Source organism: Myotis yumanensis, unplaced genomic scaffold (assembly GCF_028538775.1).
Source record: "Myotis yumanensis isolate MYYU_CA2020_CCGP unplaced genomic scaffold, mMyoYum1.0.hap1 SCAF_16, whole genome shotgun sequence".
Taxonomy (NCBI): domain Eukaryota; kingdom Metazoa; phylum Chordata; class Mammalia; order Chiroptera; family Vespertilionidae; genus Myotis; species Myotis yumanensis.
Genome location: NW_027223767.1, coordinates 42,715,708 through 42,852,965, shown reverse-complemented (window position 1 = coordinate 42,852,965; position 137,258 = coordinate 42,715,708). Strand labels below are relative to the sequence as shown.

Sequence of the window (137,258 nt, the reverse complement as noted above, 5' to 3'; positions counted from 1 at the left end):
TAATGGCTTAGGCCCACCACTGCACTGGCCAGCCATGAGCCGGCTTCTGGCTGAGCGGTGCCCCCCCTGTGGAAGTGCACTGACCACCAGGGGGCAGCTCCTGTGTTGAGCATCTGCACCCTGGTGGTCAGTGTGCAACATAGCGGTCGGTCTTTCCGCCTTCAGGGTCAATTTGCATATTACCCTTTTATTATATAGGATTAGATTTTACAATCTTTGTACTTACGTAGAAGACAATTTCTTCTATAGCAACAAGTTTTCCTTCCTAATTTATTTTCTCTTGGTCTAATATTAAAATGTTTTTATATTACCTTAACACACTTACTTGATGGGCAGTGAGAAAAAGTCACCCTGGCACAGTGGTTCTCAACCTTCTGGCCCTTTAAATACAGTTCCTCATGTTGTGACCCAACCATAAAATTATTTTCGTTGCTACTTCATAACTGTAATGTTACTACTGTTATGAATCATAATGTAAATATCTGATATGCAGGATGGTCTCAGGCAACCCCTGTGAAAGGGTCGTTCGACCGCCAAAGGGGTCGCGACCCACAGGTTGAGAACCGCTGCCCTGGCACATGTGCGTGTGAGTGGTGAAGGAAAGCTAACCTAAAATCAGAAAAGGGAGAGTTGGCAAGATATTTGGTAAACGGCCCCTAAGAACTCCTGTAGCTTCAGCCCTTGTCCCTGTTCTTGCTAAAAATTGGGATGAAATGAAACTGCCTAATGTTTAAATAGTCTCCTGAGTCGAGTGATTTTCTATAGTGGCAAGGATTACACTGAGCTAAGCATACTCTAAACTGGTCTCCTAGCAACAAATATTAATGAGATGATAGGCTAGGGCTAAGTGATACAGTCCATTACCTAGGAAAAAAGCAAAATAGACTTAACATAGAGATCAAGCCCAAAGAGATATCTAATTCCTCTGAGTTACCCAATAATAGACCACACGCTCAGAGAACTCAGACTGGCCCCAGTGCTCCCCTTAGTTATCATCTATATATATAAAAGGCTAATCTGCTAAGTGTCCCTCCACCCATCTGACCAGTCGCTATTACGCACACTGACCACCAGGAGGCAGACGCTCAATGCAGGAGTTGCCAAGCTGCAGTGACTTAGCAGAGGTGGTTCTCAGATGACGCCAGAGAGGAGGGAGCCTGATTCCTCGTGGGGCCACACGATTCCACCTTTCGCTGTGGGTTATGTTGTTGCTGGGGCACTGTCGGCCCAAATCTGGTTTACTGCACTTATGTTTGCATTCCACACCCTGTATGACAGCAACTTTGCAGAGTGCCCTCGTACTCTGGGACTCCTCGGGCATGTCGGAGAGCAGGTTTTGGCTTGATCCCCGCAGGCCAGGCTGAGGGACCCCACCTGCCGGAGGGATCCCCGCTCACTCCGCAGATGCCGTTGACCCTAGGGGCGGCCAGCTGGGGAGGGCCCTCAGGAGGTTGGCTCCAGGGTGTGTCTGGCCCCGTCTTGCCCAGTCCCACTACACTGGGCACCTTCTAATTAATTTCCTTTCAATGTGCATGAATCTGTGCACTGGGTCACTAGTATAAATATGAAAATAATGTCTTTACATGCATATAGTGTTTTATAGTTTAGAGTGTATTTCATATTTTATAGATGAATAAGTTGAAACAAATGACTTGCTAAAAGTGGAAACAACCTACATGTTCATCAGTTGATGAATGGGTAAATAAAAATGGTATATCCGTACAATGAGATATTATTTGGCAATAAAGAGGAATGAAGTATGGATATATGTCACAAATGGATGAGTCTTGAAAACATGCTAAGTGAAAGAAGTCATCCATGAAAACATACATACTGTATGATTCCATATTTATGAAATGCCCAGAATAGGCAAACATTCTATAGAAACAAAATAGATAAGTGTTTTCCTAGGGCTGGGGGTTGGGGGAAATGGAGAATGACTGCTAATGGGTATGGAGTTTCTTTGGGAGATAAAGGAAATGTTCTAAAATGTATTGTGGAGATGGTTACACAACTCTGTGAATGTACTAAAAACCACTGGATTTATATTTCAAAGGGGAGAATTGTATGCTATGTGAATTATATCTCAAGTTGTTACATTATTTAAAAGGTTTAAAAAAAAACACTTGCTAAGGTCATACATTGGCTCATGGTAAGACGTCTTAAATAACATACTGCACAGAGCAAACTCAACAGCTGAAGTTGGTTAGAGTACACTGATCTCAGTTCAACTCACTGCCACAGCAGTGTTGGGGTCTCGCTGTCTCGGACTGGAGACGGCAGCTGCAGTTGTGATTAACAGGGTCAGGGCAATTAGTGGCCAGCAGCGTTAATGGTCTCTAGGAATATCTATTCTGTGAAGATGAATGTATCCAATAAACTTGGGGGAAAGAGCCACCAGCCCACAAATCCCAGGTAATCATATTAAGGGATCCAGCCTGCTCTGCCTAATGTTATTACTTTCTCGCTGTGGAAAGAAAGAATATGACACTCCAGGGGACCAAGTCTATTGTTTACTCAGTCAATCAACATTTACTGAGCACCCACAGTGTGCAGAACTAGTATAGGGCCAGGATTACAAAAATAGAAGACAAGTTCTTCCTTTGAAGGATCTACAAGATTAACGGAAGACATTCTCTCTCCCCTAAGGGGAACTCAAACTGCTGGGGTAGAGAGTCTCACTTTTCAGGGGGTCTCCTAATATGGAGAAAAGAGATAGCCACCCACAAAGCAATTTAAGGACACAAAGATAAGGGAAGTCTTCTTGCGAACGGAGGACATAGAGCTATGAGACCTACTGGTTAATTAAGTTGTAATCAAAGCCCAAGTTAATGATGTCTTATAAGAGTATGCTTTGGAAGAAATTGAGAAATAGAAATGACAGATGAGCCTGGACAGCATGGCTCAGTGGTTGAACATCGACCTACGAACCAGGAAGTCACAGTTCAATTCCCAGTCAGAGCACATGCCCGGGTTGTAGGCTTGATCCCCAGTGTGGAGGATGCAGGAGGCATCTGACCAATGACTCTCTCCCATCATTGATGCTTCTATCTCTCTCTCCCTCCCTTCCTCTCTGAAATCAATAAAAATCTATTTGTTAAAGAAAGCACTTTAAATTACATACTAAATATTGTACTTAACACTCTTAGAATTCCACAATTATAGAAATGGAGAATAGGCTAGTGGTTGCTAGGGGTTAAGTCAAGGCAAGGAGAGGGAGAAGGGAGGTGGGTATGGTATAAAGGGCTACCCAAGGGGTCCTTCTAATATAACTGTATCTCCACTATGCTGGTGGATACACAAACCTGTACACAAAAAACTCCATAGTACACACGGATGAGAACCAGTGAAATGGGAAATCTGGTAGATTGCACCTATGTCAATATCCTAGTTGTGATATTGTAATAAAGTTTTACAAGATATTGGGGGGAACACAATAAAGGGTACATGGAATCTCTGTACTACTTAAAACTGCATATGAATCTACAATTATCTCAAAATTGAAAATTTAATTAAGGAAGAACAGGAGCTTCCAAAGAGCTTGTCGAGATGAGGGAATTGCCCCCATCCACGTGATGAGAGCACGGTGTTCCCACGGGGGCACAATGAGAGAGGAGGCGGGAAAGCCAGCCTGGGAAGAGCCTTGTATACTGTTCTGAGGAATGATCTGGACGTGGCCCGACTGTAGGTAATAACGAGCTTTCGAGATTTCTTAACAGGGGAGTAGAGAAATCAGATTTGTATTCTAGAATGGTCCCTGTGGTTCTAGGTTGTAGAAGCCCTGTGGAGAGTGACTTGGGTGCCTTGTGCTGAGTTCGATTATTCCTGCCTGATCTTCAAGCAGCACAATCTAGTCCCTATTACAAAGTCCTCTGTGCTTTTGGAACTAAATGGTCAATTCCCTGGTATCCGCCAGTGGGCCCAGAACACGTCTGACCAAATATCCGGCTTGCCACCCTGTGCTTCCTGGCAGTTGCTTCCTGTGGGAGCCCTGGGGACACACCTTCATTTGAACAGCATCTCAAAATAGATGGGGAAGGGAAAACCAATGCAAACGTGTGACCAAACATACTGCAAAGAGGAGCTAGACATTGTTTCCAATCTTTGTGCTTTTGCTCCCCGCCGTTGGATGGGAAAGCATTTTCCAATTGCATTTCTTTTCCTTGTGATGTATGCCTGTCTGTTCCTCTGATCAGCTCCCGGGAACAGGGACAGACTCTGTTCTCTGTTCCTTGGCCTCATTGCAAACCGCTGACTCCAGGAGTCATCATGCATTATATTATTTAAACCCAACATGCATTGAGCGTTTACTCTAAACCAGCGGTTCTCAACCTGTGGGTCGCGACCCCTTTGGGGGTCGAACGACCCTTTCACAGGGGTCGCCTAAGACCATCGGAAAACACATATATGATTACATATTGTTTTTGTGATTAATCACTGTGCTTTAATTATGTTCAATTTGTAGCCATGAAAAGACATCCTGCGTATCAGATAGTTACATGACGATTCATAACAGTAGCAAAATTACAGTTATGAAGTAGCAACGAAAATAATTTTATGGTTGGGGGTCACCACAACAGGAGGAACTGTATGAAAGGGTCGCGGCATGAGGAAGGTTGAGAACTACTGCTCTAAACGCTATTGCCACCCCTTTTTCTAGAGGAGGGAGCCAAGGCTAAGGGAGGATGAGGACGTGAGGAGGTTCGCGGCCACAGGAGGCCAGGCTGCACCTGGGTTTAGGTTTCTAACACTCCTGTTGGGGAAACAGCAAACCCTGCTGTGCGGAATGGGAGGGGTGGGTGTGGAGCCCAACTTCCTCTCTCCCGGCCATTCTGTCCTCTCTGCCATAAAGTTCATAGTCCAGGAAATTCTCTGAAAATGACAAAGACTCTGAAACTTTCCCTGAAGATAAGAACTGTTGGGGGTGGGGGGGAGCTCTCTCACTATTTGCCATCCCTTCAGCTGATGCTCAGTAACTCTTTATATATATATATATTTCAGAGAGGAAGGGAGAGGGTAGAGAGAAATACCAATGATGAGAGAGAATCATCGATTCGCTGCCTCCTGCATGCCCCTCACCGGGGATAGAGCCCACAACCTGGGTATGTGCCCTGACGGGGAATTGAATCGTGACTTCCTGGTTCATAGGTCGATGCTCAACCACTGAGCAACACTGGTCGGGCTCAGTAACTATTTGCTAGCAGCCAGGTTTTCCAGCTAACCTTCAAGTCAGGATAAATCCTCCTAAAGAGACCTAGTGACATTCAGGCCCTGATCCTGGCCAATCCTCCAAGGGGGGCGCAGCCCTGCCACCTCACCCCTCCCTTCCTTTCTTTCTTCCGTCCAAGAGTTTTTGCAGCTCAGCTGCCTCTCAGCCAAAGAGAAGCAACTGTTAATGTTAAGCAGTAGAGAGGTTTAGGTAGGCGCTTAAACAGGAAATAGTTAGTTATAAATGGGCACCTTGGCAAGGCAGGTGCTCCCTCTCCTGCTGGTGAACCGCAGGTAATGCCAAACAGCATCTGTTTATCAACTGTCATGGATTCAAGAAGCCAAACAGACCCACCTGCCCATCACCTGTCACCAGGGCATCTCCTCCAGGCGAGACCTTCCGAAATGACCACCCTGAGATGAAAAAGCTCCTGGGAGGAAACTTGAGGAGGCGCTTTTACTATTTGCTCAGGCTTCACACCCTTTGTTGTTAGGAAATTCTTCCTGTAGCCAATTCCAGTCTCTGGAAACCTAAATACAGGCTGAACAATAGGGCTGTTTTTGTTGTTGTTCCCTATCTGCTCTTTAATATCCCCTTTTAAAATAAGAGGCCGTGCCCTACCTGGTTTGGCTCAGTAGATAGAGCGCCGGCCTGCAGACCGGAGGGTCTCGGGTTCGATTCTGGTCAAGGGCACATGCCTGGGTTGTGGGCTCTGTCTCCCAGTAGGGGGCGTGCAGGAGGCAGCAGATGAATGATTCTCTCTCATCATTGATGTTTCTATCTCTCACTCTCCCTTTCTCTCTGAAATCATTAAATATGTATTTTTAAAAAAAAGAGGTCTAGCCGAAACCGGTTTGGCTCAGTGGATAGAGCGTCGGCCTGCGGACTGAAGGGTCCCAGGTTCGATTCCGGTCAAGGGCATGTACCTGGGTTGCGGGCACATCCCCAGTGGGAGATGTGCAGGAGGCAGCTGGTCGATGTTCCTCTCTCATCGATGTTTCTAACTCTCTATCTCTCTCCCTTCCTCTCTGTAAAAAATCAATAAAATATATTAAAAAAAAAAAAGAGGTCTATCTGTAAAATGAACCTAATATCATCTACCTCCCATTAGGGTCATTGAGAGGATTAAATGAGACAATATGTGGAAGGGCTCAGCACAGGGTCTGGCTGGGAGCAAGCGCTCAATAGTGGCCCTTGCTACGACTACAATGAACTCCCAGGAATCCTGTAAGGCCTGAAGCACATGCCATCTAGTTTCCCTTTCCCTCTCTCCTGCCCTTTTAAGATGCTCCACCTACTGCCTGTGCAACTGCTGACTCACCTGTCAAGGCCCAAAAGGCTGCCTCTTCCCAGGAGCCTTCCCGGATCCCCACCCAGAGCCCCTGACTGGTTCTGACTTGAATTCGGAGTCACTCAGTTCTGTTCTTTCTCCTGTCCATTCCACCCCATGACCCGGAAGTCCAGGGGGCAGAGCCTCTTCTTAGCATCTCTCCAGTGTAAGAACTTAAGTAAATGCAATACTACTCCTCTCCCAGTTACCTAGAGATGAAGAGAGATGGTGGCTGAGGGCAATCCTTGATACTGACCATTATCTTCATGGGCTTTGCTCTGGAGCCCTCAGCAGGAAGAGGGGAAACTTGACCTCAGCAGCCTGTGGCTCAGTGGGCAGCGCCCTGAGCCCTCTGGCAGACAGTCTGGGGTTCACGGAACACTCCGTTCCTTACTCCCTCCCAAGGCCTTTACCAGGGCATAAGGGCCCTTTAGGACTGCCCACATCATATCAAAAATAGTAAGATGCATTCGCATCCCACGTGAAATTAAATTATGCATAAACTATGTACAAGTGGAGTTGCAGTTGATTGGCTGATGTTTTGTTTTATAGCCATTTATTTAAATATTTGTAAATTTCCTTCGGTTCATAACCAGGCGGAAACACCAAAAATAAATAAATAAATAAATAAATATTTGTAAATTTCCATTTTGAAATTTCCTGTTTTCACTTTGAAGCTAGTAGTTTCAACCATACTTCCTATACCCTGAGCCTATGTCTAAGGGATGGCCGGCAGTGCCTCTAGTAGGTTAGATTCCCAGGTCCTAGAGCCCATCTGGACCATGTCCTATCTATATCTATCTCTACCTGCTTATCTATATCTCTATCAATTTATCTATATATCATATATATTATCTATATCTATCTATCTATCTATCTATCTATCAATCAAGCTGCCTAGGGGAGAAAAGCAACTGGGCAGAGGCTAGAGAAGAAGCGGGCGTGATGCGAGACTGCCCTCTAGAGGTTGCTCCAAGAAGGTGCAGGTGAGGAGCCCCCTCTTCTATCAGGCTGAGATCAACCCCACCACTCACTGACATTTACTGAGCGTCTGCTTATACCAGGCACCATGTCCGAGCTCTGGGAACAAGGGGTAATAGGAAGAGAATAAAGCTCATTCCTGTCTCTGGGAAGTCACCATTTTGCCATGGCCACTGCAAACACATCAACCCATGCTCACAGTGCCGTGCAGTGACTACGGTGATAGATGTGTGTACTAAGTTCTGTGGGAGCACAGCGGGAATGGGAGCAAGTCTGGGACAGTAAGAGAAGGCATCCCAGGGGAAGTGATATTGAACTTGGGCCTTGAAGGATGAGTAAGAGTTTTCCAGGCAGCGCTGGAAAGGAAAGACATTCCAGGCACAGGGAACCGCATGAGCAAAGGCAGTCCACTGTAGAAGTGCAGGCTTGTTGGGGGGCCCGTGAGAGTTGTGGTGTCGCTGGAGCGTGCGTGGTCTGGAACAGTTCAAGACCCACCTAGAGAGGCAGGTGGGGCCAGATGGAGAGGAAGCTAGCATTGGAAAAACAAGAACGTGACGCTCTGGCCAGGCTCCGGCGCCCAACAAGTGGGGGGAACCTCCCTCTGTCCCCACTGCCGGGGCCAGGTTAAGATCTTGCACTGACCTCCTTACTTCTCCTCCCTCCCACCTCCTACTTGCCCTGCCCCGTTGCTACCTAAGGAAGCTTCTAAATCGTGAGTGAATCTGTTCTTACTTCCCCCTGCTTAAACCTCTCCGTCAACACCCACGAGACAAAACTGAACTCCCCGCCTCACATACAAGGGGGTGAGTTTGGGGCTCTTTCAAGTAGCAAGGACCTGAGCCACGATGAAGTCACTGATATAATGGGGGGTTATTAAGAGGCCAACGGGGAAGGCCATGTAGTGGCGGGAAGATGACTGGTCCACCAGGCCACAGTGCCGCTGTGGGGAAGGCAGTCCTTGACTGGCAAGCATGACACATTCCTAGGAAAGGGCATGAGCGTGACATGTCTGAAGGCTGAAGAGCTGATGTCTGTGTTAAGGGAAATAAAGCTCTGGTCCGAGAGAGCAAACAAATATCTCAAAATACCTACGTGTGGCTCAGAAGCAGAATAAAGCAGTGACTAAGAGTATTTGGTTCTAGGATCAGATGGCCCTGGCTCCATCACTTACTGCCTATGAGATTCTGGGCAACATTAATGGACTGCTCTCCGCCCCAGGTTCCTTTCTAGAACAATGGCGTAGAACCTATCTCAGACATAACTGTGTAGATTAAACGCCTGACACATGCCAAGTGTGTGGAACAGAGTGTCCACATAATAACCACTCAATAAATGCCCTTTATTATGATTCACCCAGACACGGGTACAGAGAGTTCTAATTACCCCCTGCAGCACCGGTACTACCCACTTTCCCATTCTTCCCGTGAGTCATTGAAACCCCGCCCTTAAGCGTTAGTAGGATAAGTGGTAGCCCAGCCAGATACCAGATTTTACGACCCTCCTTGCAGCTCGGTGTGGCCACGTGACTAAGTTCTGGCCAATGGGAGGTGAGCAATAGTGAGGTGCGCATCTTTAGAAAAGAAAAAGTAGCTTGTTCTCTTCACAGCCCCCCTTCCTGCTGATAGAGAAGTGGCCTAGACACAGAGATGGAAGCCACACGTTGAGGATGGCAGAGTCACGCTAACACGCCCTGGGCTGCTCACCTCCTACCACTTCATGAGAAAGAAATGACCTTAATAGCAAAGTATTCAAAACAACTAAGCGAGGAAGTGAGGGAAGGAAGCCAACACAGGAAGTGTTAATGAGCAGATGACTGCTGTAGGCAGCTGGGGTTCCATCCTGTAGAGAACCCGCCTCAGAGCTGCCCTAACCAGGAGTGAGAAAGCTGGGGTAGTCATCCACCAAATCCTGCCCGCCATCGGTTGAGGGCTATCCCCAGAGCTGTTAACTCCCAACATTGCCCCGTTCCTGGCCAAGCATGCTTCAGCAGCACAGTAGCCTCAGGTGGGCAGCTGCAGGTGCTTGACGCACAGACCACCTGTGAGTAAGGGAAGGTTTATTATAAGGGAACAGTGCATGTGGAAGGGATGAGGGAGGGTGCCGGGAGCCGGTCCATCCTTGCTGCTTGACACAGTCGCTGCAGGAAAGAAACATCTGCACAGCATATGTTTCAAGGGACCTGGCATATATAGCATATTGTTCTTAATATGTTTGCTCTCTTTAGCGCCATGTGTTTTAACCAAGGTCACCTCTCCGAGAAAGGTTGTTTCCCCAGGTGGGGATCTTTCCCTGAGGTTAGGGAGGGGATACAACCCCTTAACTAAGTGCCAGGCGGGTAGTTAATCACTTTAACTACAATCACCCTTAAGCTACATAATCTTTACTCCCTGGAATGGAGATAAGAAACGCCCTAACCTTTGTAATAGAAATTGACAGGATTAAAATCGGCTGGTATAAATACAGATGTAACAAGACAATAAACATCAGATCCACATCAGCTCCACATCAGCTCCTCATCAGCTCCTCGTCAGAACCTCATCAGATCCTAACCAGAACCTAGCCAGAGAACATGGCAAAAGATCCTGGACAGAACCTGGCTACAGAACTTCACTGGAGAACCTAGACAGAACATGGCAAAAGAACCTGGATAGAACCTGGATAGAACCTGGCTAAAGAACCTGGTGACTGAACCTGGCTGGAGAATCTGGAGAACCCTGGCTGGAGAACCTAGCAAGAGAACATGGCACTAGAACTTGGTTGGAGATCCTGACCAGAACTTCGCTGGAGATCCTGGAAGGAGAACCTCGATGTGCTGATGAACTGAAACCAGTTTCCATGTCATTCATTCTTCGCCGACTCCGTCCACACCTTTGGGGATCCCTGGACCCGTTGGGGTTGGACCCCGGCAGGAGGGGCACTGACGTTGTCTGCCACAGGACTAACAGGAACTGAGTCTCCTTTTCTTTAGGCAAGGGGTGAAGTTTCTCAAAAAAGGCTGGGATGCACGGTCCTGAGAGCCTCTAAGAGGGGAAAGTGGGGAGGGCTGAGGGGACAGACAGAGCTGGGTGAGAGGGAGAGTCCACATCAAACACCTCCTTTCTGAGGCCTAGGACGGGATCCCCTCCCTTGTATGGCACAGTGGAACATGTAAAATAAAATTACTGTCCCTTTTTTCCACACTCTACAGCTCTTTTGAGCTCCTTCATTCATTGTTGCCTAATGTGTGTTTCATGAAGGGAAGACAGGCCCATCATTTCACCAGGGATTTCTGCTGAGACAGCCAGTTCACCCTCCGCTTAGATTTCCAGGGGGAGTAGCTGCTAGTCACACACACCCAGCCCCTCACACTCCCACCCCCCACCCCCACCCCCGTGTCAGCTCTGCCTGAAGACTCTCTCCCGTCATGGCCACCCAGCAAGTGCAGCAGTTCCGAGCATAATCCACACAACATCCAGAGAGAGAAAACTAATTATTTATCCCTGTTGTGTCTCTTTCTTGGAAACCCCCTGGCAGAATTCCCTTCATATATCATTCACCAAACTCGGGTTCTGTGTAGAGGGACCAACCATCTCAGTTGGCCTGGGACTCGGGGGTGTTCTGGGATGTGGGCCTTTAATGCCAAAACAAAGACACCCTCCAGAGCTCCCCGTAGGCTCAGATTGAAGCTGATCTCCAAGTGAGACCGTATCTTGCTTCTCTTTTCCCTGCTTCCCCTCATTTCCTGAGGACAGCCTGTCCATCCATCACTTGCACAAGCATCCCTGCCTCAGGCTGTGCTCAAGGGAACCCAGTGGAGGACACCTGACCACTAGTGAACCAGTCAGCGGCAAGGGAAACGAAATCACCGTGATTCATTCAGGTTCTGCCCCGGGGTTGGGCTGGAGTTCCCGTCTGCTGACACACATTACACTGTGGAGAAGGAACTCCAGGCTCAAAACAGGCGATAATTAAGAAGGAAGAGGAGGAAAACATGATTATTGGTAAGGCCATTGAATCCACAGAGCTGCTCTAGCAAGTAATGCTCTTGGGGGAGGAAAAAAAATCAGCTGGGAATTAAAAAGGAGAAGCCATCCTGTTACATCTAGGCTACCCATTGTATAAGGTGTAAAGTTTGGGATTTTATGAAAGTTAAGCCACAGCTTAACATATTTAGTTAAAGAAAAACAAATGCTTCTGTGACCCCTACTCTGTGCCAAGCAGTGTTCTACATACTTTATAAATATTAATCCGTTTAATCTGCTAAATAATCTTGTATAAGGAAATGGAAACACAGAGAAGTTAATCAACTGGTCCAAGATCACCTGGATAGTAAGGAAGCTGCAGCCAGAGGGATCAGCTGTTGTCCATCAATGGCCCAGTTAACCAAAGATGGGCGACCTCACTGAGATTTTCACCGTGGAGATCGAGAATTAGCCTTGAACCCTGCAGAATTGTCCCGTCAGATTCTCTGATTCTCGATACCGCCTCCACACCCGAGAATGAAGTTTACAGCAGTGATTAGTAAACTGAAAGGTCTTAGCTGTTGGAATGAGAATATTGATTCATCCATTCAACAGATACTGATTGAACTCCTTCTCTGGGCCAGATACTGTTCTACACACAGTGAAAAAAAATAGGCAAAGATCTCTGCTCCCTGCCTTGAGGAGCTTAAATGTAGGAGGGAGAAGGAGGATAAATAATAAACAAACAAATTTGCATTTGTTTGTTATAGTCAAAATAGACAAGTGGTTAGAAGATGCTAAGTACTATGGAGGAAATCATAGAGCCCAGTAAGAAGTTTGGGGAGAGTAGGGAAGACTTGGTTGCAATCTTAAATAGGGAGGTCAGAGCGGACCTCATTGGAAAGGCAAGATTTGAGCAAATATATGAAAGAAACTAGGGAGTGGATTTAAAGGGGAAGAGCAAGAACATGGAAAGGTGAGCAGAGAGTTGTAGGACAGGTCAGACGAGCAACCGAGGACCAAGGGGGGTGGAGTTTAAGGAACTTGGCTTTTCTCCGAGAGCAATAGGAAGCCATGGCAGAATTTTGAGCAGAGGAGTGATTTGGTGTACTTCTACAGCAACTCCTCACTTAACGTCCTGAACAGGTTTTGTGACTGAATGACATATAACCAAATCAGTTTTACTGTAGGCTAATTGATGTAAGCAAGAGTTAAGTTCCTATGCAACTCATCTACATTATAAGGAAAGGACATTATTCGAGGACTTGCTGCATCTTGAATGGATCTCTCTGGCTTCTGGGTAGATGAGATTAGATGGTAAGGAAACAAGTAAAAGCAAGGCAAGCAAGGGTTAGGTCTGCGCAGTAATCCAGCTGAGCAAATAAAAGGGACTCGAGCTAGAGCTGTGGCACAGCAGGTGTGGAAAACTTGTCAGATCCTAGACAGAATTTGAAGTCAGATCCAGAATGGTTGGGGGGGAGGAGAGAGAGAAAGAGAGAGACCAAGACACAGGTCTCTCCAAATATTCCATTGAGCGCCCTCTGTCGGACAAATGTAAAATTGCCTCCCATTTTAAAAACTTCCTGGTAGTGTGGAATGAAAGGTTGCAGAATTAACCTTCCAAGGCAGATTAGAGGAGAAAGGCTCCCATCAGACCCCCCACTCCCATTAGTCACCATCCATACCCTGAGGTTAAGGTTCTTCGTTAGAAAGAAATTGGTATAGCCCCTAATCCCGCCCAGCTCTGAGTCTGTACCGGGCCTGGAACATGATCGAACACAAGATTCCTAGCTTGGGCTCTTTAGCAGAGACCTCTCAAAATGAAATGCTCGGGCTGCCCAGGTTTTATGGGAATTGTAGTACAAGACAAAAATATACAATGTTGGCAAGCAGAGGCCTGGAACTTTCTTAATCCAATGCTGCAGGAAGACTCAGTCCCAAACCCCGCTGAAAAAAAGAATACCAGGAGTAATAGGAAGCAGATGGCTCAACCTACACAGCTCCCTATGGGAGGCCCTACCCATTGGTCTTCTTTGGAGCAGTCCTGAAGGATGCTGGTTGGACAAGGGAAGCCCTCCAAGCAGATAGATCATAAGGACCAAGGAGATCATCCCACCGCCCAGGAAGTGAGTTCGTAATGTGCCTATGAGATCTGCTGATTCTAGTAGAGACTTGTCCAAGAGTGTTTAGAGTAGCTATTGTGATTGTCTTTTTTTTTCCTTTCCCACTATCGTCTATGAGTACTGATTACTAGTAGGTACCGCCAATCAGAACTAAAACTGAGATTTTAATAAGAACTAAAACTGGGACTTTGTTATGGCCAGTTAATATAAGGAAATGTACCTTATCATTGAGCATGGATGTTTAGAAATATTTTGGGGTTGGAGAAACTCAAGAAAATTGAGTGAACATGCTTAGTAAGTAAAACACTGGGAGATACAAAATTGATTTAAATATATAGTATATATTATACCATTTGACACTCTTTTTTTTTTCCCTCTTTTTCCCTTTTTATTGGATTTATTGGGGTGACAGTGGTTAACAAATTATACAGGTTTCAGGTGCACAATTCTACAACACATCTGTACAATGCATTGTGTGTTCACCCCAAGTCAAGTCTCTGACATCCTTTTCTTCCCAACTGGAAAGTACGTACTTTAAAAGAAAAAAGTGGTAAACCCACATTGTTACATTGCAGGTTGCTTAGTTTTTATCCTCGTATGTCCACCATCTTTTAGCTCCTGGTAGGCTATTACACCGCCCTCCACTCCAGGCAACGTTCAGCCAGGAATGGGGCAATTACATGTCACAGTAATGCCCCACCTGGCACAAGGTTAATGGGATGGATGACAACTACTTGGTAGGGGAGGAAATGGGCGGAGGACATTTGACACTCTTTAGATCATAAGAGAGAGAGGGAGGAATTGAGCTGGAACTTAGAAGAACTTTGTGCAAAGATAATGACTGAGATCCATAGACTAAATGTCTAAGTTACGGACAAAATGAAATCCAGTGAACCTAGGTACTCAAAAAGGTCTTGGTGAACCAAGTGTCCGTGAATCTGTCCTGACCTTGCACCACATGAGACCTTGCTGAATGGAAGGAAGCTCCAAGTGAGCACGTGGTGGGGCAGATGGCAGTCATATCTGTTGTTTGATCCATAAATGACAGGATGGTGTGGAGCCCCTCCAAGGTGAGACTGAGCTTGAACTAGAAGACTAGACATCTTTAGATTATAATCCTTGGGAAATAGCTGACTCACGATGTGGCCTCTGGATACTAACTGAGCACGGAGGATTTAACTTTGGGAGAATGAGTTATGGTTGTCCTTGAGGTGGCTGGGTCATGCTTGGTGGAGGTCATCTTAGGCCATGTTAAGAGAAAGGTATGTGTGTGTGTCTGTAAGTATCTATGTGCACACGTGTGTGATATACACATGTGCTGGGCAAAGTGGCCTAGAATGTAGTGGAGATCTCTTGGGGAGAGATCTGCCTGGCTATGAGTCTTCACTTCCCCTTTTCTAGATACTGCCCCTCAATTCTTGGTGTGGACTCCAACAGTCACATTTGAAAGGTTGTTTGGCTTTGGGTTTTGTTTTGTCTAAATGCATGTTTGTTGTTCTTTTTTTACTATATCTTTACTGATTTCAGAGAGGGAGAGAGACAGAAGCATCAATGATGAGAGAAAATCATTGATCGGCTGCCTCCTGCACACCCCCACACTGAGGACTGAGCCCGAAACCCAAGCATGTGCCCTGACCAGGAATCCAACCATGACCTCCTGGTTCATAGGTCAATGCTCAACCACTAAACACAGGCAGGTTTTAATGTTTTGATTTCTTATCTAATTGTATCGTGAGAATGTGGTCTGTGAGATATTGATTCTTTGGTATTTATTGAGTCTTGTCTTGTGGCTTAGTAAGTGGTCAATTTTTTAAGTGTCCATCTGTGCTTGAAAAGTGTGTCCACTCTAATTGCTGAGGGCAAAGTTCTATATAAGTTCAATAAATAAAGGTAGTTAATTGTGTTGGTCAAATCTTTTCTATCCTAGTTAAATATTGGTCTGTTAGATCTGTCAATTACCAACAGAGTTGTGTTAAATCTCCCACCATGAGGGTGAATTTCTGAATTTCTCCTTATAATTTTGTCAACTTTCACTTTATATGCATGTTATTAGATGCATACAGTTTAGAAATTATAGTCTCTTCATGAATTGAACCCTTTATTAATGTATATATGAGCCTCTTTTCTGTATAGTGTTTTTTGCTTTAAAGGATATTGTGTCTGATGTTAATATAGTTATAAGGCCCGTTACTCTGGCCTACTTAAGGGCATTGCTTCAGAAATCCTCCTTTCTCATCAGCTTTTTTTCCATTTCTGTTGGCTTATTCCAATCTGATAAAACCATGCTGCTATTTTTTTTATCATAAAGAAAAATTCACTTGACCCCACTTCCTCCTCCAGCTACAGCTTCATTTCGTTGTTCCTCTTTACAGCAAAATTCCTCAAAAGAATGATATTTTGTCCTCTCCTCTCATTCTCTTATTTTTCTCATTCTTAGTTTTTTATTCACTATTTTACATTATGATTTTAAATAACCTGTTTTATAGAAACAGACTCATAGTTACAGAGAACAGACTGACAGCTGTCAGAAGGGAGAGGGCTTGGGGGGCTGAGTGAAAAAGATGAAGAGAATAAACAAAACCAGAAAACTCATAAACATAGATAACAACGGTATGGTGATTACCAGAGGGAAAGGCGGGTTGGAGCAGGTAGAAGCAGGGAAACGGGAGATAAATGGTGAAATGGTGATAAAGGGGAACTTAGCCTTGGATGGTGAACACATAATGAAGATGAATTACAGAATCGTCTACTTGAAACATTTATAATTTCATTAACCAATGCCACCACAATAAATTCAATAAAAATTAAAAACAATAAATAACCTGTTTTTATTTCAGAAGAAATACACAAGCATTGTAGAAATTAAAAACTGTAGATAAGAAAAATAATAACATAAAAACATCATATTCTTGCCATGCTGCGAGTTTGTTACTATAAAATTATAGTAATAACTTGATCTTTTATATGTGTGTGTATTTTTAATGTATGGTTTTTAAATATATTTTTTATTGATTTCAGAGAGGAAGGGAGAAGGAGGGAAAGAGAAGCATCAATGATGAGAGAGAATCATTGATCAGCTGCCTTCATGACCTACACTGGGGATCGAGCCTGCAACTGGGCATGTGCCCTGACTGGGAATCAAACCGTGACCTCCTGGTTCATAAGTCCATGTTCAACCACTGAGCCACACCAGTTGGGCAGAACCTGTTTCAATTTTGTTTGTTCATTTATGTTGTTCTTTAGAATCCACATACTGTATAAGTGAAATCATGTGGTATTTGTATTTCTCTGCCTGACTTATTTCACTGAACATAATACCCTCCAGGTCCTTCCATGATGTCACAAATGGTAAAATTTTATCCTTTTTTATGGCCAGCTAATGTTCCATTGTATATATGTACCACAGCTTTTTTTATCCACTTGTCTATTTATGGGCACTTGAGTTAGTGGTACATACTAGTATGTACAATGGAACATTAGCTGGCCATAAATAACACTGCAATGAACATAGGTGCGTATATTCTTTCGAATTAGTGTTCTGAATTTCTTTAGATAAATCCTCAGAAGTGGAATCACTGGGTCATAAGGCAGTTCCATTTTTAATCTTTTGAGGAAACTCCATGCTGTTTTCCATAGTGGCTGCACCAATCTGCATACCCACCAACAGTGCACTAGGGTTCCCTTTTCTCCACATCCTGGCCATTTTGTCATTTGTGAATTTATTAATGATAGCCATTCTGACAGGTATAAAGTGATATCTCATTGTGGTTTTAATTTGTATTTCTCTGACAATTATTGACATTGTGTCTGTTGGCCTTCTGTATGCCTCTTTGGGAGAAGTGTCTACTCATATCCTCTGTCTATTTTTTAATGTTGGATTGTTTATATTTTTTTGGTGTTGAGTAGCATGAGTTCTTAACAAATTTTGTATATTAACTCCATATCAGATGTATCATTGGAAAATATATTTTCTCATTTAGTAGGTTGTCTCTTAGTTTTTTTGATGGTTTCCTTTGCTGTGCAAAAAGTTTTTAGTTTGATGTAACCCCATTTGTTTATTTTTTCTTTTGTTTGCATTTGAGAATTAAATTTTATAAGAGGTGAACACACTTAACATAATGCTTGCCATATGATGAGGTCTCAATAAATGGTAGTTTGTAACACTGAAAATAAGAGAAATTTGGTAATCTAGTCAGAGGTACATATCCACTTATGCCTGGAAAAGCCATGATAGGAATTCAAGTCTGTGGGACTTCAAAACTCCACACTGTTTCCATTCTATTATGCTGGCAGGTTATCTTAAGTCTCCTTAATCTTTTTTTTTTTTTTTAAATATATTTTATTGATTTTTTACAGAGAGGAAGGGAGAGGGATAGAGAGTTAGAAACATCGATCAGCTGCCTCTTGCACACCTCCTACTGGGGATGTGCCCGCAACCCAGGTACATGCCCTTGACTGGAATCGAACCTGGGACCCTTCAGTCCGCAGGCCGACGCTCTATCCACTGAGCCAAACCGGTTAGGGCAAGTCTCCTTAATCTTAAAATGTTTTTCTAAGAGTTCAGACTCTCCAGATTAGTATAATTTTTGTTATTTTTCTATTATAGATTTAATGCATACTCATAAATAAAGCTTATTACACCTCCCAGAATTAAGTATTAATATAGCTTTATTTTCTTCCAATCTTTTTTCCATAGTTTTTCACAATGCTATACATACGGTTTCGCATTTTAAGACATCACGAAAATTTTCTCAATATAAAATACTCTTCAGAAATATGATTTTAAATATCTGCTTATATCAAGTGAAAGATAGCATAATTTATTGAACCATTTACTTGTTTCCAATTTCGATAAACTCTGCAGTGCACATCCTTTAAATAGAATTTTTGCACTTCTGATTATTTCTTCAGGTTAAATTCCCAGAAGTTATATTCTTGTGTCAAAAAGGATAGTAAGAGTTTAAAAAGGCCCTCAATTCCTCAAGAATTTCTGGATCAAGGAGACTGGACCATTCAAAGCCTTCCAATGAATGTTGCCAAATTGCTTTCAAGAAACGTTTTCTATTTCATACTCCGGCAGCAGTATAGGAGATTGCCTGGCTCACATTAATAGAAGGAACTCTGCTCTTTTGATAATTGCGAAATGTTGCGTTTAAACTTCTATTTCTTTGGTGAAGTTGAAAGTTTTTTCCCTTCAATTTATAATTCCTTAGTGAACTGCTTATTCCTATCCTCTGCTTGTTTTTCTATCAGGGTACTGTTTATCCTTAGAATGTTTTTACAATACAAAATAATTCTTTTAAAAAAAAATCTGGTTGCTAGTGCATGACTGCTGGACACCAGCAGAAGCCCACCCGCGAACTTTCGAGGCCAGCGGGCAGCCTTTACTCCCCACGGCGGAAGCAAGGTTTCCACGAATCACCAACCCGGGACTTGCTGCAAAGGCGTTGGCTCCCCCAGCCCCGGAAAGAGCGTCTCGCGGGATCTCAGCTGTCCTTGGGCCTACGACCCGACTACAAATCCCAATATGCAGCGCGCCTCAAGGCCCGAGCGCTCGAATGAAGTCTCGGGTCCAAGGTCAGGTGTCTGTCTGCGTCAGGCGTCCGGTCATCTCCCTCACGCCTCTTACCGCCGCTTCCATCTTAGTCGCCATTTTGTGCGGGAGGTTATGGAACCTCTGAGTCCCGCCGACTCTATGGTCGAGCATTTCAGAGATCAACCAATCGGAAGCCAGATCTCGGGAGAAAACCCCGCCTTTGCCCGCAGGGAGGCGGGACATGCCACGAAGCTCCTGTGAAGAGAGAGGAAGGAGCCGCGGAAAACCAATAAGAAAAGAGGAATTGAGGACATTATCCAATGGGGACGCGGGGGAATTGCGGCCAATGAGAGTGGGGGGACCCCGAGACACGTGGGTGGGGGAGCTGAGCTCTGAAACCTAGAGCTAAAGCGGGGAGGTGAGTCAGTCACCTTGAGCCGGGCGAGCGCCGTGGTCTGAGCAAGGGCAGCAGGGCTGTGGGAGTGCAGGTGACTTGGGGCCTGGAGCCAGCGATTGGCAGGGGTGTGGGCTGGGCTGTGCGGAGGGGCATTTGCCCCCAGGGCCGGGGGAGACGGTGGACATCTGTAGCCTTAACAATTCATGTCAATTACCAACGGTAACGAGCGATTAACTGCCCCGACTTAGGCGGGCGGAGCCGCGAGCTGTGTAAAATGAACCAGGAGGACCCTGCACGGCGCCTGCCCCGGGCCGGCCTCCTGTCTTCCCGGGAGACCGGCCTCTTTCGCAACATTTCCCTCCCGAGGCTCGGGCTTCCTTCCGCTCCTCGCGATCTGCATGACCTTCCTTTGCAGACCCGCCACGCGGAAAGCGGGGGACCGGGAGCTCGCGCTGTCCCTCTGACCTCTAGTGCTGGGCACGGTGCTAGGAAGAGCGTGGTCCGGGGACGACGGGCGGGAGTGCAGGGGACGACCGAAGGTCGCCACTCTCCGGAAATAACCAGGCTGTGCATGGGATTTTCTGTTTTCCTCTGCAGACTGGAAAGATGCAGACCACCGGGGCACTGCTCATCCCTCCGGCTCTGGTAAGCTGCGGCTCCCGGGCGCTCCGTCGCGCCAGGTGTGGGAGCCATCGATGTGTAATGAATGGACTGAGATTGAGACGATGGTGTCTCTTTGGCGAGGCTGTAGGATGGGATGCGGTTAACCCCTGTTTATGCGGATCTCTAAACCGAACCGTCTGGGCCTGGGAACGTGGTCAGAGAGGCTGGATCTGACCTTTACCCCCAGCCTGGCCCACGGATACAGTGATTCTCTACCCTGGCTGCTCATTAAAAATCAACCGGGAGCCTTAAAAAGTACTGATCCCCGGGCTGCACAGACTCTGGGAAGGAGGATGGAACCCATGCATCTGTGTTTTAGAACTCCCCAGGTGATTCCAATGTTCAGCCAAGTTTGAGAACCACTGCGCTAAAAAAATATGTCAAGGAAACCAGGTTCTATAGGGCTCTGCTTAGGTGGCTGTTTCAGGAGCCTCTGCAGGCGCACTGGTCCACTCCCTTCAGGGTATGTAACAGTGAGTGCCGTTCTAGCAAAATAAGATTTCCCCCTTCCGCTTCCTTTGCTGGTCCAGGTACAGACCCTTCCTGTACCGGGTTTGACACTAGCGTGGGGTTTTGTTCATTCTGAGATACCGATGAGGGCTGTGCCCATGGAAGTGAACTTTGGTACCCAGTTTTAAATGGGACGGTTGCCACTGCTGACAACACCAGTGTCTCAGGATAGTTGTCTGGTGCAGGCCTCGCGGTAGGAACAGGAATACTCTAATTGACCTTGAAATACATTGGACTTTTTCTGTTTCTAATATTTGTAGTCCTCCTTGATAGAAGCTCAGCACTTGGGTTTGTGGGGGGTTTTCCTTGCCTGATTTGGAGGGGCATGTCTTTCTGATTTTACAGATCCGCTGCTGTACCAGGGGTCTAATCAGGCCTGTGTCTGCCTCCTTCCTGAGTAGGCCAGAAATCCCATCTGAACAGGTAAAGGAGTATGGGCCCTCTTATGAATTTCTCCAGACAGAGGTCCTTCAAGTTAGTTGAGTTGCTTTTAGGCCAAAGTGGGAGGAGAGTTAGAGAATCTGAGGTGCTTTAAATAGTGCTAAGTACCCCCAAGGGGAGCATTGTAGGTGAGAAACTTGCAAAAGGGAGGCTTTCCTAACCGATGACATTCCCCTGGCCCTCTCTGAGAACGGCCCTAAGAGTAATTCCCAGCATGCTCTGCAGTCTGAGCATTTTGTACTTGCCAGGCAGTTTGCCAGCAGTTTCAGAGCTCAGGTGGGTGGGGTGAAGGGGGTGGAGTCAGCCACCTGTCCTTGTGCCTCACTATCTCCTTTATCGCCTCTCTCTCTCTCTCTCTCTCTCTCCCCTTCTAGCCTTCCTACAGCAGCTCCCCACTCCAGGTGGCCAGACGGGAGTTCCAAACCAGTGTTGTCTCCCGGGACATTGACACAGCGGCCAAGTTTATTGGTGCTGGGGCTGCCACAGTGGGTGTGGCTGGTTCAGGGGCCGGAATTGGAACAGTGTTTGGCAGTTTGATCATTGGCTATGCCAGGTGAGTTTGGAGGTGGTCTACACTATCCCTCATCGTAAATTCCACCCTGTTTGGGGGAAGCCTCGGCAAGAGGAGATCCCTGTAGCTTCTGGTCTATTCTGTGCACCTCCTGTTTTCTCCAGGAGGAGAGGAGAAACCTCCCTGAACTCTCTGAATCAGAATTTAAACATGCTTCCACCCTGGCTCCCTTAAACTCACCATGGCAGTACTCTGCTTATCGGGCCAAATCCCGAGGATATACGCAGGCGAGGCCCTCTCCCAGTGTCAGCAATCCCCGTTCACCTAACCTCCCTGAGTCCTCCTCCACCACCACCCATGCCCTCACCCCTTCCTTTCCATCGGTCTTTGTCCCTGGCAGGAACCCGTCTCTCAAGCAGCAGCTCTTCTCCTATGCCATTCTGGGCTTTGCCCTGTCTGAGGCCATGGGGCTCTTCTGTTTGATGGTCGCCTTCCTCATCCTCTTCGCCATGTGAGGCTCCGTGGGGTCACCTACCCGTCCCTGCTGCTTCGATTCCAGGCCCGGTGCTGGAATGTGCCCATTAAACACCAGATTTCTCTAAAGCCATATGCCTGTGCCTCTGTCCTTTGCCCTTGGGGAGGGTCTTGGTGGAAAGGTGGGACAAGGGAAGTGGGATTGGGTCAGCTGCTGGTGATTAGGAACTCCTCAGGGCTGAGAAATATCATTGCCATGACTGTAAGAACACAGAGGCTCTCATTTTCTCCCAGGGAGAGAGAGCATGAGCTTGTCTAAGCAATAATTGGTGCTTTTTCCCTTCAAATTTAGTATAATAATATGTAACATTTTTTAAAATATATTTTATTGATTTTTTACAGAGAGGAAGGGAGAGGGATAGGGAGTTAGAAACATCGATGGGAGAGAAACATCGATCAGCTGCCTCCTGCACACCTCCTACTGGGGATGTGCCCGCAACCAAGGTACATGCCCTTGACCGGAATTGAACCTGGGACCTTTCAGTCCGCAGGCCAACGCTCTATCCACTGAGCCAAACCGGTTAGGGCAATATGTAACATTTTTGAGGGGTTCATTTGCACCAAGCTCTGTCCCGAGTGTTTTATGTTTTTATCTCAACAACCCTATGAATGATAAGTACAGTGATTAGTTTTACAAATGGGGGAACTGAGGCTTAGGGAAGCAAAATAACTTGTCTACCATCACAGAGCTGGTAAGTGGCAGAATTAGGGATTCCCCCTCAGGCCAGCCTAAACCTTCAACTATGCCATCCCATCTATTTTACTCTTGGCCACACCATTGAGGGAAACTTAGTCCCGAAGAAGTTAGAGATGGAGGTAGGCCTCCACCCACCTACATTCAGCCCCACTTGTAAATGTCATTATCAGTTCGCCTTTGTGAGTGCCTCGGTGTCCTTGAATAGAGCAGATGAGGCACACAGCCTCTGTTCTTGGAGAATGTACAATCTTAGCTTTGCAAGGGATAAACGGTGTTTTGGGGGGAGGGGGGGAGGAGCAAACTAACAAATTGCTTGAGAGCTTCTCGAAGCCTCTTCTCCAAGTCTGTGCTCAGCAGGCTCTCCATTGGCCAAAGTGGGACTGTTAATCTAGGTAAGAGAAAGCTAAGCTGATAGACTCACATCTGCTGCTTCTCTAAGCTCTAGCAGGAGCAAACCAGGGCAGCATGAACACGGGTGCTGGTAGACAATGGTTATCTCAAATTGGGTGGTTTCACAAGGAGTAATAACTTATAAGTGGGACCCATTTTGTGAAAACCTTATACCTCAACCTATTGCAAAATATCTGTGAAATAGTGAAACCAAGAATATTCCCAATTAGTGTTAACCCCAAACATGTGAATCAATAAAATTGATTTGTAATTTATATGCAATTTGAAGACAGTCATGTAAGTACTTAGGTGCTACACATCCTCCTAGGAGTCTTGGGGAAGGCAAAGAAATCTAAGGTCCTTGCTCTGAAGGAATATGGGTATCAGCAGAGTGGATATAATAGTGAAAATGCCGTGCGTTATGGAATATGTGGGTACAGAAGCTACGTGCTGTAGAAGAGGAAAAGCGGAGACCAGTGATAGTTGCGATACTATCAGCTGACATTTGAGCACTTGTATGTTGGCTCATTGCTAAGCACTTTCCATGAATAACTTCCAGCTTCCCTCTGAAGTCATTTTATAGGTAAGGAAAAAGGGAGGCCCAGAAAGCTGAGGCCCACAGCTGTTGGTAAAGCCGGGATTCAAACCCCAGGACCTGTGTTCTTACCACTGCTGACTCCTCTAAGGTTTGTACAAGTTTAGTGACATGCTCAAGATCATACAGCAGACCGAGGATTCTAATCCAAGTCCATCTAACATTCATTCAACAATCGTGATCTTAAGCACAAGACTTCTCAACTTGGCCCATTTGGGGCCAGATAATTCATTGCTGTGGGGTTGTCCTGTGCATTGTATGACTGCTAGCAGCATCCTTGGCCTCTTATCCACTGGATGACAGTAACAACCTCCTCTTCCCCAGTCATGACAACCAATTGCCAAATAGATAATTAACAGATGTCTCTTGACAAATCACTTCCAGTTGGGAACTACTGGTCTAGCATAATCTGCTGCCTGTCCTCAGCCTCTTCACCTTAAGTAACTCAAGGTTCACAGCAAGCCAGCGAGAGAACCAAAGCAGAGCCCAGGAATCCCAGGGCCGAAGAGGAGGAATGGGACTGAGGTTAAACTGGCCAAGGTATCCCCAAGGGAGCCGTGGATTAACTGTTAATACTGTTACGCAAACAGGATACAGTAACCCTTTGGGATGTCAGGCTGGCATCCTTGCCAGGTCACTACCCTCTGGTTGTAATCAAGGAGCAGGCCCCAGGGAGGTGGTTGCCTTTTTCTTCCTGAGAAGCTCCAGGAAACATTTTTATCAGGAGGGTAGTAATTTCCCTCCTCGTGAGCTCCAAACAGCCTTGGAACTGCTTGGAAATCCAAGTCAGCAAGATTGGAAATGTGGTTAGTAGCCCATGGAGCCCTACAGGGTCAGGGGAGAATGCTCCCCCTCAATCAGGCTAGTCAGTCAGTTCCCACTGAGGTTTTTATCTAGGGTCTTGGTCCGTGGGTGGAATCATTTTGCTCAGTGGGAATTATTTGTGAGTGGATATGGATGTGCGTTATTCTTGGAAGAGAGTCCATTGTTTTCACTATATTCTCAGGGGTAATGACCAAAAAACAGTCATCTCTACATTAGGAGTTCAGCATGCTAGCAAAGAGTATGGACTTCGAAGTCAAAGGAGTGCGCCAATCCCAGCCCTGCCACTTTAATTACCTTCCTTGAGCCTTGATTTCCTCATCTGTAAAATGGGAATGAGAACAATTCATGGCGATTGTGACAACCAAATGAGATAATACAGGTAAATATATGCAAATGATGCATGTAATATATATGTGTACAGTATTAATGAGATATATATCAAGATGTACTGAGATATGTAATGTGATAATATAATCTAGATATTATTACAATTTTAAATATAGCTATTACTCCTTATAGTCAGAAGTCTCCAAACACCCAGTCCAAGTTCTAATTTTTCCTTTTAGTACAGAATTTATGACCTGGATGGGAATTCTTCATCCTTCCCTGGCATTGAGCCCAGGACAAAAGGCTGGGCCCTGGAGGGGAAGGACTTCTCCAGAGAGCAGTGGGAGACAGAATTTTGGGGAAGAGAAGAAGGATCTTAACAATGTATCTTTTTAGAGAGGGTTGAGACACGGCAGTGACCTGGACTCTAGGACACTGGCTGGCCTCTATCCTTGGGGAAGGACACTTGCCAAGTTGCCATGAGCAAAGCACTACCAACTTTGTTGCATAAAAAGCTCAATACAGCCCTAGCCCGTTTGGCTCAGTGGATAGAGCTTTGCCTGTGGACCAAAGGGTCCCACAATCGATTCTGGTCAAGGGCATGTACCTCCGTTGCAGGCTCCTCCCCAGTCCAGGCGCTGGTCGGAGCTTGTGAGGAGGCAACCAATCGATGTGTTTCTCTCACATCGATGTTTCTCTCTGTCTTTCCCTCAGTCTTCCACTCTCCTTAAGATTCAATAGAAAAATATCTTTGGCCGTAACCGGTTTGGCTCAGTGGATAGAGTGTTGGCCTGCGGACTCAAGGGTCCCAGGTTCGATTCTGGTCAAGGGCATGTACCTTGGTTGCGGGCACATCCCCAGTAGGGGGTGTGCAGGAGGCGGCTGATCAATGTTTCTAACTCTCTATCCCTCTCCCTTCCTCTCCGTAAAAAATCAAATATATATATATATATATATATATATATATATATATATAAATATCTTTGGGTGAGGATTAACAAAATAATTCAATAAAATAAAATAAATAAAAAGTTCAATGCAGAGCAGTCTACTCCTGGGGAGGAAAGCAAGAGGCTTGGATCCAAGTTACTGTAGGAAGACCACTGGGTTGTGTCATGTATTCCCAGAGGGCATGAGAGTGGCTCCAGAAGGCATACTCTTGCCCTCTGGCCAACCTGCCAGTGAAAAGCAGTCAGGTGCTGCCTTGAAAAAAAATCAGTGAGCACTGGATAAAGTAACCAATGCCAATTTAAAAAGTTCTTTGAGCCTCTCCCTGGTCCTTCCTCTTCCCCAGCTTAGAGGCTCCTGGAGTTCCCTTTAAGCAGCTGCCATCTTCTGCATCCCTTAAGGCCTTGGTTTGCAGATTTTTTGTGCCAAGCTCAGGTCAGCCCTTTGGAAAGAAAATAGGCATATCTGAACAGGAAGAGGTGAAAACCTAAAGATCCATGGCCAGGGGAAGGGGAACTAACTACCACGTCCTCACTTCCCATCTGTTCACCATTTCTGCAGTCCTCACTGAATGTCCGGTCCTAGCGATACAAGATCGGTGCTCCATGCACTGTGCCCTAAAGGACGTCATCTGCAGTAGCTAGACAGATGAGTAACCAAACCACTAAAATAAAAAGTAGTATGTGCCATAGAAAAGGTATGAATTACTCCAGAGGATGGGGTAATTAAAAATGACTAATAATAATATGCCTGGAGGTGTTAGGCTTGGCCAAGAAAGTAATATTCCAGCCAGCTTTGAAGGTGAGTACTGTAAAAGTAATGAGAGTTCATTATTGAACATTTACTCTGGCCAGGTATTGTACACATTCATTATCACATTATTACTTTTTTATAGCTACTATTATTTTCCCAATATTACTGATGAGGAAAAGAGGCTCGACAAGTTTAATAACTACAATTCCCCCTGGTAGAGGGAAGGGCTGTTCCAGGGAGAGAACATAGGAGCAAAGGGGGAAAGAAGGCACATGGGCAAGAGAGATGCCAGTTATCTGGACAGGGCTTGCCACTTGACAAAATATTTCTGGAAATGTCACAGTTAATCCTCAAATCCTGAGAGGTAGGAAATATCACCATTCTGTGGACACAGAAATTGGCTCAAATTGGATATTTGCCAAATGGTACAAATCAAAAGCTTGAACCTTCCTTCCAGATCTAAGGTAAGTGTTCTCTGTCCGTTGCCTCATCACTAACGGACCTTGTGCTTAAAAACAATGGTCCAGCAGTAAGGAGGGGACAAGCGGAGGAATCCTCTCACCCCAGAGTCCATAGTTGGGCCTCTGCAGTGCGTAGCCATGAAGGAGCTTATGGAGTAGTGTTTTTCATTGTGTGAGGTTACCCAGTGAATTGACTTTTGGACGTCTTACTAAATCAGTACCCAAGCAAAATTCAGAAATCCATTAAAAATAAATAAAATGCAGAGTTTGAATAGTCAATAGATGCACAGTATAACATTTAAATGGTATAAAGGGATAGATAGGTATCTCCATTCCTTTGGCACACCTTGTCAGCAAAAAAATTACCCAGAGGCAACCACGGTCGCGTTTCTTGTGTACTCTTTCCGAGATATTCTAGCACCTTTATTATAGAATGGTAAAACACTCTGTCAACGAACCATGAAATTTGTATAAACTATTGTATTGATTCATTTTGCTTCATGTTAAGTACCTAAACTATGCCAGGTCCTGTGCTGGATTCACAAATACATGGTCTGGAGCCCCAAGAGTGTGGTGTGTGTGTGTGTGTGTGTTGGGGGATAGGGAGTTGGGAGCAACAGTTACCAAAGGACAATTGGTATAAGGTAAAATGCAGTAAATAAGATGCAGGCAGAGTTCATAGCTGTGACAGTATGACATAGTGGTTAGAACGTTTTCTCTGGAGTCAGGCAGATTTGGCGTCCAGCCCTGATTCTCAGCTTGCTCTCAGTGTGACCCCTGTAAGTGACTGAACCTTGGTAAGCCTGTTTTTCCATCTGTCAAAACAGACTAAGAATAGTACTTACTTCATAGGATCTTTCAAAGGAATAAGACAAAGTATACAAGGAGCTTGGCACATATTAAGTCTCAATAAATATCAGCTAAAAAAAAAAAAACCCACAAATTTTCAGCTATCAATAAATGTTGGTCATTTTCATTCAAGATCACAGTTCCTTACTGGAAATCACAAAGCTGTAAAAACTGGGCTTTTTTTTGGCAATTTTTACCTATTGATTTGAGAGAGAGAGAATCGTCAATTTGTTGTTCCATTTATGTATTCATTCACTGGTTGATTCTTTTTTAAAAATATTTTTATTGATTTTTTTTTTTTTAGGGCGAGGGAGGAAGAGAGAGAAACACTGATAGGCTGCCTCATGCATGCTGCCTTCAGGGGACGGAGCCCGCAACCCAGGCATGTGCCCTAACCAGGAATTAAACCAGCAACCAACTGAGCCACACCAGCTAGGGCCATTAGTTTATTCTTGTATGCACCCTTATCAGGGATTGAACCCGAAACCTTGGCACATCCAAATGACATTCTAGCCAGCTGAGCTACCCAGCAAGGACCAAAATTGCATTTTTAAAAAGAACAAATTTGGCCCTAGCCGTTTTGGCTCAGTGGATAGAGTGTTGGCCTTCGGACGAAATGATCCCATGTTCAGTCCAGTCAAGGGCACGTGCCTGGGTTGTGGTCTCCGTCCCCAGTAGGGGGCGTGCAGGAGGCAGCTGAGGATCAATGGTTCTCATCATTGATGTTTCTATCTCCCTCTCCCTTCCTCTCTGAAATATATTTAAAAAATAAAAATACAGATTTGGAGGCTAAATATAATCCAAAGTGAGGCTATTCCGTGGTCTTAATTATGAATATGCATGAGAGCACCCAAATTAGTATGATTATTCATACTTTACAGTAGAAGTATCAATGTTTGGTAACTGGTACTGCCCAGGCCCTGCTGCTAAGTATTACTCTAAATTCCAAAACACAGCTGGCCCCACGGCTTTCGGGATAAGATTATGAGCTTGTATTCTTGCTAGGGAGAAAAGGGAAAGCTTTTTTTTAGAAAGCTGTTTTTCTTAGTGCATAGTATTATTTTTCACCTTACATATCTCAGGAAAGTCCTGAGGAATCCTTCCAGGGTTTAAACTCACTGCCCCTTGCTTGATTCCTGTATATTCAAGGGTTTGTGCGAAGAAAACACAGCGAGCTTGGAGTCAGGAGGCCTGCATTTCCCTTCACCAAGCTTCTCTAGGTCTGTTTCACGATCCCTATGGCAACGCCTAGCAACAGTGCCTGGCATTTAATAGTCTCTTCATAAACATATGTTGAATAAACACTAAAACGAGATCGTTTTTTACTCGCAGGTTCTGATTTCTTCCTTCCTCTTGGTCCGGTTGCAGGCAGGGGCAATGGCAGCAGCGAGGGTGCAGAGAGGAGGGATAAGTCACAGAGCCTCTCGGACAGCAAGGGACCTAAGCGAGTTGCCCAATCTATTCAGCGTCTCCTGCAGGAGGCTGCCCCCCCACCCCCATCCTACCCCACGGACCCGTCTGAGGGTCGCTCTCCTTAAGAGGGCTATGGCCCTCCCTCCCTCCCCTTCCAACATTGGAGAGAAGTGTTAGCATTGGGCTGTCAGCTGCACCCGGGCGCCCGGGGACACGCCTCGGAACCTCGTCGCTCACGGCGCGGCGCCCACACCGCCCAGAAGCCCGGACCTCCCGCCAGCCCCGCCCCCCCGCCCTGGAGGACCGCGGGTGGACGCTCTGGCCCGGCGCCTCTCGCTGGTAGAGGCGGGTGGGCGGAGCCAGCGCCGCGGGGCTGTGGCTGCCGAGGGTGGGGACACTCTGGCCCGGCTCTCGGTGGTGCGGGCGCGGGTGGGAGCAGCGGCCGCTCTGGTCGGCGGACGTGCTGCCGGGAAGTCCCGGAAGCGAAGCAGCGATGGCGGAGAGTCCGACTGAAGAGGCGGCGACGGCGACGGCGGGCGCCGGGGCGGCAGGCCCCGGGGCGAGCGGCGTCGCTGGTGTTGTCGGCGTTAGCGGCAGCGGCGGCGGGTTCGGGCCGCCTTTCCTGCCGGATGTGTGGGCGGCAGCGGCGGCGGCGGGCGGGGCCGGGGGACCGGGGAGCGGCCTGGCTCCGCTGCCCGGGCTCCCGCCCTCGGCCGCTGCCCACGGGGCCGCGCTGCTGAGCCACTGGGACCCCACGCTCAGCTCCGACTGGGACAGCGAGCGAACCGCGCCGCAGTGTCTCCTCCGGATCAAGCGGTGAGCCGGGGTCTTCCTCCCCCAGCCCCGAGCTCCAGGCTCGACCTTCCCTGCCCCCACCCCTCCCGCCACAGCTACCCGCCGCCGGCGCGCCTCCTTCGGCGACCGGTCCGGGGCGTCGGGGCCGAGCCCCCTCTTCCCCGCCCCGCACGCACCAAGCCCCTCCTCGAGTGCCCAGGTCCGACCCCGCCCCTCGGCAGCCTCCGCGAGCCCTCGGTCCCCCTGCCGGGCCCTCCCCCAGACCTCCAGCCCGAAACCCGACCCCTTCGCGCTCCAGTGACACCCCCTCCCGCCCACCGCCCCGCCCCTCTCCCCCTTCCGCACCCCAGTCTTGCTAGGACTCCTTGGAGCTCCCCCCTCGGGGTCCCTCGGTCGGCTCTTCCCGAGCCCCGTTTGTAACACACACACACATCGCTTGCTTTCTTGGCCTCAGACCCGAGACCAGCCTTTGTTTTTATTCCGTTTCCTCAAACCCCCTCCCTAGCGTCCCTTCCCAAGGCTAGATCGCTTCCCGCACATGCCCACAGTCTTCCCTGGACCCCTCCACTCTCACACCTGTTCCAGGAACTCGGGCTTCCGCCCCCCATCTCACTCTGGCATGTAATATCCCGGTCAAGATATTTCTTCCCTGTAGTATTTTTTCCTATGGATTATCTATGGATGATTATTATGGATTTCCTGTGGATTATGGTTTACTTTTCTGAAGTAGATGTACCCAATTCAAATATAGAAACAAGGTCCCAAGTCCCTTCTGTGCTTGCTTCTTGGGTGACTGATCCTGATCATATCATTTAGTTGGTAATATTTTGCAAACATGCTTAGCATAGTTCCTATTGCATAGGAGAAGGGCACTGCTTTTCAGCTGCTGTTAATCCTGAACCTTGGTTGCTGATGACCAGACTCTTTCTCTCCCCATGCTCCCCTTACAGTCCATCGAGGTGTTCTCATCCCCCGCTTTCCAAGTCCCTTCACGTGTATCTCTACCTACCTTTCAAGATTTTAGTGGAAATTAAAGAGTACATTGTGTATAATAAAGTACCTGGCACAGTGTGCGACACAGGACATAGTTTTCCAATCCTGACATACCTTGAATTCTGCCAATACTTATTTTTCTCTGCTCTCCTTGCACTTTTTTATGTCCCTGTGTCCCCTGGTAAGTCCCTAGCCCTTTTCCACCTAGAATGTTCCCCATGAGACCCTTGCTTGCAACTGATGCATTCTAGTTTGTGAGATAGGACCTGGAAATCCTCTCGATTCTGTAGTAGTCACTGCTTGTCATCTTCCAGATGTGAGATTCTCAGCAACTTCGGAGGGTCCCCTCCCCAGCCTGCAGCGATTTCAGCCCCATTAGTCTCCTGGGCAAGAAGATCATTGCTCCCTGCTAGTTCACTTGCCAACAAAGGTCCACAATGGTTTATGGAATTCATTTTTTAGTGGGGTTGATGGTGCCTTCCCAGTTAACTGAAAAAGTTTTCATTTAGGATTCAGCTGTAGTACCTGAGAATCTCGGGGGTGGGAGTGAATGAACTGCCATGTGGGAGGAAGTGAGAGTGAATGGGATGTGGCTTTTCCAGGGTGACATCTGATGCCATGGGGATCTCTGATTTTTTTCCCCCTCTCCTTATCCTTCCCCTGAGGAAACAATGCCCCTTTGATAATAATTTGCTCTCTGTCTGCCTGACAAGTACTCAGCTGAGATTTCTCAGCCAACAAGACAGTGCAAACATTTGTGGTACCAAGCACCACTTTCTCGAACCCTGGCCTCATTGAGGTGATAACAACTGTCCTGTTCAAGGGATTCCCCTTTTTTCTCCTCTCCCTCACTCCCTCCCCCACCTCCTCTTGGTGTTATACAGGGATATCATGTCCATTTATAAGGAGCCTCCTCCGGGAATGTTCGTTGTACCTGACACTGTTGACATGACTAAGGTATGTAACTTGCTGGGAGTCGGGATATATTGGGAAATTGGGCCCATAAAGTTGGAAGAGTCTAAAAGGTTATCCAGCTCACATCTCTGATTGCATACAGAAGGAATCAAGCCCCCAAGAGAGTAAATGGCTTGCCCAAGATTACACAGTGAGGCGGAACAAAGCCTGGAACAGGTATCTTATTAGGGTGCCAATAGGTCCTGCTTGGCTTGGAAAATCCCAGTTTACACCTATTGTTCCAGCTTAGCTATTAATAGGGCACTCTTTCATTCTCAGAAGTGCTTCAGTTTGGACAATAAATTATGTGGTCACCCTACCATTGTACTACCCAACTCTTCCCATCCCACCACTCGTGACCTTTAAGTGTGCTGCTATAAATCAGGTGCAGAGAGGGTTGGGGATAGGGCAAGCTCAAGTGAACAGTGTTTGTAGTTAAAAGGCATTCTTTAGGCTCCTGTCCCTACTGGTTGCTTCTGAGTATCCCTTCCACCCAACTACCTTTCTTCTCTTGTCCTTCACACACAAAACAGAGAAAGCTTAGTATGTAATGTCAAATTTCTCTGGCATAGATACCCAGGCTTCTCTGTCATCGAGTGTTCTACCCTCAGAAGTGAATTTGCACTTAAGCTGATGTTGGGAAGAAATCAGATTTCCTAAATCTTGTGTTTAATGAAAACTCATAGTTACAAATTTCTTAACAGTAGATTCAGATTTTGTATTGTTGGTATCTGTTATGAATAGGATTCTCTTTCAATCAAAAATTTTTTTGTGGTTAAAAATGTTTTTCCTGGGACATCTTGTCCTCGGTCAAGTATCAGTATTAACATGCTAGTCCCTCGATTCCCAGAATCGGTGCCATGTTGATGCCAGTTGAGCTTGCTATTCCAGTGACTGAGGCTGAAAGAAAACCTAGGGTGCCGCCAGAGCAAGGCAGGGGCTACACACTGAAGCGTTGGGTTGTAGGTCCTTCTTGCTGTTCGAATTCTGAGTAGACTTACATGCCTAGGAACCTTGTAGAAGAAGAAATATAACTGAGTTCAGATGAGGGAAATCTTGTTCAATAATCATGGCTGGAGGAAGAGAATTTAGTATTCTAAGTGCTACTGCATTTTTTCTTTTTTAATTTTTAAGAAAATTAACCTACAGTGCTGGGGAAAGTTTTAGGATGGTCTAATGGCTCTGAGTAGACCATGAAGTTTTCCCGATTTTTCTTAGTACCTTTGACACAGCTGGATGCTCCCTGAGACACATCCTCTGCAGTAGGTTTGGTCCTCTGTAGAGGAAGTAGACACCCTGGGCCTCCATCACAACCCTCAGCTCTGTACTGTCACTGGCACCGGTGCTGTGGCTTCCAATCCCTTTCCTCTTTTCCATTCATCTTACTTCCCCTTTGTGCCACATAAATGGAGGGTGGAGTTGCATCATACGCATGTTAAACTTGGACAAACCCAAACATACATATTCAGGAAAAAATACATATTTCTTAAAATTAAACAGGTTAGGATAATACTTTACAGATGCATATTATATTTTGCACATTGGTGTTCTATCCATTTGCTATACATAACACTGGTCAGAGAAGTTCGAGCAAAAAAATAGGCTTTAAGGGAGGATGATTTTGACAAGATTGACTTTTCACCTTAGGCTCTACCTTTAGAATGTAACCCCTGAGTAAGATGCCACTCCACTGGGCCAGACATGTTTATTAAATATGAGTGAGCACAGGCTGTTCATTCTGCATGGAGAGGATATGGACTGTGGATACCAGAGGAAGGTCCTGCTTCCAGCACGGGTAGCAAGTGGAAGCCAGGAGGGGTTGGGACGGGACATCACCTCACAATTTTGAGATGGGGTTTTATTTTGCAGATTCATGCATTGATCACAGGCCCATTTGACACTCCTTATGAAGGGGGTTTCTTCCTGTTCGTGTTTCGGTGTCCGCCCGACTATCCCATCCACCCTCCTCGGGTCAAACTGATGACAACGGGCAATAACACAGTGAGGTTTAACCCCAACTTCTACCGCAATGGGAAAGTCTGCTTGAGTATTCTAGGGTAAGAGGAGACTTCTAAGTGGCCAAGTTGGTTGTTAGCAAATAATTACTCTAGGCCAGCCTTTATCAACCGGAATTTCTCGTCTGAACTACAGAACACAGAAAATAATTGGAGTGACTATTTCCTCGATTCTCCCCAGGATGGTCCATAACTAGTATCGTTCCAGATGCAAAAGAGAGAAGTTGATTCATTACATACAGTGGATGCCTTAGTGAAGTGGTTCTCCCTGAGCAGCACCAGCATCTGGGAACTTGTAGCCTTACAGATTCTGGGCCCCCCCCACCCCCCACCCCCAGACTTACTATATCAGAAACTCTAGGACTGGGGCCGAACAGTCTGTGTCTTGTAAGTCCTCCAGGTGATTCTGGTGCACACTCCTGTTTGAGAACCACTCCCGTAGGGCATCAGGGCTTAATTCTCTCCCAAACAGGTTGAGAAAGGCTGCAGATCTGTGCCATTCAAAACTGTGGGTGTCTTATTTCTGAGTCTCTCAATGAGTGGCTTTGGAGGCGGTGATGATGGTGATGATAATTATGATATTTTAACAACTGAATGAAAAATGCCTGAGGTTGGAAATCACATCACATACAAAACACAGAAGTTTTAAGTACATTTCATTTCTGGGTGCAACTGAGATTTTGCTTCATGTAGTTCTCATCCATTCCTTTTAATTGCGTTAAGGGGTTGAAAATTCAGAATGGAAATATCTTCTAGTATATTCTGAATTTGGTCCTTTTAGTGTGGTCTGAATTTCCCTGGGGCAGAGAGCAAGTGCAGGTTGCAGTTGAGAAAGTTACCCGTGCTGGTGATACTGTTTTCTTTCTTCCTGTCCAATAATTTCCAGGGTTGTGTGTGGACAAGGTAGCTGACACAAACTGGAGACATGATATATATATATATTTTTTAATCTCTCAGACCTAGGGGTATATTCTATAATTGTGACAGTAAGGAAGTCCTGTAAAGGAGGTTGTCCTTAAAGAAAGTCCTTCATCTCACTAGGGTATATAATTGTCTGCAGGTAGGATAGTGGTCTGTGTAACTCACAGTGGTAAAGAAATTTAGTTATTGCTTCTGTATGAAGTTTGTTCATGAAAGTGTTTTGTATTAAATTCTCCTTCATTAGGCCAATATAAAACTATTTTGAGCAAACACTGGCTCACAGTAGAAATAGGGGAAGCAAGATGTTGGTGGGTAAAAGTGGCAGAAGTATGTTGGGTGGAAAAGAAGAAGCTACCCTGAAATTGAATATTTGCCACAAAGAATTGAAGTAGAAATTTCCCGTGAGTTCTTGGGTGATTATATTCACTTTTATTAGCCTCATTTCTTTCCTCCCTACCTAGAAAAAAATGCTGGGCTGACTTACTGACAAAGGAACTTTAATGAAAGTACCATATTGACTTGAATCCCTGAATATGTGACACCTTAGCACAAAGTTTACAGTTTTGGGGGGAGCAAAGCTGAGAAGAACAGATTGAGAGGTACTGAAGAGCAAGCTCTGATGTAGTTACTGTTTCACATCGCTTACTTGGGCTTTCCTCAAGTCCAATGGGGAAAGAGAATTGACCGGCTAACTTGAAGAAGCAGTTGTGGCTCAGGTGCCCTCTCATCAGTTACTAAAAATAAGTATTTTTAATGTCCAGCCCACCCTCTTCCTCTGAAAATTTGGTCAGATTTATGAAAGAGAGGAGTGGTTTTTCTCCTATTCAAGTTGTTTTTCATATATTTTCAGGCCCTCCACAATCTAGAAGTGCCCCATATTCTATCTTCATGTCCTTTGGTAGAGTTCTGTAATCCTCCAAGAATTTGACACTCCTTGGGGGCTTGATAGAGAACTGGATCCCTGATCATCAATCCCACCATGTGGCCTCTAACCAGATGGCTTTGTCCCCTCTGTCCCTCTGTGCTCAACTTCTCTCTCCTGACTCCATCACACCCATAAGTAAATAAGTAAGCTCTCTGAGATCCACAGAAGTTAACATTTTGACTCCCTTTGGAGCTTTTTCTCACCTTATTTCTTTCATTCTGATTAACAGAACCTTCCCTAGCTACTGTTTCTTTCCTAACCCAAAGAAAATCCCTTCAGAGTTATCTTGCTTGCTTTACCCTCTTTTCTTTTGTCCCACTTGATAAGAGGATTAGGCAGTTGACTGATTTCTTGTGAATGAGGGTGAGACAGAGGTTGGGAAATCCCCGAGTATTAATAGTGAAAGAGAAAGGTTTTGCTGCTAGGCCCCAGGGTACTTGTGTACTGGTCTTTCCCCCTCTCTGTGCCTCATCCCTCTTCCATTCCCTCTGATGTATTTTGCAGTACCTGGACTGGCCCTGCCTGGAGCCCAGCCCAGAGCATCTCTTCTGTGCTTATCTCCATCCAATCCCTGATGACTGAGAACCCCTATCACAATGAGCCTGGCTTTGAGCAGGTAAGGCCAGGTGGGTCCAGCTCTGGGGTGTGGAATGTTGGGTTTTAAGAGATCTGAGAGGTCTATTTAAGGGTTTTGGGATTGTTGTTTTTAACCTGGCTTAGCCTATGTATTAAACTTGTCACTTAAGAAGAAAAAAAAAAGCTGGAATGCGTGCTCCTCATTAGTGAATTTTTTCCCTTGTAAGTTACAATAACACTCAAGTTATTTCCATTTGACTTGGATTAGTCCACCATGTGGAGGTCAGTGGAATCATTTGGAAATTAACTCCGAGCCTGCTTTGGGGGCTGTGTTATCCAGTGTGTTCTTCTGCATGCCTCCATTCTCCAGTGTCCCCTTGAGGTGTTCTCTAATGACTGCTGCCAAGCCAGACATTCTTTGGGAGTTATGAAATGAGAGTTGCCCCTTGAACAATCCATAGTTGAAAATTCATGTACAGCCCAAGCTGGTTTGGCTCAGTGGATAGCATGTCGGCCTGCAGACTGAAGGGTCCTGGGTTCGGTTTTGGTCAAGGGTTATGGGAGCGTGCAGGAGGCAGCCGATTAATGATATTCTCTCATCATTGATGTTTCTATCTCTCCCTCTCCCTTCCTCTCTGAAATCAATAAAAATATTTTTTTTTTTTTAAAAAAAAGGAAGAAAATTCACATATAACTTTGACCAGGGGTCCTCAAACTGCGGCCCGCGGGCCACATGCAAATACAAATATTGTATTTGTTCCCGTTTTGTGTTTTTACTTCAAAATAAGATATGTGCAGTGTGCATAGGAATTTGTTCATAGTTTTTTTTTAAAACTATAGTCCGGCCCTCCAACGGTCTGAGGGACAGTGAACTAGCCCCCTGTTTAAAAAGTTTGAGGACCCCTGACTTTGACTGTGATGGGCCCTTTGCATCCATCTATTCAACCAACTGTGGATTGAAAACGGTATTTTTGATTCGTGGTTGGGGATGTGAAGATACTGGTTTTTTTAAAAAATATATTTTATTGATTTTTTACAGAGAGGAAGGGAGAGAGATAGAGAGTCAGAAACATCAATGAGAGAGGAACATCGATCAGCTGCCTCCTGCACACCCCCCACTGGGGATGTTCCCGCAACCAAGGTACATGCCCTTGACCGGAATCGAACCTGGGACCCTTCAGTCCACAGGCCAACGCTCTATCCACGGAGCCAAACTGGTCAGGGCGAAGATACTGTTTTTGATCAGCTGTTGGTTGAATACACGGATGTGAAACCTGCAGATGAGAAGGGCTAACTATATTTACTGGGGAAAAATTCACATATAATCAATAATGGTAGAACCGTACAGATGTGTAAAGGAGTTGACCAGGAAGCATCCTGATATCTTACAGACTTTCTAGACTGAGACTCCTAACGTCATTTATGCATAATTGGTTCTTTCTCACCAATCCTTCCCTAAGAGCCTTTCATTTCAGGCTTTGGGAAATTTGATGGATCTAGTTTGTTGCTTATAAATCAAATGACTCGTAACAGAGGATGGGTATTAGTATGCATTGGGAGGAGGTAAACAGTCTCAAAAAGGAAGGCCTAGTTGCTCTTTAATGGGTTTGCCATACAGTGAAAAGATATCCCCTTGTTCAATTGCTTGGGTCACATGCACCATACTAATTCTGAAGTCTTCCCATTGGCATTTTTCTGTGTACTTGGATTCTATGGTGTCTGTCACGTTATAGGAGAGACATCCAGGAGACAGCAAAAATTATAATGAGTGTATTCGGCACGAGACCATCAGAGTGGCGGTCTGTGACATGATGGAAGGAAAGTGTCCCTGCCCGGAACCCTTACGGTATGTGTCTCGAGATCCCACTTGGAGCTTGTATTCCTTTTGGAGATGTAGCTGGTTCATACCTTTGAGAACTTTTGAGGCAAAATCCAGTGTTGGGCACCAGAGGGAGACAGAGAAGAAGCAAGTGGTTTAAAAACATGTGGTTCATGAGGGTTCCCCAAGAGGAAGTTAGAGAGAGAGATTGTCTGTTCTTGGAGAATATCAGGCCTGATAGGAAAGATATAGTCCATATCCTCAGGGAGCCCCCAGTTTCGAGAATCTGGACATAGTAAAGACATAACTGTCTACAGCCAAATGAGGTGTAGAGCACTTCATAATAAACGTATTTCTTAATGTCCAACTTTATTTGTAAGTCTTAAAACAAGAAAAATAAAGTCAAGAGTAATGAAACAAACTTCCTTGGAGAATGTTAAGTAAGGATTGGAATTAAGGATGGCCTATGGAAAACAAATGAGATTGAGCAAGACATGAGTTGAAGTTGGGATTCCAATGATTGGTATTAACAGTTACTCATTTTATAATCCTTAAGATGTAGAGAAATCAACCATGGGCTTAGGAACTCTAGCTGTTTAATTTGGCCTTAAGCTTCGATAGTGAAGGGGTGACCCCTTGCCCCCTTGTTCCTAACTTAAGTTTCTCTGCTTGTTTTCCAGAGGAGTGATGGAGAAGTCCTTCCTGGAGTATTATGACTTCTATGAGGTGGCCTGCAAAGATCGCCTGCACCTTCAAGGCCAGACTATGCAGGTAATGCAGCCCCTGCTGTTGACTCCAGAGGCCTTCCAGCAGACTATGTAAAATCCCCCCTCTAGAGTGACATCCTGTCATAGAACTCAGAGCCAAAAGGAACCTAGTTTAGTTGAGTAGCTGAGGCTCAGAGAGGAGCCTGACTTGCCTAAAGCCATATGGAGTTGGTTCTAAGCTCCTGGCATAAACTAGGTACTCATGAGCAGAATCTGAATCATTCTACCTAGAACTCCTCTTCTTGGTCAGTAGTCTTTTCAAATCAAGAACATGCAGCTCTCTCAGAATCCTAAGGATTGTAAGGGTAGAGTCATCTATTGGAATTCTGTCCCTAGCCCAGAGGGGTGCTAAGAGAAAGAAGGCTTAGAGAAGCATCCTATATAATAAAGAGGTAGTATGCAAATTAAACCTCACGCCCTCACAAGATGGCTGCCTACAACCAGGCCGGCACAGGGGGTTAGTGAGGGACGACCAAATGACTGAACAAGCAGGCTACATGGAGCGACCAGGCCAGGGGGGAGGGGGGGTGCAGTTGGGGACGATCAGGCCGGCGGGGGCAGGGGCAGTTGGGGATGACCAGGCGGGGGGGAGGGGGGCAGTTAGGGGCTACCAGGCAGGCAGGCAGGTGAACTATTAGGAACCAGCAGTCCAGGATTGTGAGAGGGATGTCCAACTGCCAAGGATCGGGCCTAAACCAGCAGTTGGACATCCCCTAAGGGGTCCCAGATTGGAGGGGGTGCAGGCTGGGCTGAGGGGACACTCCCCCCCCCGTGCATGAATTTCATGCACTGGGCCTCTAGTTGTATATATAGTGTTATATGTTGAAAATCCTATTACAAGATGGTAACCAATTATTCATTCTGTGCATATACTGGGGAAATGTGCTTCAGCTTCCAATAAGAGTATAGACCTTGTCCTAGCTGGTTTGGCTCAGTGGATAGAGCATCGGCCTGCGGACTGAAGGGTCCTAGGTTTGATTCTGGTCAAGGGCACATGCTTGGGTTTCAGGCTCAACCCCCAGTAGGGGGCGTGCAGGAGGCAGCCGATTAAAGATTCTCTCTCATCGTTGATGTTTCTCTCTCCCTGCCTTTCTAAAATCAATAAAAATACATATTTTTTAAAAAGAGTACAGAACTTAAGGCTTCTTTAAATAAGAGATTCTTAGTCTGGCCAGTGTGGCTCATGGTTGAGGTTCAACCTATGAACCAGGAGATTACGGTTCGATCCTGGTCAGGGCACATGTCCTAGTTGCAGGTTCTATCCCAAGGTGGGCTATGCAGGAGGCAGTCGATCAATGATTCTCCTCATCATTGATGTTTCTATCTATCTCTTCCTCTCCCTTACTCTCTGAAATGAATAATTTTAAAAAAGAAAGAAAAAGAGGTTCTTATGAAATCAAATTGCAAATAGGCTTTAAAATAAACAGCCTGGTTGGTAGAGTGTGAGAACCCTTAGTCTTGAAGGACTAGTTCTTGAGTCTTTTAGATCACTTACTGGTGATGTTACTTAGAAATATGGCGAGTTGGGTAAATGACTAAGACCTCTTAAGGTTCTCTCTAGCTCTTCTTGGGTTCTTCTCCTCCCCCACTCCCTCCCACTTCCCACCCAACACCAGCAGCAGTAGAAGTAAATGTCTTGTTCCTTCAGGTGCTGCTTAGAAATGTTAGTTTCCCTATCCTTCCTTCAAGGACTTAACACCCAGGAGATTACGGTTCGATTACAGGAGATTGACACTCACCGACACATTTAAACTCAAAGGGTAAGGCCAGCTCAAGAGTATATCAAGCCCTGATTCCTGGTCAGAGCACATGCCCAGGTTTCCAGATTGATTCCCAATAGGGGGCGTGCAGGAGGCAGCCAATCAATGTTTCTTTCTCATTGATGTTTTTCCTCTCTCTCTCTCCCTCTCCCTTCCTGTCTCTCTAAAATCAATAAAAAAATGTTTATTTTAAAAAGTATATTGAAGATGGTGGATGCTGTGGTTTTTCTCATTGCTGGTACCCAGCAGCATTTCCAATATTCAGTCTATTAAGGAAAAATAACTCATGATGAGGGAAGGCAAGGGAGTGCAACATCTGGGGAGGACAGTGGGTAGAAATGGAGCCAATGACGAAAAAGAAGATTTGGCCTCGCTGGCGTGGCTTAGTGGATAGAGCGTTAGCCTGGGGACTGAAGGGTTCCGGGTTCCATTCCAGTCAAAGGCACATGCCCAGGTTGCGGGCTTGATCCCCCAGTAGGGGACATGTAGGAGGCAGCAAATCAGTGATTCTCTCTTATCATTGATGTTTCCATCTCTCCCTCTCTCTTCCCCTCTGAAATCAATAAAAATATATTTTAAAAAAAAAAGAAGAAGGTTTGGAAAATTGATAGCTCCAGAGTAAGTGTGGATTTCAGCCTTTGGAGGGAATGTAACCTTCATAAGTGTAAAATGTGCGCTGTGGTCACAGTGACTGTGATTTGCGTCACCTTGTCCCTGATCATGAGGGTAATATGTGGGCAGAATGAGTGTGGAAGGAGTTTATGTGGGTGAAGCAGACAGATTGTGAGAAGTAAAAATCATATGCCTTTTTGTGACCGCCAAGAAAGTAGTCTCCATTTATTTGAGCCTTGGCCTCACTACTTGGCTGCCATTTCCTTATGTAGCATTTTTAATTCTTTGTTTTGTTTTGTTTGTTTGTTTTGTTTTAATTCCTTTTTTTAAAATATATTTTTATTGATTTCAGAGAGGAAGGGAGAGGGAGAGAGAGAGATAGAAACATCCATGATGAGAGAGAATCATGGATCGACTGCCTCCTGCACGCCCCCTACTGGGGATCGAGCCCATAACCCAGGCATGTGCCCTTGACTGGAATCGAACCTGGGATCCGTCAGTCCGCAGGCCAACACTCTTTCCACTGAGCCAAACCGGCCAGGGCTTAATTCCTTTTTTTATATCCTTCATCCCAACTGTATTTGTTTTTGGACTTTAAGGACAGTTAAGCCCTTTCTGTGTAATGTTTGGAGATCTTTGATCTAGAATGACAAGGACTAGGATCAAGGCTAGTTGGCCCTGGCATGATGCCCAGAAACCTGCACAGGAATATGGTGATTGGTCCCTGGGAAAGAGTACAGGTGCTTATTTAGAAGTCAGAACTAAGTTCTAGACCTCTCTGTGACCTTAGAAAACAAATTACCCTTTTTGAGTACACTAAGTCCTCACTTAATGTTGTTAAGTTCTTGGAGCGGCAGCAAAACAACATATAACAAAACCAAGTTTACCATAATTGATATAAAGAAGAATTGAGTTCCTAGGCATCGGTGTTGAACCAGAGTGATTCGAGGACCTATTCTATAGGCAATGAAGGATAATTTCCCCCTTGTATTTCTCTTGCCTTTAGTGTCCCCCTCTGTATATTGGCTTGTTTCTGAGGAATGCAAACACACTTGAATGTTGGCCAAAGCCAGACCTGTCTGGGGCAGTACATGTGCCATAATATTCCTGAACAAAGATTATGTTGTCTGCTGTTCAGAACTGTCTGTGCTGTGCCCTCCTCTCTTCCTACGATTCAGAAGTTGAGCATGCGTTTCACATGGGCCCAAAGCTGCTCTCGCTAGGGTGAGCCACCCAGACTTGCATCTTCCATCCCCCTTGTCTCCTTTCCCCTACAGGACCCTTTTGGAGAGAAGCGGGGCCACTTTGACTACCAGTCCCTCTTGATGCGCCTGGGACTGATTCGTCAGAAAGTGCTGGAGAGGCTCCATAATGAGAACGCCGAAATGGACTCTGACAGCAGCTCGTCTGGGACAGAGACAGACCTGCATGGGAGCTTGAGGGTTTAGATCCTGCTCCCTTCTCCCTTCCCCCCACTTGAGAGTCCCAGCAAGTTCCTTCCCCCACCCCAGGGGTGGAGAGGCACTGTGTATCTCCCTCCAGCGTGATGTCATCCTGCAAGATGGCAAGAACCAAGCAAGCTTGGATCTCCCAGGGTGTGGGAGTGGGGAGGCTGTTCCTGATCTGACTTCCCTGGCCCTCGAGCATCTGGGGCTGTGTTCATCCCGTATCAGGGGCCAAGGGACCTATGCAGGAGCACCTAGGGCGAGGGCCTCTGGCAAAAACGGAACAACCAACACACCTCTCCAAAGGGCCAGCTCCTTAGGGATAGTTGGGAGACAGAAATTGCAATTCCAAGAGGGAGTGTGCCCAAATGATTTATGGGGTATCTGGAAGGGAGCTTGGGGTGGGGGGCTGTCTGTGACACTTAAGCCGTCTGGGTGGTTGGTTGTCTGTCTGTCTTCAGTCTTGAAGCAGGGCTTCCCAATGCCCTTTTTCTCCTTGCCTCTTTTCCCCCATTATTTCCCATGGGCCAGCATAATTTTGTTTTTCCTAATTTATAGTCACTGTTCTAGACAGACCAAAGAGAAGGAACAGTGGTGGAATCTAGGCTGCTGATCAGTGAGTTTTACTTAGCACCTGAGCACCTTTCTCTCCTCCCATCCCCTCACCCATTTCTAGATTTAAGACAGAAGGTAAATGTGATGGGACTGAACCAAAGTCTTGGTAAAGCCTGCACAGGTACCATAGGAAACTGAAAGTACTATTTATTCCCAAAATCATTGATTTGAAAAGTTCCCACTTCAGGCAGCTGCTGGATGTATGATAGAGCCACTATGTAGAATAGTCTCTTACAGGTTTTCATCAATACTAGTCACAATGAGGGTATTTCTCCTGGGTGGGGTGAGGGGGGAGGCTGATGCTAATCCTGTCGTATTTTGTTTGGCTGTCCTTGTGTGCTCCCCCCATCCCCAGCCTCTAGTCCCCCTTTCTCACATCAAGGCCCAGGGACTAGTGGGGAGCAAGGGTAGCCAATGGCAGAGGAGATTGGGGGTGGAACTCTGGAGACTCCTACCCCTCTCTCCCTGTCCCTCCCTCCCAGCTGCTGTTTGTCACTGGCTCTGATGGGTGTTTGCCTGGCTGTGTTGCTTATCCGTATTTAGCTGCAGTGATCCTTTAGCTGGTTGGCTCAGAAAAATGTGCTTTAGGTGCCCTGATACTGGGCTTCGAGGGAGTCCGTATTTCCCATTTTGGAGGGGTTGTCCCCGTGCTTTCCAGATTCTTATGTTACGGCTCCCAGTGGGTTATTGGTGACCCGCCTGACACAGGGCCCCAATCAGTATCCAGCCACATGTAAGAGAGAGGATAACTTGTATTTGCTCTTCCAGCTGCTATGGAGGCCTCTGCCTTGTGAATCATGGGACTTCCCTGGGGGAGTTGGGAAGGGGGTTGGGCACAAAGGAGAATGTCCTACTTGGGGGGGTGCAGGAAGCAAAGAAACTGGACAGGAAGTGGGTCTGGAGAGCGGAAGTTTATCTTGGATATCTAAAGGGTGGTCTTTCCACAAGGAGACTCAAAAAGGCACCCTGCTTCCAATTTCCCTCTCCCATTCCCAGAGCTATACAGGGCTTAGCTTGCCCTTGGTCTGTCGGTCCAGTGTTGTCTGTCATCCATTTAAGTGTTCCCACTTTCAAGTGACAATCTTCTCCTTGGCCCTGCCATGGGCAGAGCATGTCTGGCATACTGGCCTGACTTTTACTCCCTAATCTTGAGGACATATATGCACAGGAGTCAAAGAGATGTCTTTATATCTGACTGTACATAAATGAAGTTTTTTGGGTTTTTTTTTTTTGGTGCAATAAAGTTTGTTTGGCAGAAGGAGGAAGCGCCTATGGGTGTGGGAGGGCTTGTGTAAAGGAAGAATGGGATATTAACAACTAACATCTCACCTAGGTCAGAAAGTAAGTGCTCAGTGAACGGTCTGGAAGCTAAAAACGAGTTGCATGATGTGGATGAGAGCAGGACTACTGGTAAAACTTCCACCAACCAGAAATAGGGTCTTTTTTCGAGGCTGTAGCTCTGGCAATGAAGGAGAGCAATGCCATTGGAGTCTCAGTTGCTTCCAAAGATATACCTATTCAGAAACTGGAAAGTGAGTGTGTCCTACAGGCACAGAGAGAGGTAAAGATGGACAAGCTATATCCCCTACTAAGGGAAGGGTGTCTTAGTATGGATAATCCATTGGGTTTTGTTTTCTGGGAGTTTAGCATTCAGATTGAAAACAGAACTGAACTAGCCTTCCTGCTCATCGCCACCCCTGCTTTTCTGGTGCAGAGGCTTTTCCTGTTCACTGACCATTCATGGAGAAAGGATGTCCTGCCAGCCTGTGTCCTGCAGGGTGGGCTCAGGTTAGTGGGCCTGGGCTCTAGTTTTGGCTTTGCTTCTTAAGCTGGTGGTCCCTGGCAAATTAGATTTCTTACCTGCAAAGTTAAGGATACCTATTTCTTTTGTAAGGTGGTAGTGAGGATTAAGAGGTGTATATAGAAATGGTCACAGGGTAGGGATTCAGTAAATTACTTCCTTTCCCACAACTAAGGCTACAAGGACCTAGTGATCACTCCAGGAGGAAAAGCTAGTAGGGAATTTGAGAAACAATATTACATTCACTATTAGTCAGTTCCCCTTAAATCCCATTGTTTTCTTCCCTATAACCACCATTTAACATTAACCTCTATTTCCTTCACACTCCTAGCCGAGTCTCATAACCTGGAACCTCTACAAGAGGATGCTGGAAGAGTGAATATAATTTACTAGTCGGTTAGGATCTTATTTGAGATAAAAAGAAAAAAAAAAAACATTTTATAAGGAATAAGTTTGAATTAACAGAGGCTGTAATTTATGTCTCAGGGCTACAAAGAGACTAGACTGTCTAGCCGGGAGACAGATGGCCTTCATTCTAGGCCCAGCTCTACCATGGACTTGTCAATGACCTGTGCAAGTCATTTTACGTGCTCGTTGTTCTGTTACTCAGGCTATCCTTACTGGATAAATGAGGTTTTCTCCAATAAAGATGCAATGTGAAGGCACTTTAAAAAATAAAATAAAACAATGAGTGAAGAATATTGGGGGAAGAAAAAAACTTGGAACATTTTTTTCTGTGTGTGTTTTTTTTCTTTTTCTTTTTTTTAAACAAAGTTGTCCAGGTTTTGTTCACCCACAGGTCCTCCCTCTTCTCCCTGCCTGCTGCTGAGCCCCCTTCCACACACCCAGAGTCAAGGGAGGGCTTCTCTGGCCTCCTCAGCTGTAATCTCCTGGGAGTAGAGGTCAGTGAAGAGAGCAGGCAGCCAGTAGTGGGCCTCGCCTGGGGCCTGCAGGTCCAGCCAGGCCAGCCCTTCCTTCAGCAGGTGTTCCTGGAGGGAAAAGGAAGAATCATTTGAGAAAGGGGAGTTCCCACAAACAAAAGTAGAGCATCCCCAATCTCATTCTGGCTTCAATGGGGTTTTCAGATTAAGTCTACACAGTGCCTTCACACATTTACACAACTAAACTGTAATGATCTGTTTGGCTCAACCTTTGAGGTATGAAAAATGCCACCTAGTCACTTAACCTGTGCTGCTCAAAAAGAGGGTACAACCACAGAAGTACTTGCATATGGCCTTGAGCTAATCACAGACTCCATTCCCTCAAGCAAAATGGAGATCACTATCTTTCAGTTACTTTACTGGGTAACGTGGGTAAACCTTTTTGGAGAAGTTAATCCAAGTTCATTATTAGTATTTATAATGGACTCAATTCCTACAGCTGGAAATAGGCTCAAGATGAGTTTGTTCTGCCCAATATTAAACAGATGTGTATGTTTACCTTTACAGATGTCTATGTTAACATTACAGATGAAGTTGTGTCTACAGGTTAATTGTCTGGATAAGAAAGAAGGTATTAAAAGCCTACATTTCCATGCTTACTCCCTCTTCACAACATCAATCTTTCATTAGTACCATGAAACCTGTATATATAAAACTATAACTATATGCAACAGTATATAATTATAGACATATATGCAATAGTATATAATTTAGGTATGTAATTATCATAAGTGTTGTTAATTTCTTTCACTCTGAACTGTTACTTCCAGTATAAACTATATTAACCATCTGGCCACGTTCTACTGGTCAGGAGAGAGAGCAGGTGTTGGTGATCCTCTAGTAGTGGTGGCAGCCCGGTTTTACATGTGTCAAGGTTAGCAGCCTGCCTTTATGCATTCTACCTCTCGGTGCCATCTTCAGTGAAATGCCGGGGTTACTTTCATTGTGGCAGCAGTAGCCTTCAAGGCAAGAGGCCAGCAGATCAAGGCTGAAACTCCTATCGGTGTGGTTCCTGACCACCCACTTCCTCCCATTTGGGGCCCAGCTTTTCTGGGTCATTCCAAAAGTCACATACCAGCACATGCCGCGCTCGCTCTGTCTCCCATTTAAGACTGGCTTTGATATCACTGACAGTCACGTAGCCATTTTTCTGAAAGGAGGAGGAATGGGAATTTTTAGAACCCAGCCTTTGCCCAGGGACAACTGACTTACCCAGACAAGAGGAGGAACTGTCTGTGGGCACAGAAAGCCTAAGAGCATAGAAAAAGATTGTTTAGAGGTCCCAGCAGAGAAAGGAGGAGAAGGGAGGGGTGACTCAGGTAACGGGTAGGTTGAGTGATTCAGTCTTAAAAATTAGAGTCCCCAACCCCGGTGAGGTTGAAACGGCCCCCGTGAGGTAGGGACGACCCCAGTCAGGTCGAAACGGCCCCGGCGTGGTAGGGACAACCCCGGTCAGGTTGAAACGGCCCCCGTGAGGTAGGGACGACCCCGGTGAGGTTGAAACAGCCCCCGTGAGGTAGGGACGACCCCAGTCAGGTCGAAACGGCCCCGGCGTGGTAGGGACAACCCCGGTCAGGTTGAAACGGCCCCCGTGAGGTAGGGACGACCCCAGTCAGGTCGAAACGGCCCCGGCGTGGTAGGGACAACCCCGGTCAGGTTGAAACGGCCCCCGTGAGGTAGGGACAACCCCGGTGAGGTTGAATCGGCCCCCGTGAGGTAGGGACGACCCCGGTGAGGTTGAAACGGCCCCCCGTGAGGTAGGGACGACCCCAGTCAGGTCGAAACGGCCCCGGCGTGGTAGGGACAACCCCGGTCAGGTTGAAACAGCCCCGGTGTGGTAGCGACAACCCCAGTCAGGTTGAAACGGCCCTGGTGTGGTAGGGACGACCCCGGTGAGGTTGAAACGGCCCCCGTGAGGTAGGGACGACCCCGGTGAGGTTGAAACGGCCCTGGTGAGGCTCAGACGGCCCTGGTGAGGTTGAGACTACTCCAGTGAGGTTGGGACAAATAAAGGGGACCAGTATGGACTGATGAACAGGTGTAGATACAGAAGCAGAGCAACATTGAACAGAAGGTTAAACTACAATGGGGAGCCTGGGGAGGGTTGGGGGGGGGATTAAGAGACCAACTGAAGGACTTATATGCATGCATATAAGATTAACCAATGGACACAAGACACGGGGCGGGGGGGCGGGGGGTAGGGGCCGGGGGAATGTCATGGGGGGGAAATAGGAGACATATGTAATACTCTTTGTAATACTTTAAGAAATAAAAATTATAAAAAAAAAAAAAAAAATAAAAAAAATAAAAAAAAAAAAAATAAAAATTAGAGTCCCTGGCACTAAAATATTAATTTTTACTTTCTCAGAGAACTCTAGTATGACAAGGGAAGATTCAGAATGACTAAGTGATAGGAAAAAGTGGTGATAATCTAAAATATTTAAATATTCAGCCCCTGCCTGTCTCACCCTCCCTGTTCTCCATTCAAGAAAAGCCCCTCCCTTATTAGTTTTGTTCTACATTACAGAATTAAGAAGACTGAACATGTCTTCCTTAAATACATGATAAGGACTTGGGGGAGGATGGCCTATGCTTAAGGCATGATGAGGAACAGGGGATGGCAAACAAGATTTAAAAATTTGTTTTAAAGAACCCATAATGTAGTTTTAAGAAGACATCCAAGAATCTGTCTACCCAAGGAAATATGGTTAGTTGTCTGCATGTCTGTCTACTCCACTAGACTGTAAGCTCCTTGAGAGCAGGAACCATGTGGTACCATTTTTATATGGCCCACGCCTAGCCCAGTGCTTTGCACTGTCGCTGCTCAATAAATGTCTGCTAAATAAGCACAGGTCTGAGTAGTACATCCATTAGACAGTTTCAGCAAAAAGACTTGAGTGATTGAGATCAAAGGTGCTCCAGATCCCCTCCCTCCCATGCAACACACACACACACAGGGCACAGCAGTACCTCTGCCAGCTGCAGCACCACAGTGTGATCCATATTGAGCTCAGCTGGAACAGATTGAATGAGGTAAGTGCCGCTGACAGGGATGATGCCGAAGCCAGTGCCAAGGGCCTTCAGTTTCTTGATGGCCCTGATCAGGTCATCTCTAAAGTGAGGAAGAGCTGCTGAAAGACCGTTGGCAAAGCAAACCTAGCAACAATGCAATTTCAGCTCTGCCCTGGGCAGAACACCTTGACAGAAGACTCCAAAGGCTGTACAACATTTAACTACTTCAGTAAAGAGGGTTAAAGGGCACCAAACTGCTTGAACATTCAGGGAAGATGGTCAGGCTCTCCACTCAACAAACTAACTCAAATTAGAGGAAAAGAAAACCTGCGAAACAATGTGTAGACCATGTATTCAGCCCACACACGAACAACCTTTTTACCTTTTCTCAAATTGGAGTCACACATGGGGGCTGGGTGAACCAGAACAATTGATACCACATCTTCTAACCCGTGGTCGGCAAACTGCGGCTCTTTGGCCCCTGGAGTGTGGCTCTTCCTAAGCCTTAGGAGTACCCTAATTAAATTAATAACTGTGTACCTACCTATATAGTTTAAGTTTAAAAAATTTGGCTCTCAAAAGAAATTTCAGTCGTTGTACTGTTGATATTTGGCTCTGTTGACTAAGGAGTTTGCCGACTACTGGTCTAACCCAATCCCCTTCCCAAGCCTCTCTGGGCCCCTGCCACTCTACCTGATCTCAATCTCAAGAGTATACAAAGACCCAAGAATGTTTAAAAATATACATATGTATGCATGAGGGGAAAACAGAAGAAAATATATCCAAATGTTTAACAGTTCTCTCTCTCAGTTGAGAAATAATGAGTGGTTTTTGTGTTTTTTATATCTCTGTATTTTTGAGTTTTCTGATCATAATGAATAAAATGATTCCTAAACTATACTAGACATAGAACAGTAAGGAGAAAAGATATCCATCCGCTTTTTAAAGACCTTTCTATACTCCCAAGAGGTTGGAAGTTAAGACCTACTGGCTGACATCCTGAGCGAATTTGCCCCTTCCTTTTAACACCTGTTGATGTAGTTCCTCCAGAGTTATTAGACCTATTGGAGAGGGGAGACAGAAAGCAGAGGAAGGGTTACCTTTATGGCTAATAAAACAAACAAAGGCAGCAGCATTTTTGAAAAACTATAAATGCATCTTCACATCAATACTGTCTACTTATAACCAATGATTTATAACCGGTTTTTTAGGTTTTCTCTTTAACTTCAACACAGACCATTTAATGTGCTTATTAAGATGACACTACTGGCCGAAACCGGTTTGGCTCAGTAGATAGAGCGTCGGCCTGCGGACTCAAGGGTCCCAGGTTCGATTCCGGTCAAGGGCATGTACCTGGGTTGCGGGCACATCCCCAGTAGGAGATGTGCAGGAGGCAGCTGATCGATGTTTCTCTCTCATCGATGTTTCTAACTCTCTATCCCTCTCTCTTCCTCTCTGTAAAAAATCAATAAAATATATTAAAAAAAAAAAAAAAGATGACACTACTGGATGACCATATTTAAGGTCACATTTTGTTTTATTTTTAAACATGTTTTTATTGACTTTTTTTTTTTTTTTTTTTAGGAAGGGAGAGGGATTAAGAGAAATATCAATCAGCTGCCTCCTGAACACCCCCTACTGGAGATAGAGCCTGCAACCAGGGCATGTGCCCTGACCGGGAATCGAACCAGTGACCTCTTGGTGCGTGGAATGATGCTCAGCCAACTGAGCCACGCAGGCCAGGGCTAAGGTCACATTTTAGAGAACACAGACACTTAGTTGGCATTTTCATACCCTATTTCCTACCTCCTTACTATTTTCTGCGATGAATAGAGGCTAGACCTTCCTAGCCAAAGATCTTTGAAGAATAGAGACAATCATCCAGGTAATTCCATTTACCCTGGCCATAGAGACCTACCAAGAATTCAAGGGCATGAAGCAGCTAGATGCTTCTCAAGACCTTATTGGCCTGCAGACGGCAGGGTGGGAAAGGTTATTTTTCAAGGTTTATTCTCTCTCAGAGAAATCCAAAGCCCAGTCCACAAAACCTAACCACCCTCACCTCCATTCCGGTGCTTCAGGGCCAGGCACACTTCAATAATCTGGACGCCCAGTTCATAATAGAAGTCTCCCACACCTAGCATCTCAGACCAAAATCCTTTTCCAGCTGAAAGAAAAACAAAAGCCAGGTATTCATTAGTTACATCTTTTCTTTTAAAGCTACCCTATGGAACTCTTCCCTGCCTAGCACTAAGTCCTTCTGTTCCAATATTACTTAGGATCTTCAACACAATCTGACTCTTGAAACAGGCTCAGACTGTTGTAAAGGGTAGGCAATCTAAAAGGCATTTCTATTTGGCTGCTGATTCTGGCTCAGGATACTATAAAAATGAGTTTTCCTTTCCCAAAGTATACAGTGAAACATAATGGGACATATGGTCTAGACAAGGCTAAGAGAAATACACAGACCTAGCATTCAAAAATCTATTGAAGGCAGTATTTTGAGTGAAAAATGCAGGTTACAGCGTTGTACTTATAGCATTAATCCCATATATGTGAAAGAAAATTATAATATGAAGGTGTCTCGAAAGATATACCTTAACAGTACTTTATCTCTGAAATTATAGGACTGAGAAGACTTCTACTTTCTCCTTTTCTTTTTTCTCCTTTGCTGATTGCATGATCACACATTATTTTCATTAAAACTAAATATTTTTTAATAAAGGGAAAAAATGGCCATAAAAAATTCCACTGTAGGTCATTCAAGAGAAGAACACTGGCTCCTCAACCTGCATTCCAGCCTCTCCATCTTCCCCACTCAATGTCCTGCTGGGCACTCTGTAAAGACAACACTTTATCTGCCTGCAGTCCCTTCTAGAAGATGCCCCTGTCCCAGCAGTGATAACTAGGTAGCTTCTGACCCTTGGGAATCCTAGGAGAACATAGACTCCTACAGACCACTCCTTACAGGCCAGAGGATCCACCCCAATGGTGGCACACATATCCTGGAACTGAACCCGAAACTCAGGATTCTTCCGGATTTCTTGCTTGTGTTTGCTGGCAAATTCCTCCAGGTTGGTCTTGAACATGTCCAATTGCTTCGACATCTGTAAGATGGACAAGGGGGAGGGTAGGATTAGCCCCCCTAGGTGAGAATCAGATGTCAAACATAGGTCCTGGCCCAGTGGCAGTGCAAAGGCTGAAGGAAGGTATGTCCTCAGACTTGCCATTACGCTGTTTTCTGTTCCCTTTCTTTTGATCCCTGCCTCTCCTTCACAGGTCTGTTGGCAGCAGAAATGAGATGCGATCATGTTTCCTTATTTCGAAAATACACTTTTTTTTTTCCTGTTCTAAAGTCAAGATGCATCTAACAATGTGCACATCTAATGTGGTACTTCTTTTCCCCAGGAAAACTGTTATTAAGTTGAAGATGAATCTAGTGAGTCATTTTGTCTTCAAAATGAGGGACTGCAGCATGCATGCAATGGGAAGGCTTCAGCCACTGAAAGAAAGGCTGGATAGGAGAACAAGGAAACCTGGCATGAATTAGGTGATGCAGTGGTTGTCTAATCTGAGTCATGGACCTCTTTGGGGATCAATTCCAGATAAAGAATCCCTGACTGAGGGCTATGGGCCTTCCAGATTACATTCCAAAGTTAAATACAAATATTTTGGGGATTTTCTGACGTCCTGTTTGTATTAACTCCTTCTCACAAAGCCTGTCTTCTACCCCACCAAGAGTAACGTCTGGCCCACTCTCTCTTCACTTGCTGCACATGAGAAACTTACATACTGTTTAGTCATTTCCAGTTGTTTCCTGCATGCCACCTCCCCATGAGTGAGAGCTTTTGAAAAGCACAACCTGTGCCTACTCTCTTTCCTCAGTTCAAGGGCCGATTTCCCTCCTTAACTGCCTTCTCTTCTTCACCAGTTACAATAACCGAGTAAACGCAGGGCAAGCACAGAAAAGGGAAATGGTTAGAAAAGGAAGCTGTGCACCCGTCATTCATACACACTTCTGGCATATGACGTCATGATCGTGGTGATGGGTGCCATAGGGTAGGCAATATTTTCATGTGATTCTTAAGAATTTATTTAAACTTGTTAATATATCTTTATTGATTTCAGAGAGGAAGGGAGAGGAAAAGAGAAATAGAAACGCCAATGATGAGAGAGAATCATTGGTCGGCTGCCTCCTGAACGCCTGGGGACGGAGCCCAAAACCTGGGCATATGCCTGGACCGGGAATCAAACTGTGACCTCCTGGTTCATACGTTGAAGCTCAACCCCGATCCACCGCAGCTGGTCTTATTCTTAGGAATTTAAAGTAAAAACTCCAAAAAAGACCTAAGTCAAACAGCACTACTACTTACTACCCATGTAACCTTAGACAAATTACTTAATACACAGGGTCCTCAATGTTAAACTAAAAAGAACAGTGTTCCTTCCTGGCAGGCTTTTCAGGAGGAATGAACAAGACAGTCTACGTAAAGAAAATGGACACATGCCTGGCAGGCTGGGAGCGTGTAGTCACTCAAAGATGGTAACTATCACGACCATCAGCAAGCCACCGAAAAGATCTGAGGCGCTCAGAAATCAGGATTTGCCAAATATCCTCTTTTTAACTCAACCCAAACAATCCAGTTTATACCAAACGTGTCCTGCCCAGCCTCGTGGGGTCTCCCTTCCTGCCTGGAGCCTTCCAGCCGACTCACCTGGGCCAGCTGGTCCTCGGCCAGGACAGTCCCCCGCTCCTTGTACTTGGCCTGTCAGACAAAGAGACCAGCATGAGTCGAGCGAGTGGGCGCGGGGGGCACCCGCTCGTACTGCCTCGCTGAGAAGACGGTCTCTCTTCACTGGCTTTGCTTAGGGAGAGGGATGAGGAAGTAGAATGGACGGACGCCTGCAGGAACATGTGGGGAGGTGGGGGGAAGGGCTGGTGGATTTGGGGGTGCTGACATTCCAATCCACCGGAAGCCGGAGACACTCCGTGCCCGGTGCCCGAGAAGCCCGCGCCAGACGGCAGGGAGGCCGTTTGGGGGGACAGAGCTCCGCGCCCCAGAGACGCCGGCTCCCCGCGGACCGGACATGGCTGCGGGCCCGCCTTCCCCCGCTCACCTCGGCGAGCTTCTTCTTGGCGATGGCGCCGGCTCCCACCCCGCGGCGGTGCATCCCGCCGTGGGCCCGCGGGCCACCCCGCCGCCGGGACCCCGGGCGTGCACTTCCCGGGATCCGCCGCCCGCTCCCCAACGCGGAAGCGCGGTCCCTACGTCATCTCCGCGCGCCGGAAGCTGCGCGCCGACTTCCTTCCGCGGGGCGCAGACTTCCCAGCGCCCGGGCCCCGCGCTGCTCTTCCCGGCGGCCGAGGTCCGCGAGGCTGGCGGCGGCGGGGAAGGCACGGGCTCCGCGTACCGGCCCGGGCCGTCCTGGTGCGGCCTGCGCTCCTCACCCACGGGGACGTCTCGGACTCTCCTCTTCCCGTGGCCGCCCCTCCGCCCGCACCCCAGGCACCATGTCCCTGGCCGCCTCCTTAGTTCTTGGGCAACGCGGCTTCCAGACAGCACAAAGCAGAATCCGTTCCAGGCGAGCAGGCCTTGCCCGTGGGAGGCACACGCTTTCTGGCCGGCGGAGGCCTGGCGGTCAGGACGTTGGACTCTGGAATCGGATTGCTGGCTCCGTAGCCAACTTCCATTGCATGTGGTCCAGTAACTCCAAGCAAATTCTCTCTCTGGTGTTGCCGTTTCCACGGTTGTGGTGAATGACACCTACTCGTGAAGTTGTTGTGAAGATTAATTCAGAAAGTGTGTTAGCAAAGCATTTAGTGCAATGCGCGGCGCATCAGTGAAGTATCAGCTGTGACGGTTAGTCAGCAGAGTTAGTAAAGAGGGGCGTTAGGCACCTGTGTGTTTAGGGAACTCCCTAGGTGACCCCCCCCCCCCCATAGTGATTATTGAGTCTAACAAAGGAGTTAATATGGAGGATTCTTAAGTCAGTGAGTTAAGAAGATCAAATTTTTGTCTTAGGAAAAGTAGTGGCGACCTAGACTTAAGTCTGTTTCTGCCAAATAAACCAGAAATGATGGGGCCAGAACTAAGATGGTGGCAATAAAGGTAGAGAGAATGGGACAAATTCAGGAGATGGGAAGAAGGTGAAATGCTAAGACTGACAAGATGGGGCCAGAGTAGGTGGGGAAGTCAGCAGGATGCTCAGTTTTCTGGCTTGAGCACCAGGGGTGGTGCCACAGGGGAGAGGGGGGACCCCAGCATGAAGTTGGGGCAATAATTAAGAGTAGTTTTGAACATGTAGAAATTGAGGTCTCCGGGCCATCACAGGAGAGGTGGCCAATTGTTGTTTCTGTATGAAGCTCTACAGAAAAAGTTGGGCTGGGAATCAGATCCAGGTGAAACCAAAGTGAATGATGTTATTAGAGGGGGTTTAGTAAAAGGATAAGAGGATGGTGCAGAGATGGGTAGCAAGATGTTTAGTTGCCATTTGCAGCCTTAAGAGATGATGGAGGTGTGAGTCCTATGAGCCTGGGTCCCTGAGGGGTTTTTGGGGCAGAGTTGTTACACCAGCCCCCTACTGCCTGCCTTTGGCTGTTTACAAGAAAGATAATTTTCTATCTTGCTAAAGCCACTGTTATTTTGTATTTTTCTGTTACTTGAAGCAGAATACAGTCTTAACGGATGCACGGACCAGGGCTAAAACAATCACTCAGCCTTTCATAATTATCTTTCAGATTCATTCTCATACACATCCTCAGACACTAAGCTCAGATAGCATAAGCCCCTTTAGACACAACCTTTCTCAGACACATATTTGTCCACTTCAACAGATACTAGCTTTTTCAGACCCTACCCCCCACACACACTGACCTCCAATATACCTACCCTCCCCTTTTCTGTGAAAAACACACTAGTCCCATACTGATACACTGACCTCATATCCTCATTTTCCTACTCATTTCCCTAACACAAAAACTTGGTCCTTTAGGTACCCATTGACACCAGCTAGATACACCTGCTTCATTTATCACTTTTTTTTTTAATCCTCACCTGAGGATATTTTTTCCATTGATTTTTTTTTTTTAAAGAGAGTGGGGGGGGGGGGAGGAAGGAGAGGGAGAGAATGAGAGAGAGAGAGAGAGAGAGAGAGAGAGAGAGAGAGAACGAACACAAGGATGTGGGAGAAAACCATCAATGAGTGGCCTCCCGCATGTGCCGGGGATGGAGCCTGCAACCAGGACCCTAACCATTGAGAAAAATCGGCCAGGCTCATTTATCACTTTTTGACTCACACTGTATGACCCCTGAAGGTGCACACACCGACCCCTCACTCTCACCCTTGACCTTAGATTTAACTATTCATATCCTCAAATGCACATATTCATATTCACTCCTTTAGATACACACATGGACCCTTGACAAACCTCATTGCCATCCTCAAGCAGATATGCTTATTCCCTTATTCGTACACATGTGTTCTCCTTCATACTTTTAGAGAAGGGATGCTGACCAGTAATATGCTAGTGTTTAACAGCCTCTCCAGGTGGGAAGGGAGGCTCTGATGTATATAGTATTTGCCGATTGCCATGGTACAAATCCTCTAACCAGGGCCAATTTCAAGCTACCCGTGGTTTGACAGCCTGCTCTCAGAATTCCTGACAATTTAACAGTGGCTCTCAGAAGCACTGGCTACAGTACACGGTGAATACTGATTGTGACAGACGCCCTCACCTGCTGTAAGTGACTCACTGGCCTTGTGGCAAGGTGGCTAGTAGTAGCGTAGGTTTTTAATTCCCGGCCTCATGGAGGCAGTGTAGTGCATGGTTAGCAGCTATTATGCTATTCAAGGGTTGTGATGAGGCTTCAAATGAGATCATCATGACTTTTTTAAATGATGTTTATAAATTTGAACAACAACAAAATAAAAATAAAAAAAAATAAAAAAAACTACAGCCCTGACCGAGTAGCTCAGTTGGTTAGAGTGTCAGCCTAGGTTGTGAGTTCGATCCCCGGTCAGGGTATTTACAAGAATCAACCAGTGAATGCATAAATACGCAGAGCAACAAAATGATTTTCCTCTCTCTCCCTCCCTCTTTTTCTCTCTCTCTAAAATAGGTAAATAAATAAATATTTTTATAAAAAATATTAAAAAGTTGAAAAAATGTTTATAGGAGACTGGGCACAAGGCCTGCCCCATAGCAAGAACATTGCATAAAATATTTTAAAATAACCCTTTCTGATGGACTGATTCCAAGAGACACCCAAGAATTCAGAAATATAGATCCAAACTTCTCCCCAAGACAATCGGTACTATCATGGAGAATCACTAAAATACATCCTCTGAACAAAGGCATGCTCTAAATTGGGTGGTACACATTCTTGGGATCTCAGGAGTTTATAGAGGAGAGGAAACCAAATATGGGCGAGATAGCAAACTAGACTAGCAGTGCTCAGGCAAATGCAGCTCTCAGAAGAGTTTTGTTTGGCACCAGAAAGATTTTAGGCGAACGTGTCTCTTCTATTTTCACAGTCCCCATCCTTGCTGTTGTCTTGCACCCTCCTCACTTTGCTCATTTATGTTACTGGCCCAGACCTTTAGCCATCCAGCTTGCCACTCCCTGACTTAAACAAATTACCTTTTGAACTAAGGCTTAGGTGTGTGAGTAACAATAACAAAAGTTAACTTTTGTGGACCACTTACTTTGTGCCAGCCATGATCTTAACACTTACTTTAACCCTATTTGGGTAGATACCTTTTCATCTTTTTTACAGACAGGAAACTGAGTTTAAGAGCGAGAAACTAACTTGCTAACTCACAGAGCTACTAAGTGCTTTGAATCTCGGTGTGTTTGACTCTGGTCTACTGAACTATGACTAGATCAAGGAGGACATTCCAGGAAAAGGTGACCCAAGCGAGGGAGAGAAGGTATATCATATCTGTGGATGCAGGGCATTGGAGACGGCAGCAGGCTGAGGTGGGGAAGGCTCTGAACACGGGAGATAAAGGTATTGACTTTTGGGTAAATTGAGTTTGTCCACTTTGCTACCCTCACTCCCCGCCCCCACCACCACCACCACCACCACCCTGGTATAAACCTGGAATCCTGCAAGAGCCTCTTTACTGGCCTTCCTCTTCCCCTTTCATTCCTATTCATCTCAATATAACTCTTACTTTCATCATTGTGATCGTTTTGGGGATGCAAATAGACCCTCTGTGACCTGACCCTGTTTAAAATCCTCCTCGGACCTGTCCTTGTACTGAGGATAAAACCCAAAAGCTTTAACGTGGTCTTTCAGGCCCTGCCTCCTCCCACCTGTCGAGACCTGCTGTCCTCTTCTTCCCATTGCCCATGTTGCTGTACTAATAACTCTGGCTGATATGAAGGCTCCACCCATCCTTGGTCTTATTCAGCTTAAATGTCATTTTCTCCTAGAGGCCCTCCTGACCCCACCTAGGTAAGGTTTCTCTGTCCTCTCTCCTAGCAACCTCACCCTCACAGAACTTAGCATGCTACGTGATGGTTGTGTTTGTGTGTTTAAAGATTAATGTCCTTCTTCCTCACTAGACTGTAAACCCCTCACAGGGACAAGGACTGTATCTGTTTCCCTCATTGCTGCAGACCCTTGTGGAGCACACCCCTCCTCATGTTAAGTTTCCAATAAGTGTTTGTAGAATAAATAGATGAATTAGCAGGTGGGTCAGAGCCATATCTTCTTTTTCTTGGGGGGGTACACGGCACACAGACAAGCAGACACTGTCAGTGCTCAGTAGACATTTGAATATATTTTGACAATGGGCACAAAGATTTATTTCAGCTTAAACTTCATTGGTTTGGCTTGTCGAGGGTACCCAGGAGCTGAGTCAGTGAAGGGCAGAGTCCAGTCCTGAGCTGGGTTTAGTCAGAGTCCCTGAAACCTATGGAGAGTAGAGAGGGTGGGGAGGAGGGTGGTTATCAGCTTGGAGTCAGCAGAGTAAATTTATCCTGGCACCCAGCCATAGTTCAACCGCTCCTCCCTCCCAAGTACCTTTTTGATTATAAATAATCAAAACGATTCAAAAAGCACAGAGCCTGTTACCCACCGTCCTACGGAGATGTTCTCACCCCCTCTTCTCTATCGTTGTGGTCACATTCCTCTCACCCTTCTTATCCTCCTACAGGAAGTCCTCCCACATTTGTCCCCTCAGTCCTTCCCTCGCTCCCCAGCATGGAAGTCTAAACCAGCGGTCACCAGCCGGTGGTCAGTGGTCCACGAGGTCCGAAAGGTTGGCGACCGCTGGTCTAAATGTCTCTTGGTTTCTGTGCCTGCGTGTCTGCACTTGGAATGAGTGTCCTGTCTCACCCTTTAGGTCCCTTTCTTCTAGGACATAATAGGTTGAGGGACTTCCTAATAGTGATATGGATGCAAGGACCACTGAGACCAGCAGCAGCTACGGAGAAGGGCACCATGCCTCCCACTATAGGGGCTCCGTCACTGGGAAGGTGCCAGGGCACAAGGGTACAGAGGGAGAGCGGAGAGGGGGATGGGCAGGTCAGCTGGGGTGGGCAGGGGGTGGGGGAGCAGCATCTCACTTGGAGGAGGTTGAGAAAGGAGGGCAAGCAGTAACAATAGCTGCCACCATCACTGAACTCTTACTTTCTACAGAGGTTGCTCTCAACTTTTTCCTTACGTTCTCTTATTTAAAACCCACAGCAGCCCCATGAAGTGGTTTAAATAGTCCCGATTTTCATGAAAACAATGAAGTTTAGAGAGTCTGAGAATTGGCCAGCATATCTTGGGATGAAGATTTGAACCTGTGCGGGACCCCAATACTCAAGCTTACAACCAGTATGCAAGCCTCCCAAAGCCTCCCATCTCTGCCACCTGAGCCTGCAGAGCTCCGTGTGATCCACCATCCAGGCCAGCAGCTCTTGAATCAGTAAGTCCTTCAGCAGATCTTCATCACTGGGCTTCATGGGTAGGGAGCTGCACAGGAGACAGCCTCAGGCAGGCTGCCTTCGCCTGGCCCCACCCAGAGAGAGTAAACACGGGACGGGGGGGGGGGGGGGGACTCCGAGGGAGGCGGGTGGGGGAGGGAGTCAACACAGCTGCCTCTGGGTTACCTCAGCTTTTAAAACTCCAACCCAATCTGCCAGCCAATCTTCAATACAGGCAAAGCCCAACAGAATTCTGGTGGGAGCCATCCCACCCTCCACCTCTACAGGTATCCCAGAATGCAGTCCGAACCCCCAAGAGATTATTTGGGGGACCTTGGCTCTTCATAAGGATCTGTGCCACAGATTCCTCAGCTTCCTCAGCGGGGGGTAACTGACTTTAGGGGACTGGCCGTGGGACAGGATGGTCCCAGTTCTACAAATGCCCTTGCGGGTGTGTGGCAGGGAGAAGTGGGGAAGCCGGTTCCTGAAGTCTCCTTCGCTGCCCCTCTCCTGCACACTGAGTCATCAATCTTAGAAACCCCGGCCCCCACACCCCTCCCAGGCACCCCGCCCCCATTCCACCCAGGCTTCTCCCTTAAGCTCAGGCTGACCTCCAAGAGTTCAGCGAAGACCCCTCTTTGAACTCGGAGTGGAAGGGGCTGCTTATCTGGGGCCTGGCCCTGCTCTGGAGTCTGGGAGCGGGAACAATGAGGTGGGGGTGGGTCAGGAGGCCCCACACCCTCCTTCCCCTGTGGGCTGACTCACCCCTGCTGCTCCCTGGCCTCCTTCTTCCTGTTAGATTGATGGGCCAGCTCTAGGGCCTGGGCCTCCCTCTGAGTGATGTTGTGTTTCCAGCTGGTGAGATAAGGATTAGGGAGTGGGTGGCAGAACAGAGGGTACCTCTTTCTTCCCTCAACCTCCTGACCGCTTGTCTTCAGCTGCTGGTGAACAGCTTTCCAGAATCTACCAGGCTGACCAAACAGCAAGGGCAGGGAGAGCTTTGGCAAAGAGAAGGAAGTAGGACGAGGACAGTTGATTCTATTTCCAAAGTCTGAAGAGGCCACCACCAAAAAGTCATTGGCAGCGGCTCAGCTTCCCCTGCCTGCATCCCGGGCCTCCTGGGAATCCTCGGTGAGCCCCACACATCTTCACCGACCCTTCCCCTCAGGAGAAAAGGATTGCGAAGTTGCCCTGGTCCTGCCCCCACACTGGACCGCTGCCCAAAGCAGGGCCGCCACGTGGTCCAGCTCCCTATCGTCGCCTCAGTGAGAGGCGCCACCTGGAGTTGTGCATCGCAGGGCCCCGTGGGGCCACGATGGCGCCTGGTCTGGATGCAGGAAGGGAGCCGGAGGCTGGGGACAGGAGGGGCTTGCGCGATGACTCACTCATTCTTCCTCCCCTTCTGTGCCAGCAGCCAGTCCACAAAGTCTTGTTGTCGGATCTTGTCCATGGCGATGCTGTAGTCACTGATGAAAGTCCCCTCGGCATACCTTCGGCCTCGAGGTGTAGAGCCTCTGACCTTCGCGTGGGCTCTGAGGGGCAGGGAGGGGAGAGAAACCAGGGTGCCATGAAGGGCCAGGGTTGAGGGGGTTCACCATCCGGCATACATGACTGTCGCGGACAGGAGGCCAACATGTAAAAATGAACCAGCCCATTTCCAGGGAGTCCGTTTCTGTGGAGACACCCTCTTGGCTCTGCCTTGAGCCCCTTGGACTTTATTTCTAGCTGAAAGGCCCGCTTCCTGCATCATTAGTGTGTGTGGCTCTGGCTTCTGGGCGAAGAGGGATCAGAGGGCCCCCGATCCCCAAGGACTGGCTCCCAGTGCCTTCCTTGACTCCTCTCGCCCTGGCCACACCTGGTTTAGGTCTTTGGTTCCCAGTCACTACTGACAGTAGTGAGCTCTTATGCATGAGGCAGGGCCTCGAATAGCCCTTTAATACATACAGTCAGTCATTCAGTCCTCACCACACCCCTAGCAGGCAGACGCTAGCCATACCCGCTTTTTGTGAATGAGGAAACCAGGGAGCAGAGAGATTAATTTGCACACAGCATAGGCGGCAGATCCAGGGTCCACCCCAGGCGGTCTGGGCCCAGGTCTGCGTTCTTAGCTTCTGCGTGATGTCTCTCCTTGAACGTGTCTCTGACAGCCGTGCCTCAGATTTATATTACTGGATTTACGTGAGCATGGAGCTGCCCTTGCACCCAAGAACGCCCAACTCTTTCCTCGGATAGGTCTCTCTTGGTCCCCAAAACACAGAGCCTCCCCCCACCCCCGACCCGCTGTGCTCATTCCTCGTACTCTCTGCTTTTCCTCACAGAACTCATGACAGTTTGCAGCTCGCCTCGGTGGTTCTTTGTCTGTTTTCCCTTTGGCCCTGTGCGCGCCATGAGGGCAGGAGGGCTCTGTGGACCGCTCTGCACATATATCTCCTGCACCTGTACCGGGCGGGGGGGGGCGGGGGGTCAGTCCTTTATCAAGTTAGATGAGCCAAGGCTCGCCTGAATGAACGGTTAAGGGAGATGTTGTCATCTGCTTCAGATGCTTAGCCACTGAGAAGGCCTTCCAGAGGCCTAACCAGTAGCTCCTGAGAGATACTCTGCGTCTGCCCTCGCTCTGCACTCAGACGGCTGGTGGCAGGTTTTCCCCTGGAGCTTCTTTCCTCTTGGCCCAGGATTCCTTCCTTTCTCACGCCGCCAAGACCAGAGCCCTGTCCTCCCGCAGCCCCCTCCTCAGCAGCGGGCCCTCCCTCCTCTCCCCACCTGGAAGGACTCTCTTCCTTGTCTCCTAGCACCACTGCCAGGAGCAGGGACACCAGCAGCAGAGAGATCTTCATGGCCACCATCGTCCAAGGGTTATTCCCGAGCTAAGAGAGAGCAGGAGCAGGATGAGGGAGAGGCACGGTGTGAGGGAGCCGTCAGCATGCCTCAGAGCCGTGGGGGTGCTGAGAGCTGGGGGCACTGAGTCCTGTGGTTTGGAGTTTTGCTAAGAGGCCGGAGCAGGATCTTAGGGAGGGTGGGGAGGGCTGGGCAATACAGGTAGTAACTGGAAGGAACAAGGAGTCTGGCCCAGAGGTGAGCCTTCTTTTTGTTTTGTGTTTAAGTGAAGTCTGAGGGGCGGGGGCTGGGGGGTGCTCCAGGCAGGAGAAAGCAGCGGGACCTGTGTGCCTGGACAGCCCCCCTTCCCGGCTCAGTGGCTAGACATCATAGGCATGTGGTTTGGCAGGATTCTCCCCGCAGAGCCCTCCAGAGTTCATACCAGCCCGGCTCCCAGCTCTCAAACTGGCTTGTCACCTAAATCATCACAGCCCTCTCGCCCGAAGTGAAAACCACAGGAGGAACCATCCCCTTCTGCCTTCTCCAACTTCACTCTCTCCTCCCAGGGAAGTTCTTTCTGAGGTCTGACCACTCTACCCAGGCCTGGCCCCCGGCTTCGTCGGGGACGGGGACGGGGGGTGGGTCATCAGTACAGGAAGAACAGTAAGTCACCTTCCTCCCAGGCCCTAAAAACCAAAGCGAGGCTAGACATGTGCGGCTGCAAGACCTCACCTCCCTGCCTTCGTCACCTGGGGCTTAAAGGGCCATCAGCACCCCCATCTTATTTCCTATGGAGAGGAAAAGCAACGGGGGTGCCAGGGTGCTGAGCCCCTCGGGGTCCCAGGGCCACCTCCCTCCAGCACCCCTGTCCCAGCTGCTCTTACCAGTTGTCCTTTCCAGGGCTCCCAGAAGGGCAGTGGGTCTCTTCCTCTTGCTTCTGGCCGGGCGGAGCCTGCCTCAGTGACTTCTGCCCGCTGCGCCGCCTTTATATCCAGGCCCCGCAGACCCTCTGATTAGCCTAAAAGCATCTTATCTCAAGAAATTAAGCCCACAGCTCCTGCCACATTAAGTCCATTTTACACGCAATAAGGTTTCCCTTTCCACCTGAACTGTGCTAATTGGTGATTAACATTTGGGTATATCCAGCGCTGTCTGGAGCCTGCCCACGGGTAGGTGCCTTAAGTGCCCCCTTTGTACTTCCCCCTCCCCCCTTTTGAGCCCAGGGCCCAGTATTCTTCTGCCCCCCTACCCCCCCATTTCTTTTGCTGGTGTCCTCAGTTAGAAAGGGTGTCCTCAGGGAGAGCAGACTTGGGGAGGGTGGCACTAGCTGGGGAAGGAAGACACTCTCAAAAGCAATAGGCTACTTCTGGTGGGAGAGGGTGGGGTGCAGCCATTTGAACCCCTGCTCTGGCTAGTGGCCTACAGCGTTGGCCATGTGGCAGTGTCCCCGTTGCGATACATAGGAGGGTGTCCCAGCTGGCTGGGGGGAAACTGGGACATCAGGGCAGTGGACGGAGGGAATGGGAAGAATGGAGGTTCCCTGGTGGAGCTGGGGGAGCTGAGCACTTACACTCAAGCTGGCTTTCTTCTTGGGGGCAGGGGAGAGCAGCGAAGGAGGCCCACTTACCCCGTGGGAACTTAGAGGGAGATGGAGCAGCTACAACTCTATTATCTATAAAGGTTTTTGAGATCTAATCCTGTCTCTTCAAATGCCCTATCTCCTATCCAAGAGAAGTCTGTGGTCCTGTCTCTGCCTTCAGACTGGGGACCCTGAGGCCGTGCTGAGCGAATCCTTCAGACGGGAGGGCTCTCCAGGCCTGGGGCTGGTCTCCCTGACAGACAGGGGGCTCTCTGAGCGCAGGGGTGTGAACCAGGTGTGTGCGCAGGGGCTGCACCTTCTCGGTCCTCCAGAGGCATCCTGAGGCTGAGGCTGGGTCTGCCCCTCAGACCAAAGACTCACTGGGGTGCTCCCTCTGCCTCTCTCCAAGTCCTTGGCGCCTGGCTCTGTCCACAGGGGCTCAGCCTAGCAAGCCCAGAACTCAGACTGCATTGTGGGTAGATCCCTCAAGCCTTCTTTCCTGGCTCTCCCTTCACTTGCCCTGGGTACTGGGAGCCGTCACCACTGAGCCCCTGCTCTGCCTGGTAGCTCCAGGGCCTCGTAAAGGCCACTTTCTTTCCAGGTGAACGCCCCTGCCTGGGGCGGCTTCAGCGTGAGGTTAAGTGCTTGTGTGGGATGAGAGGTAACTGGGCCAGGAGGGCCACTCACCTCTGCTTCCTAGAAACCTTGCCGCCCACCACCCATCTCCCACCACCGAGAGGAACTGCGCTCTGGGCAAGCTCTCCAAACCCCATCTCCCAGCGACCCACGGGCAGAGACGAGACATCCATTCAGACTCGGCCTCCAGAGGTTATGTGGGGGCTGCTTGTGATCTGCTTCCTGTTGAACACACACTGAATGGGTTTGTGTCAAGACCCCAGAGGCAGAGGATATCCAAGAAGGGTGGGCATCGCTTCCTAGTTTGATGCCAAACCAGAGTCAGGAAGGTTCTGTGATGGGTCCTGGCAGCCGCGAGCCCCGCCTCGTTTACTGTGGATTTGTTTGTGGGGGGTGGGCTGCTCAGGCCAGTTGTGCTTTTTTTTTTTTTTTTTTTTTAATCCTCACCCAAGGATATGCTTTTTATTGATTTTAGAGAGAGGAAAGGAGAAGGGAGAGAGAGAGAGAAACATCAATGTGAGAGAGAAGCATCGATTGGTTTGCCTCCCATATGGGTCCCAACTGGGGGATTGAACCCCCAACCCATCGGATCAGGGAATGACGCTCCAACTGACAGAGCCACACTGACCAGGGCCCAGTTGTGCTTTCAGTCCCCACCTACCCCCTCTTGGAGGAGACCTTTCTGCAGCCCCCCTCCCTGTCTCCTTTGATCTCTGGCTCTCATGCCATGCAGTGCAGTGGACAGACTAGGGAGGGGGAGAGGGATGTGGGGAGGACCTGGGGAGGAGATCAGAGAAAATGCCAAACTCCCAGGGGAGCTCCCCCCCACCCCCAGGGCATCTTGGGAGGCCAGGGAATGGCAAATGCGGCCTTGACAAGTTTCTGGGGATGCAAAGGGCCTTCTGGACTTGATCAAATTCGTTCAATAAACCCCACTGGCAACTTGGCCAGTCCATTCATGCCACAGTGAGAGACGCGCCCTGGGGCCCCGGTGTGCAGAATTCAGTGCAGTGTGGGCGGGGTGGGGAGGGGAAGCTCAGGAGGTGGCAGAGCCCCAGTCTATTTCCAGGATGTGAGGGGTCAGAGAGGACCCCCTCCAACCAGCCCCAAGCCCAGATACGAAGGCTGAGGGCCCAGGCAGTTAGAGCGAGTTGGGGGGTGGGGGTGGGGCTGCCCAAGGAGTTCCCGGAGTCAGGAATGTGTGCAGGAAGGGGTGATGGCAGGACTGTTGCAAGAGAACCCAGGGTCCTGCTTCTCATACCCTCTGGCTTCTTAGTTGAAGCCCCAGGAATGAGAACTGGAACAGCAGGAGAGCCTTGGGGTTTACCGACTCTTCCAGCTCCAGGTGGTGAGTCACTGCCCACCCCCACCCTGGCCTGCGGACCCCCGCAGACATTCCAGCCTCCCCCCCCCCCCGCCCCCCCTGCAGCCGGGCCGGGCTGACTCACACACTGGCCACAGCCTCCTGCGTGGACTCTGCTTTTGAAGTCCAGTTGGTCTTCAGGCTCCCTGACTGACTCAGAAGGCAGCCGTCCTCCTCTGATCTCTCTTAAAACAGGTGGCAGAGTTGTTCTCCTTCAGAGGAAACAAGAGGTGACAGGAACCCTCTTTGTCACGTCATCTGGTCTCTCCTGATTCTTAGAGGGACGACCGGTAGCTTTCCGCCCCGGTCGCATCACAAACAGTCATGGTCCCAAACATTTTTTGCCAGCCCCAGCCCCAGTGCTACTCAGGTGAAGATACTTCCCAGCAGGATCTTCAAGAAAGAGTACACCACCCACAGCTTCTCTTGACCATCTGCTACAGGGGATCCGTTTGGAAGTCCCCTCTCAGCTCTAACTCCAACCCCTCTTGCTGTTTTCAAAGGCGATTTTGTTTGCTTTTGTCAAGAAAAGAGCTCAGCTGTTAGTAGTTGCAGCCTAATCCCTGGGAGGAGAGCCCCAGTGAAGAGTTAGAACTGGGAGGGGTGGCCCAAAGGTTCTTACTTGACTTGCTGGGAGGGAAAGAATTGGTGATGCATTTAGGATAAAAGACCAAAGGGCTGGGACTCCCAGAGCGGGCAGCATTCCTGAGCCCTCTCTGTCCTGGGGGGAGGCGGGGAGGAGAGAGGGGGAGGGGAGCGCATCTCACAGAAAGGGAGAGGGTGGTGAGAGGGAGGGCTTTCCCTGCCTTTTCCTTGCATGGAAGGGATGGAGCAGTTTCCAGGGTCCCCAATGAATACCCCCCTTCTGGCTGAACACACACACACACTCCTGGAATGGGTGTGGGGAGGTCCTTCTGCAGCTTCAGAAAACATACCCCCCCCCCCGCCCCCATTAATTAGGTTCGGGAGTAGCCTGATTGGTTGGAAAGAGATGAGTAGGAAGATTCAAGCCTAAACGCCACCCTCCCCCCACTCCTGAGTTAGTTCAACTTTGGTCAAAGCCCTTGCTCCCTCTGAGCCTTAGTTTGCCTAACTCTAACTGAGGCATAAGAAAAAGAACTCTTCCCTGCCTACCTCACAGGTAAGTGTGACGCTAGTGTCTTGTTAACTTGTAGGCAACCTGCAAGTGTTGGCTGTTGGTTTTCTCTGGAATGATCTCCTCCGCCTCACTCTCAGGGGAGGATTAAATAAGACGGAATAATAAAGCCAGGCTGGCTCAGCCCAGCACCTGCCATCGTAGGAGCAAGGGCTTGGGATTCAGAACCACCTATGCTTGCTAGTAGGGTGATTAGAGCAACTACTCTTTCTGTGCTTCAGTTTGCCTTTCTGTAAAATGGGTTCCCGCCTCAAATCATTGACCTGGGGAACTTGCATTGTATTACATTAGATCTTGATACATTAGTTACCTTTTGCTGCGTAACAAATGACTCCAAATGTTTCTAGTTAAAAACGAGGAACGTTTATTATCTCAGTTTCTGAGGCTCAGGAATCTGGGAGTGGCTTAGCTGGCCGGTTCTGGCTCAGGGTCTCTCAGGAAGTTGCAGTCCGCTATCCGCTGAGCTGCAATCTCAGAAGGCTTGTCCGGGGGCTGTAGATCTTCTCACCATGGGGTTTCTCACAGCAAGGGCAGGCACCTAAGACGAAAGCCTCCATGCCTTTTAAAACCTAAACCCAGAAGTGACATATGTGCTGTTACTTCAGCTCCATGTCATTGGTCACGACTACACAGAAGGCGGAGGTCCCTGGGAGCCACCTTGGAGGTTGGCTACCGCATATGCAGCGGTGGGCGAAAGGGGGTGTATGTGAAACATGGAGGTATCAAAGCTGTTGTGATTCCCATGACCTGCATGTCTCTTCCCATGCGAACAACCTTGAACCTCCTTTGCCCACCCCTGTGCAATCTGCCCTAAAAAGTGTTGACCATCGTTGTCATTATTATAGAAGATGCTAGATTCATTACACATTTCTTCTCATTGTCATAACCTCGGCCACTTAAAATCTGTTTATCTTGGTGTCTTTCTCTCTGCAAGAGTGGGAATGGAGATGATTTTAGATACTGAAGACAGATAACACCAGAAATTTCTCTGTTTTCCACAAATACCAGCAGAGTACAGATGTCAGTATGTCGCATTCGGAGAGACTAACTGATGGTGAGGCAGCAAATATTGTATGGGATATAATATACTAAAAAAAGTTTTAAAATTGTTTATCCAATGGGGGTGGGGAGGGGTGGGAATGACACAGGAGAAAAAAAAGAAAAGAAAAACAAAATGGTTGTTATCCAAAATTAAAACATCATGTACTCTTATTTGCCAAATCTGGCAACCCTACATGGAAATTTTTTTATTTGTTTATTTTGAACATTTATATATTTTTATTTGGAAATGTTTATATCAGTACAGTGAAACTAAAATTTAAAGGACACTGGATGCCATTGGTTTGGATAGAATTAGTTTATTATAAAAGAGACATGGATACTTTCAACAATAAAGATTTATTTACAAAATAAATTTTAAAAAAAGAGACATGGAAATTATTTACATGATGAAAAATTTCAGAACTTCAGTGGGATGGGCAGCTTCCCGCGATGCCATTTCAATAGTGATTTATTTCAGTCTGCATACTTTCCAAGAATGTCGGCATCTCTAAATAAGAAATAATCCTTGTCATCTAGAACTACTTTGGTGCCTCCATATTCTGGAAGAACTTTATCTCCAACTTTCACACTAACTGGTTGAATCTCTCCACCCTTTCCTTTGAAGCTGGATCCAACAGCTACCACTGTTGCTTGCAATACGTTTCCTTGAGATTTTTCTGGAAGCGCAATGCCTCTTCGGTTAGTTTCCACTCCTTTCAACTATTATTCAGTCAAATAGGGGAAAAAACTTTCTAAACATGTGACTTTGGCTGCCACAGTTCATACTCTTCATGGAAAGCTTTTTATTTTTTAAAATTGTGTTGATTGATTGATTGATTTTAGAAAGAGAGGGGAAGAGAGAGAGAGAGAGAAACGTCGATTTGTTGCTCGTTCCACTCATGCATCCATTCACTGGTTCCTATATGTCCCCTGATGGCGGATCAAACCCAAAACCTTGCTCCAACCAACTGCGCCACACTGGTCAGGGTTAAAATCCCAGTGCCTCACTGCCATTCCCAGAGTCATTAGCCTGGAGATTTTTAAAACTTTTCCTTTTGAAATAATTTAGCCCCACCCGGGAAAGCTGGGTAGAGCCTTGTCCTGGTATGCTAAAACTGTGGGTCCCATCCCTGGTCAAAGCGCATACAAGAATCAACCAATGAATGCATAAATAAATGGAACAACAAATTGATCTCTTTCTCTCTAAAAATCAATTTTAAAAAATTTAAAACTCACAGGAAAGTTGCAAAAATAATACAGAGAACTCCAATATACCCACAGGTTCAACAACTTTTCACATTTTGCCACTATGTTGTATCATTCTATTTTCTATCTTCTCAACATTTGAGAGTAGATTGCATACATCATGTTTCTTTTTTTTTTTTAAATATCTTTATTGATTTCAGAGAGGAAGGGAGAGGGAACGAGAGATAGAAACATTAATGACGAGAGAGACTCATTGATTGGCTGCCTCCTACACATCCTCCACTGGGGATAAAGCCCGAAACCCAGGCATGTGCCCTTGGCTGGAATCGAAACTGGGACCCTTCAGTCCTCAGGCTGACGCCCTATCCACTGAGCCAAACCAGCCAGGGCTGTTTCTTCTTTTTTTAAAAAGAATTTACCGAAATGCATGGTTTAACTTCCTCATCAAAACCTTCCTTCTATTCTTTTGTGCTTTTGATCGACTAATACGAATTTCTAGAAAATTAACATTTGAACTTAGCCGTGATTCTAAACTGACCTTTCCCCCCGTAATAACGTTTGAGTTCCCCGTGTGCCGTGTTTTCTGAATGCTCCTACTTTTAAGCACGGAACATGCAGGTGATGTGGAAAGTGTAGGCAGATCTGAGAGAACGAGCCTGTTTCAGAGGGGCACCGTCACACTGAACTCTTCTGTAGCTTAACATAACTAACCCAGCTGTCCGGTGTGTTTTTTAATTAATAACATTTTGTTTAATTAATAGCAACATAGATTAAGGGTTTGGAGACATGCATGGAAACATTTTGGCCCCCTCGAACGTTCCTGCAGTTTGAAATCTTCCTATAGAAGTAACCATAAATCTCTAGAGGGGTAGCTGAGCAGGCATCGGGACTGTCATTGACATGGATGTGACATTTCCAAACAGTGGCAAGTTGAATCCCTTGTGCCATAGTAGCTGTTGCTCTTTTGTTGATTGTTAAAGAGGCTCACCGATGTCTCCTGTGATTCTAGGACTGTGGGGAGGTCACCGTCCTCACAGGCAGATTTCCATGTAGTGCTCACCTGAGATGCCGGATCACCTACTTACTGTATTCTGTCTAATTGTTATTTCACATAATAGAATGAGATGATATCAAAGTGAACGTGTAATGACAATACATATTAATATTCTTGTAGCTATGGTTAGAGAAGCCGATGCCTCATTTCCACATTTTGTCATTAGCTAATATCATCCAACGTTTCAGTGTATCCTTACAGAAATAAAAGTAGCATATAAATAAAAAATATATATATATATTTTTTATTGATTTCAGAGAGGAAGGGTGAAGGAGAGAGAGAAAGAAACATCAATGATGAGAGAGAACCATTGACTGGCGGCCTCCTGCATGCCCCCTACTGGGGATCGAACCCGAAATCCGGGCATGTGCCCTTGACAAGAATCGAACCTGGGACCCTTCAGTCTTCAGGCACATGCTCTATCCATTGAGCCAAACCAGCTTGGGCATGTAGGGAGAGCGAGAGATAGAAACTTAAATGATGAGAGAGAATCGTTAATCGGCTGCCTCCTGCACACCCCACCTTGGGAATCTAGCCCACAACCCAGGCATGTGCCCTGACTGGGAATCAAACTGTGATCTCTTGGTTCATAGTTCAATGCTCAACCACTAAGCCATGCCAGCTGGGCAGGCATGTTTCTTTTTAAAATGTTTTATTTATTGGCTATAGAGAGAGAGGAAGAGAGAGAGAGAGAGAGAGAGAGAAAGGTAAGAGGAGAGAGAGAGAGAGAGAGAGAGAGAGAGAGAGAAAGAAACATCGATTTGTCTTTCCACTTACTTATGCATTCATTGGTTGATCCCTGTATGTGCCCTGACTGGGATCGACCCTGAAACCTTGGCATATTGAGACTATGCTCTAACCAACCCAGCTACCAGGCCAAGGGTCTATATCATTTAATATTTTCATGTATATTTCCTCAGAACAAAGATGTTCATTTATATAACCACAATAAGTACAATGATAAAAGTCAAGAAATGTAACATTGAGTCCTGACTGAATAACTCGGTTGGTTAGAGCATTGTCCTGATATGCCAAGGTTGTGGGTTCCATACAAGGGTCAACCAATGAATGCAATGAATGCATAAATAAGTGGAACGACAAATCTAAGTTTCTCTCTCTCTGGCTCTCAAATCAATCAATAAAATATTAAAAATGAAACATTGATATAAAGCCTATAATACACATTACAGTTATTTTTCAATTGTCCTAATAATGTCCTTTTGGGTATTTCCCCTCCATTATTAGATACAGTCCAGGATTGCGTACTGCATTTAATTGTCATGTCTCTTTATTTTCTTTCCTCAGTTTCTCAGCTTTTCTTTGTCTTTCATGATACTGACTTTTTAAAAAATATATTTTATTGATTTTTTACAGAGAGGAAGGGAGAGAGATAGAGAGTTAGAAACATCGATGAGAGAGAAACATTGATCAACTGCCTCCTGCACACTCCCCACTGGAGATGTGCCCGCAACCAAGGTACATGCCCTTGACCGGAATCGAACCTGGGACCCCTCAGTCCGAAGGCCGATGCTCTATCCACTGAGCCAAACCGGTTACGGCATGATACTGACTTTTTAAAAAATATACACTTTTATTGATTTCAGAGAGGAAGGGAGAGGGAGAGAGAGATGGAAACATCAATGATAAGAGAGAATCATTGATTGGCTGCCTCCTACACACCCCCTAATGGGGATCGAGCCCACAACCTGGGCATGCACCCCTGACCAGAATCGAACCCGGGACTCTTTGGTCCCCAGGCTGACATTCTATCCCACTGAGCCAACCAGCTAGAGCAATACTGACATTTTTAAGAGTACAGACCAGTTATGTTATAGAATGTTTGGGCCGAAACCGGTTTGGCTCAGTGGATAGAGCGTCGGCCTGCGGACTGAAAGGTCCCAGGTTCGATTCCGGTCAAGGGCATGTACCTGGGTTGCGGGCACATCCCCAGTAGGAGATGTGCAGGAGGCAGCTTATCGATGTTTCTCTCTCATCGATGTTTCTAACTCTCTATCTCTCTCCCTTCCTCTCTGTAAAAAATCAATAAAATATATTTAAAAAAAAATATTTTAGAATGTTTGGGTTTGTCTGATGTTTCTTCCCAGTTAGATTCAGGGTATGCATCCTGGCCGGAATAATAGAAAAATGAAGGTGTGTCCTTTACAAGGCATCCCACCTGGAGGAGCAAGATGTCTACCTGCCATGATTGATGATAATTTTGATCCCCCAAAGTTTTGTTGAACTTTCCCACTGTATAGTTACTATTTTTCTTCCTATAACTAAAAGGTCATATGCAGGGAGACACATTTAGACAATGCAAATACATTCTTCCTCCTTAGACTTCCCCCACTCTCAGATTTATTGAGCAACCATTTATGATTCTTGCTTGAACCCATCTTTACTATGATGATGGAAAATGGTCATTTTCTAGTTCACCATTCCCTCCAAAGCATTGGGATTTTTTTTTTTGAAACAGCATTTTTGAGATATAACCCACAAGTAATTAACAGCACACATTTAACTTAAAGTGTACAATTTTGATGTTTTTAAAAAAATATATATATTTTATTGATTTTTTATGGAGAGGAAGGGAGAGAGATAGAGAGTTAGAAACATCGATCAGCTGCCTCCTGCACATCTCCTACTAGGGATGTGCCCGCAACCAAGATACATGCCCTTGACCGGAATCGAACCTGGGACCTTTCAGTCCGCAGGCTGACGCTCTATCCACTGAGCCAAACCGGTTTCGGTCAATTTTGATGTTTTGACCTATGCTCTCCCATGAAACCATCACTACAACTAAGGTATGAACATAGCTACCGTCCTCAAAAGTTTCCTAGAGCTCCTATCTCCTACCTCTTACTCCCCTTCCAACCACTGATCTGTTCTGCTTTCTGTCGCTGTAGATTCGTTTGCATTTTTTAGAATTTTATATAAATGAAATCATACAGTATGTACTCTTTTTACTGGGGGGGTGTCTGACTTTTTTCATTCAGTATACTTATTTTGATATCCAATTTTATTTGTAGCGTGATCAACTGCGTTCACTTTTATTGCGGGGTAGTAGTCTTCCATCATCTGGATACATTACAGTTTGTTTATCCATTCACCTGTTGATGGATTTAGATAGTTTCCAGTTTGGGGGCATTACAAATTAAGCTGCAATGAACATTTGTGGAGACATCTTTATATACAGACATATGCTTTTCTTTTCCTTGGGTAAATACTTAGGATTGGAGTATGTTTAACTTTTTAAGAACCTGCCAAACTGTTTTTCCGAAGTGGTGGTAATATTTTACATCCCCACCAGCTGTATAAAAGTTCCAGTTCCTCCACAGTCTTGCCCAAACTGGGTATGATCAGTCTTTTTCAGTTTTTTTTAAAAAAATATATTTCATTGATTTTTTACAGAGGGGAAGGGAGAGGGATAGAGAGCCAGAAACATCGACGAGAGAGAAACATCGATCAGCCGCCTCCTGCACACCCACCACTGGGGATGTGCCCGCAACCAAGGTACATGCCCTTGACCGGAATCGAACCTGGGACCCTTCAGTCCGCAGGCCGACGCTCTATCCACTGAGCCAAACCAGTTTGGCTCTTTTTCACTTTTAACCATTCTAATAGGTACGCAGTGGTATCTCATTGTGGTTTTCATTTGCATTTATCTGATAACTAATGATATCAAATATTGTTTCATGGGCTTCTTTGCCATCCCTATATCTTCTTTATTGAAATATCTGTTTAAATGTTTTGCCCTTTGTGGGGGGGAAGTGTGGTATTTGCTTTCTTGTTATTGAGTTTTGAGATTTTGGATACAAGTCCTTCATCAGATACATGATTTACAAATATTTTCTCCCAGGCTGTGACGTGTTGTTTTATTCCCTAACAGTATCTTTTGAGGAAAACAAGTTTTTAGAATTTTGATGACGTTTTCCCTGAGTGGTGTGGCTCGGTTGTTTGGAGCGTCATCCTCTACACCAGCGGTTCTCAGCCTGTGGTCCGCGACCCCTTTGGGGGTCGAACGACCCTTTCACAGGGGTCGCCTAAGATCATGGGAAAACACAAATATAATTACATATTATTTTTGTGATTAATCACTATGCTTTAATTATGTTCAATTTGTAACAATGAAAATACATCCTGCATATCAGATATTTACATTACGATGCATAACAGTAGCAACATTACAGTTATGAAGTAGCAACGAAAATAATTTTATGGTTGGGGGTCACCACAACATGAGGAACTGTAAGAAAGGGTTGCGGCATTAGGAAGGTTGAGAACCACTGCTCTACACGAAAAGGTCTTGGGTTGGATTCCCGGTCAGGGCACATACCCAGGTTTCAGGTTCGGATTTGAGTTCGATCCCTACTTGGCAACAGATGGATATTTCTCTCTCACATCGATGTTTCTCTGTCTCTCCCTCTCTCTATAAAAATGTAATAAAAACTTACCCTTGGGTGAGGATGAAACATTTTTTTATGAAGTTCAATGTATGAATTCAGTTTTTTTTTTAATTTTTCATAATATTCCTTTATTCTTTTTTTTTTCTCTTTTTTTATTTTTGCTAAAAGTATTACAAAGGGTATTACATAAGTGCCTTTTTCCCCCCCCTCCCTTGACAAACCCCTGCCCTCCCTTACCCCCCAGTGTCTTATGTCCATTAGTTATGCTTATATAGATGCATGAATTCAGTTTTTTATGAAAAAATTTTTTGGGGGTCATATCTAAGATATCTTTGCCTGATCCAAGGTCACAAATGTTTTATCCTAGAAGTCTTATAGGCTTTGGTTTTATAGTTAGTTATATGACCTAGATGGTTACATTTAGGCATATGATTGAGTTAATTTTTGTAGATAGAATAGAGTATGGAAGGAAAATTGTTTTTGCATATGAATATCTAATTGTTTTAGCACCATTTGTTAAAAAGATTATCCTTTTTCCATCGAGTTGTCTTTACACCTTTGTATAAATTATGATACATGTGTGTGGGTTGGATTCAGATTTTTATTTTTTTTATTTTTATTTTTTTTAAATATATTTTATTGATTTTTTACAGAGAGGAAGGGAGAGGGATAGAGAGTTAGAAACATCGATGAGAGAGAAACATCGACCAGCTGCCTCCTGCACATCTCCTACTGGGGATGTGCCCGCAACCCAGGTACATGCCCTTGGCCGGAATCGAACCTGGGACCTTTCAGTCCGCAGGCCGACGCTCTATCCACTGAGCCAAACCGGTTTCAGCTGGATTCAGATTTTTAAATGCTCCATTGGTATAAAGCCAAGGGCATGGGTTTGGGGTCTAGGCACGTTTGGGTTGGAATCCTAGTCTTGTCACTATCTAGGCATAGTTGACCTATAAAGTAGAAACAATGATACTACCCACCTCAGGGTGTTTCCTACAATTTACAATGTTTTCTCTCTGTATCTTCTGCTCTCCTGCAGCACGCTAGAACTGGGAAAGCTGGTCTTGAGTAATGTTTTTGCTTCTTTTTAGATTAAAAAAATTTTTTTTTCACCCTGGCTGGGTAGCTCAGTTGTTAGAGTGTTGTTTGGATAAGCCAAGGCTGTGGGTTCAACCCCCTGTCAGGGCACATACAAGAATCGATCAATGAATGCATAAATAACTGGAACAACAAATCGATGTTTCTCGCTCTCTCTCCCTTCCTTTCTCTTAAATCAATAAAAAGTATTTTTTTCAATTACAGTTTATAGTAAATATTATGTTTTATTAGTTTTAGGTGTACAGCATACTGGTTAGACAATTATATACTTTACAAAGTGTTTGCCCTGATATTTCCAGTACCCGACTGTCACCATACATAGTTATTACAATATTATTTTTAAAAAATGTAATTTATTGATTTTAGAGCAGTGGTTCTCAACCTTCTGGCCCTTTAAATACAGTTCCTCATATTGTGACCCAATCATAAAATTATTTTTGTTGCTACTTCATCACTGTAATGTTGCTACTGTTATGAATTGTAATGTAAATACCTGATATGCAGGATGGTCTTAGGCGACCTCTGTGAAAGGGTCATTCGACCGCCAAAGGGGTTGAGAACCGCTGTTTTAGAGGGAGAGAGGAAGGGAGAATGAGAGAAAGAAACATTGATTTGTTGTTCCACTTATTTATGCATTCATTGCTTGATTCTTGTATGTGCTCCTGACCAGCGATGGAACCCACAACCTTGGTGTGTCCCGGATGACGCTCTAACCAACTGGGCTACCTGACCAGGGCACAATATTATTGTCTATGTTTCCTATGTTGTACATTACATCCCTGTAAATAGGGAACGCTTCTCGAATTAGTATGTCATCCTTGTGCAGAGGTCATGCTAATCTTCTCTGTATCATTCCAACTTTAGTATATGTGCTGCCAAAAGAGCACTTGAGTAATGTTTTTCAAACTCTTAGAATCCCAGGGCTCTAAGAGGGAAGGCAGGAAGGCTAATGGGTGCCATGGTATCCATGAGCTATTTTCAACCGGTTTGAACATCTAACACAAATCAGACCTTTTGCTCCAGGCAAGGCTGCTTGGGCAAATTCCAATCCCTTTGCTTTTGGTGGGTGGGACCAGTATAACTTCTTGCCACTGGTTTCAGAGCAGGAGTTCTGCTTAGCTACTCAATACAAGAACAATTTGTTATTACTTGACAACGGAATTTTTTGATAGACAACATTTTTCAAAGCATTGGCCTCATGGAGAAATAATAAAGGAAATCTTTGGTGATAAAAAATAAATAATGGAAACCACTCACAGGGCAGGATCCAGAAAGCAACGTGGATCTTGCCCTGTGTTTTCCATTGTGTTGGAAGACGAGCCCACAGCTAGCTAGAGACCCCCAGACGGATGAAGAGGAAATGGGCTTCGCTCTCGGGCACCCGAGAATGCAGAAGAAAAGGAAAATGACTCAAACAAGGGAGTTCAGAGGGGGAATGTGTCTGCAGGATCCAGGACAACCCGGGACGGTGTGAATCTAAGCACTCGCTTCCTACTGTTTGCCACGCTGGTCCCAAGTTTCAGCACGTCCCACCCCATCCCAGTGTGTTAGGAGCACATGTATAATTGATCAGTCCTTTAGCTAAAGTCAGGCCACATCCGTGATTGATCAGGGTGTGTTGCAGTTAACCCTCAACCCTGGTTGCTAATGGAATAATTTCTGGCTGCATCAAGTCTCGGGACAGCGGATGATCCAGAGCTATTCCCCATTAGCTTGTGAAGGTATCCTGCGATGATTCACTTGTTATAAAAATATAATAGACAGTCTAGAAATCTTGGCAAATAGAGCAGAGTCAAGAGAGAGGGGAATAGATAAGGAGAGGGAAAAATAGAGAGGAAGGGGAGAGAAACAGAAATGTACCTATATTCTCAAAACTGTTACTGTTAACAGTTTTCCCAGACTTTTAATTCAATTAATTTTATTATAAAATATTCATACTTATCAAAGATAATTAAGTTGTACATGTAAAGTTTCAAGAATAATATAACAACCTAGCCAGTTTGGCGCAGTAGATAGAGCGTCCGCCTGCGGACGGAAAGGTCCCGGGTTCGATTCCGGCCAAGGGCACATGCCCGGGCTGCTGGCTTGGTCCCCAGTGGGTGGCGTGCAGAAGGCAGCCGATCAATGACTCTCTCATCATTGATGTTTCTACCTCTTCCTCCCTCTCTTAAATCAATAAAGAAATATATTTTTTAAAAAAGAATAATACAACAAATACTTGTGTATCTACCACTCAGATTCAGAACTAGAACATCCATCCCCAATACCTTTGAAGTGCCCTGTGCTACTTTACAGAATTAACCACATTCTGAAATTTTATTTATCATTTTCTTTCTTTTTTAAAGATTAAAAAGCCCTGGCCGGTGTGGCTTGGTTAGATGGAGTGTCGTCCCATACACCGAAAGGTGGCTGATTCCATTCCCAGTCAAGGCGCATAGCTAGGTTGCAGGTTCAATTGGGGCGTGTGAGGGAGGCAGCTGATCAATGTTTTTCACATTGATGTTTCTCTCTCTCCCTTCCTCTCTCTTTCTAAAACTCAATAAAAACATAATATTGGGTGAGGATTGAAAATTTAAAAAAAATTATTGACTTTAGAGAAACATCAATGTGTTGTTCCACTTACTTATGCATTCGTTGGTTGATTCTTGTATGTGCCCTGACTGGAGGTCGAACCCTCAAGCTTGGTATTTGGGACAATGCTCTAACCAACTGAGCTACCTGGCCAGGGCTATAGCTTTTGTATTATAAATATGCCGCTTTGAATATGCTTGGACACCTTTCTGGGTATTCATGTACAAGAGTTTCTGTAAGGTCATTTCTAGTCTTTTACGCACATGTAGTTCTTTTTAAAAGATAGTTCCAATCATATGAACTATATGTGCACAAACACTCAATTTTGTGATGTGTCCTTTTTGTAAATTTCCTCCAAGTTCTTTTGTCTTTTTTTTTAAACTCCAAGTTTTTCTAAACCCTTGTGAATACAATTTTCATGGCTACGTCATATTTTACCAAGCGCCTATGTTAAAAGTTACTGGATGAGTCCCCTGTTTTTAAGCATTTATATGGTGTGTGTGTTTTCTTGACAGTGATAATTAACATGTGTTTACTTTTGAGATATTGAAAGGTTTTTGTTTTTTTTTTTACTTTTTGAAATCATGGTAAAATAGGCATAACACAATTTACAATGTTAACAATTTTTAAGTGTAAAATTTAGTGACAGTAAATATATTTACACTGTTGTGACACTATCCATCTGAAGAACTTTCTTATCCCGTCAAGTTGAAACCCTAACACTAACTCCCCACCTGCCAACCCCTGGTAACCTCTGTTCTACTCTCTGTCCTTATGAATTTGACTATTCTAGTATCTCATATAAGTGGAATTATATCTGTCCTTTTGTGCCTGGCTTATTTCACTTGCATAATGTTTTCAAAATTCTTCTATGTCATAGCAAGTATCAGAATTTCATTCCTTTTTAAGGCTGAATAAAATGTCTTACAGCCCTGGCCGGGTAGCTCACTTGGTTGAAGCGTCGTAAATGACAAAATTTCATTCTTTATTGCCGGTAATATTCCATTGTATACGGACCACATTTTCCTTATGCATTCATCGGTTGGTGGGCACCTAGATTGCTTTAATATCTTGGCTGTTGTAAAGCATGTTGCAGTTAACATGGGGCTGCATATATCTTTTCAAATTAGTGTTTTTGTTTTCTTCAGATGGATACCCACAAGTGAAGTTGCTGGGTCACATGGTAGCTCTATTCATAACTTTTTGAGGAACCTCTGTACTGTTTTCCATAGTGGCAGCACCAATTTGCAATCCCACAATCAATGCACAAGGGTCCCCTCTTCTCCACATCCTCACCAGCCCTTGTTTGTTGGTTGCTATTCTTGATGTAGACAAGTCAGCCTTTTGAATTACCGAATTTACCTGTATTCTATCTGATGGTTGTGGAGTATTATATTTATAAAAGTGTATATATAAAGAAAAAGAAAAAAGGAAGCAAGGAAAGAAAAAGCACTCAATAGGCTAAACACATCATTTTATCCGATCCCTATGGCCATGTCTTCTCAGATAGTACCACGGCACTTCTTTAATATATATTTTTGGAGAGGTGTCAGCATTGTGTTGGACTCCCCAAGTTGATTTGACCTTGAGGATTTGATACATAAAATGCTGATAACAAAATTAGCTATAAGCAACATGTGATACAGAAAAATAATACACAGAAGTAAAATTGTCTAGTGAATGTTCAGCCAATAAACACGGACTGAGGGGCCAGGGTGGAGGAGCTCTGGGGTCTGAATCAACCTGGGGCTCTCAAAAAATGCAAAATGAGAACATTTTGGTGAATAAAATAATTCCAGCATCTCTGAATCCTTCCACTTCGCCACAAATAAGTTTGATTGATAACAAGTTGTGATAGTGGGAGAGGCAGAAGGAAAAGGAAAGGAGTGAAGAAAAAGCAAGTTTGATAGGTATATTGATTAAAAAAAGGGAAGAAATGGGTTGAGGGGCAGAGGAGCCCAAGAATAATAAAAGGGGGAAGAGAAGTGACAAAGAAAAAAGAAAAATTGAAAAAAGCATAAAGGTAAAGGGGGGGAGGAGAGGAATTGACAGTGTCGGGAGTAGGAAGAAAAATGGAGGAACAAAAGGAGAGGGGAGGGAGAGAAAGGGGAGGGGCGGGAGGAGGGGCAGGGAGGAAGAGGAAGATAGGGAACTCATGAACCTCCTTTCAATGCAATTTAGAAATAACTCTAATATTTGTTTCCTACACAGTTTATAAACACATTTTAAAAATGAAAACTATAAAAATGTGTTCACTAATTTATCATATGACTGCTGACCAAATACTTTCAGGTTATAGCATGAAAGTTGTGCTAATAATTCTTAAAAATGTAAGGGTCTTTATGGGAGAGGTGGGTGGACCAAAACTCTTTCTTAATTATCAACCCATGAAAATTAGAAATCACTTTTAGAACTGTATCTTAGTTTAGTCAAACAACCACTTTTTTTTTTTAATAGAATACTATTAGGCTGGGTCCCTTTTCTTTATAAAAGTGGTTTATTTTACAAAGAGATTAAACTGTTTCTAATGAATAGTTTAGTGATGAAATCTTAGTAAAATATTATATGTATTAATTTTTTAAACTTAAAAAACCATAGCAGCATCTCCTTTTAGGCACTTTGAAATATTTGAGACAGCTCCTGAAAAAAAAAAAAATCCTAACTAGAAACAGGAGTAAAACCAATTAAACTTATAGTCAGGAGTAAAACTTTAAATATGCAAACAAAAATAATTTGCTTTCCAGCTAGAAAAATTTTTTGTCTTAAAAAGCATAGATATTATGTAGTAAAAATCAAGATACCTCCACGAAGTTTATAATTACCTCTATGTTGTAATTGATTCATTTTGAATTAAATTCATGTCAATACTTTGAAGATATGTAGATTTCAAGAACAATATTATTTTCACTGAAACACAATTTAGGTATGGATTCTCTTTTGTTGCTTTTTGCAATTTGTTTTATTTTGAAAAATAACATTTATTTCCTTCTCTTTTCTTGAATTGTACAATTCCTCCCTCAAATGAACCAGTGATCTATTTTGCATTTTGTGCAAAATTGGGATTAAGCAAAATTGTTCATTATCTTTTTATTGTATTTTTATGAATCTCTTTGAGCCAAACTGAGGTTATGTGCTGGGAGCAAGATCTCAAATGTTCCCAGTTGTTCATTATCTTTTAAGCAAATAATTTTGGAGTGAAAAAAAATGCAAAAGGCAATAAAAGAGTAATGTGAGGAATGTTATTGACCATTTATTTTACATGTGTCAATAGAGGCTAGTGTGATGCAGTTTAATTTAGTAACAAAATTTGAAAATATCCATTTTTTCTAAGTTAATAAACTACTTCCTTCCTTACTTAAAAGTTTCTAAATTGCAAATCTAAGCCAAACAAAAAAATTGAGTTTTGTCACCTACTCTGTGTGACCCATAGAAAAACAAATGATTGTTTTTAAAATTCTTTTTTCTCTTTGAGTCTTTTTTTTTTTTTTTTTTCCTGGAATAAACTCATTTCTTTGTAAGATTTTAAACACTGAACACTTGAATGATACTTTGAAGGAGGAAATTTTCCTTTTCTGCTTACAATTTTCTTACATTTTATGAGTTATCTTAAGCACATAATTATCCTTATTTATTTGACAGGAGAAAATGCTGCATGTACTTTTAACTGGGACTATTTTACAGTTTTTCAAAGTTTATAGTCATTTACAAGAACCACACTAAAACTTCAAGTTGCAGGAAGAAACAAAATAACCCAAGGCAGTAACAATGAAAAAAAACACAAGCAAACAACAACAAAATAAATGAAAACCAAGCAAACAAAAACCAAATTCCTCCAGAAACTTTGAAGTCAGAGCAACCATGTCAGGAAATGTGATTTTTTTCTTTTTTTATACTTTATAGAAACCATAATTTCATTTCAAAATCGATTGATTCATTAGAAAATAAATAGAAAAAAATTCTCCTTTAAGGTCTTCCCCTTCTAACAGCTTTCCACTTTTTTGTCCTTTCTTTTGTAAAACAGGCTAAACTTTAAAAACAGAAAGTCATTAAAAAAAAAAAAAAAAACAAAGTCATTGATAAATGTTAGATTTGAAATGCAATATATATCCTTTGGGATTTATCCAAAGGAGCTAACATAAGAGGAAAAAGTTATACGCTCCTCAAAATCTATTCAGCACTAGTTACAAAAGTAAAAATTTTTTGATGTAACTTTATATGTCTAAAAATAACAATTAATGATTAAGTTCCATCTACTGTGCTAAATGCTACATGGTCACTGGAAATGATAATTATGAAAATTTTGAGGCAGCATGAGAAAAATGCTTATGGTACAATAGCAAGTGAAAAATTAAAATATAAAAACAAGATGACAAAATACAAAATTAGTACAAATGAACAAATTTTAGATACATTTTAGAAACAAAATTAATTTTGTATGACAATGGTGTCATTGTTTTTTTTTTTTCACTTTATATTTCCAATGTTTAAAGAGTTGTTTAATTCTCTTAATTTTTTTCCTCTCTGCATGAATATTTATGTTCACACTGTAGGAAAATGGATCAGAATCCCATCTTTAAAATGGAGTCAAGTTTCAGTGTTTCTGAATTCAGAGGAAAATTGAATTCTGGTAAGTGTTCCAAACATTTCTCCAAGAAAAATGAAAGAGAACAAATATAATAATGATTTAAAAACTGATAAGAATGCTCTTAAATTGTATAAATTATTATTAAATAATTTATCCTGCAGCTAACTCTCACAAACTAAATTTAACTCTGAACTGCATATTAATCTTGTCCAAAGAAGCTGTGTAGAAAAAAAACAACAACACGATGTTTATTAGTTGTCTTTAATATTAAAATCAAGCCAAAGAAAGGGAGGGTGATAAATTATGGAGTCCTAAGTCTGCCCATTTTTATCCCTAACCTAGGAATGTGAGTTTGACAAGAAATAACCCTTCTCTCAGGTTAATTTTAGTGCTGGGCTCACTCAGAGGGGAGAGATGAAGCACCAATCAACATCACTCAATATCCCCAACCCCAGCCTAAAATAGCCAGGTCACTGAGGCAAAACTGATTTGGGGGGCTAAGAAGGGTCTGCCTCTAACCCCAGCTGTCTCCTCTCTGTTCCTGCAGCCTTTGACTATACACAGAAGATCTTGGTGAAGGGGGTGGGGTGGGAGGATTAGAATTCAGTGAAACAGCTGATTAAAAAAAAAAATGAATCAGTTTCAATTTAGCAATGCTTGGTAAAATTTTAAGAACTCGTATTTTCTCCTCTACTGTCATTTTAAAAACTAATTTCAGTTAACATTGAGACATGTAATATATTTTTTCAAATGGAAAAAAAAAACCCACCACCTAAAAGTGAACGGAATTATCACTTTAAAAATTTTTGTTTTCCTTTTAAGCTAGGATGGGAAAGGGTGGACTGCATTTTACAGGCGTTTTGAGGTCTGGAGGGAGATTTTTGTGGGGTGGAACTTGCTTTGGTTTTAGGAATAAAGAAGTTGAGTAGTGGCTATGTCCCCCCAGGGAGAAAACCTGAGAGGTGCGTCTATTAATGCCTTAAGATTTAAATTAAATGAAGGAAAATAGCACTTTCTGGGAGTGGAATGCCCTGCCCAGTACCCTCTTTCTTGTTCCCCAATATAACAGGAGCCCCCTTGGAAGGGGCTCCGACTGGGGGAAAGGCCTCTCTGAGACTATGTTGGCCCTTTCAGAAGCACACACAACACACCAGGCACAGTCCCCAGGCAGCAGACCCACAAATTCTGGCCAAGATGATTTTTTTTTTCTTCTCCTGGATTCTTTATCCTTTGGATTCTCTTTGCTCTGCAGTTTGTATTAGTTCGTTTTTCATTAAAATGTTTATTGAATACCTACTATGTGGCAGGCACCGATTCCAGCACGTTGTTTTCAAAATGACGTTTATGGTCAAGAGTTAAATAGTCAGAAACAGGGGGAGGGCGGGAGGAGGGGTGGGATACACATGTCGCCCAACTCCTTGGACAGAAGTCTTTTTCCCACTCAGCAACTAATAGCTGGTAGTATTTTAATTTGTTGCCCCATGGAAAGAAAAAAAAAACACCGCAAAGACAAATACGCGACAAACACGTGGCTAGCTAGAACAAAACGCGAATTTGGACGGTGGGTTTTGAAGGTGGTGGAGACAGAGAAACCGAGTCGGAAGCCCTCCCCGCCCCCACGCCGAGCCCCATTTATTTTCAGCGCAAAACCCGGAGGGGGGACCGAGGTGAGGCGTGTCTGTAAGTCCCGACTTTTGAAAGGGATAAAATCGTCTGGCAGAAGAGCGGTGCGCACAAGTCGGAGTCAGCTCCCTGGCTCTGCAAACAAAAAATAATCAGAAAAACCCCAAGGCATTCATCTCGGTGCAGCCAACACGTGTTGCGGAGTCGGCCTGGGCCGCCGGCGACTGAGACAATGGGGTCGGGGACCGGGAAAGGGAGACTGACCCCCTTCCTCACCTGCCCGCACCGCACGCGTGCCCCCGACAGAACCGTCTGTCCCTCCCGCAAAACCCGAGCTTCCGCTCCGCTCCAGGGGCGGCTGGCACCGCTGGGGGTTCGCTCCCTGCTTCCCGGTCAGGGGGGCCCCGCCGGGCCCCCGAGCCGCGCTCCGCCACCCCCTGGCGCCGTCCCAGCCGCCGCCGCCGCCGCCAACTCCCGGCCCGGGATCCCGGGGCGCGGGGACCGCGCGTCCCGCTCTCCGCCGCGTCTCCGAGACTCCGAACGGCGCGGCGAGCTGCCCCCTCCCCCAACGCCGAAACGGGGTGCGACCGCCCACGTGTCGCCCCTTGCCCAGTCGGGTCCGTCCCTCGGATTCGGGGCCAGAGGATCCGGAACGAGTTGGTCAAAGGCGAGCAAAGGGACCAGGGCGGGTCCGCTTCCCCTCCCAAGGCGCGGGCGGAGGGCGGGCCGCCCCCTCCTCCGAGCTCCCGCCCCTGCTTCCCCGTCGCCGAGCGGAAATCACCCCCTCCCCCCGCGGGTCTGACCTGGGGACGGGGGCGGGGCTTCGAGCTCGGCCCCTCTCCCGCCTTCCCGCCCGGATCCCAGTCCTGCACCCCAAACAAAGTTCCGCGACCCCAACTCCGAGCGGGGAAAGCGGCTGTCGCTGTCCCGGGTGGAGCCGGCGGCGGGGACTCCACCTGTCGGTCCCCGCGCCGGGGCGGGAGGAGGGGGGCGATTCGGATCGGCACCCGGTCACTCCCTCCCCGAGACCTCCCCCTGCGGTGCGCCCGGGTCGGCTCCGGCTCCCGCTCCCCGTCCTCCTCTTCACCCTCCCTCTTCCGTGGGGTCATCTTGGGCCGGAGCCGCGCGTTCTCCCCGGACCCCAAGACCTTCTCGTTCAACAGCCGAACCCCGGGAGTGAGCCACCCCTTCTCCCGTGGGAATCCTGAGACCTGATTTCCGAAGGATCCCCCGTTCCCACCCGCGACCCCCGTTCCCAGCCGGCTGGTCCCGCGCTCGCAGGCCCCTCGGTCCTGGGTTCCCGGAGGCGAGGGCGTCTCCTGGGACTGGGGCAGGGGAGGCCGAGGACCCCCCTCCCACCTAAAAACCCCGGGAAAGGCGCCTTTCTTTTCTAAACCACCAGCTCGCGCGACCCCCTCCTGAAGACCCCAGAGTCCTCGGCTTCCCTTTGTCTCCGCCGTCCCCCGCCTGTCAGTCGGTAGCAGCCACCCTAGGTAGGGTGGGCAGCCTACCCCCACCCCCCCACCCCGAATAAAAAATAAACGTACATTTTACATATAAAGAGGTGGGAGCTGCTGGGCCGACCACCCTCCCCCAGCCGGGGCCCGGGGAGGGGGAGGGTGGGGGCGGGGCGCCTCCCTCGGGGCCAGATTCTTGCCCAGGAGGAGGGGGCAAGGGGAGCTGCCCCACCCGCCCCATGGACTGGGGGTGAGCGGGGTGCCCCCTCCCGCCGCCCCGACCTCCCCGGGCGGGAGGTTGGTGGGCTGGACGGGGCCGGCGGGTGCAAGGGCCCAGAGGCGTCGGGGGTCTTCCCCTGCGGGTGGGTGGGGGCTCTCACCACGTGGCTTCGCCTTTTTTTTTTTTTTCCCTCCTCGCTCCATTTTTTTTTTTTTTTCTAGTCGATTTTATTTAGAGGCGGCGCCAGGGCGGCCGCGGAGAAACGTGACACACCAGCCCGCTCGGAGGGGATTCGGACCGCAGGGAAGGAGTCGCCGCGCCGTCCGCCTCCCAGCGCGCCGCGGGCCCCGCTCCCAGCCTCCCCGCGCTCCCCGCGACCTCTGCGCGCCCTCTGGCCGCCCTCCGCGCCCCGGGCTCCGCACACCCCGCGGGGTGGGTGCAAAGAAAGTTTGCGGCCGCCGCCGCCGGCCGCCGCCCGCCCGCCGCTCGGCCTAGGAGGCTCGCCGCCCGCCCGCCGCTCGGCCTTGCTGGGGACCGCGTCCCGCCCGGAGCCGGCCACCATGAACAAGCTCTACATCGGCAACCTCAACGAGAGCGTGACCCCCGCCGACTTGGAGAAAGTGTTCGCGGAGCACAAGATCTCCTACAGCGGCCAGTTCTTGGTCAAGTCCGGCTACGCCTTCGTGGACTGCCCCGACGAGCACTGGGCGATGAAGGCCATCGAAACTTTCTCGGGTAAGAGCGCGCCCACCTCCCCGGGAAACCACGGCAGGACCCCCGGACCGCGGAGACCTGCGCCCCTTTTCTCCTTGCCCGCCAACTCCGCTCGCCCCGCGGCCTGCGCCCTTGGCCTCGGGACCCACCCTCCACCCTCCACCCTCGACGCCCCCCCCATCGCCACCCTCGGGTGGAAATCTTCGGGGTTCCCTCACCCCGGCCAGCCCCGGGCGGGTTTGGTGAGGTGGTCCCCAGGCCCCCCGCCGACGGGGCGGGAGCCTCCTGTGGCAGGAGTGGGGGGGCGCCACTGAGGCCACCCAGTCTGGGCGCTATTTCTCCGCCGGCCCCTCCCTACCCGCGCGGCGCGCTCCCCCCACCCCCGGCGCTCCAGCGCCCCTTCCTCCGCCCTAGGCCTTTCCTGGCGGGGACGGGGCCCCTGCTCCGTTCTCGATCCCCCGGGTTTCCTCGGGGACTGTAGCCTTCGAGCGGGACCCGAGAACCGGGATCCTGCCTCCCGCCCGGGGCCTCGGGGCTTGAGCCATTTTGATTTGAACGCGGGGCGTGAGCGGTGGCGCGGCGGCGGCGGGTCGCCATGCTGCTTCCCGAGACGCGAGGCTGGGCCGGGAGACGCGCGCCACCGCCGCCAGGGACCCTCCCTGCGGGCCCGCTGCGCTCCCCCGGGCCTCCCCCCACCCCCCTCCCCCGACCGGCTCGACAGGTGACCGTTCCGCCGCCTGAAGCCCTCCTCCTGGATTCGACGGGAAAATAAAGTTTCATTCTGCACCCCCCCTCCCCAGAACACACTTGGGGAGAAACGGGCGTCCTTGCTCGGCCCCTTCTTCCCTCGTCTGGAAGCCTTGTGGGCAGCCCGCCCGCCCGCACAGACGCCCTCGCTCTCCCCAACCGGGCTCCCAGAGCGCCCCGACTCCGCTAGCCTCGGGGAGATAACAGAACAAACCAAAAATTAAGAAAGCAGTCGTGAAATTTACAGACGCCACCCTTCTCCGGGCGTTCGCGCCCGGCTCGGAGCCCACTGCCTGGATTCCCAGGACGGTCTCAGATCCCAGGAACTCCAGCGTCCCCCCATGTCTTTCTCCTTCCTTCTCCCCCCCCACTCCTGTTCAAGCTCTCATATATATTTTTTATTTTTTTAATCTTTAGGGAAAGTAGAACTGCAAGGAAAACGCCTAGAGATTGAACACTCGGTCCCCAAAAAACAAAGGTAGGAAAGCGCTCTTCTCTGGGGAGGCGGGCAGCCCAAGGGCTCCGAGAAGCTATGTCCAGGGGGGGTCCATGGTGTCTCCAGTGGAAGAAACCCATTACTGGCCTTTCCACCCCCAACTCCGGAAGTTGGGGGCAGGGAGGGAAGATTGACGAAGATCTTGTAATGGGTGGTTTACAGCTTGTAAAAAAAATACGCTGGGGCTAGGGTGGGCCAGGAGATGTTTCTTGGAGAAGTAAAAGGGGGAAAAATCGATCGGGGAGAAACCTTGAGTTTGTTCAAGGTGTGTGAGGCCATTTTTTGTGGGGAAGCTAAAAACCTTGAAGAGTTTAGACTCATGGGCATTTCTGCAGCTTCCTAGCAGGCCTCAAACCCCCCCCCCCCCCTTCCCTCACCTTAATTCTTAAATTCTTAAGCGGCTGGGGGGGGGGGGGGGCGCACACGTCCCCTTCATTTCCCTAGGGGAGGAGTGGAGGAGTTCCGCGCCCCCCCCCCCAATAATTTTCTTTAGGCTGTGCTATATTTATATTTCTGCAACAGGCAAGGACATTAGATTTTTTCACAGACCTCCTCTCCTAGTCCCTCACCTCACACGTCCTCCCATCTCCAGTGGATTTTGCGAAGAATATACTTTTGGCTGAACAATCCTTTCCAAGCGCGGACCCCAACCCCACCCCCCCACCCCCCCTTCAGCCCATTGTTACAAGGGGACCATCTGGGGTGAGAGCTTTGTGTTCAGGCTGTGAGCTGGGGCTCTTTGGAGGGTCTAGAACTCCCTGGATGAATGGATTGTGTGTGTGTGTGTGTGTGTGTGTGTGTGTGTGTGTGTGTCCGTGTGTCCCTCCGTCCCAATACCACTCTGTCCTCACTTGAGCAAAGTGGGTTAGTTCTGTGTGTTACTCCCAAATCTAATTCATGGTGGATTTCAAATTTTTCATTGAACTCTGGCTGGGAGGTATAAGGGCAGAGCCTCTCTGCTTTCTGAAATCTGACTTGAAACATGTTGACAGTGCACTTCTGTCACGGTGGAGCCCCCAGTAAACCTCTGATTCTTTCACTGCTCCTCTCCCCTCATTGCAGCTGGAAACTGGCTGCGTTTCAGAGTCGTCCCTGGCCTTTCCTGGGTGGGAAGGTAGAGGTGGGTGGCTATGCTCTTTTGGAGGAGGTTAAGAGGATCTAGAAAGTTTTAACACCGGGAACAGTGTGTTCAGTGATTTAGCTTGAGATTTTTAAATAACTTGGCACCATTGTATCTGTAGAGGATCAATATGACTTGTAACTATGTTTACAGAGTTTGTGATTTAACCTCCAGGACTGGAAATACTCTGTGGTTGGAAAGGCGGTTAGAGTTAGGATAAGGGGGTCATCAAATGGGGAGGACAGAAAGAAAAGCCTGATCATTTTTGAAACATTTCTGGGAGATGGGAATACACTGACACCAGGTAGATTTAGTGAGAAGATTGTGGACATTTGAACGGAAAGCTGAATGTTTGAAACACGTTGATGAAAAATCTCCAGAATAACTGGAATGCCAAAATATGTGGGAATTTTTTCCTTTTCCTCTTCAGCATGGCTTAAGCTTTAAAGGGAATGCATTGAAAAGCAAGAGAAATAGCAAAATGTGATGAAACGGAACCCAAAACATTTATATTTGAATTTTCATGGTGCTCTGTACTTATGGATCTTTTCCCCTAAGCCATCTGCTTGCTTTCAAGCCATTTTTAGGCTCCTGGTTCCCTCCAAAATGCATTACTGAGGGCTCTTTTGAGTTGGGAAGGGGTGGGGTGTGTGAGAAGAGTGGGTACAAAATCTGCCTTTCCACACCCATATTAAATTGGATCTTTCGTGTGTTGTCTTCCTGAAATAATTTGTGAGCACAAACATTGAGTCAGTTGTGTATTATTTTATTTTGTGGGTGGTGGTGAAAAAGCACTTCATTTTTCTAGAATGAACCAATTTTTGAAGTTTTAGGATTTAAAAAAGGAAAGTTTGTTTTCATGAAGTCAGTATGCTCTATCATTTGGTGTTCTTTGGGGAAGCATGTGGTGGTATGTGTTTTAGTCTGTCTGAAAAGTGTTTTTTTCAGTTGGTTTGTTAACTGGCTTTTTCGCTCTTGGATGTATATAACAAGAGCTACTTCATTAACTGACTAATATTTTAAGCAAAATGAACAACTGCATATACATGTGTATGTATGCTCTAGTGTTTTTGCTGTTTAAAATAGAAGAGAATTCCTCTTGATGTACTCAGTTCCAAATGAATTATGACTTTAAACATTTCTAAGGTTTTCATAAAAACCTAGCAAACTAAATGGTCCTAGTTTTTGTTGTTTTTTTAGAGAGAGGAGTCAAATAAGATGATATTATAGCAGTTAACCTCTGAACAACCCTGATTTTGAAGTATTAATATATTTTATTCTAATTTTATCTGATAAATATAATTTGTATCTTTTTAAGAACCCCAGAGACTGAACATGATACATTTAAACTGAAAGCATTAAGTTGAAATTTTTAAATGGGTGACCAATTTCTCTGAGATACAGTAGATTTCCTGAAGATTATGGACATTTGAACTGAAAAGCTGAATGTTTGAAACACCCTCTTAGTGTTGGAATTTTGGTCAACAGTTTCGGCTTTTTGTTGAGAATTTGTATATATTCACTCTCAAATATTAGGACCAAGGAGTAAAACCAAAAGCATTTTAAAAACAGCTGCGGGAGAGGGTTTGTATATGTGTTTTATTTTGAGACATAAGAGTAGTTAAGGTAAAGGGGTACATCATAATGAGTCTTGTTTATTTTGGGAAATGGCTGGCTTTTTAAGGGAATTAAACTTTGTTTCATTTGCCACTGTGTATGCCTTTTTCTAGGGGAATGTGGCCTAAAGATAGCTTTTACCTACTGTCAACTGGTGTCATCAAAATAAAAGGCGTTGCTATTTTAAAAAAATGAGACATATACTGCATTTTTCTCAGTGAATTGTGTTTTAGTTTAAGACGTGATTTCCTTAGGCAGGTTAAGGGTGGTTCTTTAAGTTGTTTCAAAATGAGGTGGGCTAACACTTGCCCTTAAATTTCCAACTATTTAAAAAAAAAAACACACACATACAGGGATTGGTCTCAGCCTTGTAAGTGTGAGAACTCTTAGAAGAGAAAGTGTCCAAATTTAATTCTAATTTTACAGTTTAATTTTCTAAAGTCAGCAACTTCAAAAATCTCTGCAAAAGGATGTCTTATAAATGGCAAAATATTATTTTGAATCTGAAGTGATTTGTGAAGCTTCTGAAGAAGTAATTGGGTCACTAAATGTTTTCAAAACAAGCAAAAATTTTTGCCTTCAGAAATGGTATGCCTTTAGAGAAAACTGTTCTTAGGGGCTGAAAATGAATTATAAAGGGGGTTAAGAAACAGTGTCTTTTTAAAAAGCAAAAAGGGGGTAAAAAGTACTAGAGGGGGAGGATTTTCAGGCACTTTTGCTTTAGTGGTTTTAGTTGTCAATGTATCTTTCAACAGAAACATATTCAACAAGGATGTTTAAAAGTAGAAACATTTATGACACTTTCAGTAAAGAGGTTTTCTTATGAATATTAAGTTTTTGGGGGGGGCTTTAAATAAGTTTTAAGATGGTTGATTTAAAAAAAATTTTCTGCATTATTTAGAGGAAAGGTGGGAATCGATTTACCCTCCCCATTTTTATTTCCAACTAGAAAGTACACTTAACAAATTCATAAAAATTAAATTTTCTTCACTGCTAGAGAAATCCTTAACTTGTTATTTAAGTTCTCAGTGTTTCAAGATGACTTTCCTAGGGACTGTCGTATTTGACTATCCTTTAAAGAGTTCTATGTTTCCAGAACCCTTTATTTTCTAATTCAAAGGGGAAAGATGAAATTTTACTCTTGTGGTTTCCCAGATGGAGAACTTTGGAGTAGAGGGGAGGAATTGTAATTCCCATCACTAATTTATTCAAAGTATAGTTAACTCTTCCAAATGTAAAGTTTCAATGGCACCGCTTTGGGTGGAAAAAGAGCAAAACATTCTCATAATTATGTTTTAGAGATGAAATACATGACATTAGCCATTGGGAGAATTTTGATTCAAAGGTCTGAGCCTCTAATCTTTTAAAATTACCTTAATATATGTCATTTGAATCTATTTTATGTGTTTGGGTACTTTTAAGGCTTTTTTTTTTTTGAATTTATGTATTCTAGACTTGAATGTGTAATAGCTAGTTGACAAAGGCAGGCTAGGGAGTATACAATTTTGAAATGTTACCAAAAATTCCAGATCTGTTTAGTTGAGTGAAAAGGGGGACCAGCAAGTGTTATTTGTTGAAGTTTAGGGGTTTGTGTTGAAGACATATGTGTATTGGTTATACCTCCGTTGATTTTTGTGTGTGGGGCTAGTAGTGGTGGTGATGTTGTCATTAGAATAAATGCATGAACCAAAGGCATTTGAAAAACACACATTTTGCCAGCTTTTAGAATTTAAATTTAGTCTTGTTCTCCCTCCATCCTCTTAAAGGGTTCTTAAAATGTGGCTAATGTCTTCCAGAAAGTGCAGCTTAGATTTGGGGATGGGAGTGTTAGGGAGAGGAAAGGGGAGGGGGGAAAAAGCAGCAGGGGAGACTGAAGGAATCAGAGGAGCGAGTCCGGGGCTGGAAATTCCAGACGGGGAAGAGAGAGGGGAGGGGGCAGGGGCGAGGAGGCTTTCCCGCTTCCCTTTTAAAGAGAAGCGGCTGGAGAAGGGGTTGCGGACACCCGGTTTAGAAGACCCGCGCGCGCGGTCGATTCAGCCCAGGGCAAGGCTGTTTTTGCTTTCGGACTTTGCCTGCCTTCCCTTCCCCTTTTCAAAAAGCAGAGAAAGTGGCGGCGCCTCTTCCTGGAGAGCCCGCTCCAGCCGGGCCGCCCTAACCCTTCTCCGCCCGCCCGCCTCGCCCCAGCCCCAGCCTCGCCATCCCTGCCGGCTCTGGCTGGGGCCGCCGCCTTCCTCCTTTGAACAAGTCCCCGCCCGGAACATCCGCAGGCCTGGGTCCCGGGAGGGCTTCCTTTCCCAGGGTCCCCGAGACCCCAGCCTGCGAGCAGCCCCCACACCCCCAGCCTCGCCCACGGGGTGGAGTTGGAGTGTTCCCTGGCCGCAGGGCGCAGACCTTTCCAGGGCCAGGCTGTCTCCGGACCTTTCCATTCTAAGGCAAAAAAGCAAGAGGCCAGTGGGTCGATAGGAAGTAAAGAGGAAGAGAATGGATTAAGGGAAAACGAGGATGAGAGAGGTGGAGAGAAAATAGAGGTACCTTAGCCATGGGGCTTAGAACCCTGAAGAGTGAACTGTCCAATCTGTCATCTTAGTACATGGCCTGTCTCCATGTAACTGAAGTCCTAACAAAAGAAGTAAGAGCAACCCGAGGTTCTCTGGGGGATTTTGTTCATGTTGTAAAAGACAGGCAACCGGTCCTCCAGTTGGCCACTTGCAAGGCTTCCAAGATCCTTCTCAGGGTCTCAGCCAGAGATTGGCTCCATGTTCATCAAAAATTGGCACACCATTTCCACCTGTGCTGAGCGCACTTTCTCTCTCCCTGCTCACACCTTTTAAAATGCTTGTCAAAACAGAGTAAGAAAAGATCTCTCCTCGAAAAGCATGGACTCAAGAAGGCATGCTTATTAGGTTACTGATAAAAGTTTGATTTGGGTAGAAAATGATCATACAGGAGTAGTGCCGGTGATAAGGAGGTATTGCCAACAGGTTCAGTCCCCAGTATGCTGACTCCATTCTACTGGAACTTGCATGTTCCCTCTTGTTCAAAGGAGACTACTTTTCAAGCCCTAGCCGGTTTGGCTCAATGGATAGAGCAACAGCCTGCGAACTGAAGGGTCCCAGGTTCGATTCCAGTCAAGGGCACATGCCCGGGTTGCAGGCTCCATCCGCAGTAGGGGGTGTGCAAGAGGCAACCGATCAATGATTCTCATCATTGATGTTTCTATCTCTCTCCTCCCTTCCTCTCTGAAATCAAGAAAAAAAATTTTATAAAAGAAAAAATCCTCACTCAAGGATATTTCCCCCTCCCCCATTAATTTTTAGAAAGGGGTTGGGTGGGGGAGAGGAGAAGACGCATAGCTTGGTTGCCTCCCCCACATGCCTCCAACTGAGCAGGGAATGAACCTGCAACCGAGGTAGTGCCCTTGACTGGGAATCTGAACCCGAGACCCTTTGGTCCATGGGCCACACTCTGACCACTGAGCCAAACCGGCCAGGGCAGAGACTACTTCTTAGTGTGTGGCAGGGGTCATCCTAGTACTGAAAAAGCAGGGCCAACCTGCTGTTTGTAAGACCTGCTTCTTACCTTTGCAGCACAGTAAGTTGGCAGTGAATAGTGAATCCTGAAGGAACAGGCTTAAACAAGCGTCACCCTAAACAAAGACTGCTGAAATAAAACGTGTGTGGATTATGGATAAATCACAGGGGGAAAAGTAGGTCTGGACCTCGTTTCAATAGAGTTGGAGAAAACCTGATTGCAAAACACTGAAATGTAACTAACTGTACACACAACGAACAACATCAGAAATGCAGTCGGACTGCAGAGCCCAGGCTTCCGGGATTTGATTTCTGGTCGTGGGATAGAGGGTAGAGCATGGCTAACCGTTGGAAGACTGCTTTTGAATGAAACATACAGCAAAGAGCTGGGTGATGGAAAGAATTCTTGACTGGGTTGTCCAGATAGTTTCAAGACCCCTCAGGACAAGTCTGATTATTAGATAAGTGGCATTTTGGTGGCTGAAGGCATAGAAGAGACCTATCAGAATGGGTGGGAATTTGGTCATATTTCAGGGGAGAATTGTGGAGAAAATCTCTCTTAGAGAGGAGGCAGGGCACATGGAGGATCTCTCTGCATTTTCTGTTTTCCTCTCTACTAAGCTTGTTCCGTGGATTCTAGAAAGTCCTCTGAACGTTTCCTTAGGAAAAGAGGATTAAGGAAAACTTCAATTTGTATTCACCTTGAGTTAGTTTCCATCAGAAAAAAAAAGTAGTCCTTTACCCAGATGTTTTGACCGCTTGAAATGTGAAATTTGGTTGGGTAATTTAGTGTAGTTGATTGGGAATAGATAGAATCTTTAAGAAGAGAAATCAGAAAATTCAGAAATTTAAAAAAATTGTTATGTGTTAAGGTTGTTCGTGGGGTCAGCTGAGTTCTTTGGCAACAGGAGCAGAAAAGACTCATTGAGAATTCTTGAGGAATCATTCAGAATTCTGGAGGCTCGGGGAGGAAGCTGTATGAGGTCCGAGTCTCATAAACTACCCTAGGTCCCCCTCGCAGTCCTCGGCAGGAGTGCGCAGGAAAGGTCTCCCAGGAGAGTTAAGTGTTTAAAAACAAGAGCTTTGGAGTCAGGCAATGATTGGGAAACTGGGAAAGTTACTTAACCTCCTTTAGTCTTAATTTCTGTACTGTAAACTGGCACTCTTACACATTAGCTATTGTTATTTGTTTTAGATATGGACCTCTCTGCCTGCTTTTGGACTGTGTGTTGCAGCTTGGGGCAAATATCTAGGGCTGCTTATGTATAACTTACGTGGATTTGGCATGTATTTTGTATGGGATAATGAGGGATAGACATAGTGAAGGGGATTTGTGTGTAGGTTGTTTTGATAACTAACTGTATGCCATGTCTCTTACCCATTCTCTCAAACGAAAGGCTGGGAGAGATGGGGTGAGCATGGTGGGAGTGTTACTGATTGTTCCTTAGGGAAATGGGCTATATATTCTATTTATTGTTGATGCCTTGATCCCAGGCCAGGTTCCTAGCTGAAATGTCACAGTTTGGGGCTACTGTCTAAGGTGCATGTATGGTAGTGACATTGGTGAGAGACGAACCACCCTAATTCTGCCGGCAAGGTAGGTGTTGTAAGAATTCAGGATGAAGAGGGTCTGAGGGAAGAAGAAATGAGAGCAGTTTCCCCACTTGGTGGGAGATAGGCATGTTTGCTTAATGTTCTGCTCTTGGTAAACTAACAAAATAGGCATTCAGGAGTTGGGGATCCCTGGTTGCCCAGGAAGTGAGTGAATGCATTATTCCCTATTCCCTTGTGGGGTGCTGGGGGTAAAGCCACAGTATCCTCACATTCTTTCCCTGGCCCCCTGGACTAGAAACAGTCCTCAAAGATGTGCTCAGAAGTCACCTTCGTGTCCACTTCCTCTCTTTAAGCCCTCGCTGCTCAAAGGGTGCACACACACATGCACATTCCTACAACCCCTGCCGACATCTCAGTCCAGGGAAGGAGGATTGGACCTTCTGTTAGTGGGGTGGGGAGGGGATGGGCTCTAATCGGATGTGGTTTTTGGCCATTTAACAGGCTTGTGACTTTAATCAGTTACTATAAAGGGTTTTACAATTAGTTCATGCAGAATGACTGGATTGGCATTTGGGATTGCTTGGGGCTCGTCAACTTGCCATTAGGTACCCCGAGGAGGAGAAAATGAGGGGAGACAGGAACTAAAGTGGGGGCTGCTGGGCGGAGTAGACTTGTTGAGGGTGTCTATTCAGAGTCACAAATATTTATTCTACTTCCTCCTCCAGGTCTGTAAGTTGCTTGGGCGGAGAGGTCCAACTGTAATAGAGAGCAGTTGCTTTGGCGGGATTTGGAGACAGAGCCCTAAATTAGAGGGCAAAGATGATGCTTCACAGACATACATGGCTCTTGGTGGCTGCATCTGGTCAGCGTGTTCCGAGCAAGGACTAGACATAATAGGACGCTGGCTGTGGAGGCAGCAGGGTCCAGAATATTCCCTTTGCTCCCGTTGAAGTGTCCACTCCAGCAACTTTTTATTTCATTTCAAAGAAGGGAACATCTTGCCGAGGAAGTCATTTTATCTAGGGTTTTCCTCCCTATGTTTATTACTGTTTAGTTCAAAGCTGCTGCTGCTGCTGGCTTTTCATAGAATAGAATAGAATAGAATAGAATAGGGTAGAATGATACCTGCCCAGAAGAGGCTGGGGGTGGGCAGAAAATGGAATAAAATGATCTTCACAAACCTCATGTGTTTTTCACTTTCCTACTCTTGCTCCTCACTGACCATCTTGAATGAATAGTTTCCTTTGCCTTCTTCAAAACATCCCATCATCAGCAACTTTAGCTTGTGTGTGGGGGGGGGGGGGGGCGGGGGGGGGGAGTGTCTTTGCTAGTCAGTCATTAGCCATTGGGATTTTAAAAAATAATATATTTACAACTAAATTCCATGTCAGAAAATATTTAGTAAGATGGTAAGGACTTCTGTGATAGCTTGCATATTGCTGCGAAGATGGCTACCTTTAGTTGTGTACCCTTTCGTGCATGTGTGCATCATTCATCCACTTATTTTTATATTCAGGGTCTACGGTTGCGTGACATGCCCTCTGCCAGATACTACAAATACGGCGAGGAACAAGGGAAAGACCTTGGTCTTCGGGTGGAGATAAAAAGAAATATAATTTATCAAATAATTCTTCTCCATAGGCTTTCACATTTTTCACTTTATTCTTGGTGTTTGAAAAATAACTTTTAATGTGGTAAAAAGTATATATAAAGTTTACTGTCCTAATCATTTTAAATGTACAGTTCAGTGGCATTAAAAACCATCACCTCCTTTCCTCTCCAGAACTCTTCCTCTTGCAAGACTGCAACTCTGTACCCATTAAAGGATACCTCCCCACTGCCTCTCCCCAGCTACATCTAAACTATTGCCAGTTTTGCCTTTCCCTACATAGTAATCACCTCTTCATCCTCCATGAAATGGGAGTCTTTGCCTGACCCCTCTTCTGTATTAAATATTAATTACTTTCTGGGTTTTTGTTTAGCATGATTGCGTCTTTTTCAGGGCGGAGAAGGGACTCGGGTTGAGAGGGGAAGCTGCACGAAAGAGGTAAAAGATAAAATCCCTGCCCTTCAGCAAGCACTTTCACTTTAGATCCAGGAAAAGCCGTGGAACAGCAGAGGCCAAGAGACTATAGTACAATGAGAGGCACACAACCTCAGGAACTCAAATAGAGGCAAGGGGAGCTTTGAGCTAAGCCGTGTTTTGGAGGATAGGCAGAAAAAATGGAGGCTTGGATTAAGGAGAGAGCCCGTGGGGAGAGGGGCTCAGGTCAGTGGGCAGATGTTTCTGTTTCTTTCCTTTCTCCAGCATTTTCTTTGCTCCTGAGCACTGTGCCAGGTGATGTGGGTCAAAAGATGAGTTCTTCTACCGTCCATTGAGTGTCTACTCCGAGCTAGTCACTGTTAGTTCAGTGAATCCTCAAAAGGTATTAATCTTCATTCTATAGAAGGAGGAATAACTGAAGCTCTGTGTGGTTAAAGCAATACCTTGAGTAAGTAGTAGTGTTGGGTTTAAACCCATGCCTTTCTACCTGCAAGGCTGAGCTCTCTCTTACAAGGTGGAAACAGCTCTAATGCTCGGAGAGGTTGATTCTTATCTTGAGCTTTTTTCATCCGGGAGCATAAGGTTAGCAAATAAAAACACACCCAACATTGATCTCTCCATGCTCTGAACCTTCTTACTCCCCAGATGTTTCATACCTGCTTTGCATGGTAGTAGTTCTCTCCCACTGTTGGGGTTTTCAGGCAATCTTGAGTGATTGAAGACATCTAGGTAATTCTTCCTTTGTCTGGGTAGCTGAGATGGGCATTGGGAATATTTTGCTCTTGGAAGGAAATCACTCATGGAGAAGGGCTTGAGAGGGGTTAGAATTCAGGTATCAGTCTCAGCCCTTCTCTCCTCACATGTGCAGACTGGGATCTAGGATCAGCACCTTTTCCTGGATCTCGCTTCCTCACCTCAATCCTCCAGAAACCCCATAAAATAAGCTGGCTAAGTATTTTGAGTTGTGTGAGCCTCCATCCTTTAGCACTTCTGTTAGGAACCTGGGCTGATACCCCACCCCCACCTCTTGCTTTTGTTTGGGTTCCACCTTGGAGAAAATAGGAGGTGGGGGGTAAGGAGGTCAGGGAGGGACATCGCTTTGTTACATTCCTACAGAATCAATTCATAGTTCATACATGTTTTTATTTAATAGTTCATGCATGTTTTTGAGGAGCAAGAACCCATTTACCTTTTTTCTTGACGAGCAGGAGCAGGCTTCCTGGTACAGTGACACTTGTTGACCGGTGTCACCTTGGGCTGGTCACTTAACCCCTCTGAGCCTGTTATTTTTTTTTAAATATATTTTATTGATTTTTTACAGAGAGGAAGGGAGAGAGATAGAGAGTTAGAAACATCGATGAGAGAAACATCGATCAGCTGCTTCCTGCACATCTCCTACTGGGGATGTGCCCCTTGACCGGAATCAAACCCGGGACCCTTCAGTCCGCAGGCCGACGAGAGCCTGTTATTTCAACTGCAGAGAGGAAATAAGAATATTCTTGATCTTCTGTGGTTGTTTAGAGCAGCGATTTTCAACCTTTTAAAAAAATTTATCTCACAGCACACAAACTACTAAAATTCTGCGGCACACCAAAAACTGTATTTTTTGCCCATCTGACAAAAAAGTAGGTATAATTTTTATTCATTCACACGCGATGGCGATTGTTTCATTGGCTGTTGTCATTTTTATTTTATTTGGCAGTCTGAGGGAAGAGAGGTCAGTGCCCCTGACTAGTCAGGCACTGCTTATTTTAAACATTCTTGGGGCGCACCAGTTGAAAAGTCGCTGCGTTAGAGGCTCAGATCATCCTCCTGTCGTGGTTCTAGGTTCATAGGAAATTGTGGTGTAGAGAAGCACTTTGTAAGCCCTATAAAGCACTTGGCAAAGGTGAGGTATTAATCAGATTATCACTAACTGATGACACCCCAAAAGGGCGGACAAAAGAAGGTGATTCTCACCTTCAGACAGATGCCCGACTCTTCGCGGGGGTGACCGAGCTGCAGAGGCCCCCAGAACGCTGGGGAGGAGGGCCTTTCATCTGCAGGCCCCTCGGTGCTTGCCCCCAGCCCAGCCCAGCCGAGCGCACTCCCAGGCCCCGTCCTGCCTGCTCAGTGGGAGGCCTCCTCCCGCAGCCCCGCCGAGGTCTCTAAGGAATGCCGCCTCCCGGGCCATTTTCTCCCCTCCCGGCTCCCGCGGCCCCACTTCCAGCCCCTACCCCCAACCGGCTCCCACTTAAATGCTTGCAGGCCTGTGTGCAGCGGGAAGCCCCCTCCCCCACAGGACCACCTCAGTCACAGCCTGACCACAGGGAGGTCGGGTCTGGATTTACTAAAGGACCCCGGAGGGGGAGGCTGCCCCTTGCCGGCTGCCTGGCTCGCCGATGGGGTCGGGTTTCGGCTGGTGGCTCTGGAGAGAGAGACAAAGGGCAAAGTCCTGGTCCCCACCCCCACCCGGCAGCCCCCAGCGCCTGTCCCCTCCCCCTCCGCCCCCGGTGCGGGGAGCCGAGGGCCCCCTGGGCCGGGCGGGACCGGCTCGGGGAGAGTCGGGGTGCCCAGGGGATGCTGGTGGCAGAACATTCTAGACTGGTGGGGGGCCCCCCGGGGGCATCCTCTGCCCCCTCCCTGAGCAGGGCCCACCCAGCGGCTGGCTGGGGTGGGAGGGTGCGCGCTCGGCTTTCCCGGGGTAGGTGAGCGGGGCTGGGGGAAGGGGCCGCCCACGTGGGGCACAGGCCGACGCCAGCCCGGCCGCTCAGCTGCTCAGACCTTCTCAATTGCCCGTTCATGAGGGCTCCCCTCCTCCCCCCAGCTGCCGCCGCCCTCCCCCACCCTCAGCTGCTGCCGCCCTTCCCAGCACCTCTTTCTCGGTTGCCCTGCCTGCGCCCACTTTCCACCCTGCAGGCTGTGCTCCGCGCTTTCGGCCCCTCGGCTGTTAGGGACCTGCCTGCCCCCTGCTCCGGGGCAAGGATGGCTGAGACCCAGTTGGAAGGCACCGTTGGCGGCCCCGGAGGGATCCCCGGACCGGACCGGACCGGACCGGACAGGGAGAGAGAAAGGCCTCTGCAGGGAGGGCGCGATTCTGCTGCCCAAGCCAGGACCGGCCCGGGATGGGGAGCCGGGTCAGGGGAGAGCTGTTCTGATGACGGACCGCCTCGCTAGGGAGAAGCAAACACCAGCTTCCTGAAGCTTCTGGCCACCAACAGGGCTTTGGCGGCCGAAGTGGAGGTGATGAATCTTGAGATTGTTCACCTCGTGTTGGAGGGACGCGGCCAGAGCTCCTTTCCATGAATAGAATACATGATTGTTTCTACGCGAATCCCGGGATGCAGCCTCATCCTTTCCCGGGGAACCTTAGATTCCAAGAATAACTAGAAACCCCAGTCTTTTTCTCAGTGCAGAACTGTGAGCTGCAGAGACCGATTCCTCTTGCTTCTGAGAGCTTCGCCTCAGAATCCTTGTCTTGAGCTGGGCTCTCCAAGCTGGCGGTGCCCCCCCAGGAGAGACTCGACCTTTCTCCATTTTGCAGGCATGTCCCGCGCTGCTTTCCACCGAGTGCCAGCTCCATCCTTAGCTAGGTCTTGGGTTCTTAAGCTTTCCGGAGGTTGCTGACATCGCCAAGCAGTGGGGAGAGCTAAGCCAGCATGTCCTGTGAGGCCGGGGCAGGAATTGGTCTTTCTGGCCCCCTTTCACCTTTCCGTCGGTCAGAGCCGATTCACATTCACCCCCCTCACCCCCAGGGAAGACCCCAGAAACTTCCCACTGCCAGCTGGAGGAGGATGGTGAGCAGTGGCCGCCGCTGGTAACCCAACGGTTAATCCCTTCCCCACACGTTAGGTTTATTCTGATGGACTCTTCTCCATGCCTCCCCGCGCCCCACATTCTCTTTCCTCCCGCTTCGCACTGTAGAGCTCACACGGCCGGCTTCCGCTCAGGTGGGAGAGTAAGATTCCAGGCAGAGAGAGAACCGAGGAGGGAGGAGGGAGTGACATTTGGCCCAGGCAGACTTGGAATTTGTCTGGAAAGAGCTCCACTGACTCAGAGCTTCTGTTTTGGCTTCCTCTGGCGCTGCCCAGATGGGCAAGAAAAAAAACACGGGTGCTCTTGTCAAACCATGTATTTCCGAGATGAGAGAATCGAGCAAAGTACTCATTCTGGAGGTCTGCTCGCTCGCTCACACCAGGTAGCACCTTCTCGCTTCTCGTCACAGGGTTGTTTCCGAGCCGGTGCCAAACCGAGATGAAATTTTGCGAGATCGAATGTTTACCCTTTTACCCTGCTAACAAATCTGACAGTCATCCAGCCGTATTATAGTGTAGTTAGATCTTGTGCAAGTTAAATCCTGTGCCCAAATTAGAGCCGCATGCAGTAAAAGCCAGTTGGCACGCACTTAGCCATACAGAATATGGGCACTTTTCCTGCTGCTGACATCGGGGCTGCACAGACTCTGCTGTGTTAACACTTCATGGCAGAGAGAAAGCAGCGAGGTTTGGTGAGATGAGCATAAACCACTCATCGGGGGCGGGGGGTGGGGGGTGGGGGAGGGCTGAGTTCTAGTCCTTCCTCAGAGATGCCATGTTCTTCCCTTTTCTTAGCCTCAGTTTCTCCCCCTGTAAAATCAGAGTGACTGTGTAGGACCCTCTCAGGCTTGGGGCTTACAGCTCTCCTGCCTCATTGAATGAATCTTATTTCCTCCAACTGAACCTGGTGTGGGGTGTGTGTATCCTTGGTCATGTAGAAGCCCAGTGATAATATCCTCTGTCCCGACTCCAGGTGGGCCAGGAACGTATTCAATATGGTACAAGGTGCCCTGGCCAGGTAGCTCAGCTGGTTAGAGCGTCATCCCGATACGCCAAGGTTGCAGGTTCGATCCCTGGTCAGGACACATACAAGAATCAACCATCGACCCTGGCCGGTTTGGCTTAGTGGATAGAGCAGTGGCCTGTGAACTGAAAGGTCCCAGGTTCTATTCCAGTCAAGAGCACATGCCCGGGTCTTGCAGGAGGCAGCCGATCCATGATTCTCTCTCATCATGGATGTTTCTGTCTGTCTTTCCCTCTTCCTTCCTCTCTGAAATCAATAAGAATATATTAATATATTTAAAAAAAAAGAATCAACCAATGAATGCATAAATGAGTGGAACAACAAATGGATGTTTCTCCCTCCCTCCCTCTATTAAGTAAATAAATGAATGAATGAATGAATGAATGAATAAATAGATAAATAATAAGGTACAAGAGCCTTCCAAATGGGAGGGAATAGGGTTCAGTCCAAGTCTTCTGTGGACTTGGTTTTCCCCTGCCGGTCCCCAACATTAGTGCCAGAGTTGGCGCACATGGGGGACGGTGCATGTGTGCTGCATACATTACAGAGAACATGTTGACGGGACCACAGGTGCATTCAGTAGTGTCCCTGCCTTCAAGTCCCTTCCTATACCCTGCCCTTCTCCTTGGTGCTGGCACTGCTCAGCCTGGTTCCACACTTTCCAGTAACTGGTCAGTGTTTTCCTTCCCAGCCCCAACCCTGCTCAGCAACCCACCTGCCCGCCCGCCTTACTGCCGGCCTGCCTGTCTGGCTGCCCTGCCTCTGGATCAGCCTGGCACGGAGCCCTGGGCATGAGGCCAGCTCCTCCTCCCCTCCCCAGCCCCGCCTCCTTTCTCAGCTATTGCCATGCCTGGAGCGTGCCAGGTCCGCCCCCTTCAGAAGCTTTGGACAATTATTTTTTTTCTCCACCTCTCCACACTGTAGGGAGGAGGAAGGGTGGGGAGGAAGGACTAGGTCAATGGTGATCTTATGGAAAAGGCACAGGTGGGCACCTTAGGACATCTTTTTTATGTGTGACTTCCATACATACTTTGGGAAAAACAACTGGGAAGGGAGCCAGCTTTGGGAGAGCACTTCTACTCCCGTGTCAGCCGCCTGGGACTCGTGTTGAGGAGTCAGATCACCCACTTCTGAAGGGATCCGATGGACAGCCCACCTCCACGCCTCAGTTACCTTTGTCCGTTCCCTTCTCCCATGCCAAACCAAAGTGGGGTCCCCTGCTGGACTGTAAACTCCATGAGAACAGGAGGAGTGCTTGTCATCGACACTCTAGGCTCCGCACTGTAGCGTAGTGCCCAGCCCCATCCAAGAGAGATACAGCCCTAGCTGGTTTGGCTCAGTGGGTAGAGCTTCGGCCTGCACACTGAAGGGTCCCCAGTTCGATTCCGGTCAAGGGCACGTGACTGGATTGGAGGCTCCCGGCCCTGGTTGGGGGCACTCGGGAGGCAACCAACCGATATGTCTCTTCCTCTCCCTTCCATTCTCTCTTAAAAAAAAAAAAAAAAAAGTCAATGGAAAAAATATCCTTGGGTGAGGATTAAAAAAGCAAAACAAAACAAAAATGCAACGAGGGACCCGCGTAAGTGTACATTTTCTAATAGCTACATTAAAAAAGAAAAGGGAAATTCATGAAAAGATTAATTCAGAGATTAATTTAAAAATTAAATGAAAAGATTTGTTCAACATGGAATCATTATGAACAATGAGCGATGACTTTACTTGGGGGTGGGCGCTAAGTCCTAGGAGTTCCAGTGTGTCTGTTTTCACATTGAAAGCCCGTCTCAATTCATAGCCTAAGTTTTCAGTGGAAACATTTGTTCTGTATTTAGATTTCATAAACTTTAAAGATGAAAAAGCTAAATTATATAAACAGTTAAAATTCAACGGAATTAAAATTCAGTTCAGCTGCAGTAGCCACATCTCAAGTGCTCAATAGCCACATGTGACTAGTGGCTACTGCAGTGTGGACAGCACAGGCCCGTGCCTAGTAGGTGCCAAGAAAACCTGTGGAATGAATGACTCCAGCAGCGGCCTCCAGAAACCTTGAGAAAAGTCCTGGTATGGAGCTTTTTGACCGATGATTGGAATGAAATGAGCCTGGTGTGTTTCTGCAGGTTTGAAACATCTCCGTTGCTCCCTCATTTCCAGTATCTAAGCAATAACCCCCAACCCCAGTCAAGCTTGGCTTTCTTCCTGACAGACCTGCAGGTTTGAGTGAAGACGTGGACATCATTGGGGATGAAGTTAAGTGTGTAGATCTGTGGGAGGGTGTCTCGATTATGAAGGATTCCAAAGTCTTCATTAACCCCTGACAGTTTGAAATTATGGGCAAAATGTTTGCATTTTTCTGGCGGAGAGTGATCATGTTTTCTAATGGGAACCAAGCCTCGAAAGAAAGGTTAGAGTTATTATTTTTTTTAAAAAAATATTTTTATTTATTTCAGAGAGGAAGGGAGAGGGAGAGAGAGAGATAGAAACATTAAGGATGAGAGAGAATCACTGATCAGCTACCTCCTGCACGCTCCGTACTGGGGATCCAGCCTGCAACCTGGGCATGTGCCCTTGATGGGAATTGAACCCGGGACCCATCATTCCCAGGTGGATGCTCTAGCCACTGAGCAAAACCAGCTAGGGCAGAAAGGTGAGAATTATTAACACAGACTATTAGGGCACAGAAAATCCCTTTATGAATGTAGGTGAACAGGGATCCGGGGTACCCAAGATCCTGTAGAGTTGACTAATCCTTATCCTTTTTTCCAGATATAAGAAACAGGTCCAGAGAGTTGAAGGCTTGACTTGCCCAAGGCCCCACAGCCTGCTAGGCAGAGAGTCACGGCCTGGGGGAGGGGTGGAGGTGAAGGATCTAATCTGGAGATCTCGGTTTAATCCCAGCTCTCTGTAGAGATAAAGTCCAGGTTTGTCTCAAAATAGGAGCCTCTGGGGATTGGAGCCTCAAGCTAAACAAGATTTCTAAAACCCTACTGCCTCCTTCCTCCCTTCTGCTGGCTGGCCCCACCCTGGTTTAAAGGAACTCCTCCCTCTAGGGAGGGGTGAGGCCATCTTCAGGATCGAAGATGGCTCCTTCCTGTCTGGGATTGGGGGTGGAAAGAGGTAGGAGCAGGTTTGCAAAAAGAACAGTCCCTGAGGCAGTCTTCAGCCCTCCCCACCTCCCAGGGACGGAAGTCACTGTTCCTTTGTGCACTGTGAGAAGGTCCCGTATATCTGCTCCTCATACTCTTCCTGCCCCCAGCAGGCGTCTCACCAGGGCCTGGATTCTTGCTAATAAAACACCAATAGGAAAGCCTCATACGCATCCATTTGGAACCTGTATCCCTGCCCAGCGTGACTCTGTGGTTATTGCATCCATCCGAGCTCCGAAGGGCAAGGGTTCTGTCCCTAGTCCAGGTGAGTTTGGGAGGCAGCCAACAGATGTTTTTCTCATCGATTTTCTCTCTCCCTCACCTCTCTCCCTCTCTTCCACTCTCTCTAAAAATGGAAAAAATATTCTTGGGTAAGGATTAACAAAATTTTGGAACCTTTAATAACTTCAAAATCAAGTGAGCTAGAATAATTAAAAGAACAACAACCCTTGTACTACAAAAAAAGGCATAAAAATGTGGAGAGGATAATGTAATCAATTTCAGTACCCATCCCCTAGTTTTAAAAATTATCAATTTATATCTAGACTGTTTTCTTTTGTTCTGTTCCCCTGATTACTTTGGAGCAAATCCCAGTTATGCCATTTCATCTGCAATTATTTCCATACATATTTCTAAAAATGTAAGAACTTTAAAAGTCATTAATTTTTTTAAACCATTTGAAAAATTTTTTAAAAATATATTTTATTGCCGAAACCGGTTTGGCTCAGTGGATAGAGCGTCGGCCTGCGGACTGAAGGGTCCCAGGTTCGATTCCGGTCAGGGGCATGTACCTGGGTTGCGGGCACATCCCCGGTGGGAGATGTGCAGGAGGCAGCTGATCGATGTCTCTCTCATCGATGTTTCTAACTCTCTATCTCTCTCCCTTCCTCTCTGTAAAAAATCAATAAAATATATTAAAAAAATATATATATATATATATATTTTATTGATTTTTTACAGAGAGGAAGGGAGGGATAGAGAGTTAGAAACATCGATGAGAGAGAAACATCGATCAGCTGCCTCCTGCACACCCCCTACTGCAGATGTGCCCGCAACCAAGGTACATGCCCTTGACCGGAATCGAACCCGGGACCCTTCAGTCCCCAGGCCAACGCTCTATCCACTGAGCCAAACCGATCAGGGCAACCATTTTTTTTTTTAAAAGTTGATTTTTAGAGAGAGGAAGGGAGAGAAAGAGAAGCATCGATGTGAGAGAAAAACATCTATTGGCACACCGTGGTCCCTCCCCCCCCATTTGGAGGGAACCAAAAACCTGGTTTGTGGCTTGACCAGGAATGGAGCCTGCCACCTTCTGGTATACGGGATGACACCCCAACCAACCGAGCCACACCAGCCAGGGCATCACTGATTTTAGAGAGAAGGAGATGGGAGTGAGAGAAAGAAAGATTTGTTGTTCCACTTATTAATGCACTCATTGGTTGAGGATCAAACTCGAAACCTTGGCATATCAGGACGACACTCGAACCAACTGAGCTACCTGGCCAGGGCCATCACTGAGATTTTTAAAAAATTAACAGTATTATCAAATATCTAGTCAGTGTTCAATATGCCGTAGGGTCACTTTTTAACTGGAAATGTTCTGGAAAATGGAGGTGGGGGTTTTTTTTTTCCTTCTTTTTTTAAAAATATATTTTATTGATTTCTTACAGAGAGGAAGGGAGAGGGATAGAGAGCTAGAAACATCGACCAGCTGCCTCCTGCACACTCCCCACTGGGGCTGTGCCCGCAAGCAAGGCATATGCCCTTGACCGGAATTGAACCTGGGACCCTTCAGTCCGCAGGCCGACGCTCTATCCACTGAGCCAAACCAGTCAGGGCTGGAGGTGGGTTTTGAGCAGCACTCATTTGGCAGGCCCACTGTTCACTATGTTGTGTGAACTCTGAATATTTTAAATTTCTCCTCAAACCTGACACAACTATATTTTGGCAAAGGCCTGTGTCCTTAATGCCATCAAAAAGGCAGCAGAGCCCTAGCCGGCTTGGCTCAGTGGATAGAGCCTTGGCCTGCGGACTGAAGGGTCCCGGGTTCGCTTCTGGTCAAAGGCACATGCCTGGGTTGCGGGCTCGATCCCCAGTTAGGGGGTGTACAGGAGGCAGCAATCAATGATTCTCTCTTATTATTGTGTTTCTATCTCTCTTCCTCTCTGAAATCAATAAAGAAAATATTTTATAAAAAGGCAGTGGAGTGGACAGTGCAATGAGCCTGGAAAGAGATAAGCTTTGGGTTCGAATCCTGGCGGTGGCTCTAGGCAGCTGTGTGACTTGGCAAAGATACTCAGCCCCCCAATCTCAGGACCCCCTGTAAAACGGAGCCGGGAATGAGGGGTTTATAGGAGGTGCTGAGTCTGGTGTGAAATATTAGGCTCTTCCAAGTTGACCCATTTTCCCATTCAGTCTGTCAGTGACACTTTTCTGAAAAGGTGAAAAGGACAGGGCTTCCTGCCCAGGGAGAACTGCCAACTGCACTTCTGGGTGCCCAGCCCCGCACTTCCTGCATCTCTTCTTAACTCCTGTGCTGGGCCTGGATGCTCTCTCCTCTGATCTCTCCTGGAATCTGCCCGGGGCTTGAGAAGAATGGTTCCTTGGTTCCTGTGGTCCTGTGCCCCCTGCCTGTCTCTTGCTTTAGAGAGGTGGGTCCCTAGGGTTGCTCTGTATCTGGGGAGCAGCCCCAGGGCCCAGTAACTGCCCCACAGGTCAGGGCAGGCAGAGGTCAGCCGGAAGATACATACATAGGGGTGTTGGCACCAGGGAAATAATTACTCCGGTGCATCTCATTTGCTCTGCCTGGGGCTGGTGGCTTCTTTCTTTCACTCAACAGGTTTATCAGCTCGGGGGTGGGTGGGTGGTGGTTTCCCAGCGCTAGGAGTTCTCTTGCCTTTCCTGAGCAGCAGATGTTGGGGTTCAGGCTGGGCTCTGTATAGTACCTGTTTATTACCTGCAGAGCAAAGGCACTGCTCAGCTCCAGTGGATCCACTAGGTGCTGGAGCGGGTCCCTTTAGTCGTCACGGGGCGGTGGGACTCTAGGCTGTGTTATTTCCCACTATTTCCCCGCCAGTGCAGAAGACTGAGCTACTTTACTGTCACTCTGAGCTGCGCATTGTCAGCCCTGCCTTCCTGCCTCTTCCCATGCTTACCTGGACACCTGCAGGCTCCGGGGGCCCGGGACAGGGATTGAGCACCGTGGCATGGTAGGCACCTGCTGTCAGTCCTCCAAAAGCCCTATCTGTCCATCTTCCGCAGGAGGAAACTAAGGTACCGAGCAGTCAGGGCTCTCTTAGCTGCCACCTGGATCCCCCCAACCCTCAGCACTGCCCTTGCCCGGCTGCAGCTGTAAATGTTTGTAAGTGGAATGAGTTACCCAGGGGCCCGAGGAAGAGAGTCCATTTGTCTGCGTTGCCCCAAGTGCTTTGGGCCGGAAAGAAACTACGAAACAAACTAGGTAGCACCGAACTTGAGACGAGGCCAAGGGCTTAAAGACAGAGGTTCCTCGTGTCCTCTGTTGTTTTTGTCAGGGTGGGGGACTTTACTGAAAGGCCTTTTGGAGGCCCGAAGGGGCCTGGAGTGGGCTCCCAGGGCTGGGTGTGTGCCCTGAGGGGTGAAGGAGGGCGGGCTACAAGATGTCTTTTCCTTCATTGGTTGGATGGCCCTGTCCCCCTCCCCCCCTTCTCCTGGAACATTCCACACATTCCAGACTGCCATTGCTTTCAGGATATGGATTAACATCCCAAGCAGATCTTTGATTTCACCACCCCAACCCCTCTCCAACCCTTCCCCACCCTGAAAAGAAAGCCCCTAAAACTAGGAGTTTGAAGTAGGAGGAGGGTATTTTTGACCTTTGACCTGAGATAATACTAAGGCCATTTGAAAGCTATTCAGACTGAACTACTGCACTGGCGTTGCTTTAGGCAGACAGCCGCCCCCTCCCTGCCTTCTTCCAGAGAGGTCCCTTGAGGGGGGGTCCTGGGCTTGGGGACATGGCTGTGAGCTGGGTCACCGATCTCAGTCTTCCAAAGGTGCCATAATTCCTTCCTCGATTCTCCAACAGTTTGACTTCCACTGTGAGGGGTCCTGGATTTTCTCTGTCCATTTGGCCACCAAATGAGTCTCCCTCTAGGCCAGCGAGTTACCACAAGAGGGTGCATCTGTGGACCTGGGACCGGACTTGTGTCTGATCTTTATTCTTTTGTCCTGCTGTCGTCTGACCTCCTTAGATCAGATTCATGAACCAACCAAAGTAGACAGCCATGGACATAGATTCTCTTCACACTCACCCTCATTTCCTCCTCAGTTATCTCACCCCCAGGAGAGGTGTCCTTAACATATGTCATCCGTGACGTTCCACGCTCAGCCGCAGAGCTAGAAGGGTCTTGGAGACCCTTTCGGCTCCATTTTACAGCTGAAGACACTCGCGGTCCCCCGGGGGGAAGTAAGTGAGCTGGCCCAGGACAGAGCCAAGCTGTAGTTAGAGCTTAGCATCCCTTCCCTCCCTTGGTGCCATGGGTTTCAACACTCCTTTCTCCTGGCTTGTCAGACACTGACATGATCCCATTGCTTAGGGATACCGAGGCCTGAAGCTTAAGTGGCTCAGTCAGATGAACCCCCCGTCTGAGGCAGTTTAAGGGCTAGAACTGGACTTTCTTGTTTCCTAGTCCAGTTTTTCCTCATACCACTAGGATTTTATTGGACTGTGTCTCTGAACTAAGATTTTGTGATCAAGGATGGATAGGCAAAGGCTGTAATGACCATTGACCAATGCAGACAAGTCCATTAAAATGTTGAAGCCTGAGGATTAGGGCATCGATTTGGGTGGTGACCAATTTCCCTGGGAGTCAACCTTGAACCTGAAAGCCTTGGGTGGGTGGGTGGGGGGGATGACCTTTTTAAAGGGGCGTTTGAAAGATGGGAAGAAGAAAGTGTAGTTAACTGGGGAGAGGGAGGGGAGGTGGTGGTCAGAATGCTGGGTTATGTGTGTGTTGATCACTCCCACTTTAGTATTCGCAAATGCATCTAGTATTATACTTGTCGTACTTACTCTAAGCCCTTTGCTAAGCTCTTTATAATATTGTCTAACATTACCTTGTCTGCCACCCCTTGAATAGGTATTATCCCTGTTTTACAAAGGAGGAAACACAGCCCCAAAGGAGTTAAATAATCTTTTTTTTTTAATCTTTTAAAGATCAGTGCTAGGAAGTGGAAGCCAGGTTTAAATTTATACCCGCACAAAGCACTTAACTTCTGCACTATTACCCTGATATTGTTTGTTTGCATATATGTCTCCCCTAATAAACTGAGCACCGTGAGGCCAGGCACTTTGCCTATTTTGTGTAAATAGGAAACGGATTAATGAGTAATGTCTTATGTGGCTTTATGTTTCTGAAACACTGGGGGGGCGTTATAGATGGTTACTGAATAAAAGTTTCTCTAGTGAGAAACCTGAGTAGAGAGACGAAGCAGATGTGATTTTTAGGGAATGACGTTACCCTAGTAGTGCTTAGGGGTATGTGATTTTGATCTTCCTACCTGGCAGCAGTGATAACAATTGTTATCTCCACACCAAATCTCTGTTCCCAAAGCTTATCATTCTTAGAGTCTAAGACGCTGGTGTGGAGGAGTAGGTGGGGAGATAGCCTGGCACAGGGATTGAAAACGGCCAAGTCACAGTCCCCTGAAGCATTCCAAACGGTCACTAATCCTGTTCCCTCTAATTTCAGGAGTCGGAAAATTCAGATCCGAAATATCCCACCCCAGCTGCGATGGGAAGTAAGTGGCTGGGGGAGCTCTCAGGGGCGTGGGGCGGTGGAGACTGGAATGAAGCCTGGGTCAGCCTGAGTTTGGCTGAGATGACTGGGGAGGTCCGGTCCTCTGGTGCTGTGGTTGGTGCTAGGCCAGGGATGCTGGGTGGAGGTTGGCTGGGTCTCATCCTTAACCTAAGACGACAAACGTTAGCCCTTGGGACGTTCGTCCCTGTAGTGAAGGAGGTGGGAAGGGTGTTCCCTGAGCCCCAAACTTAGTGATGGCAGAAGTTGATTTCGGGCCCCAGGTGGCCCAGGTCTACTTCTAAAAAGGCCCCAGATCCCTCTTTGAGCTTAAGTACATGTCTGCAAAGAAACCCCGACAGGTCACCACCAGCGTTAGTGCCCCAGAAAGGGCAAACTGAACAAACAGGTAATGATGCTCAATCCCCACCCAAGGCTCAGCCTGCACCCCAGTGCTTTGGGATGCGGGGTGTCTCGTGGCTGGCCTTGGGCTAGTTCCTGGGATGCTCAGAGTAGCCTTCCTTCCTTCTCGTGCTCCTAGGTCCTGGACAGCCTGCTTGCTCAGTATGGAACAGTAGAGAACTGTGAACAAGGTAAGAGTGGGCAGGGGTGGCGGGGTGGTGGGTGTTGGAGGACTTTGGGGGATCTGCTCTCCTCATTGTCCATGGGCACATCTATTTGGCATGGCTAAAGAGGACAGAGTGTGATAGAGACACTGGACTGAGGATCTGGACATGTGGCTCTTATCTTGCGACAGGTCCCTCCTCTGTTCAATGAGACTTGAACAAAATCACTCATTCTTGACATAGGGTCCCAGGCTGCTAGGGGTCAACCAAGGTAGAACTAAGATTTTAGAAATAGCCCTAGCCGGTGTGGCTTAGTGGATTGAACATCGACCCATACAGGAAGAGGTCACTGGTTCGATTCTTGGTCAGGGTGGGCTCGGTCCCCATGTATGGGGCTTGCAGGAGGCAGCCAATTGATGTTTCTCTTTCACTGATGTTTCTATCTCTCCTCTTCTCTTCCTCTTTCTCTAAAAAATCAATAAAAACCTATTTTAAAAATAGATTTTAGAAATAGTTTAAGAATGGAAATTGAGTGTTTATCATGGATAAGTCTGGGGCTCCTTTAGTTTAAAAGCATTTCGAGTCCCCCTTTTTGGCTGGAATAATCAACTGGTTGTCTCTTTTTTTGTTAGAATCCCTGATTGTCAGCGACATGTTTTTTGGTCAATGAAAAAAAAAAGCAGAGGATTTATTACTTTTTTCTTTAAAAAAATGTTTATTGATTTCTAGAGAGAAAGGAAGGGGGAGAGAGAGGGAAACATCAATGTAGAGAAACATCGATTGGCTGCCTCCTGCCTGCCCTCTACTGGGATCGAGCCCAAAACCCAGGCATGTGCCCTGACCAGGAATCAAACCATGATCTCATGATTTCTGGGTCGATGCTCAACCAGAGAGACACCGGCCGGGCTAGAAGATTATTCTTGCAGAATCCTCCTCACCACCCAGGTGGGAGAACGCTTGAGGTTTGGTGGCCAAGTGCCTTTCCTCAGCTTGTGGGACAGAGGCTTGAGTGTTTTGGGGTTTTTTTGGTTGTTTTTTAAAAAAATATTTTTATTTCTATTGATTTCAGAGAGGAAAGGAGAGGGAGAGAGAGAGATGGAAACATCAATGATGAGAGAGAATCATTGATTGGCTGCCTCCTGCACACCCAGCCCACAACCTGGGCACATGCCCTTGACTGGAATCGAACCTGGGACCCTTCAGTCCGCAGGCCGACGCTCTATTCACTGAGCCAAACCAGCCAGAGCGAGGCTTGAGTTTTGTCCATGTCCTCCACCCTGGGCTTGAGCAGGCCCAGAGGACCCCAAATCACAGGACAATGATGCCCATGACAGAAGGTTAATTTTATTAATTTAAAAGGAGAACTATGTGCCCAGACTGCCTGAGAGTCTAATGTCCGATCCATTCTGCTCCCTGTGGGAAAGAATGTGTATGGTAATCAAATGAAAGTCAAAGGCTGCTTATGAAGAGTTTGGGGGGATTTAACGGCTGGTATCCTGAATTGGTGATGCCCTGAATATGTGCATTTCCACGGTCAGTGACGTTTGGAGCAGCCGGGAAGTCCTTTCCTCTGGAAAAGATGCAGACACACTCATTCCCCACTCCCTGGGCCACAGCAGCCACTCCTGTCAACCCATTAGCTCGCTCCCAATACACATGCATTTGACTGATGGAGCCTTGAGGATACTTCGGCCTCTAAAATGGATTTGGGTGTCCCCAAAACCTTCCGTCATACCCTTAAAGCCATTTCTTGGGATGTTTACTTCTGTAAATTGCTAACCCTCAGTGTGTGTTGATTTTTAACTAGTTTAACTTTCCAAGGGTAAATGTATCTCGCAGGCTCTTGTGTGGGCGTCTGACCTGCTGCTGATGTGTGGACTCCATCCTTTTGTATGCCCAGCTCTCTTGGGGGCTGGGAAGGGAAATCAAAGGAAGATGTAGAAAGGGAAACGCAAGAACGTAAATTTAAGTTTCCTAGGAGTTCTGGTAAAAGGGGCCTGAAGAGGAACCGCTTTGCCTTGCCATTCAAGTTATTTCACAAGCTCCCAAGGTTCTGCTCCACGCCTGTCCCTCACAGTGTGTCAGGATGCAGGATTCATGAGTGGCTTCTCCAGATTTCACTGCCCTAACCCTGGCCTCTGTTTTGCTCCCCCCGCCAGTGAACACGGAAAGTGAGACGGCCGTGGTGAACGTCACCTATTCCAACCGGGAACAGACCAGGCAGTGAGTGGGCTGGAGAGGGGGGCTGGGAGGGTCTTTGTGGGGTGTTGCTGGGTAGTGGGTTCAGGAATCTCAAAGGTTCAGTAACTCATTAGGATTGATGGCAAATAGATTGAAAGGGAGGGGCCCAAAGAACTCCCAGGGAAGATGGGAGCTCTGTAGGGGAAAAGGTTGGCTTCCCAGAGAGATCTCAGTTGCCCAAGAACAGCAGGGCTTTGCTGTGTTGGTGGCGCCATCTAGCGATAGTGAGGAGGAACTGCTATCTCTAAAGAAAAAGGATTTGTTAATGATAGGATGTGGCCGGGCAGACATTTTATTGCTGTGATTGCCATGGGCGCAGTGTATGCTTGCTAGGGTCCTTTCCGTCCTCGTACACCCACACGGTCCAGCTCCTCCTCCCTTTGGCTGAGTGATGAACACTGCTCACTCACTGGTACTGACACATTACCCAACTACTCACTGGTAAGTACACATTACCCACCTGCCCATTTATGTCTATATGGACCTTGTCAGTACATGGGCCTTTGGCCACCTTTTGCTGTTGATGGCTCTCTTGCTGCTTCATCATGCTGCCTCGATCCTTTCTGTTTCTTCCAACTTAGGCTACACTGTAAAATCCCTCTACTTTCTCAGATCTCATTATTCTAGACGTCTCCTGGGCTCACAGTTTTCTGGAGGGTCCTACTGCCCCTTGTGGCCAGCCTATGGTTTTTAGCCTGGCTTTAAAGATCATGGCAGCACTTGCTCACTACCCACTACCTGCTGTTGCCTTGTTTACATTTCTAACCAGCGACAGGTTTGGGATTGCGGGGGGGAAGGGGGGGCTTGACCCCTCCCTCCAGTGTAATTCAGCCGGTTAGACATTCCAGATACACAAACTCCTGTTTCCATGTGGCAATAAGCAAGCCATTCTGTCTCCAGCTCTTAACTTTTTTTTTTACAGTTTCCTTAAACATAGAAGGTGCCAGACTCAATAGGAATAAAACCAAGTCCTGTGAATTATCACCTTTATTTGTTGTACTTATTCATTTATCATGCGATTCTTACATGACTTGTATAGGTAGTTTTGGCTGAAATTGACAAGCTGATCCCAACATTAATTGGAAATGACTAATTTACGTTTCCCTTTGATGTCTTGGGCCGCGTAGACTGGAAGGGTCCCCAAGGTGGAGGTGGGAGTGGTGGGCAGGTGGTCCCATCCCTTTCTTAAGTGCTTTTCCCACGGAGGGCATTTGGTGTGATTGGCATGGGTTGGAGTAACCAGGAGATTCTCTCTCTGTCCCCAGAGCCATCATGAAGCTGAATGGCCACCAGCTGGAGAACCACGCCTTGAAGGTCTCCTATATTCCCGACGAGCAGATAGCACAGGGTCCTGAGAATGGGCGCCGAGGGGGCTTTGGCTCTCGGGGTCAGCCTCGGCAGGGCTCGCCGGTGGCAGCCGGGGCCCCTGCCAAGCAGCAGCAAGTGGACATCCCCCTGCGGCTCCTGGTGCCTACCCAGTATGTGGGCGCCATCATTGGCAAGGAGGGCGCCACCATCCGAAATATCACAAAACAGACCCAGTCCAAGTGAGTCTTGGGTGCTGGGGGGTGGGGGTGGGTGCCAGGAAATGGCGGTTCGTACCTGGGACGTGGGTGCCTCCTGGAAGCACACTGAGGGGCGTCAGTAGGAAATATCGGCTGGAACACGTTCGTTCTTTTCCATTCAGGAGCCACTGCTTCCAATCCCAGCCTCCTAGGCAGGCGGGGCCAGGCGGGGAGGTAGAACGGGCATGTGGTGCATCCTGTGGTGGCCGTTGCTGGACCTCGTCCTGTTGTTAGTGAAAAGGGATCTAAAATTCCTCATAGAAAGTCTCAGCAAGCCAGCCTGGTCTTGGCGAGCCGGTCATTCTCTGTGGTTTTAGCACCACTGTTGGGGTCAGCAGGACTGGTCAGCCTGCCAAAGCCTGGGCCCTCGGTCATGGGCCCGAAGTCCGTCCCATCTCCTGTTCCGCCACCACCACTCTTCTCTAATCTTTACAGCTGATCAGTGTACCTGGGAGAGAACAGGTCACCTGGTGTCCTTATTCATAATACATCCTTCATTAGTTACTTTTTTTAAAAATATGTTTTATTGATTTTTTTACAGAGAGGAAGGGAGAGGGATAGAGAATTAGAAACATCAATGAGAGAGAAACATCTATCAGCTGCCTCTTGCACACTCCCTACTAGGATGTGCCCGAAACCAAGGTACATGCCCTTGACCGGAATCGAACCTGGGACTCTTGAGTCCACAGGCCGACGCTCTATCCACTGAGCCAAACCAGTTAAGGCCATTATTTACTTCTTATTTGGGACAATGTGCCTCCTCTTTACAGTTCTCTCAGGGGGAAATCCAGAATTCAAAAATTAGAGTGTGGGCTGCTGATCCCCAACCTGGCAGTCCCATGGTAGATGCCATCATTCCAACCGCCACCTGATTAAGACAGGATCCAGGGCAACAGGCCGGCCATGTGTCCCTGGCCCTCCCCGCTGCCCTCCCCCATTCTGCCTTTGATGGGCTTTGTTCCAAGTAGAGCTGCTCCTATGCCTGAGGTTGGGGGAGCCCGAAAAAGACCCACTTCCCCCAGGGCCGACTGACCAGCCACCCCGTCCTTGTGGTCCTCAGGATCGATGTGCACAGGAAGGAGAACGCAGGTGCTGCCGAGAAGGCCATCAGTGTCCACTCGACCCCCGAGGGCTGCTCCTCCGCCTGTAAGATGATCTTGGAGATCATGCATAAGGAGGCCAAGGACACCAAAACGTAAGGCTTCCGCTTTCCTACGAATGTGGAGACCGCCACCTTCCTGAATCCAACACACACCTTTGTTAGCGAGAGTACAGAGGTACAGGAGATGTTATACATTGAAATCTTCTTCCCCACAAGTAACACCTTGTGTGTATGCCCTCTGGAAGCGTTGTGCACTCAGAAGCATACATGCGCACAAGCACAGGTGTGTTTTAGCATAAAGAGGGTCATAATGCACATTTTATTGCATATTTATAAAACCATTTTATACTTTGCTTTTTTTATTTTCATGCACCAATACATACTGACCCAATTTATTTTTTATAGCTGCAGATATTTCTCTCTTTTTTAAAAAAAATATATATTTTTGTTGATTTCAGAGAGGAAGGGAGAGGGGAAAAGATATAGAAACATCAATGATGAGAGAGAATCATTGATCGGCTGCCTCCTGCACATCCCCTAGTGAGGATTGAGCCCGCAACCGGGCATGTGCCCTTGACTGGAATCAAACCCGGGACCCTTCAGTCCACAGGCTGATGCTTTACCCACTGAGCCACACCAGCTAGGGCTAGCTGCAGATATTTCTACAGTGTGGCATTTTCATTTTTTATTTTCAGTTGATTTTTAAAGTGTACAGTTGAATGACTTTTAATATGCAGATACCTGTGAAACCATCGCCACATTAAGATAATGAACATGTCCATTATCAGCATCGTTTTTGTGCCCCTTGGCAGCCCACCCCTACTACCCCATTTCTTCATCCTAAGCAGCCACTAATCTGGGTTTAGTTCTCTTCTAACATGGTTTTGTCCTGTGGTTTGTCCTAAAAACCTCATCGGGGTGGCATGATGGCTGAGTCTCCACATGACCCTCACTTCTTCCCTTGTCTCCTTAAGGGCTGACGAGGTTCCCCTGAAGATCCTGGCCCATAATAACTTCGTGGGGCGTCTCATTGGCAAGGAGGGGCGCAACCTGAAGAAGGTGGAGCAGGACACGGAGACGAAGATCACCATCTCCTCGTAAGGCTCCCTTGTCTTTCCTTCTCTGTGAATGGGATGCCTGGGGGCCGGGGCCGGCCATATTTCATGACTGAACCTTAATACTTCTTGTCCCTTAAGTGACTCAGAGGTGGTGAAGAGTGTTTATTTTGACAAGGACTGGGGCTCTCCCATCACACCACTGTGTGGGCTGGGGGGGCAGGGGACTGTTAGGGTGCCGCCTCCTCAGTCCTGCGCGCCCCCCCCCCCCCCCCAGACCTCAAGTGCTCTGCATCTTCAGGCAAGGCTGCAGCTTGGAGCCAGGGCTTGTGTTTCAAACCTGGGTCCCTTTCTGAGGACAGAGTGTATGCGGTGGCCTGCCTCTCCGGGTGGATTAGCTCCTGTGAGCACCGTGTGTCCCTTTCATCAGCGACTTGCTGATGGGCAGAGTGCTGCTCTGTTCTGGAAAGGCACAGGAAGTGGATGGCTTAGAACCCCCCGGGGAAAGGAGCATCCTTCTTGCTTCCCCCGTGATGACAACCCGTGATTGGATTCCTCACAAATAGAGGGGTTTCGGTTGGGTGTTCTCATCCCCCTGCACATCCCCCTGCCCTGGTTACAAAGCGAAGGCCAGAGACAGAGCTGTTTGGCAAAGGTTAAGCAGCTTGCAGAAATGGAGCTGGGGCCTGGGCCCGTCCCTCGAGTGGAGGGGGACGCTGCTCTGCTCTCCCCGCAGGCTGCAGGACCTCACCCTCTATAACCCCGAGAGGACCATCACCGTGAAGGGGGCCATCGAGAACTGCTGCAGGGCCGAGCAGGAGATCATGAAGAAAGTTCGGGAGGCCTATGAGAATGACGTGGCTGCCATGAGTGTGAGTGCCAGGCGCCTATCTGCCCCTCCCCGAGCCTGAGCTACACAGAGTGGGTCTTCCTCATGGGACGGGCATGCCAAGTGCTGTGTGGTGTGGCCTTGGAGGCCTTTAGGTTTGACTAATAGGGGTTTTATAATTATATGTAAAACTTGTGTTTATGTAGACTTTAGCGTGTCCATCACTTTCATCTGATTTTCAAAGGGGGTGGGGCAAGGATGTAGGAAGGTGAGTCCTAGAAGTCACACGGAGACCTGTCCCTGCCATGTCTCACGTAGGTGTGTGGCGGTACAGGGCTGTGAGTCTGTCCCCTGTCCCAGGGCGGAATGAGCCAGAGAGGACGGGCTCCTGACGGAATAAGATTGGTTGGAGTCGTGAGCTCTCAGTCCATAACTCCACAAGTACACGTGTGAGAACCCAAAGGGCAGGCGGTGTTTGTGTAAAAGCATGTCATTCGTCTGTTTTTGGTTGACTATGTCTCGGGGTACTACTCACCCTCTTAGTTCAGCCAGGGCCACACACAAGTGACCACCGGGCCCGGTCAGCCCGAGCTGACCTCCCCCTCCTCACCTTTCACCCCAGCTGCAGTCTCATCTCATCCCCGGCCTGAACCTGGCTGCCGTGGGTCTCTTCCCAGCCTCGTCCAGTGCAGTCCCGCCACCTCCCAGCAGTGTCACGGGAGCTGCTCCCTATAGCTCCTTTATGGTAAGTGCAAAGCCTCCTCACAGAACCCCTGGGCCCGGTGGCGGCCTCCCTTAAACAGCCCCACTCCTTGTGGGAGCCCGATCCTTGGGGGTTTGTAGGGAGGTAGGAGGGTCTGAGGTTGCTTCTCCTCCATTGTTCCCAGCCCTTGACAACAGGTCAGAACCTTGACTCCGTGGAGGGCAATCCCAGATGCTGCCAGGGGTGCTGACAGCCCTCTTCTTCCCTCCTCCTCTTCCTCCAGCTTCTTCCCTTGATTCCTCCTGGGCTTAGGGAGAGCAAGAGAGGGTGTTGCCCAGGTTGGCTGGGTGCCTGCACCCCTTTCTCCCTGAGGGTGCACAGCAGGGCTGTGGAGGGGCTTCTGGGCTGTGGCTCTTGGCCTGTGGTGACGACACACCCTGTCTTGGCAGCAGGCTCCGGAGCAGGAGATGGTGCAGGTCTTCATCCCTGCCCAGGCGGTGGGCGCCATCATCGGCAAGAAGGGGCAGCACATCAAACAGCTCTCCCGTTTCGCCAGCGCCTCCATCAAGGTGACCTGCTCTGCCTCCCTCCCGGTCCCCGACGGAACCGCTCTGCTCATCACCCCCTTGCCTTTGTCCCCAGGCGCCCCGCCTGGCTGGTGCTGGGGCCTTTTCCCTGTGGCTTTTGGCCTTGCTGAGTTCTTCACAGAAATCCAGTTTTCAGGCTAGGGAGGAGGTGGTATTGTAGCCTAGAGAAGGAGGCTGGGTTCTGCCACAGACTGACGTGGGTTCGAATTCCCATTCCTAGCTGTGTGGCCGGAGCCTCCGTTTCCTCATCAGTATAGCAGTCATCATGGCACCAGGAAACAATGCAGCCGGAGCCTGGTTCAGTCGGTACCTGAGGGCAGGGGGTGCTCAGTAAATGTTAGCTGTCTGTTTACCTTCCCTAGCGGGGTCCTGTGGAGAGGGAGACGGTCACCGTGAAACAAGGGCGTTGTTAAATGGCACATTTGTTTCGGTGATCTCAAAGTTTTGGTGAAGTGTGCTCTGAGGAAGTGTGGTCACTGCCCTCCCTCTTGGTCATCTCATCATGTCGTGTCCCCCCCCCCCCCCACGCCCCCCGCAAAAAAGACTCCACTGAAACCCCCCCAGGAGATTGGGTGATGGGAAGAGTGGGGGGGCCCTGCTTAGATACCGGCACTGAAGCAAGTCCATCCGTGCCTTCAAACAGTTTTGGTACAAGGGGCAATGACTCCGAGGTGTGGAGTCTTTTTTCTTCCCATGTTCTCAGAAGTGGATAGTGGGAGTAGGGGGACTGGTACAGTGGAGATGGAGGGCTCCTCTTTTTCTATTTTTAATTGAAAAATATTTTAAACTTGTTTTTTAGAGAGAGAAACATTGATTTGCTGTTCCACTCATTTATGCATTCACTAGAGACCCGGTGCACGAATTCATCGGCCTGGCCTGCGGGATCGGGCCCAAACCGGCTCTCTGACATCCCCTGAGGAGTCCCGGATTGTGAGAGGGCCAGGCCGAGGGAACCCACCGGTGCACAATCAGGGCCGGGGAAGGATGTGGGAGGTTGGCCAACTGGGGAGAGACCGAGGGAGTGCTCCAGGGCTCCAGTCTCGCTCAGTACCTATCAGCCTGACCCCAGCAGCAAGCTAACCTACCGGTCGAAGTGTCTGCCCCCTGGTGGTCAGTGCACATCATAGCGAGCAGTTGAGTGGCCTTAGCATCATTAGCATATGACGCTATGATTGGTTGACTGCACACTTAGCACATTAGGCTTTTATTATATAGGGCTAGAGGCCCGGTGCACAAAATTCATACACTGGAGTGGTGGTGGGGGGTGTCCCTCAGCCCAACCTGCCCCCTCTCACAGTCCCGGAGCCCTCAGGGGATGTCCTACTGATGGCTTAGAAGCGGGCCTAAGCCGCAGTCTGGCCGCAGAGGCTCGGAGCAGGCGCCCCTCTGTGTTGTTCTCTCAGGCTTGGGGCTGCACCCAGCCCCTCCTCCTGAGCTGTTTGTGACCTTTACGGAGTCCTGACCTCATTTGCATATTACTGCTTTATATGTATATAGATTGGTTGCCTCTTGTATGTGCCCTGACCAGGGATTGAGTCCACAAACCTTGGTGTATGGGGATGTGCTCTAACCAACTGAGCACCCAGCCAGGGTGAGGGCGCCTCTTTGACCAGCTGTTTGCTTTGCAGATTGCTCCTCCAGAAACTCCTGACTCCAAAGTTCGTATGGTTATCATCACTGGACCCCCAGAGGCCCAATTCAAGGTTCTAGTCTTCATTGTTTTCCTAAGCTGGACACACTGGGATTGACCTGGGGAGGGGTGTGCAAATCAGACTGGCATCGAGCTTCCCTCGCTACTTCTCGAAGGTCATGCGGGAAAGAAGGAATCTGAGGCTTCTTCCCTGTGCTCTGCCTTAGTTACTGCGGAAGGGAAGCCTTTAATGCCAGATTCCCTTCCCTCCCTTATGTCTCTACTACATCCCTGGGTTCTCGAACTTCTGGTCAGAAGCCAAAGCTGGTTGTTAACTTAGCTTGACAGGGACGGAGAATGGGGACAGTTCTCCAGGCTGTGGAGTGTCTGATAGCCTGTCCCCTGAGCGACTTGATCAGCTGCCACTTGGACCTGAATTGCTAGCCACTGCATTGTCCAAATAAATGCCCTCCTCCCAGGCCCCCACGGGTCTGGTTTTACCAAACTGAACACATTCCTCTAGGAAGAATGTATTCGGTTACTCTACCCAGGTTCTCCAATACAGATAAGCGGAAGGGACCCTGATGGGTCAGTGCTGTTGATCTTTCGTATCACCTGGCCTAGGTGGTTGATCTTCCTGTAGGTGGGGTGGGCTTGTGGGCCAGAAGAGGGTCGGGTGGAGCTTGGGGGCTGTACTTTGTGTTTTGTCATATATATATATGGCCCGATGATTAACAATGACCTCATCTTCTCAGGCTCAGGGAAGAATTTATGGAAAACTCAAGGAGGAGAATTTCTTTGGTCCCAAGGAGGAAGTAAAGCTGGAAACCCATATCCGGGTGCCAGCGTCGGCGGCCGGCCGGGTTATTGGCAAAGGTGGCAAAACGGTGAGCTGTGAGGGCCACTTTGAAAATTCTTGGCCTTAGTCCCCAAACCCAGCAGCTCTGCCTGGCCTCCTGCTCCCCTGCCTTGCCCAATCTCAGGACTCCACTTTGCCCATTTTCCTGATTCTGTTCCCCAAGTTTAGCTTCTGACTCCGTTTCCACCTGCTAGTCACCAGCTTCTTGCCCCTCCCTCTATTTTTCATTGTTGAAAGTATTACATATGTCCCCCATTCCCCCCATTGTCCTCTCCCAGCCCGCCCCTGCCTTCACCCCCCTGTTGTCTGTGTCCATTGGTTATGCTTACATGCATACAAGTTCTTTGGTTGATCTCTTACCCCACCCCCCACTCCCCCCACCTCCTCCCCTTCCTTCCCTCTGAGGTTTGATGGTCTGTTGATGTCTTTATGTCTCTTGATCCATTTATGTTGTCCATTCTATTCCACAAATGAGTGAGATCATGTGACACTTATCTTCCTCTGACTGGCTTGTTTTGGTTAGCATAATGCTCTTCAAGTCCATCCGTCAGCCATGGTTTCTTGGTGGCAGCTTGAGCTCTTCTCTGCCCACTTACCCCCAGGTGAACGAGTTGCAGAATCTGACAGCAGCTGAAGTGGTGGTGCCAAGAGACCAGACCCCTGATGAGAACGACCAGGTCATCGTTAAGATCATCGGGCATTTCTATGCCAGCCAGGTATGTATGGCATTTCCTCATCACAGGTGGGTGGCAGGAGCCCAGGGCTCAGAGAAGCAAGACTCCAGAGGTTGGCCAGTATGACCTGACCAGTCCTGGGACCCTGCCTACCTCTGGGCTGGCTTGTTCTCTTCCAGGTGCATGAGTGTGAGGTGTGCATGCTTTATTCCCTCTATGATGCCCCAGGGAAAGCACTGACAACTTCATGTGTTTCATATAAATATGTGACTTTATAATTTATACATTATATATTAACTAGTGGCCCGGTGCACGAAATTTGTGCACAATTAAAAGGGAATTAATTAGAGGAAATATTTTAATATTGCTATTGGCCCTTTCTCTATAATAGAAGTGTCAGAGATGAAAGAAAGTTAGTAAAATGTATATGAAAATAATATATAAATTTATCACCCACGGGGACACAGTGTCAAATCCTGCCGGCGCCGCAAGGCCCAGAGTCAAGTCCCCACCCACCTGCATGCACCTCGCCATGCCCGCAGCCCTGTCCACCTGTGCACGCCCCGAAATGGTGCTCTACCCAGTCCCACTGGCGCCCACAGGGGCGCAGTGTCAAGCCCCTGCCGGCACCACACGGGACTCCCCCCGAGTCCCAGAGTCCCGCCCTGCAGGGCCGGTGCCATGTGGGACTCGCCCGCTGCACCTCCTGGTCAAGTCCCCGCCCACCCATGTGTGCCTGCTGCGCACGCAGCCCTCTGGTGATCGTTTGTGACGGCGTGACGACCACAGGCTTTTTATAATTTAGGATGATCTTTCCTGTTATTTAACATTGGTCCTTCCCTAACCATTTTTTGCGCTGGATAAGAAAAGAAATGGGTATTTTATCGTCCAGTCAGTCTTGCTCATGGAAAGGAGACATTTTCTGGGACACTTCTGTCAAGTGAATCGCATTCTGCAGTGGATTTTCCTTATAAAACTGTTGTTAGGGAAGAAACTTTTAAGAAGTAAAGAGTAAAAAATACGGGTCCTTTGGTATTTTGCCCATTTTCACAGTGGTTATTTCACTGATTTTTGTTTGTTTGTTTTGTTAATCCATCTCCAGGCGTTTCATCCCCTTTTCCGAGGATACTTACATGTGTAGTGGAGTTGTGATTTGTGACAAAGTCTCCTAGTTGATGACCCTTTGACCAAAACATACTCAGGCAACTCTGTTTTGGGTTCAGTAATGTGACAGCTTCGTTAAGTTTTAAATTCGGAATGAGTGCATACTACCCCCTCGCTCACCCCTCTCCTTGCTGTATCGTCCAGTAGGCGCTCAGGGTCCATTCAGAGGCAGACAAACTGAGGTCACTCTACACAGTCTTCCCCATCTTTCTAAAGTCCTGTGTGTCCTGTGGTCTGGGTCCGAGTCCCTGTGTGAGGCTGTCTCCTCCCTTGCCTTTGGGGGCCTCACCCTCCCTCTCGCCTGCTCTTTCTGCAGATGGCTCAGAGGAAGATCCGAGACATCCTGGCCCAGGTAAAACAGCTGCACCAAAAGGGACAGAGCAACCAGGCCCAGGCGCGGAGGAAGTGACCCGCCCCTCCCCAGCACATCAACTCGAGGACGACGGGCTGAAATCGAGAGCGCGTTCTCCCCAGCAGGCCTGAGAATGAGTGGGAATCAGGGACACTTGGGCCGGGATGTAGATCAGGTTTGCCCACTTGTTTGAGAAAGACGTTCCAGTGAGGAACCCTGATCTCTGCCCCAAACACCCAACCAATTGGCCCAACACTGCCCACCCCTCAGGGTGTCACCATGGAAATTCTAGCTCAGGGTGCTTTTAAACGTGGATTGTTTAAGTCAGTTCTTCAGGTCCCACCGAGAGGGTGGGCCGGATCCCAGTGGGAAGAGAAATAAAATTTCCTTCAGGTTTTTAAAACATGCAGAGGGGTGTTTTAATCAGCCTCCAAGGATGGTTTGCTTCTTGTTCCTAAAATCCTTCCAGCCTTCTCCTGCTTGGTTTATTGGTTAAAATACCTCCCTTCTCATGCCCTGACCTAGCCTCTTCCTACATTCACACCAATTGTTTTATCGTGACCACTACCAGAAAAAGCTGGGACCAGGGAGTGCATCGCTTAGCTTACGTTATTGACTCAGAGGGAGACGACACGTCAGCATCTGAGGCTTAATTCCCGTCCCTCCCTAAACCAACCAACAGGAACAGCAAGGAGTAAAGACTGGAGGAGACCTGGGAAGATAGGCGATTAAAATAAGTAATCCACGTTTAAAAGGAAGGCCCTTGCGGCTGATCTGTTCCAGATCACCATCTTGGAAAATTGGCACAATTACAAGTCCCCCACTCTGCTGGGGCTTCCCCACCAAGACCCCTCGAACCGTACGGGCCCCGCATCGTGTCCAGGTGCACATGGTGGTACTGAATGCTCAGTGGGATAGGGGCTGACCACTGTACCGTCCCTGATTCCCATCATTCTCAGGCAGATTTTATATTTTTTTAAAGTCTATTTTAATGATTGGATGTGAGCACTGGGAAGGGGCCTTACTCCCCTTGAGAACGTCTCAGTTCCATGGAGGACTTGAGTGGCCCCAAAGGCCGCCACTGTGCCCTCACCCCAGCCCGTGTGCTCCCACGAGGGCTGGCTCCCGGAGGCAGGGGTTGCGGGGCGCTCCCCCCCCACCGGCACTGTTCCTTTGGTGGTGGTGGGATGTGGAACCCAACCCTGAGCTCCCAATAAAAGCGAAGGTTCATCATCTGGCATATTTTATGAATACCCAGCAAATCGGAGAGTATTTGCTTTTGTTTTTATCCTAGAGGCATCGTTAACTGATGGCTTCTGCCCCCACGAATCATTGGCGTGATGACAGGTGTGCCTAAAAAACAAAATTCAAAACACCAGCAACGTATTATGCACAAAGGGGTAAATAGACTTAATTTATTGATTTGACCAGCCTCCATAAGATCCCGTTTGAAGGTCAGGCCCGTGGAAGGTGGCAGCCATCAGTTAACTGAGGTTAGGCCTCTCCTCCTGATATACTTACGTCCGTGCATACTGGCCAGGCGGCGTCCCCGGCTCGCTCCCTCGGACGGTGCTACCCAGTGTGCTGGGCCGGGAGGGCGGCCTCTGCATGTGAGGAGGCCCACGTGTGGAGTCCCCTCCTTCCAACATGGCAACCACAGTAAGGAGACAACGAGACTTGTGGGCGGAGTCAGTCAGGTAACGCTGTGCCCAAGTGAACTACCTCAAGGTACGGAGTTACCTCAGCAATTACTTTCCTTTTTGTTCCCCCCACCTCTTTTTTTTTTTTTTTTTAATCTTTTTTTTTCTTTTCCCCTTGCGGCTTGCTGATATTTTATATAAAAAAGAAAAGCAAAGCAAAAGAGAAGGTGATAGTCTTGAATATTTTATTTTTTTAATGAAAAGAAAAAAATGAGAAAGTTATGTTTCGTAATTTCTTAATTTCTTACAACATGAGCCAGTGCAGCCCTTTAGGAACTCCCTGGAACAGGCCCTGTGGGAACGGCCGGGGGGCTGGCTCCTTGGGCCCTGGGAGGAGACTGGGGCTGACAGGGAAGGTCCAGGCCCGAGGCCCCAGGGTGAGGCTCTGACCTCTGACCTCGGTCTCCTGGGCAGTCCTGCCTGGCGAGAGTCGGAGGGAGGCTCACCGGTCTGTGGGCTCCAGGGACAACGAGCCTCCCTGGTGCCCCCACTCTCCCCCTTTGGTTAAAGGGCATCCCAGCCGGTCTTTCCCACCAGTGGTGCTGTTGAGATATTTTAAAATATTGCCTCCGTTTTATCGAGGAGAGAAATAAAACTGAAAAATATATACCCTTTAAAATTTATATTTCTCTGTCTAAAATATGGGAGCCAAGATCCTATTGGTGGAAGAGAAAGCGGCCCCTCGAACCCTCCGAGAGGTCCGCCTGGTCTGCTGTAGCGATGCTGTCATCTCTGTTGTCTCGTTTCAATCCCATCTTGTGATTCTTCTTGGTCTGTTTCAATGGCCCAAGCGGCAAGCAGATTCTTGGGTAACTGCCCCTCTCCATCCCCCTATCTTTAGGTTGATCTGATGGTGGACCCAAGCTTAGGGAACTCTTGACTTAGGGTGGGGGGTGTAAGGGGAGGGGCAGGGGATATGGGAACATGATTGGGGGCGGGCTCCTGCCTCATTCGTCATGTCTTACCACTTTCTCACTGCGATGTTCCCTGTGAGCCCCCGGAACTGCCTGCTCTACAGAGAGGAGGAAGCAGGAACGCATTTCAGGAAAATGTCAGGCCAGTAATAGTTATCCCAAGTCCATCTCTGGCTCTACAGGCTTCATCCCAGAATGAGGCAGACAGCGTTCAGACGTCGGCCGCTTAGTGATTGAAGGTGAATTCCCAGCAGCAAGCATGCTTTCTGACCTGGTTCAAACTGCCGTCGGCCAAGAGGCCCCCGGCCCCCGGAAGGTGGTGGTTGCAGCGCGCAGTTTACTTGGGGTGCTGCTCCCTTCACCTTCAGCCCAGGTCCTTTTCCTTTGGCTGATTCAGCTCCCGGGAGAGGCCGGGGCGAGTGGAAGGGACCGTCCAACTTGACTAGGATTAGGCACAGCTCCACTCACTGCTGATACTTGCCCAGCAGGAAAATCGTGAAAGTTACACCACTAGGAAGCAAAGGGAACGTGGTTTGGTGGTTAAGGTTTAGCGGGATGAAGGGCTTGTCTCGGTGGGTCCACCTTTGACCCCCAGGTCTTGGGGCGGGTCCTCGCCCGCCTGCCCGTCACCGCCATGTCCCCATCCTTGGTGAGATGACAAGCTAACATGAAAAGCACTCGGGAGATTTGCATGACCTGAGAAAAGCGACTTCCGTGCTCTAAGATATATGTGTGTGTGTGTGCATATGTATTTGTAAGAAAGGACCATCTCTTTAGGATCTATTTTTTAATTCTGTGGAACACATGGAAAACCAAACGGTTTGGTTCACTGACTTGGAAGCTGCATCTGACAGTTACACCCCAATGGCTTTAATCCCCTGGAGGGTCTGGTTGCCTTTTGCCATTTGGGTTGTGGGCTCAGCTCCTCGGAGGGGTGTGGGTAGTAGAGAGCCATGTTTAGGGACGGAGTTTTATCACTTCCTGCCCTTTCCTCCCCTCCTCCCGGTCCTCACTCTCCTTTCCGCTCACCGTTGGCAGAAAGACCCCATGTCAAACCCAGAGAACCCGGATGAGACGCTCCAGTTGGTTCTTTGGGCCCACTTTCCTCTGTGCCAAAGACAGACAGACAGACAGAGGCTGAGAGGCCGTTTCTGAATCCAGGCAACAGCCATTTTTCGACACAGACCTGGGCTGTCTGAGAAGGAGAGGGCGCCTGGACACTGTGAGCTGAAGGCAGGACCCCTCCTTTCTGAGGCTCCTGGGGGCTGTGGGGGCCACAATGCGTGCCAAGGGGTAGGGAGCTGAGGAAGGGGTCCGATGGCTCCTGGTTGCACTTTGGGGACGGAGGGGGAGTTCGGGGCTCCTCCAGGCGGGACGGCTCTTTGTCCCCGGCCCCCACTGCAGAGATAGCACAGAGCTCCCTTCAGGCCTGGCAGACTGGCAGTGAGGAGGGGCCTCAGTTAGCTCTCCAGGGTGCCTTCCCCTCCTCCCACTCCAGACATACCCTCTGCCAAACTGGGAACTAGTGGTGCTACGTAACTACCTCACAGAGCCCCTGCCTCCCGCCCCTCCTCCAGGGGTGGGGGACTCCTTCCATCTCCCCACCCCCAAAGGGTTTATGGGGAGATCCTAGTGGCTTTGACATTCATACCATGCAACTGTTGGGCCTGTTGGTTGGAAACTGGCAGAAGGAGAGCAGCACAGCCTGACACGGTCACTGCAGGAAGAGGGGAGGGAACCCTCAGTGCCAGGGGTCAGAAAGCCATTTCCCTCCCAGACACTCGGTTTAGATGCAGAGCATTTTCTGTTGTATTCAGACTGAGAGCAACACGAGCTGAGAACTTCGGTTTCTTTCCTTTGGATGCATCAGGCTTCTCTGTGGGGTGTGGGACAGGAGGCCTCATGACCGAAGGTGCATTTGGAGGGTGAGGGCCACGGCCCCAACCCTGACTCGGCCCTCCTTGGGGGCAGAGTCTGACGGCACCATGGGTGCCTTAGTGTGGTGAGTCCGGACTGACAAGACAGAAGGAAGACATTTTATTTTTTTCTTAAATGAACTGGCAGGAAGCTCCTCGGAGCTTGCGTTTTGAGGCGTCACAGGTGATTCTGTGCTATGAGTACAAATGGATTAACTACCTCAGTCCTTACAGTAAAGTTGGAGCCCAGGGCAGGACTCAGGCATGGGGTGGGAATCCCGGCCCGAGGAGAGAGCTGAGGCCTGTGCCACACACGGTTTGTCCTTGAGCAGGCAGGCCTGCCAGCACCCCCACTCCTATCAGTGGGGTTGGGAGGGCTGACCTTTCTGCCTTCTTTGTCCTGGGGTCCCCTGTTTCCCCCCTTCCCCTCCAGCTTGTCCCTCTCACCTGCTATTTCTTTGTTGGACCAGAGGATGAGGAGAGGAGGGGTGGCTGGCTGGAGGTGAGATCTGGGGTGTGGCCTGGAAGCCACCACTCAGCCGGGAGCCGGGGAGCCTGGGGCAGCCAGAGCCAAGACCTCTTCAACAGGGTTTCTTTGAGATGCTCCGCCCCCTGCATGTGCTTCTCCGTCTCCACGGAGACAGTGGCTGTAGAAGGGGAAGAGGTGGAGCGGGATCCTTTGTCCTGGGAGTCTGAGGGCCAGGTCCTCTGGTCGCTCAGGTGTCTGTGTAGTCTGGGGAGTTCCACTGGGCCATCCCAGCCCCTCCCCACCCTCTAATGAATGGACCTCCTCCTAGAAGCCCCAATTTCACGTTTGTTTTATCTACCTCTTAGGAAGACAATAGAGAAAAATTAGGTAGTGGCAACTCCACTTGCTTAGATTAGGGGGGCGGGAAAAGATTTCTTTTTCCAAAGGAAAATAAAAATATTACCTTAAAAACACTTTCCAAAAAATTTTAAAAACCAAAAAAAAAAAAGTTAAAAAAAAAAAGAGGGAGACATTTTCCAGTATCTGCTGGATTATTTTAATTCCCCAAACTTCTCTTTCTTTTCCCCCATAAATAAGTTTCACTCTTTGGCGAATTTCCCCACTCGTTTAAGATGACACGCTCCTCTAACAGGTACAGCTTTCACGTCGGGCCCCTGGCCTGCCCCTGTCCCCCACGACCCATTCCTGCCTGAGAGTCCTTCCCAGGCTTCTCCCCTGATACCCCCCCCCCCCCCCCACTCAACCAGGTGACTTCAAGTCACTCAGCAAGAACTAAGGCTTTGTGTGTGTTGGGGTGCTTAGGTCTTGATTTACCGTTTTCCCCTGTGGGGGTTGGGGGGCCACTTGTAACGCTTCTGTAAGTTTTATGTAACCCGCTGCAATGGAAAGGTAAGGTGAATTTCAGCAGATAATGAGTTAGCATCATGAATAAATATCTGCCACCATTTGGATTCTGCCCTGTCTCCAGTATCTTGATCTTGGTCCCAGGAACCAAAATAAAAAAAGCCCCTCCCCCGAGGCAGAGGGAACGGTATATGAGAGAGCCCTCTTCCTCAGGACAGTGAAAAATGTATTGTTATGAGTGCGATCACGGTGGGGGCTGGAGCGGGGACTCGAGTTTGTGATTACGCGACCCTCTTTTGTAAATGTGGCCACTTTGGAAATTGTACTTTGCTGGAAATTAGCCAGCCATCGCCACCCGGATTTTGATTGTACCCTTTCTCCCACCCTTTAATCTGGTCTTGACTTTGTCTGGGGGGAGAGGGTGGGGGAGGGGGAGCAGCTGGCTCCGACTTTCTGGAGTTTGTTCTTCTGCTGGATGAGCACTCACTCCAGTGTCAGCCATGAACCACTCTATTCCACTATCTCAATTTCAAAATAAAAGGAAACTTACATGGAAAGCTGAGTGTGTCTGTGTCTCAGAGGAGGGTTTTCTGGGCCGGGGGGGGGGGGGGGGGGCGGGGGGGGCGCTGAGCTGCGACCTCAGGGTGAGAGCCCGGATTCCCAAGGACGAGAGTCACTCAAGTACGAAGTAGGCATTTTGCTTTCGTTTACTTTGCATTCCATTCAAGAACAAATAGACAAACAGAGGAGTGGCTTCTACAAGGTGCCTTGTTCTTAATTCCTTTTGCATGTTAGAAAAAGGCATCTATTAAAGATGTTGAGCCCTAGCCGGTGTGGCTCAGTGGATAGAGCATCGGTCTGCGGACTGAAGGGTACCTGGTTCATTTCCAGTCAAGGGCACATGCCCGGGTTGTGGGCTCCATCTCCAAAAGGGGGTGTGCAGTAGGCAGCCGATCAATAAATCTCTCATCATTGATGTTTCTCTTTCCCTTTCTGAAATCAATAAAAATATATTTTAGAAAAAAGATGTTGAGATGACTGTGCAGAGGGTTGCAGTTGCTCTGGAAATGAGGCAGTATTGCTGGGTCAGGAAATAGTAAGGGTATATTGCTCTTCTGGCACCTGCCCTAGGGAAGGGAGCTAGGTCACCATTTGCTGTGACCCTGCCCTCCTATATTTTTTCCTTTTTGAAGGCTGGACTGGTGGAGAGACAGCCTCATGTGACATGACCTGGACTTCAACTTGGTGCTCCTGATTCTTGATCCAGCCCTCTCTACTATATCATCTGTCTTAAAGAGATGACAGGAGGGGGACTGGCCAACGCCATGCTTAAAGGAATGTTCCAGGCCATCAAGTGAGTAGATGTGCCTGGCATGTGAGGGCATTCTGAAGTCTGGTGCACAAGGAACACACTAAGAATTGCCCCTCCCTCCCAGTTAGGTTTTATGGTTGCCCTGGCAACTGAGCAGATCAGTGAAATCTTCACTTCCATAGGGAACAGTGGGGAGAATTTTGCTTTTCTTTCCTCCTACCCACCCTCTCCCTCTGCATCCTTTTTTCTTTCTTTCTTTCTTTCTTTCTTTCTTTCTTTCTTTCTTTCTTTCTTTCTTTCTTTTCTTTCTTTCTTTCTTTTCTTCTTAATCCAATCTTGTTTACAAAAGCTTAAAAGTGAGTCAGGGTGGGTTAAGGTTATTAGGCTGGTATTGGTGTTGCTGTTACATTTGCTGTACCAAACAACTGGATAAAAGTTGGGATGTGATTTTTAAGTCCTGGTGGAAGCTTTGTATAGAAGGTGAATACTTATTGTTCCTTGCTTTGTTTCAGAAATAAAGGTTTAAACATGGGAATGGAACCCTGTGGAAACTTTGCTAATAATGGCCAATATCTGTTGAGATACTATAAATGTGCTTCTTACACATCTATAAGGTATTAAAAGCAGTGGTTCTCAACCTGTGGGTCGCGACCCCTTTGGCGGTCGAACAACCCTTTCACAGGGGTCGCCTAAGACCATCCTGCATATCAGATTTACATGACGATTCATAACAGTAGCAACATTACAATTACGAAGTAGCAATGAAAATAATTTTATGGTTGGGGGTCACCACATGAGGAACTATTTTAAAGGGCCAGAAGGTTGAGAACCGCTGTATTAAAGGTTTTACATGATGGGTTATGTACCCTCACAACATTCTTGAAATGACTATAACTCCCATTTTATAGATGAAGACATTGAAGACCAGAGAGGTCATGTTACTAAAGTCCTAGGCGTCTGATTCTGGAATCTGTACCTTTAACAATACAGCTAATCAATAACTCTGCAAGAGAAATCTTAATTGGTGCACGTGAGACAAGATGGAAACTCGGCCCTGGCCTGTGTGGCTCAGCTGATGGAGTGTCGTCCCGTGTACCGAAAGGCAGCTAATTCTGTTCTTGGTCAGAGCACATGCCCAGGTTGCGGGTTCAACCCCCTGTCGGGGTGCTTACAGGAGGTAACTGATTGATGTTTCTCTCTCCCTCTCTGAAATCAATTTTTAAAATACATTTTTTTAAACAAAGATGGAAACTCATTTCAGCTGGTCAAATCTGTTAGACCTTGGCCTTGCCTTGTCACGTAGGCATGAGCTTGACAAATCTGGTGTCCAACCTTGGGCCCTATAAGTTACAGGGCCCCTAAGACTGGAAGCTGCATGGGTCAGGTTAGGGGGTAACATGCATGTCCCAGGACCGGGTAGCAAGCCCTCACCTAAGTGGCGGGTGAGAGGGGAGGCGTTGGACTGTACAGATCAAGGCCAGGTTAGGGGATAGGACTTCCTGAGACCTGATAGCTAATGGACCTGTTGGTAAACATTTGGAGGTCATGTGGCTAGAGTAGGATTGGTGCCTTCAGGTGTTAGAGTGATTTTGAGGCTGAGTTAAGAGCCACTTAAACCCTAAAGTCAGTGCAAGGCTGAGTTTACTGACGCAAGTTGCTCCCTCAGCTTCCAGCGACTGCATTACTCCCGCAGTGTCTGTGTTAAAAGTCCTTGTCTATGTTTCTGTTAAAAAAAAAAAAAAAAAAAAAAAAGCCCCTAGTAGAGTTCAGGTAAGAAACTTGATGTGAAGAGAGAGGAGGAAGAAAAAAAAAAGATCAAGTAACTTCACAAATGAAGGGTCCAACCCATTCATTGTATCAACTGTTGCAAAAGATGTAATTGGTATTGAAATGCATCACATGTTTGAATTGTGAATGCGCGTGAAGTATTAGAAAATTCCTCTGGTGTCTAAAATTTTCACTATAATGATGTCTTGTTCGGCAAGTTAAAGATCTCATTCTTCGTGGCCTTGGCTGCCTGCCAGCAGGGTGACCACCACCCGAAAGCCTCAACAAGACCCAGGGCCTGCTTGCCAAGTAAAGTGCCTCGAAACAATGGATTTCTCTGACAGTCGAGGAAAAACCGCTGTTGGTTTTTATGTTTTTGTGTTGGCTTTTTTTTTTTTTTTAACAAAGTAAAAAATATTCTTCAGTCAAAAAAAGTCTCATTCTTGGCAAAGTTGGCCTGTTCGTCCTTCTATAAAAAATTAATGTCCTAGGGCGGCTGTAACAAACTACCCCAAAGCTGGTGGCTTAAAACAACAGTTCTGGAGGCCACAAGGCTGAAATCCAGGCGTCAGCCGGTCAGTTCCTCTTGGCGGCTCTCAGGCACCTCCTTCCCATGCTTTTCTCGGCTTGTAGAGGTTGACGGCAATCCATGCTCTTCTCTGTGGCTCGGTCTCTCTTTTTTCTGTCTCCTAGAGACAGTCAGTGGATTTAGGGCTCCATTCAGGATGAGCTCATCTTGAGATGCTTAGACACACATCTGCGAAAGACCCTTATTCCAATGAAAGTGACATTCTAAGGTCTGGGTGGGCATAGCTTTTGGGGGGACACCACGCCATCACAGAGGCATACTACACGGCTTTGGCCCACCTGACCCTGACAGTTCGGCTACCTTGGATTTTCAATCCCCTTCTCTTGGAGATTGATAAGATCACAGTGCCCTTTGGGAAGAGACTGGCGAGACCCTGCAGGCCCACTGGATTAGGAGGTTTGGATGATAGCAGCCTTGGTTGCTGAAGCGTTTGGTGGCAAGGAGGACAAATGGTACTTGACTATCACCCTAAGATTTCTAGTGGTTTGGGGTGGTAGTGGAGTTCGAGGAAAGGGGAGAGGACCCCATAAAGCTAAGGAAAACATAACATGGTTGTTTATCCTTTTGTACCACTGGGAAAGCAAAACTGGCCACCCTCTGGCCCACTAGGGTGACCAGAGATAAGACACTCCTGGCCAAGGGCAGTCAGACAGGCAGAGATGGACTAAGATGGTCTCTTACAACGAGTGGGAAAGAGGGACATTGAAGGTGATTTGGGGTAAAAGCCACTTGGGCTGCTGTAACAGTCCGTAGACTGAATGGCTTATATTGGGCAAACAACTTCCCAGAACAGAAGCCTGACCACAGGTCAAGGTAAACACGATTCAAGCTAAAGATAAGAAAAAGGAGCAAACTGAGCCCAGCCAGCGTGGTTCAGTGGTTGAGTGTCAACCTATGAACCAGGAAGTCAGGGTTCGATTCCTGGTCAAGGCACATGCCTGGGTTGCAGGCTCCATCCTCAGTAAGGGACATGCAGGAGGCAGCTGATCAATGATTCATCATTGATGTTTCTATCTCTCCTCCCTTCCTCTGAAATCAATAAAAATATATATTTTAAAAAGAAACAATGTCCAGGCTGTAGGACAACATGAGCTTGGCATTTACACCAGGAGATCCCCAAAGAGGAGATTGATGGTTTGCCCGTGAGGGAAATTCTCACAGTGAGGCTATGAGAAGGTCACAAAATGTAAAGATCTGGGCTATGGCAGCTGAAGATGCCCGGCCAGCTTAGACATTTACTGTAGACAAACAGGAAGACCAAGAGGACTGGGAGCCCCTGCTGAGGTCTGTGCTGTTCAGACCGGTGGAGGTTCCATGCCTTCACACCACCTCTACCCAGGCCTTACCCCGCTTCAAGAACACAGGACTAGGGCAGAAGCCAGGGTCCCTTCTTCCCTAAGGAGTGCTGAAGGGTGTATGCATTTGTCAAGGTCTACGGGAGGCTTGATGGCAGCCAAGGTTGCCAAACCTTTGCAGTCTTTTTGGACAAGTCACTGTGGTGCCAGGAGGCACCCATGGGCATGGTTGGAAAAATACTGCAGCTGGATTTGAAAACACCTCTCAGGCCGAAACCGGTTTGGCTCAGTGGATAGAGCATCGGCCTGCAGACTCAAAGGTCCCAGGTTCGATTCCGGTCAAGGGCATGTACCTGGGTTGCGGGCACATCCCCAGTGGGGAGTGTGCAGGAGGCAGCTGATCTATGTTTCTCTCTCATCGATGTTTCTAACT

The 137,258-nt window shown here is 47.5% G+C and overlaps 5 protein-coding genes, 1 non-coding gene and 1 pseudogene across 9 annotated transcripts; 3 read left to right on the top strand and 4 right to left on the bottom strand.

Annotated features, from left to right (window-relative positions):
- Positions 1 to 19,514: 19,514 nt before the first annotated feature.
- ATP5MC1 (ATP synthase membrane subunit c locus 1) lies at positions 19,515 to 22,245 on the top strand. 2 transcript variants are annotated; one of them, XM_070394186.1, is made up of 5 exons: positions 19,515 to 19,538; positions 20,115 to 20,162; positions 21,036 to 21,113; positions 21,506 to 21,684; positions 22,043 to 22,245. In XM_070394186.1, the coding sequence occupies exons 2-5, from the start codon at positions 20,124 to 20,126 to the stop codon at positions 22,155 to 22,157; spliced, it is 411 nt and encodes a 136-aa protein (XP_070250287.1). In that variant the 5' UTR covers positions 19,515 to 19,538; positions 20,115 to 20,123; the 3' UTR covers positions 22,158 to 22,245. The 2 variants fall into 2 exon arrangements, with proteins under 2 accessions (XP_070250287.1, XP_070250285.1); XM_070394184.1 differs by having other exon boundaries at positions 19,522 to 19,608.
- A 7,592-nt stretch (positions 22,246 to 29,837) lies between these two features.
- UBE2Z (ubiquitin conjugating enzyme E2 Z) lies at positions 29,838 to 44,892 on the top strand. The gene is made up of 7 exons (XM_070394355.1): positions 29,838 to 30,250; positions 32,107 to 32,179; positions 34,046 to 34,233; positions 36,542 to 36,653; positions 38,347 to 38,459; positions 39,113 to 39,203; positions 42,849 to 44,892. The coding sequence occupies exons 1-7, from the start codon at positions 29,928 to 29,930 to the stop codon at positions 43,017 to 43,019; spliced, it is 1,071 nt and encodes a 356-aa protein (XP_070250456.1). The 5' UTR covers positions 29,838 to 29,927; the 3' UTR covers positions 43,020 to 44,892.
- SNF8 (SNF8 subunit of ESCRT-II) lies at positions 43,756 to 54,648 on the bottom strand. Its single transcript, XM_070394356.1, has 8 exons — positions 54,504 to 54,648; positions 54,101 to 54,151; positions 52,354 to 52,492; positions 51,448 to 51,552; positions 50,374 to 50,446; positions 49,344 to 49,485; positions 47,449 to 47,523; positions 43,756 to 46,421 (listed from the first exon to the last, which is right to left on the bottom strand). The coding sequence occupies exons 1-8, from the start codon at positions 54,555 to 54,557 to the stop codon at positions 46,284 to 46,286; spliced, it is 777 nt and encodes a 258-aa protein (XP_070250457.1). The 5' UTR covers positions 54,558 to 54,648; the 3' UTR covers positions 43,756 to 46,283.
- Positions 54,649 to 59,135: 4,487 nt separating this feature from the next.
- GIP (gastric inhibitory polypeptide) lies at positions 59,136 to 64,070 on the bottom strand. Its single transcript, XM_070394302.1, has 6 exons — positions 64,005 to 64,070; positions 63,067 to 63,170; positions 61,692 to 61,838; positions 61,072 to 61,161; positions 60,254 to 60,355; positions 59,136 to 59,306 (listed from the first exon to the last, which is right to left on the bottom strand). The coding sequence occupies exons 2-6, from the start codon at positions 63,147 to 63,149 to the stop codon at positions 59,291 to 59,293; spliced, it is 438 nt and encodes a 145-aa protein (XP_070250403.1). The 5' UTR covers positions 63,150 to 63,170; positions 64,005 to 64,070; the 3' UTR covers positions 59,136 to 59,290.
- Positions 64,071 to 69,369: 5,299 nt separating this feature from the next.
- LOC138995028 (10 kDa heat shock protein, mitochondrial pseudogene) lies at positions 69,370 to 69,679 on the bottom strand (annotated as a pseudogene).
- A 7,761-nt stretch (positions 69,680 to 77,440) lies between these two features.
- On the bottom strand, positions 77,441 to 77,546 carry LOC138995304 (U6 spliceosomal RNA). The gene has a single exon (XR_011468613.1). It is a non-coding gene; the product is annotated as a U6 spliceosomal RNA (small nuclear RNA).
- Positions 77,547 to 87,675: 10,129 nt separating this feature from the next.
- On the top strand, positions 87,676 to 126,423 carry IGF2BP1 (insulin like growth factor 2 mRNA binding protein 1). Of its 3 annotated transcripts, none has more exons than XM_070393304.1 (15): positions 87,676 to 87,850; positions 88,994 to 89,054; positions 112,628 to 112,676; positions 113,214 to 113,265; positions 115,398 to 115,461; positions 116,745 to 117,026; positions 118,105 to 118,239; positions 119,121 to 119,243; positions 119,938 to 120,073; positions 120,653 to 120,775; positions 121,186 to 121,302; positions 122,949 to 123,023; positions 123,706 to 123,837; positions 124,412 to 124,525; positions 125,964 to 126,423. In XM_070393304.1, the coding sequence occupies exons 1-15, from the start codon at positions 87,676 to 87,678 to the stop codon at positions 126,054 to 126,056; spliced, it is 1,731 nt and encodes a 576-aa protein (XP_070249405.1). In that variant the 3' UTR covers positions 126,057 to 126,423. The 3 variants fall into 3 exon arrangements, with proteins under 3 accessions (XP_070249405.1, XP_070249404.1, XP_070249406.1); XM_070393303.1 differs by having other exon boundaries at positions 121,183 to 121,302; XM_070393305.1 differs by lacking the exons at positions 116,745 to 117,026; positions 118,105 to 118,239 and having other exon boundaries at positions 121,183 to 121,302.
- The last annotated feature ends 10,835 nt before the right edge of the window (positions 126,424 to 137,258 follow it).

Coding starts and splice junctions, on each gene's coding strand:
- SNF8 (XM_070394356.1), bottom strand. CDS start 54,557: ATGCACCGCCGCGGGGTGGGAGCCGGCGCCATCGCCAAGAAGAAGCTC. Junction 54,152..54,503: donor CCAAGAAGAAGCTCGCCGAG/GTGAGCGGGGGA, acceptor TTTGTCTGACAG/GCCAAGTACAAGGAGCGGGG. Junction 51,553..52,353: donor TGGGGTGGATCCTCTGGCCT/GTAAGGAGTGGT, acceptor TTTTTCTTTCAG/CTGGAAAAGGATTTTGGTCT.
- GIP (XM_070394302.1), bottom strand. CDS start 63,149: ATGGTGGCCATGAAGATCTCTCTGCTGCTGGTGTCCCTGCTCCTGGCA. Junction 61,839..63,066: donor AAGGAAGAGAGTCCTTCCAG/GTGGGGAGAGGA, acceptor CCTGCCCCTCAG/AGCCCACGCGAAGGTCAGAG. Junction 60,356..61,071: donor GAGGCCAGGGAGCAGCAGGG/GTGAGTCAGCCC, acceptor TCTCCTGTGCAG/CTCCCTACCCATGAAGCCCA.
- IGF2BP1 (XM_070393303.1), top strand. CDS start 87,676: ATGAACAAGCTCTACATCGGCAACCTCAACGAGAGCGTGACCCCCGCC. Junction 112,677..113,213: donor CACCCCAGCTGCGATGGGAA/GTAAGTGGCTGG, acceptor TCGTGCTCCTAG/GTCCTGGACAGCCTGCTTGC. Junction 117,027..118,104: donor ACAAAACAGACCCAGTCCAA/GTGAGTCTTGGG, acceptor TGTGGTCCTCAG/GATCGATGTGCACAGGAAGG.
- ATP5MC1 (XM_070394186.1), top strand. CDS start 20,124: ATGCAGACCACCGGGGCACTGCTCATCCCTCCGGCTCTG. Junction 21,114..21,505: donor CAGAAATCCCATCTGAACAG/GTAAAGGAGTAT, acceptor CTCCCCTTCTAG/CCTTCCTACAGCAGCTCCCC. Junction 21,685..22,042: donor TTGATCATTGGCTATGCCAG/GTGAGTTTGGAG, acceptor TGTCCCTGGCAG/GAACCCGTCTCTCAAGCAGC.
- UBE2Z (XM_070394355.1), top strand. CDS start 29,928: ATGGCGGAGAGTCCGACTGAAGAGGCGGCGACGGCGACGGCGGGCGCC. Junction 32,180..34,045: donor ACACTGTTGACATGACTAAG/GTATGTAACTTG, acceptor TTTATTTTGCAG/ATTCATGCATTGATCACAGG. Junction 34,234..36,541: donor GTCTGCTTGAGTATTCTAGG/GTAAGAGGAGAC, acceptor TGTATTTTGCAG/TACCTGGACTGGCCCTGCCT.